Genomic DNA, 112,266 nt, shown 5'->3' with positions numbered 1-112,266 from the left:
AACGTGGAACAGGTAGCTTTTCTACAAGTCTCTTTTAGGTCCTCTCGACATCTCGGCAAGGCAGGGTTAGGCTCCAGGGGGCCGAGGCCCCGAGAGGTGAAGGCACCTGTAGCTGCCCCAGGCAGACCGCCAGAAGGGAGCGTGGATCCTGCACTCCTGGGCACAAGTCTGGGCTTTGTTCGGTCTGCCAAGTACTCCCAAACACACTCCTCGTCGGTCCCTTTCAGTGCTGGAAGAGGGCAGAGCCTGCATCCTCATTGCTTGTCTTCCCCACCTATTTTGCACGCAAGGAAACTGAGGCCCGGGGGTGGGAGGGTTGACTGGTTTTACTCTGGGGGCAGCACAGCTGGAGGTCTGCTCCCTGCCACAGGACGCCGCTGTGGTGGTCTCCTGGGAAGAGGCATGCTCAGACGTTCCAGTGAATCCTGGGGCCCTGGGACGGCTGTGAGAGAGGGTGCCTCATGCAGAGTTAGCATTGCAGACTGAAGCCAGGCAGCCTGGCTCACCTCCAGGCTCCTCCAGTTCCTAGACTTCGACCTTGGACAAGTCACTTAACCTCTCCCTGTCTCAGTTTACTCATCTACAAAATGGAGGTGATAATAGCACCCACCTCTTTGAAGTGCAAAGAGAGTTAAAGGAGTGTAAAGTCATCCGAACAGTACCTGTCCCAGGGAAAGACAATGGAAGTACTTGTTCGGTAAATGACTTCAGTCCTGCCTAGTCTCAGAGGTTTGGCTCCTGCCACTCCCACCCAGAGATCCCTGGGGGAAGGCCCTCCCAACACTGACGAGGCCTGTGCCCCCCAGGCGGCAGGCACTTTCCAAACCTTATGTCACCCACACTCTGTCCAGCAGGATGAAAGGAGGCTTGGTTTACCTAGTTCCAAGATGAGGGAACAGGCCCGGAGAGGACCAGACCACCAGTGGGTGACGTGGCCCGTCTGCCTCAGAGACTAAGACTAGATCGGGACTGGCCCGAGTGAAGCCCACCTGCTGCCTCCTTCGCCTGGAGCTTGGGTGGGAGCCAGCCTGGCGGGTGCTCTGCCCACCAGGCTGTGTGAGTCACAGAAACCCCCCCGATTCCTGGAGAGTCGCAGCCTCGCAGGTGGTTGTGAGGCCCCGATGAGAGCGCCCCTCGGAGGGGCCGTGGATACCTGCATGGCAACAAGGCCAGCCCTCTTCTCCTGAGCTGTTTCATGCTCTAGCTCGGCTGCTGCTTCGAGCGTTTCTCCGTCCAAGAGGCGGGGAGATTGAGACCAGCTGCTGCCGCCTGGATTCTCCCAGAGCTCGCCTGGCAACACCCGGCTCAGGTCCTCACACCGTCCTGGTAAGAATCTCTCCAAGAGGTGACATTCAAGGTTGGTGGGTTGAACTGGGGCCAGTGGTGGGCAGGGAGTGAGGACAGCTGCGGGGCCGGAGGACAGGAGGAAGCTTGGCACTTCTCCAGCAAGGAGTCACAGGCGATCAGGGCCGCCCGCGAGTGACAACAGGCTTATCAGCCTGCCGGGCCCAAGGCCAGCTTCCCCATTATCCTCTCTCCACTGGCCCCTTGCACCTCCTGCACTGCTTTGCCTCACTCCAGGGAGCCCCAGCCCCATGTTCCAGGGTGCAGGCACAGGGAGATGCTTCTGTGGCTCCCGAGCCACTAGGCAAGGCAGCCTGGGAGGGGCCAGACCCCAGAGAGAAAAGACAGACCCAAAGCCCTGGGATGAGAAGGCCTGGCCATGTCTCACGGCAAGTCAGGGCAGAGCTGGCAGCCTGGGGGCCACAGGGTGCCCCTTACACCTTTCCCATCACCTCCAGGTCAGGGGTCCTGGGAATGTGCAAGCCAGTGGGGCCTGATTTGAGGTGGGGCAGGCAGCCTAGAAGGGGAGCTCCTCCTCCTCACTGCTTCCCGCTGATCCTGGGACCAACACCATCCCACCCTCCTTGGCCGTCTCCCTCTGGCCCAAGAGGCTGCTATCCACCCCGCTGGCCTGAGGATACGCTGTGGTCCCTGCCAATGCACAGTCCCCTGGTCAGAGCTGCTGGGCTGAGGTACACAGCCCAGGGCCGCTGCCTTCTCCTTGGCCCGTGGGGCCTCCCTCTGCTGCTGGATCCCTCCTGGTCCAGACCTGACCTCCTGGCTCTGCACAGGAGCCTCCCCACTCCGGGTCTCAGTTTCCCCCAAGGCGTCTCTGAATGCCTTTTCTGTCTCTGCCCTGCCCGATATCCAGCTGGGCCGAGCTCCAGCTCTCCACACAGGGCTGAGGGGCGACCACGGCACCAGGCTTTTGGTCTGGAGCCTGGTGGGGAGGGAGACAGCCCTCTGCTGGGACAAGCCACCTCTTGGAGAAGCCCAAGGACTGCTGGGCCCAAGTCCCCTGCTGCTGGCTGTGCCCACTCTACTCCATGCGCGCTGTGTTGGGGTCCCCACAGGGGAAGACTGTGCGCGTGGACCCCCAGGGCCTGGAGGGGAAATTCATGCTCTCCATCTCTGGTCTGATGTGTCCCCTAGTCCCGAGGAGTCGCCCACTCACCAAGTACAGGAGGCCTGGGGGCGGGAAGTGCTGGGGTGCTGGGCAGTGCTGTGCTCTGGGGAGACGAGCCTGGCCTCCGGTCAGCAGGGCCGTGTCCAGCCCAAGGGGCCCTGGTCGGGAGGTCAGCAGCCAGGGCCAAGGCATGAGCTTGCTGTGGGCCCCATTCTGACTGTTGCCCCTCTCTGGGCTTCCAGAGCCCCTCCCCAGCCTGACCAGGTCCTGCCCAGGCGTGAGGGCCAGGTCCCTGGAGGGCTCCTGTAACTCCACAGCCCACAGATGGACCTGCCCCATACTCCTTGGCCTCTGCCCAGGGAGCACCTGAAGGCAGATCAGTGTGAGCTCGGTCCTTCCCCTTTGGACAGGCAGGGCCCATGAACACTTGGCTCCCCCTTCTCCCCACCCAGCAGCCAGGCTGGCCTGGCGCCCAGTGTCCACGGTGCAGAAAGGCTGAGGCAGAGGGAGCATCGCCCTTTATTGGGAGGTCTGCGCAGCAGGCAATGGACCCTGCCTGCCGAGGAAAGGCCGAGACCCCAGCCTGGGCGGACCCTCCAGCCTCCGATGAGCCCATTCTCCATCCATCTCCTTAATCCCAGGCTGAGCATTGGATCTCTGAGGGCCTGGTGGGGCCTCCAGGCCCTCCGCCACCCCCACCCCATGTGCTTGGGAGCATTGTCAGTCAGGTAGCAGGAGCCAGGGCGGGCGGCAGGTCACCTGGTGCAGCAGGCCTGAAACTCAGACCCTGGCCCAGCAGCTGCGGAGCCCCAGGTGGAGGCGGCAGTGGTGGCTCCGGCCGCACTGCCCTCGGACTCCAGGTCCAGGCCCTCGTAGATGGTGGGGAGCGAGGTGCGTTGGCTCAGCCGCCGGCGCAGGCCAACCAACAGGGGCTGGGGCAGGGAGGCCACGTCCTCATTGTTGCCCAGGTCCACCCAGGCCAGCGCAGGGAACTTGGTGCTGTCCTTGACGGCCTCGGTGAGCTCGAGGGCCGCGGCCCGCGTCAGCCGGTTGCCGTTGAGCAGGAGCTGGGAGAGGCGGGGCAGCGTCCAGAGGCTGGGCAGCAGCAGGTGCAGCAGCTGGTCGCTCAGTCCCGTGAAGCTCAGGTCCAGCACGGTGAGCCCGGCGCCCTGGCCGCCCAGGTAGCGCTTCATGTGCTCCACGTCCCGCGTGGACAATGGGACCCCTGAAAGGTTCACAGTCTCCCCCGCCGGCAGAGTGTTCTGGAGGCTGCTCTTGAGACTGTGGGAAGGTTGCAGAGGGAGTGGACTGAGCAAGGGCCCGCGGCCCAGGCAGGCCCCACTGGCCAAAGACAGTGACCCACTGGGGCGGCCCAGGGAGGTGGGGAGGCCCAGGCCCTACAGCCCAGGCGAGCCGGGACCAAACTGCCCCTCTGAGGGAGTGGCTGTGGGCGAAGCTCGGACCCTCTCTGTACCTGTTCCCCTTTGGGCAGAGGGCACCTGGTTGCTGTGAGGATCAAACCTGCACCTGTTCAGGCTCCGTGCGCTGCTACAAAACCCGTGTCCCTGCAGCACCACACCTGCCACTTTGGCTCACCTACTGTTATGCCGACCCAGCGGGGCAGGGATGACTGCTGCATTCTGCAAGGGAGCAGATGGACCCACAGAGAGGTGTGAGTCTCTTCTGCGGTCACACACCACTAAGCGGGGAGCCAGGTCTCCGAACCAAGGTGCTCCAACTCCTGAGCCCACACGTTCTGTCACGTGCCTCCTCTAAGGTCGATGCTTTGGGGGCCAGGATAGATGTTCCTTAGGGAGAGATGAGGGTGACAGACTGGTCCCCCAGCCTTGGGGCTAGAGAGGGGACAGGCCCAGGGTAGCAAGAAGGGAGGTGGTGGGAGTGTGGGGGTGGGTCCTGCGGTGGGGAAGGGCTTTCTGCATTGTCAGCTGGAAAGGAAGTTTAGAGACAGGGGAGGGTCCCCGCTGACCCTGGAACCCCCTTGCAGCCTCTCCAGTCACTGAGCGTGGCCCACTAGGCAGGCTGGCCCGACTGGGGGCCGAGGACAGTAGGACCACCTCCCTCGCCCTCACCTGGTACAGCAGGAAACTGGATGCTCTGGGCTACCAGGCCTGAGGGAGGGCGGGGGCCCTGGGCCTCTGGGTCTTGGTGCCCATGGCCGGTTCCTAAGCTGTGTGTGGCCATGGGCTGTGCTGGAGTGGGTGACAGGAGGGTCCCACGGCAGAGCGGGCTATCGGGCCAGCTGTGGATGCCTGAGCTTCAGGCAGCCCGGCACAGAATTCCCAAAGGGATGCAGGAAAATCAGGGCGGGGTGGCCTTAGGCCAGCCACTTTGCCTCTCTCTGCCTCATTCCCCTTCCCAGTAAAATGGGAATCAAAACTCAGAATCTGTCTTCCTCACACCCTGACACCTGCAAAGGTCACCTTTATTCAGGGGGGCCAGGCCCTGTGACAGGCCAGAGACTGAGGCCTCGATGAGTGGATGGCAGGAGGCAGGCAGTGCAGCTCAGGGTGGGGGACGTCTGCTGCCATCGGCCAGCCTGGCCTCCAGGGCTGAGGCCGTGATGCAGATGAGGGTGAGGGGCCCACCCTCTTTCTGAGAGAAGCCTGGATACTCCCGTAGGGCGGGCCCTGCCTGCCCCCATCAGCCTGGGAAGGGACCCTAAGCAGTATGAGGCAGGGCTGTGGCTGGACTCCCCTTACCAGCTCTGGGTCTTCTTCTGGGGCAGGCTGGACTCTCTCTGCCCCTTGGAGTGAGGGGTGAGGTGGTAGATGAGCTGCCGGCAAATTTTGTCCGAGGACTTCCAGAGCTCATAGTCCTGTCGGGGGACAGCGCTGTCAGGCAGAGACCGAACCCCCCACCCCCACCCCACCCTGGGCCCTGGGGGTCTAAGTGTGCAGGAGAGCAGTCATTCATCATGGATCACTGAGCTGCCCACTGGCCTCCCCTGCCCACCCCCCCACCTGGCCACAGCCTGGCTCAGAGCCAGGAGAGGCTGCCCGCTGGGAGCTGGACTGGCGGGTCGGAGGCCCACAGTGCCCAGCGGGAGGAACCCCAGACAATGGGCCCTTGTTCCCCATCGTCAGGCCCAGGGCCAGCGTCTCAGGCTATCAGCCGGCTCTCTGCCCACCTCGGCGCTCCCCCGGGATTTGCCACAGGGGAGGCAGGACCAGGCCCTCCAGGGAGCCTCACTCCACTGATGCCACCCCAGAGAATAGGAACGAGTCAGGTCAGCATGCCCTTCTTCCTCTTCCTCTCCAATCTGGACCGCGCCTGTGGGGCCTGGGTCTGCGCCACCAGGGCTGGGGGGTGAGCGTGCTGCAGCACCCGCACCTGGCTCTCTCCTGGTCCTCAGTGGCCCGCGTGGAAGCCTCACTCGGGCCGAAAGCAGGGGTGCCCTGCTTCCCACAGGCTGGCACCAAGCACGCTCCGCTACCCATATGTCCTTCACCCAGCCCCTGTTCACAGCGCGTGCACCATGGCGGCAAACCCCAGCGGTCACCATGAAGGCTCTAGGCCATGCCAGATCCTCGGTGGTAACTGCTCAGGGGTGTGGGGGCTCCAGAACTGGCAGGGCCCGCAGTGGGCACCCCGGTTTCACACAGGCCCACTGTGATGAAGGGGTGGGGGCTGGGAGCTGGCCGCAGGCTGAGTCAGGAGCACAGCACCTGCCTTGCTCACGGCGCCACCAGAGCGGGGTTCTGGGCAGACGGGGTGCAAGGGGGAAAGAGGGTGGAGGCTGCTGGAGGCAGACGCCGCTCAATACGAGGAGGGACTTCCTTGTGGAAGCAGTGAGCACTTGTCCCCAAGGGTATCCCTACAAAATGGGAATGTGTGGATGGGGGCGGGTGGTTCTCTCCTGGCCCTGGAACTGAGGCCGGGAGTCTGGGTCCACCAGCGCATTTGTCAGAACATTCTGCGTCCCCATACACTTCCTGCCTGGGTCTCAGGGCCTGGTGCACAGTGCTGTCCCTCGGCAAACGGCCCGCCCAACTCGCACTTGCCCCAGTCGCTGGCCACCCGAACACACTGAAACTGGCAGCACATCCCAGAGAGGGGCGGTGACCTGCCAAGGCCTCAAAGCAAACTGAATGGGGACCCAGGCTCTTTGCCTCCAGCCCCGGGCTCTCAGGACCCCCGTCCCCCAAACTGCCCAGCCTGAGGTCCTTGCCTACTAGCCTCACCGTCTTGGGGCACTGCAGGTCCCGGGCCAAGTTCACAAGCAGGTCATGGGAGATGGGGTCCACCAGGTTGACGAAGGCCACATTCCTGTAGAGGATGTCAGTGAGAAGGGTCCCCTCAAGGCCCAGGTCCTGTGGATGGTGAAGAGTTGAGTGAACCAAGAGCCAGGCCCCCTTTCTCCAGACCTCGCAGCCAACCGGAGCCCCTCACATCCATTGCCCCCTCTCCGTCTCTCTCCCTAGGTGTGCTGGAGTCTCCCCAGGTGGCAGTGGGCTGACTGTCCAAGAGCAGGGGGACCTTTTAGGTGGGGAGAGGGTCGGTGCAGCAGGGGCCTCGGGGAGGTGACAAGCAGGTCCTGGAGCCTTGGACTGGTTCCCTGGAGCTAAAATACCATGCAGTGCCTTCTTGCCCTTTCTGGGGTTGGGCTTGTCTGGGGGATTCTTTCGGGGTTCCTCTGATGACCCCCAAAGGCCACTGTCCTCCTATATTCCATTTGGGCCCTTTGCCTCTTCCACCTATTTCTAAGCGCCCCCGAGCTCCTGCCACCATGGGTTTGCCCACAGGTCCAGGCCCTTCCTGTGGGGGTGGACCTCTCTGTCTCAGCTCAGGCTGGGTAAGTTCATCTCCTGCCCTGAAGCTGCCCCACCTGTGTCCCGGCTTGGTAAGGGGTGTGGTCATCCCCATCCTCCCAGGGGCCAGGAATCAGTCTGTGCTCTCCCTCACTCCTCTCCGTCCAGCTCTTCCTCCCCTCTGCTCAGGGAGGGTCACACCTCATCCAACAGCCTGCTCCTGGGGCTCGTGGCCTCCCAACCCCCTCCCAGTTCCACCGTCAGGCTGCCGGAGTAGCTCTATGAAACACACACCTGAGCTTGACCCTTAACCCCTTCGGTGGAGACCAAATGCTCTCGAAGTTGTGTGACTACAGATTCACGCAGCCTTAGGACTCTCTGAAGCCTGTCATCTGCCCTCCTTGTCCAGCCTCCAAAGCTCTCATCCCTTGCAGAGACCCCACTGTCAGGGACCCTGGCCTCCCTTCTTTCCGTGCTTGACCCCGTTACTCCCACAGGCCCGGTGTGGTGTTAGACAACCTTTTAGAGGGTCTGGTTAGAGGATATACTGACAAGCTGATGGGGCAGGCACTGCCAGAAGGGGCCTTCAGAACCCATGTGGGCTCCCCCAACCCAAGCCAGAGGGTGACATGTTCGACACATAAGCCCCACGTCGCACAGGAAGACAGGCCAGGAAGGAACGTCCAAAGGCCCTGACTGCAGAGTCCCTGGGAGCCATGGGGCAGGGCCGGCCTCTCATTGGGCTTGGAATCCCAACCTCTGGGACACGATGGTGCAACCTATCTGGTTCCCCAGCTACAACGCCCAGCCGGGCCTTGGGCTGCAGATGCCATCCCAGACAGAGATCTGTGCCTCTGGGTAGTCGGCTGGTTCACTGCTGCCCTGCTGTTTGCATTTTAAACCCCATTCGGGTTCACGTCACAGATGCCAGCTAGGGAGGATCCAAAAGGGAGGGGTGGCTGGTGAGCCCAGGCTGACCTAGACAGGGCCCCAGACCACAGCCTGCTTTCTGCTGGTCTGGACAGCTCCCCTTAAAGGGCCAGCCCCACCTTTCCAGCCTGCCGAGCCCAGAGAGGAGTGCAGCAGCAGAAGCAGGGCTGGGAGAATGGAGGTTGGGCTGTGGCCTTGGCTGGTCCCCAAACTGCTCTGTGGTCCTCAGCTCACCACTTTTCTCCAAGTTTCAGTTCCCATCGCTAATCATCCACCTGCAGGCCAAAGAAATGCTCGGCTGACTTCAGCTTACAGGGATGAGGTAGGTGGTAGGGGTGTGTGCAGAGAGGCGAGTGGCCTGCCTACTGGTGATGCTGGGACCAGGACCCAGGGGCACAGCAACCCTGGGCTTGGGATCTGGGACTCAGATACCCAGTGTGTGTGGGGCCAGAGCCCCGGCCTGTCCAGAGGTGGTGTGATGTGCAGATGCCAGGGGTGTGCACTCAATGGGCGTGAGCACTCAGTGGACGTGAGCTGCCCCCCAGGGTCCAGTGCTTCCCCTCACCCTGGAGGAAGGGAGAGCGGAGGGCTTCCCACTGCCCCTCAGTACAAGATGCCCACATTTGCCACTCCTCCCAGCAACCACCCCTTTCCTGCCTAGGCCTGAACCTGGGCTCTTACCTCTTAGCTTGGAGCACCCTCCACACACAGCTGGCCTCAAACCCCGGAGCACAAACACGGAGCTGCCCTCCCCTCCACACTCACAGTTCTCCCGGCTTCAGTGGCCTTTACTCTAGCCTGCTGCCCTCCCTCCCTCGCTCTTGCACAGACGAGACTCCCACCCGGGCAGTCAATGGTACCCTCCCCTCGGATCCTGCCTGGCCAGCATTCCCTTCTCTCCTAGGCCAGGCCCTGACTCCCGGCCCCTTCAAGGCCCGCTGCCCGCAGCCCCTCCCTGGCCTCCAGCTCGGGCGGGCCCTCTCCTTCTCTCGCCTGGCGCAGGAGGCGCAGCAGCTGCCGGGCGCGCTCGGGCCGCTGCTCGCGGAGCGTGGACTGGATCTCGCGGAGCCAGCGCACCCGGCGCTCATAGGGCGCGGGCTCGCACCCCGCCGCCGCCCCAGCCTCGGAGCCAGCCGCGGGTCTGCACCTCCGGCCCAGCCGCGCCCCCATGGCCGCGGCGCTGCTGGCGCTCAGCGGGCAAGAGGCCAGACGGTCTGAGCCACGCCCCCGCCCTCGGCTTGCTCCGGCCCCGCCCGCGGCTCGAGCTGCGCGGGGTGGGGAACGCCGGTCCGAGGCTACGCATCCCTGCCGGGCCACAGCCCGGGAAGAGAGGGCGTGGGGGTTCCTGCTCGGGCCCCAGAGCTCCCAGGCACTTGGTTTGGGGGATCTTGCTGGAAGAGAGTCCCTCGCCCGCGCTAGACTGGGCTCTGGAGCTCTGTCCTGCCCGGGGCAGTCGCTGAGCCCAGCCAGGACGAGGTGGCGCTTGGCGCCTCCAAACCCTTCTGGCCCCAGCGCTGGCTGTGGAACAGTGGCTTTGGCGGTGCAAAGAGCACTGGACTTGGAGTTGGGGCGGGGTGGGTGCGGGTTCCACCGAACGTTTGCCAAGACACGCTTTCAGGAATCACCCCAGCGGAGGGCAATTGTAGTATCTGACCCCTACACCCCTACAATGACAACTATCTACTGCCCTGCCCTGCTTGGTTGGGGACAGGCTGGGCAGGCAGGGTGGAGCCGCCCCCTCTGACCCAGGCCTCTGACCTCAGACCTGGGAGATAAATGGGATGAGGAATGCTGGTTAATGGTTAAGCCCAGCTGGGCAATCGGCACCTGCTCCTGCCTTCGGGCTTTCCTGCCTGATAAGAGGTGGGTGGGCAGTGTGATAAGAGGGGGCCCTGGCTCCTCCCGGACCAGGCTTGAAATAGGGACCTGCCCATGTCAAGCAGTGTAATAGGGATCTGCCCATCTCAAGCAGTGTCCGCAGCTCTGGGCCTCTCACGTTCCTTGGGTAGAAGGCATCTGGGGCGCTAGGCTCCAGGCCCGCACTGCCACCACAAGAAGGCTGTGTCCAGCCCGTGAGGTCAGTGTGTCTGGACACAGGTGCAGAACGGGAGGTGGGGAGGTGAGGGGGGACCGTCCAAGGGCCCACGGTGAGATGCAGGCAGTGTCAGGCTCCTTCCATTAGATGGAGCACTGCCTGCCCAGGGGTGTGTCTGGGGACGGGGCGTTGGGCTGTGCAGTCCCCTGGGGCTGAGCCCCTGAGACAGGCAGTGTCCTCAACCCCTGAGCACTCACCGAACCTCCACCCCTAATGTGGCCTGCTTGGGCACCCCCATTGGACCTGTTCCCAGGGCCTCTCTATCCCGGGCTCTCCCCTGTCCTGGCAACTGCTGGCTGGATCCAGGGGCCTCCGCTCCCGCTTCCGTGGCCAGCGCTGTCCTGGGGCCACCTTGGCACCACAGGTTTCCTCTCTGGCAAATCTGCATGACTTCCCGGCCTGCCTTCCCTCAGAGCTGTCTCTAAACCGACGTGGTGGTGACAGGGCCAGAGACTCAAACAGCGGCCCCAGAGCCCCGGAGACCTGTCAGACTCCCTGTCCTGAATTGGCAGCCTGGTAAGACACTCCCCTCCCTCCCCGACAGGCTCAGGGCTGAGCCAGAGCTGGGATGACTCCCAGATCCTGATCTTATCCTTCCAGAGGTTGAGCCAGGCCAGGATACTGTCACCTCAAAAGTGAGACTGAGGTGGGGCTATGGGGGGGGGGAGGGGAAGGAGGGGTGAGCCTCACGTCATGAAAGGGGCTAACCAGGCAGTGGCAGGGGGGTGGAGGGTGCCCGAGCTTAGAGTCCAGCGGAGCCTGCCCCTCACCCCCACCCCACCCTCTGTGTCCCCGGCTGGGAGCTTCCTAGAGGACATTTTTCTGGGGAAGGAGGGAGGTGGCCTGGCTGGGTTTCCCTTAGCCTTCTACTGGCGATGCTTAAGTTGGCCTGGCTCCTGGGGACTGTTTCTGGCCTAACCTGACTCGAGCAGGAGTCCCCAGAGCCAGAGCTGTGACATCGGGAGTGGAGGCGTCATTCTCCCCAGCTAGTCCTCACGTGTCCTTGACTAAAGCCTGATGGCCGCACTCCCCGGAGTCCTCCTGGGTAGCAAAGCTGTGCTTGTGGCGACCCCGTGGGGTAGGCGGTCGTGAATTTGCCCTCTTGACGCCCAGGGCTGATGTAGAGGTTCAGGGGCTTGTAACAGGCCTCTGGAGGCAGCCCTACACACTGGGCAGCTGGCAAGGCAGAGGCTGGAGAGCCAGAGAGTTGAGGGGGAGACAGCCAGACCCCAGGCCCTTCTGGGGGCAACCACAAGGTAAGCGGGTGCCGCCACACCTTTGGCTTCCCGAGCCCTTGGCCACCCATGTGGTAGCCCAGAGGGAGTGACAGGAAACCAAGGTCCAGATGACTCAGCAGGCTGCATGACGGGCTGTGGCTGTGACCAGAACTAGACCTTTGAGCTTCTTCTCTGTCCACCAGGGGGATACCCCAAGCCCAGGGTTGAGGATCCTTCAGCAAGTAGCCAGATGACACTGAGTCTCTTGGCAGCCCCTGCCAAGAAGAACGCAGGGTGGATTGGGGCTCACGAGGAGGAAGGATGCTCTGAGGAGGCAGTGTCTCCAGGAGCCAGCTCTGCGGGGCCAGGATGTCAGGCTTCCGCAGGACCCAGGTCCGATTCCCTGGATCTGCCACCTGGGGGGTGTGCAAACGTGGGCAAAGTAGGTAGCGGTGTTGGTTTTCTGTGGCTGTCAGAGCAAATGACCACACACTGGGTTGCTGACGACAGCAGAGATCGGTCCTGTCAGAGTTCTGGAGGCCGGAAGTCGGGAACCGAGGCGTCGCAGGGCCACGGTCTCTCCGAAGGCGCCAGGAAAGGATGCCTCTGCCCTTTCCCGGTGTTGCCAGCAGCTCTTGACTTTCCTTGACTTGCGGCTGCATCACCCGCCTCCATCAGCTTTCCCTCTGAGTCTCTCTTTTCACACGGCCGTCTCAGACACTAGTCATTGGATTTAGAGCTGCACCCTAATCCAATATGACGCCACCTTAAGTAGTGGCATCTGCAAAGGCTCTGTTTCTGAATAAAGTGACATTCCGAGCTCCTGAGTGGACACCGATTCGGGCAGACAGTATTCGACCTCTGTCGACCTCCGTTTCCTCATCTGTAAAATGGGGGAAATAAGATGCCCACCTGGCAAAGGCGTTGTAGGGTCAGACAGAACAAGGAAAGGGTCTGGCACACAGCGTGTCCGGTCGCTGTGCCTGCTCTTTTTGCCAACGACTCTCCCGAGGCTCTATCCTGAATCCATTCTGCCGCCCGAAGCCATCCCTCCGCCGTTCAGGGATGAGGGCTGGGCACTGAGGGTGCTGCGGAGACTAAGGCAGACGCACCAGGTCACACTGACAGCTACCCACAGAGGCGAGGAGCTGCTCCACGCAGCGGGAGCCCAGAAAGGCACCTCACCCGGAGGTGGAGGAGGGCTTCTGTTGGAGGTGACACTGAGGCTGGGGTCTGAAAGAAGAGGGCTGGCATGAAGTCCCAGCAGGACAGAGCACAGAGGAAGGGGTGGAGTCCCAGAAAGGCAAGAATGTATCTGGACCAAAGCGGGACTTTGAGGGGATTTTGGTGGGGGAGGGGTGAGGGGAGATGGGGGGAAGCTCAAATGTAGCCCTGAGTGGGTAGAGAGGCAGGGGCCACTGAATGGGAGGAGTGAGGATGCGGGGGCGTTCTAGGCTAGACTCTGGCTAAAGTGGCCAGGGTGGGAGGGTGTGGGGAGGTTAGTGGCTTAGCTCAGGTTTGGGCATGTCCATCTGAGGTGTCTGGAATCCCAGGCACCAGGGTGTTTGACCAGGACTTAGCTAGAGAGTAACTGAGTCCAGCTTGCAGAGGTGAGAGAGGCCAGGAGGTACGGCAAAAAGGGGGCCGGTGTAAGAAATGCCCAAACCTACAAGAATTTTTATGACTGTTTTTGAGCCAGACTGATGACAATCGCCAGGAAGCAAGATCTCGATGGACTTCGGCAGGTTTACCACTTATTTTGGACATCAGAATCAAGGGGGAAGGTGTGAGGGGGTTACATGAAATTCACTGGTGATAGATTAAGGAGGTGGGAGAAAGCCAAGCAGGGGCAGGGGTGTCTGGGGTGGGGGGAGATCTCTGGGACTGGACAAAAAGTACAACGGATATACACATACTTCTTTGACACAGGCGGGTACGGGATGGTTAACAGTTCACAACAGCTATGAGGGCTCCGTGGTCGCCAGCCCTCACGCGAGATTGTGCCCTGAGCGTCCGGAAAAAGGAAAGGAAATCACCCCGACCTCCTAAAGGCCTGTTATCCTAGATGCAAAAAGGCAACGGACACTCAGTTAAGGTGAAGACTGACCTTTGTCCAGAAAGATGCCGGCCTAGGACATGACCACCCACCGTGACTTGATTCTAGTTAGAAAGTTACTTTCAGCCCATCCCGTGTGGTTACTCTAGGTCTCTGAGTTTGACCTCCCCTGAGCTTGTCAGGGTTAGTATGGGGCCACTTTTTCATTTTCAAGTAGGGGGCACGGGGCTCCTGGAAGTCCAGGCAGGGCGTGCGTGGAAAACGTGGGGCGGATTTGTCCTCAGTGCAACTGCACATCCGCTTACCCCGGGCAGGGGCAGGGGCAGGGGCAGGGGCAGGGCAGGTGGGAGCTGGCGTGAGGTGACAAGCGGGCTTGGGTGTGGGACCTTCGAGGCCATGGCCTTGAAGACGAGACTGCTTGGCTCTCAGGGAGTCCAGGCCGTGAGCAGGGGTGGGGTCTTGGGTGTGGAAGGGACCCAGACGTCCTCCCCCAACCCCTGCAGGTCCCAGACACCGCAGATAATGACAAGGTTCTGTGCTAAATGCTACCTGTGCAGGGTCTGTGGGCAGGAAGAGCCAGGAGTGAGGTACTTTTGACCTCTAAGCTCTGAGCTGCTCGTCAGGCAGGGACTGAGGCGGCTGGAGGCAGGTGTCTGAGCCTCGGAGGTAGTGGGCACTTACTGTGCGCTGTCTCGGTGAATCTGCTGGTAGCAAAAGAGCACCAGGTGTCACACCGCTGGGGTCACATGGGACCTTGGTTCAGCAACCCAGAGACTTGAGTTCTGGCTAGGAGAGAATTCAGAGTCGAGACTCTATAAGAGGAAGTTTATTTTTAGAAAGTCACAGAACTAGAAAAAGTGAGCCATAGAAAAAGTGGGCTCAGGGAACAAGTCACAGAGACAAAGGAAGGGCCCTCAGAGTTTAGGAGGAGAGAGGCAAGGAACAGGAGCCTGGGGGAGGAAGATGGGGAAAGGTGTGGCTCTGGGCCTCCCCTCCAGGGCCTCCGGGGAGGATCCCAATAGAATATTCATCACCTTCTCAGGTGTGTCCTTTCAGGATCCCATATGGTCTCTACTCGTGGGCACCAGGGCAGGGCGGGGGTGGGGGGTTGGCTATTTGTCACTGCAGCTTGTCCTGCTGTCAGCTGTGGCCTCACTTGTCTGGTTTTGCTGCTTTTCTGGGCCTGGAGCGAAACACAGCTGAAGCCTAGATGTTATCTGCAGGGCTTAATGCTGAAGGGAGAGGTCCTGCGAGAGCCTGCCTGGGATTCGCAGTGGCTACTCTTCAGCTCCTTGTTCTCCTCCGAGTGGGCCTGCTGAATGACTAGTGACATGCCAGGGCAGGGAAGGTCAGGGGAGGGTCCAAACTGCATGGCCAGCAGTATGGAAGGTCAGGGGATCTAATCCGAATGACCAGCAATATGCTGGGGGAGGAAGGTTCCCCTGGGGGCGAGGTCCTTGTTTCCCGAGTTTTGCCCATCGCTAGGCACCCAGGGTTTTCTGCCCTGCTGACCTTCTGTACATGGCCCATTGTCCCTGTTCTGCTCACGTCTGTTCTGTTTAATTGCCCACCACACATGCCCCCTACAACTATTTCAATTACCCCTGCTCTCCAGCCAGAGAACTGAGGCAGGAAGAAGAGAAGATGGGCCATCAGTGGCTGGGAGTGAATTTGAGCCCAGTCACTGCAGAGCCCATGCCCTTGGTCCTGCTGCCATCCTGCCTCTGAGTTTGGGACTTGGACTTGGTTCACCAAGCGCCAGACCGGCCCTGCTGCTGGTTGTTCCCAGGTGTTAACAAGCTGGTATCTCTGGAGGCCCACGTATTTGGCCAAGCTCCAGCCTCCATCCTCACATCAAAGGTGGGTGCTGGACAGGCGAACTCTGGAAAAGGCGCCAGGGGAGTGGTGGCCAGGCTCTGGAGGTACGGGGACTCTGCCCATGCCTACAGTTGGCCAGAGGTCACCTCCCTGCCACCACTGGGCAACCCCACCCTTCCCCAAGCTGGAGTCTTCCTTCCATCCCTTCACGTAGTCTGCAGGGCTCTGAGGGACAGTGGCCAAGTAACCACGGGGTGGCCCCTACTTCTCTGTCCTGTGGCCTCAGATGGTGGCAGGCAGGCCATCTGAAGCAGGCTGACTCACAATAGCTGCAGAAAGCATCAGAAGGAGACAAATTGGGGCCTGACACTGGGAAGAACTTGCCAACCAACCAACCAGCCTCACTGTGTTTAGAGACAGTGTGCTCCCTGTCGGGGCAGGTGTGAGAGGTGGAAGTGCTGGAGATGGGAGGTCAGAGACTAAACCTTTGGGATTCTGTGATCCTAAAATTAAGATGCTATGATGCTTGCATTTGCAGCCACTTCTGTTCAGCCAGTCTTCCAAACGTCTCCTTGGTGCAGATACCAGGAGACACAGCATGTGCTGGACCATATCGCATGTCCTGGCTCCCGGCAAGTTTCTGAAACCCTTTCCCAGCGGTTCTGGGGGCTGAAGCAGGCCCTGCTTGCATCTTGATCAGACCTGCCTGTCTAGCTCCCTCCCTGTCGGGCTTGAGATCGCATTTTGGGAGATTCTGTCTCTACCACCTGGGGTCCACCTGGGGCGTGAGGCTCACCTGGTACTTCCTGGAACTCAGGCACAGCCGCTCCCAGGGCTTGGCTGGCAGCAGGGCGCAGCAGGGCAGAGGCTGCAGCAGGAGGAAGTGGGCTCGGGGCCTTCCCCCTGTCATGGGTCACTGCCCTGCTTTGAGCAAATCCCTTGCCCTCTTGGGCTGCAGTTTCCTTGTGCTGGGAACACCCTTCTTCCTCCCCCAGTTCCTTGTTTTCCCGGGCACAGAGGGGAGGCAGATCCAAGCCTGTAGAACAAGAAGGGCCTTGGAGGCCACTGCGAGCCCATTTCTCAGAGTGGGGGATGGGCCAGGTGCCCACCTGAGCCTCCTGTCTGGCCAAGGCCCCTGAAGCACTCCAGGTTGCTGGTGCCAGCACAGCAGGGGTGATTAGAAGGTGAAAGGCACCAGGATAGTGGGGTGGCACCCCCCGTGTGGCCTGGACAGCTCCCCCTGGCGGAAGGCCAGCTTAGCCCAGGAAAGATCTTCAAAGAACAAGGACACAGAAAGCCCAGCTCTGCCAGTGGCTAGTCCCCAGCCAACGCCCCCATCAACACTCCCTTCTTTCCACAGCCCCTGCCTGCTGCAGGGCCACTCAGGAGCTAATGGTCACCCACCAGGGTCTTAATGAGTGAGCTGGTGTTAATGGGTCACCAAGCCCAGTGACACATTCACTAGCTCCCTGGGCTCCAGACGCCTTCAAGGTCTGCGCTCAGCTGCCTCCCTTTCCAGCCTTGACACCTCCGGGCTCGGGAAGGGCCCGCAGAGGTCAGGAGTCTCCCTTGCACTCTCGCCGCCCCGGGAGTCGCTGTCTTTACCTGCTGACCCCCGCGAGCTCTGCCTCTCCCTAGGGGTCCTGGGGTCTCCCTCCTTCTTGGCTGACCATACTATTCCATCTGCAGTCTGGCTGAGGGCTCCTTGAGAGAAGAGTCTAGATAGGCCAGGATTAGATGGATGGAGGAATGGATGAAGAATGAATGAATTTAAGACAGGGCTATTGGCTGTGCTAGTGGTGGCCATTCTGGCTAGCGGCAGGCCACACGTGGACCTCAGAGGCACAGGCAGCCTTGGGCCGGCCAGCCCTGTAGGGGCACCCACCCCATGTCAGTAGGTGGTCAGCAGCACGTGTGGGGATGAATGGTGTCCCGCCACTGCCTCGTGGCCGCCATCAGCCTGCCTGCTCATGACTCCAGAAAGCTGGAGGATAAGGGAAGGTTCCCCTGGGTCATATGACTCTCTTCATTCCAAGTGACCGGGGTCCTTGGAGGGAGAACCTCTAGACACTGCAGCCCCGAGGGTCAGGGAGAGGGCATGCTTAGAAGTACAGCCCCTCCCCCGAAGTTGTAGAGAGAATCTCAGGCTCCGCCGCCTTTTACTTCCAGTCCCCGCTGGTGCGGGCATCTAGCTGTACCCCAGTGCTGTGTGACCCCTCTCTAGATGCTGTAAGTTGAGGAAGAGCTCACCTCCCCTCAGGAAACCCTTGGTCTGACCTGCCTCAGCTTGAAACCCAAACTCACTCAGCCCCAAAGCTCAGGCCTGTCATTCAGGGTTTGGGATTCCAGTGGGCTCAGAGAGGCCAGCAGCTGTCTCAGGTCACACAGCCACAGGGGCAGGACCAAGAGCCAGCCCTCTTCCCACCTGGACAGGTTCCTGTGCCTTTAAAGCCTTCCCCCACCCCAGGCCTACACGGGGAGGCGGGGAGGAGCTGGGTCACAGCTGGGCCCTTGGACTCAGTCCTGTGCTGGAGTGCAGCGGGAGGGCCAGCCCTGGAGCCAGGTGAGCTGCGATGGAACGGGCTCTGGCTGTACCCTAGTGCTGTGCTGCCCCAAAGCATAGCTCACCCTCTCTGAGCTGCTGGGCATCGTGGGTGTGGAGAGCTCGAGCTTGGGGCCTCCCAGGAACATCTGGAGGCCTGGGTTCCAGCCCCAGCTCTGCCATGTGCGGGCTATGCCCTGCAGGAGCCCCTCTTCCACTCCTGGCTTCTGTTTATGCTCGTGCGTGGTGGGAGTGCTCTGCCCCTCAGGGGGACAGGGAAGGGCTCCTGCAGATGGAGCGGCAGAGGGGTCCACAGGTGGGCAGAGCCCTCGGCTCTTCGACAGGCTGGGCTGGGAGCCTGTTGCTTGGCTGGTGAGTGGGTTTGAAATTGCCTGTCCAGGCTTCCCAGCCCACTCTGCCACAGGTGTGGGTGGGGGAGGGCTGGGCGGGGCAGCCTTTGAAGAAGGCTTTGGAGGAGCCACAGCACCCAGGAAGTAGACTGCTCAGAATTGAGAGGGAGCAGTGCACCATGGAGAAACTGAGGCGTGGAAGGCTCTGGCAGTCCCAGGGTGAGGGACTCACTGAGGGAGTCAGGCGACGCGTTCTCGGGCCGTGCTGGCCCCTCCGGGCTGTGCTTCGTGGCCGCAGGCTGGGCTGTGCCAGGGCGCTCGTGCAGCTCTAGGCCGTGCCCACCGCTTTTGGCCATCTCAGGTGCGTTTCAACCAGCTTCCGGCAGGTAGCGATTATTGTTTCTTGGGGAAGAGCCCTTCATCTGATTCTCGGCCTTATTCCACCAGGGTGGGCAGCAGGCGAAAGCGACCCCAACTCTGATAAGCTTCCTGTCCAGGGCTGTGGACAGGGCTAAGGAAGCTGCTGAGAGCCGGGTCCTCTCTCATACCCAAGGTAGGTGACTCCTTGCTGCAGGCTGGCTGTGGTGGGGCGGGTCCCGGGTCCAGGTCTGGGCTCTGGGGGCCATGTGATCTTGGCCAAGTTGCGTCTACCTAAGCCTCTGTTTCCTGTTTATGAATGGGGTTTGGGGCTGTGGCCTAATTTCAGCCCTGTGGCTCTGGGGTTGCGATGACATAGCCATTAGTCTGGGTTGGAGGGTTAACAGAGAAACTCCAAGCTAACTGCTCCCTCTTCCTCTTCCTCATGCTCCTCTCTGCTGTGTCCTGGGAACTCGCTTGGCTCAGCCTAGATTCAGCTTGGGGGGGCGGGGCGTGTTGGGGGGCTGCAAATGGCAGAGTTAGTTTCTTCGGGTGGGTGAGACTTGCACATTCCTGGGGGTGGGGAGCTCACCATGTTCTGTGCCTGGGACGGGAGGCAAAGGGTCTGGAGGAGACCTGCCGCCCAGCCCCTGAGTCCTCACTCGGGGTGACACGGTTTCCCCAGACCCTCTGCCCCCCGGGCCCCGCTCTGTGTGTAGGGGAGGCTGACCAGGACAGCGTGTGACATACTCGATGTGTGAGAAGGGCCTTCTTTGTTCTCTATGTCACGCTTCTGTTAACATGGCCTGTGATGAGCTGCCTTCCCTCTCGTCCCCCCTCCCTGGCACCTGCAGCTGCTGCTGGGCACAGATGACTGTGCCTCGTGGCGGGCAGCTGTCTGTGCCCAGAGTTTCCCTGTTGGGGTTACCTGTGGGCGCTGGGCCATCCTCTGCCCACTCAGCCATTCTTCTTATCTTCCTGCTGCTTCGCGCCACCCTGGGCAGGGAGAAAACCACTGAGCCGGCTCAGGGTAGGGGTAGAGCCCGCGGTCTCCACTGCAGACCCGTCCCAGCTGACTGCCCTGCAATGCAGCCACTCGGGCAGGGCCAGGTCCCCTACGTTCCTGGCTGGTGTCCAGCCCTTGGGGATAGGTCCTGGGCCTTTTCCCAGTCACTCTGGCCTGCGTCGGGGTGATGGCCAGGCAAACTGATTGGCTGCAGCATCCCTAGCCTGCTCAAGGGCATCAGGTGACGGAACAAGGTCTGTTTTGGCCGCATGGTCCAGGGCAAGCAGCACTGTCTGCTCAGCCACATTGTCTCCTGTCTATCAGGGGACGTCGCCTTCCAGGGTGGCTGTGGATTCAGTGTGAGAGACGGGGGTGCTGGTGCAACTGGCCAGGGAGCTGGGTGGGAGCCATGTCTCAGGAAGTGGCAGATGCTTGTCCTTGCCCTTAGCAGATAATGACATGAGGGAGTGGGGAGTAGTGTCCAAGGTTCCCTGGGCCAGACCAGAGCCACTCCTGACTGAGGACCTCCTTGGTGGGCTGGTCAGGGACGCTCAGCAGCTTGGGGGCAGGTATGGGGTGGCCAGGCCTGCACTGCTGGGCTGGGTGACTTTGGACCAGCTCCGACCCTCAGCAGGGGACCTGCCTTTCCAGGCTGTTCAGGTGGTTCGTTGAGCCTGAGGCGACAGTATTGCTGGGTAGGCGGTGGAACTGGTTCCGACCCGAGGCCACAGGCTGTGTTTTCGAGAGGATCCCCGGGCTTCCTGCTGAGGGTTTCGGGTTGTGGTGAGGCCTCCCCGGTCGCTGCGGGTGGCACTCCTGCTGCACTGCCTCAGGGACGTGTGCCTGACCCTCGCACCCTGCACAGGGATGGGGCTCACCTGCAGGGGACGCAGCCTGGGGCTCCCTCGAGGGGCTCTTGGTCCATGGCCTTATGGGAGGGTCTGAGTCCCTGCCTCTGTCACCACACCTGCCCCTCCCGGTCGGGTTACACCCTCACCCGCTGCCACTGCTGTGGGGACTCCAAGAGGCACTGCCGTCCCGCCACAGCACCTTCCAGGTCCTCATGAACTTTAGTTGCCTGGTGCCACGCCAAGTCACCATGCCTCCTTGCTGGCTACGTGTCAGCCTCTGACCTTCCTCCCTGCCAGGCTGGACCTCCCTGAAAGGACCGCCTGCCCCACCCCACGCAAATGCTTCAGCCTCCCACAGGGGTGTGGGGTGCCCCCTGGCTGGCCTCTAGCCCCCTCTGGGACTAGGTGAGCATGTGAGTTCCTCCAGCCCCCACCCGCCTCTGCTCCTCCTGGAGAGAAACCCACCCCCAGATCTCAGTCCCAGCTCCGGGGCCCCCCTGAACAGCTCTGCAGGGGCTGGGGGCGTGGCTCTGGCTCCTCAGGTCCCTCAAGCCTCCCAGTCCAGCCGCCTCCCCTGGGAGTGGGAAGGCAGCCTCGATGTGGCTGAGACTTTCCCAGGCAGATAAATCTGCCTCTTTCTCCCCTGCTGTGCCCCAACCCAGAGCTGTCTGCTGAGGAACAGGAGCTTTTCTGGGCCCCAGATGCCCCTGGGCCTCAGGTAAGCCCACCAGGGTTGTGAGGAGCTGGGCTGGGGTTTGAGGCCAGGTGCTGTGCCCGATCCACTCTCTGGCCTCGGTTTCCCTTCCTGATACTGACATGTGGGAACCAGGCCTTTGGGCTTGGACATTGTTTATGGAGTCTTCGAGAAAAACATGGGGCGGGGGAGTGGGGGGTGGAAGCCTGTCTCCCAGCAGGGTGTCTTTGGAAAGGCAGGGTTTGTCTGCCTATGGGGGGCTGAGCCAGCCTCCCTGCTGCCCGCGTGGGGAGGAGGGGATGTGGGTCAGCACCGCTCCCACCCTCCCCAAACACCCTGGAGGTCCAAGCCTCTCTGGGGACCCCTGCCCCTTGGGGAGCCCACTTGGGACCTTGGGTGGGTGGACAGACAGATGGGTGGACAGGGGAGGCTGGAGTGTGGACTTAGGAAGTCTTGGCTTGCTCAGCCCAGGGGCCTGAGGAGAGATAGGAGGGCCCCGAGGGGCGTCTGAGCCGATGGCTCCAATCCCTGGAGAAAGGAGGCCATGCCCCCAAGGTACCCAGCATGGCCTGCGCCAGTGGAGGGCCCCTGTCCCACCCCGTCCTGTCCCACCGCATGGGATGGGAAAGTCCTGTGTGCCCAGACAGCAGACGCTGCCTGCTGCCAGTCAGCTCCTGAGGTCCCTCAGACCTGCCAGCACAGCTATCTCCGCCAGGAGCCCTTCCCCCCAGCCAGCTCCCCACCAGGACCCAGGGTGTGTCCTGAGGGCTGCCAGGCCTCGCAGAGGCCGAGGGCAGAGCGCATGGGCTGTCCCTGGGGACACCGGCGAGGGGCGGGGCCTGCTTGGAGCTTTGGAGAGAGCCCTGTGCCAGCTTTTCAGAGAACCAAAGAATAGGAGATGCCCGCAGGGGTGGGGGGTGCAGGGTGGCGTCCAGCCAGAAAACGTGGTGCCCAGATTCTGTCAAGGTGGAGCCGAGGAGCTGGCTGGAGTCCTACTGGGGATGTGGGGTCGTAAGTAGCCTGCCGTGTGACCGCCCCCTGAGCCGGGGGAGGAGAAAGCCCTTCCATGCTGGTGTCTGGATGCCCCCCACGTGGGGTTGGGGCTCCATTTCTAGACTATCTCTGGGTCACCACCTCTGGCCCTGGCATTCAGGCCCTCAGAATAAGGACAGGGTGAGCCAGATGGGTGCCAGCCTGGGGCTCACCGGCAGACACCCACCCTTTGGAGGGAACTGCTTCTGGGAGAGGGAGACCCGGCACCTCTGCCCCCTTCCCCCTCCTTCCCTGCTGGGGTCATGCCCCTTGCCTGCTGCCACTACCAGGGGGGCTGCAAGAGTAACTGCTGTCACTCTCAGCACAGCCTGGAAGGAAGTCAACAGGGGAAAAATTGAGGAAGAGGCTGAGCAGCTTCTCAGTCACCCCCTCCAGGCCTCCAGCTGCCCCCCACCCCCCGCCGCCCCAGCATAGCCCAGTGTGGCCAACACTGACCTAGCTTCACACACTTTCCAACCCACTTAATCTTCATAACATCCCAAGCGGAGTGCCTCTGTCGTTCCCATGGGACAGATTGTCGGTGACTTGCCCAAGGCCCTACAGCAGCAAGGGGCAAGTCATGGCTCAGAGGGAGCAGGCAGGCCCCAGGGCCCATTCTGCCCCCACGCCCCCACCCCCAGCCAGGCTTCGCCACTTGGTCACATGACATGTTCACCACCTGACGGGCCTCGTGCAGGAATGCCCCCACCACTCCCTGCCTTGCTCTGTGCAAGCCCCTCTCAGCCTTGCCTGGGAGAAGGAATGCTGGGAGAACTCGTGCCAACGTGTGAGCAGGTCACAGCCTCCTCTTTGACTCCAGAGCTCATCTGTAGGCAGAGACGCCTCACAGAGCTCCCTGGGAGGGGCTGGCCTGCTTCGGGTTTACCCTCTCACTTACACAGTTGGGGCATCTCTGTGGAGTAGATTCTGTGGCGCAGCCTCCTGCAGTGGGGGGGGGGGGAGAGACCCCCCCCAGTCCCCAGTTATCCCACCAGCTGTGTCAGCCAAACTCTCCCAGCTTTTGCGGCCACCTCCCCAGGCAAGGCTCAGGGCTTCCATCCATTGAGGAAGGTAGACCTCTGCTCCGTGGTGGCTGATCCGATGATTTCAGGAGACTGCAGGTGTCCCCTGCGACGGAAGCTGAACCCCACACTCTGTGGCAGGCCACTCTGGGGGACCCATGGACAGTTCTGGGCTCTGAGATGAGGTGGGGACACAGGAGAAAGCAGGCCAGACTTGTCCCTTCTAGAGCAACCTATTGGCAGTAGAGGGCTTGGTCCCTGGGAAGAAGCAGATAAGGCACCCCAGAAGCAGGTTCATATAAAATCTTGGAGCTCCCAGGAGGGGCCCCTGCTAGGGCGGTGGTTCTCCCTGGGCCAGGACCCTGTGGAGAGGCAGGGAGGGTATGGGCAGGCAGAGCTGGGACCAGGAGCTCCTGGCAGAAAGAATGACCTGAGCACACGTGCTCTGGGCGGCAGGCAGGGAGGAAACGCAGGGACATTTCTGAGCCTTGACTTTGGGCTGTGCCCCGCGGGGGTGAGGATCGGGATGTGCCCAAGGCCAGGCTAGCACGGTTCCCTGACCCTGCTCCCCGCCCCCTCTGCGTGCCCACAGAACCATGAAGAGGTGTCACGTGGCAGTGGCCTTGGTCGCTATCGTCGTGGTGCTTGTCATCATTGGCCTCTCCCTCTGGCTGCCCAGCACCTCCAGGCCACCCAGCCACGTGTACCCCAGGGCAGCCGTGGCCACAGACGCCAAACTCTGCTCAGAGATCGGGAGGTGAGTGGGACGGGGTGTGGGGACAGCTCTAGAGGACAACCACCGGAAGTGGAGCTGGGAAGACCCTTGCCCCTCTGAGACCCAGTTTCCCCACCTATAAATGGGCTGCCTGGGCAAGGGGCACCCTATCCTTGGACCTTCCCAGCAGCGTCTGGTCAGGGAAGAAGGGGACACTGACCCCAAGAGCAGGACACAGGTCTCCCAATGCTCAGCTGGGCCCTTAACCCTGTGCTAAGGGTGTCTGTCTCTCTGGCTAGACTCTGCTATTTGATACTATTTTCAACTCCTTTCTCACATTATATATGCAGAGATCAGTTCCCATTTAAAGTCTTAAACAGAAAAAATGTTATTAATGAAAGGTAACAATTTTTTTAAATTATAAAAGTTATGTACATTTGTTTGCTTAAAAAGGAGGCAAATATAAGCCCACTGGTTTTAGAGTTACATTTGAAAAACAAAAACTCCTGGGGACTTCTTTTCCGTCCCTGTGGGTGGGACACCAGACAGGCAGGCGGACTGTGGGGGGGTGGGGGGGCAGGGCTAGTGGGGGCTGGGAGATCCACCGGTTCTCACTCTCGCCCGCCTGCGTGGGCAGGGATGTGCTGCAGGAGGGTGGCTCAGCGGTGGACGCGGCCATCGCGGCCCTGCTGTGCGTGGGGCTCGTGAACGTGCACAGCATGGGCATCGGGGGCGGCCTGTTCCTCACCATCTACGACAGCGCCACGCGTGAGTGCCCACGGGAGCAGGGGGGTGCCAGGGTGTCTGCCCCCTGCTGGACTTGGGCTGGGGCGAGCGCAGTGGGCTGGCCCCTGGGTCCTGACGGCCCATCTGCTTCTCCTTCCAGGCAAAGCTGAGGTCATCAACGCCCGAGAGGTGGCCCCCGAGGGGGCCTCCCTCAACATGTTCAACAACTCGGAGCAGTCGAAGCAAGGTGAGGGGCAGGCGCAGGGTGTGGGACGTGAAGGTTTAACACGCCCCTATGGGGCCAGGGACAGCTCTGGCAGCCACCGACGCCCAGCCCGATAACCTCCTCCAAACTGAATGGTCCTGACGTGAATGGACCATCACGGAGAGTGAAGGGGCAGAGCTTCTGTTGTCTCTGCTCAGGCTTCTCCAGGGCCACCCTGTGCCACTACAGGGAGAAGAATCACCATTCCAGCAGCTTGCCACCCCAGGGGGCGCTGGGGCCCGCACCCTGCCCAGCCCTTTCCACTGACGAGGCCCTTGAGCCCTCCCTGTGCGCTTGGCCGGGGAACGCCGTGTTGGCTCCCGTTTTATAGGTTGGGACACTGAGTCCCAGGGATGTCGTGCAAACCAGCTGAGGTCACACAGTTCTATGCTGATGAAGCAGGCTGTCTAAACCCTGCATTTTCCACAGATATCCAAGTCATTCATTTGTTCATTTGTGAGGATGAGTATGGGGGCATTTTCTCTTTTCCACTCTGGCTGTAAGCAAAGAGGAGACCGGTCTCCCTCTCCTCACCTCCCTGCCTCACAACTCCCCAGGAAGCTGAGGGAAAGACAGTGGCCACCAGGGGGCGCTGCACTGAGGCCACACCTGTGCCCCCCACCAAATGGATTGCAGGAAAAGAGGTCCAACAGGAGCGGGGGGCAGGGCACGGGGGCCATAGTTAGTCTGAGCCCTACTGCAGGCCGTGAACAGCCCCTTTAGAGTCCTCTGCAACGGGCAGAATCTTTGGATTTTTACCCACTGAGAAACTCCAAATGTATAGAAATGAAATTAGAGTGTGAGATTGCTGGAATCTCATGGACCTGCTAGCATCGTGGGTGGGAACGCTCGGAATCCACTTATCACTAGGACTTACTGGGTATCCCCAAAGTGTCAGGGGCTGTTCCTCAAGCTGGCAACTGAAACAAAAGCAACGGCTGAAGTCCAAGGCCCGGTCAGGCCGACCTTGCAGATGCAGAACGGGCTGAGCAGAGAGGCGGCATCTGAGCACAGACCCAGAGAAGGGGTGGGGTGGGGGAAGCTGCCTGGGTGGGGGGGGGGGGGAGGGGGGACAAGGACATGGGGTCAGACAGAACAGGCCAGGCTGCATCAGACCTTGCTGGTCATTGTGGAGACCGTGCCTCTTATTGGAAGGGTTAGAGGTGTCCCCTGGGTGTTTGAGCGTGGGGTGGTTGTGGTGGATCTGGCCCATGTCTGATGGGACTCCTTGGGCTCTGTGGAAGGGACGGAAAGCAAGCCACCTGCCCAGCGAGTGATCCATCAGGGGGTCTTGGGGATCCAGTCAGGGAGCGGCGAGGGTGGCAGTTGGTGGCTGACGCCAAACACACGTGGGAGGTGGAGCCTGTGGGTTTGCTGACGGGTTGGGTGTGACATGTGTGCTGGGGGTCCTGGTGACCAAGGGTCTGCGTCTGCACCTGGAAGGACAGGGAGGCCCTGATGGAGACTGTCAAGGGAACAATCAGAATTTGGGCGTTGGGTGTGTTTAGTTTTAGACGCCTTTTTCTAATGAGTTGGTGCACCCCAGACCTGGCCCTCAGGGAGCAGGCCAGGGAGCAATCTGGGAGTTGTCAGCATGCAAATGGAAGCGGAAGCGCTGGCCTGGGGCAGGTCACCGGGAGAGTAAGTGGACGGGCGAAGGATGGGCCAGGGAAGGCGAGGCTGGCTGGGGCCCTGGTCTGGCGGTGTGGGGGTCACTGTGAGCTTGGTGAGCGGGTGGTGTGGGGTCCTGATTGGCCCGAGGTGATGGCAGCATTTATTTCAGGTGGCAGGAATTTCTTGCTGGGTGTCAGACCTGAGATATGCAGATGTTATAACAACCCAGCCCTTGGAACGGAGCCTGGGTGTAGCTGAAATGAACCCGTAACCTCAGGGGGGAAAGCAGGAGGGGTCCTGGAGAGGGGGCTGTGACTGCACCTTTCTCTCAGGGTCGGCTTAGGGCGCAGTGGGCAGTGGGCCCCGGGGTCTGTCTCCTGTACAGTCACGGGCTCCTCAAAGGTCAGAGCTGGAAGACAAAACACTCTCCATGGTCAGAGGGGAACACTGAGGTCCAGAGAGGAGACAGAGCAGGGATTTGGGATCAGTTCCCAGCTGGCACAGTAGAAGAGAGGCCCTTGCTTTGGGACTGGCCTGGGTTTGCACTGGGGGCTTTGGCAGGTCCTGGTGGACCCTTGAGTCTTGTGGGACGAGAGGCCTGGAGGACCGGGAGGCTCAGGCTGAGAGATGGCCTGTGTCCAGCTTCCCCACAGTCTCACCGTGCCACTGTGAGCCTGGCACAGGATTTCAGACGTGGTGGCGGCTGTGGAAATAGACATCTAGGCCTGGGACAACAAAACCCTGCACACACGCTCCCACTTTGCCATCCTGTGCCCCGTTAGACACCCCCGGCTAGTCTGCAGCCTTGCCTGCCGAGTCCAGATACGACCTCGAAAATCCATTTCCTTCCTAAGCCTCACTGGCCCCATATGGGGACTGTGCCGGGGATGATGCCTGAGAGAGGCCCTGATGTCCCTTTTTGGAACCATTAACTGCGTCCTTCTTGCTTTGTAGGGGGACTGTCGGTGGCAGTTCCAGGTGAGATCCGTGGCTATGAGCTGGCACACCAGCGCCACGGGCGGCTGCCCTGGGCTCGCCTCTTCCAGCCAAGCATCCAGCTGGCCCGTCGGGGCTTCCCTGTGGGGAAGAGCTTGGCAGCAGCCCTGGAGAAAAGCCGGGACGTCATTGAGCAGGAGCCCGCCCTGTGGTATGTCCACCAAGCTGGCCTGCCCTGGGGCGCGGGTGGGGCAGGCCAGTCCCCAGGTCCCTGCAGGCCAGGAGTGGCTAAGTGCCAATGGAGCACTTTCGGGAACCTGCGCTGATGGAGGGACAGGCTCCTGGAGACACAAACCCCATCCTGTCGTGTGAGGGGACACATTCCGAGCCCGGTGCTTAGGGCTCTGGCCTGTGTGGCCTGAGTGCAGGGGGCTCTAGGAGGCCTGGGGTGGACACTGGAGGATGAGCCCTGAGTGACAGGGCCACCCACCTGTGGGCAGGAGCTGACTGTCCTGTGTTCTTGCTCCCCGTGTTGGGTGGCTGTGGGGATGGTCTGGCTAAGCCCACCACACCTGCCTGCCTCACGGGAGCCCACTCTGCCCCAGCGAGGTGTTCTGCCGGGACGGGAAGGTGCTGCAAGAGGGTGACACAGTGACCATGCCACGGCTGGCTGACACCTACGAGACGCTGGCCTCCCAGGGCGCCGAGGCTTTCTACAATGGGAAACTCACGGCCCAGATCGTCAAGGACATCCAGGCGGCTGGTGAGTGGATGACCTCCGGGATCTGGGGTGAGGAACTTAGTAGAGGAAACCCTCAGCTGGGGCCCAGAAATCTGGGGTCCTCGGGTCCTGCCTGGGTGGGGCACTGGGCCCTGAGGGAGCACCTGGCAGGGGAGGGTCACAGATGTGTTTGCAGTCAGTGATGGGCCATGGATCCACGGGTCCTGGTTAGCTCAAAGCTGAGAGAGATGGTACAGTGCAGGAGAGAAAGCCCTCCCACCCCGGGGTTTCTGAGTGTGTGTGTGTATGTGGGTGGGGTGGTAAATACAGGCATAGGCATGAGCCAGGCTTGAGGAAGCACTAAGTGCAGATCTGGGAGGCCTTCCTGGAGGAGGCAATGTCTGAGCTATAGATGAGATTGCACTTTACAGGCAGGAAGGGTGTTTTCAGGGGAGGGAACGGGCTAAAGCCTGGAAAGGAGGGCTTTAATTCTTCAGGAAGTCCACAGGGGTGAGGGTGGGCTTGGTGAGAGAGGCATTGGAGGGTCTGCACGCAGGGCCCTGAGGTTGGAACATCATGGGGCAGTTTCTGGTGGAGCCCAAAGCTGCCGCTCTACCCTTGGGTGGTGGCCTTCTTCACGTGCTGTTTCTGTCAGTCTGTCCTGTAGGGGGGTGACCGGCACGTTGACCTTCACCACGGACACTGGGAATCAGCTTGTAGATGCGCCCTAGAGAATTAAGAGCCCCCCTCCACCCAACCATTAGTCGCGGGAGGAGGGGCTGGGCAGAGGGGAGACGAGCAGATGTTTTCCACTTAGTGAGGACTCTCTGGCTGCCAGAGAGAAGAGATGGCCAACCTGGAGGCCAGTGGAATAAGCAGGTCGAGGAAGCTGGTCTGGGCCTGGCCGTGGGGCCATGGCACCATCTGGAAGGACAGAGGACCTGGAGGGTGGGCCAGTGTGCAGGTGGAGGGGCAGTGGCCCTGCAGGGTGGGCAGGCCCCCCTCCAATGGTGCAGCTCCATCCCCAAATGGCAGCCCTGGCCCCCAATAGTGCAGCCCAATCCCCGTGTCCACTCCCCGCCATGGAGCTACTGTCTGGTTGCAGGGGGCATTGTGACAGCCAGGGACCTGAACAACTACCGCGCTGAGCTGATCGAGCACCCACTGAGTATCAGCCTTGGGGACGCCCGGCTCTACGTGCCCAGTGCCCCTCTCAGTGGGCCTGTGCTGGCCCTCATCCTCAACATCCTCAAGGGTGAGCCATCCACTGTGGCCCTGCAGGGGGCAGTGCTGAGCAAGCAGGCCCTGAGGGGACACTCTCAGGGCTGGGGGAGTGTTGGAAGGGAGAAAGGTGGGGAGCAGTGTCCTGGGAGTGGGGCTCAAAGGCAAAGGAGTCTGGTTCGCCCCAGGCACCCAATGCCAGAAGACCATCTGGGACGGAGCAGACCGGGCAGCCCTCTGGCTGGACGTAGGAGCCCAGGCCCAGGGGTCCCTTGCCCCCTTGAAGCAAGCGCAGCTGCTGCTGGTTATCAAATGCTCTCCTTCTTGAGGTGGGCCGGGTGGTTCAGGGAGGTGTGGGTCCACTCCGGGCACCCGGCTGTCTCGGCTGAGCTGGGGTGTCCTGGGGGCCCCAGGGCCACCAACAGTTACCCGGCTCTGCCTTACCAGGGTACAACTTCTCCCGGGCGAGCGTGGAGACGCCCGAGGAGAAGGGCCTGACCTACCACCGCATCGTGGAGGCCTTCCGGTTCGCTTATGCCAAGAGGACCCTGCTTGGGGACCCCAAGTTTGTCAATGTGACTGAGGTAAGGGACAGGGGCTGGCCCTCCATGGGCAGGGGCCAGCTGTGGAAGTGTCTGGTGGGTCCCCTGGGATTAATGAAGCCTACGCCTGCTTTATTGATTCATTTTCACCAGCTCTGGGGGTGGGGCCGCTATGTGACAGGATGGACTGGTGGCACTGAGCCTGAGCCTCTGCCCCTGGAGCTCACAGTGAGACAGACTTGACAGTGAGCGGTTAGCACCCCTGCTCCCCCCACTCCCACCTCCCCCCCACTCCCACCTCCGGGCCTTCCACATGCTGCGCCCTCAGCCTGGAAGATTCTGGACTAATCAGTGCTGAGGCAAGGCCTGCGTGGGGCTGGTGCAGCCCTTAGGGGTGGTGAGAAGGACGATGTCAGGGAGAGGACCAGTGTCCCAGGCGGGCAGAGGCCTTGGCTACCTGCAAGCTGGTCACATCCTGGAGCTGACGCTTCCCAGAGCCCCAGTCAGGCCCTGCCTTGCCTGGCCTACTCACCACCAGCTGCCCCGGCTCTAGGCTGGGCCTCACCGTGACAGCCGTCCAGACTGTGACCCCAGCACATCCTTCCTTACCTGCTTGGACCCCCCGGTTCTGGAGCAGGCCCACGGACCCCACACATTGACCTGTGCCACCCAGGAGGGGCCTCAGCTGCCCAGCAACCCCTCTGGCCTCCCAGGTCTTTTCTCTTTCCTGGTGACCACTTTGTACCCACCACAGCCAGCGACCTGGCGTCTTACATCCCAAGGTGACAGAAGCCACTGCATGGTGACCCGCTCTGCCCTCCCTCCTGCGTAAGGTGGGCCTTCTGCTCACCTACTCACTGACACAGCCACGCCCTCCCAAAGCCAGGCTCTGCGTCTTGCACCACCATTGTGCCCTTTCTGGTCCTTCACTCCTGAGGCTGGTACGCTATCGTCACTCCAGCCCTTCCCTGGCCACGCTACTCCTCTGCTCCCCTCGGAGCAGACGGGCCCAGCTCCATCCCTGCTGGAGCCCTCTCCTGTCGGCCTCCGCCTCTCACGGCTGTGGTTTGTCTGAGTCAGTGGACAGTAAGTTTCCGAGGGTGTCTCCTGAACGGGGACTTCTCCCACACACATTGGGCCGGCCACCCTGTGAGATGCCTGTGTCGGGTTTCGCTGAGGGTCCCAGGGAGTTAGGCCCAGGGCCCTCGGGGCTCGCCCTGCAGCCGCTGTTCTGTCCCTCTAGTCTCCTAACCTACAGTGGCCCCCTTGGCTCTCTGCAGACTTTTAAAGTCCAGGGCAGTTTTCTTGTAGAATGTCCCCATCCTGCGTCTGATTCTGTTTCCTTGAGAGTAAATTCAGGCTGTAGACTTTCCTCCTGGATTAGTCAGTTAATCCGCAGCATGTTGCTGGAACCTTCTGGAGGCATTTCCTCTGCTAGGCCCCCAAGGGCTGTCCTTGCTGGCTCCTCCCTCCTCCCCTCCCCTCCTCTCCTCCGTCTGCCCTTCCAGGCTCGTGGCTTCAAGCCTCTGTCTCCAGGTTCATCCCCCCGCGGATCTTGCCCGTGATCCTGATACGTAGGTTCACCACCCACTCAGGACAGGCTCCTTGGTGTCCAATGGGCTCCTGTCCAAAATCGAGCCCCCTCTATCCCCAAACCTGTCCCTTCCACTGTGTTCAGGTCCTCCGTTAAGGGCCACTCTGGACTGAAGACTTTGGGGCCATTTTTAGTTCCTCCTTCTCTCCCACCTGGGTGAGACACCTCATCTCTCCCCGATTGACGTCACAGCCTCTCTACTGGGTTCCACTCTTTTACCCCATGGCCTCCAGAGGGACCCTTGGAGGACAGCCATGGCATGCTCACTCCTCTCTCCCAATCCTGGGTGGTGGAGAGCAAAAGCCAAAGTCTTTAGGAGGCCTATGAGGACGTGTGAGATCAGCCCCTGCCCACATCTCCAACCTCCGGTCTTCCTTACCCAACTCACCATCTGCCTGTCACTCACAGGCCTGCCTCAGAGCCTTTGCATTTGCCACCCAAGCCTCATTCAGGGCTCTTTCCAGATGTCACCTCCTCTGAGAAGCCCTCCCTGACCACTCCATCCCCACCCCATCCTTCCCTACCACCCTTACCTGGCTTGTTCTTCCCACCATGTCCCTGTCTTCCCTGCCGTGAGGGTGAGGACCTACTAGTCTGTTCCCTGCTGATCCCCCAGTGCCAGGCACACAGTGCAAGCTCCATGAATAAATGCACGTGGCTAGAGTGGAGGCTTGGGGAACAGACAGACAGACATTCAGAGTTGCTGGATGGCAACAGGGCAGGAGGCTGGTGAGGGGGCAGATGGGCCACGGGAGGTTGAGGATGCAGGAGGCTTGGGCTCAGAGCCATGGTCGGGGGGGCTTCCTGAGAGCTGCCCGCACAAGTCAGTGCCCCTTCCCGCCCCTCCACCTCCTCAGGACAGCTCTGGGGTCTCGGCAGGTGGTCCGAAACATGAGCTCCGAGTTCTTCGCTGCTCAACTGCGGGGCCGCATCTCCGACGACACCACTCACCCAGCCTCCTACTACGAGCCTGAGTTCTACACACCGGACGACGGGGGCACCGCCCACCTGTCGGTGGTTGCAGAGGATGGCAGCGCCGTGTCGGCCACCAGCACCATCAACTTCTAGTAGGGGCTGCCAGGTGGCCTGGGCGGGCCCCGGGCTGTCCTGTCCCAGAGGCGGGGCTCCATCCACCCCTTTCATGGTGGGAAGCTGAGCCCTCGCCTTGGTAGAACACTTGCCCTGGACCTCATGGGGCACAAGGCGGAGCTTCGGTGGGTGGGCGGGGCCAAGCAGCTGGGCAGGACACAGCTGTCTGACTCAGCCGGCCTGCAGCTTTGGTTCCAAGGTGCTCTCCAACGTCAGCGGGATCCTGTTCAATGACGAGATGGACGACTTCAGTTCCCCCAACATCACCAACCAGTTTGGGGTGCCCCCCTCACCGGCCAACTTCATCATGCCAGGTGCAGGGTGAGGGCATTGAGTGGGGACAGGGCTGGTGTCCCAGGTGGGCAGCTGACCAGCCTCTCTGTCCCCCATTACCCTCAGGGAAGCAGCCACTCTCGTCCATGTGCCCAGCAATTATTGTGGACCAGGACGGCCAGGTCCTCATGGTGGTGGGTGCCTCTGGGGGCACCCAGATCACCACAGCCACAGCGCTGGTAGGTGCCCCCGCCCATCCCCTCAGCCCCCGCCCTCGGGCCGCACTGACCCCGCATTCCCCTGACCGTCCTGCGTAGGCCATCATCAACAGCCTGTGGTTCGGCTATGACGTGAAGCGGGCGGTTGAGGAGCCCCGGCTGCACAACCAGCTTCTGCCCAACACCACAACAGTGGAGAAGCACATGGACCAGGTCGGGTGGGAGGTGGAGAAACTCAGTCACAGCGGGTGGGGTGGGGGGGCACTGGGTGTCCTGAGGAGTTCTGGATGTCCTGGGTCATCACGGAGTGGGTGGCGGCTGGTGTCTCCTGCCAGGAGCAGATGACCTTCATGCCCACTACCTGGGCTATCTCGAACCCCCTGTGCCATGAGGCTGAGGCCTCAGGCTCCAGCAACACCCAGCAGGCCCAGCTGCCCCTGACTCGCTCTTCCTGGCCATCACCTGGGTCTGTGAAGCCCCTGACTGCACGGGTGTGGTTCAGAGGGCATCTCAGGCCCTCTGAAGCCTCCCTCCCCTGCTTCCCCCCAGGCAGTGACCACAGCCCTGGAGACCAGGCACCACCACACCCAGGTCAAGTCCACCTTCATCGCTGTGGTGCAGGCCGTTGTCCGCACAGCTGGCGGCTGGGCGGCCGCCTCGGACTCCAGGAAAGGTGGGGAGCCTGCCGGCTACTGAGTGTGCGGAGCAGGCAGGGCTGAGCGGCAACCCCAGTGACAAGATGCCTACAAAGGACTGAGACTTTGGGGGTTGGGCTTCTCCCATGGGCAGCGAAGCAGTACAATAAATGGGGGCCACAGTGCTAGGTGCTGGCTGGCTCCCAGTTTTCTGGGCCTTAGCATTCTGTGTAAAATGGAGCCATCTGGTGGGCAAGATGGGGAGCCCTGCACGTGGGAGGGGGCACAGCAGGCGCGTGCCAAACCCTGTCCTTCCTCACACGGAGCCCCAGCCCCAGGGGCCCTGCCTTCCAGTCCTTGTGCTGGGAAGCCGTGCTTCCAGTCTTGGCCACCAGGGAGCGCCATAGCCCTGGCTTTCAGGTGAGCAGAAGCCGCCCACGCACCCTAGGAACCTGAGTGCCTCCTGAGCCTGGCGGGTGTGCAGATCACCCTGCTGAGGACACAAGGAGGTGAAGCTGAGGTCTGGGGAGTGGGATTGGGTGGAAGATTGGAGCAGAACATGCTGGTCAGCGCCAGGCCCCGGGGGTGCTTTCCAAGCACAAACCCAGGATGAAACCCAAGCTGAGATCAGCTCCAGGAGGCCCAGTTCTCAGGAACAGAGAACTGGAAGAGGTCCTGAGATTCCCAGGGTCAGGGCTTGAACCAGCGGGTGGCTGGGGAATGCAGCCCAGGGCAGGGGGGTGTTGCGGGAGGGAGGGGAAGGGCAGGGAGGGGGCGGTACATCTGGGGCCAGCCCCTCACCTACCCTCTAACTCATGCGGCACTTAAAGTGAGGTGCTGGGAAAGGCTGATGGAGGTGGGCAGGGGAGAGGGGGCCCCAGCCTGGCAGTCAGGTAACGCCCACTAGTGAGCACAAGTGGGGCTCGGAGGGCAGGGCTGCAGGGGCCAGCACAGCCGCCTGGCTCCCCTTCCTGAGGTGGGAACAGCCGCTGCTTCTTCCAAAGTGTCCACAGGGAAGCAGGCTGTGTGCCTGCAGCGTCTGAGCCCTGTCTCTGGGATCCCCGGTGTGGGATGGAGGCTAGGCTGGGGGAACGTGCCAGTCACTCCTCAGCCCTCATTTTGGTCCCAGAGGACGGCCCATGGCCACATGTGCAGCGGAGAAGGCTGAGGCCAGAGGAGTGGGCTTTGGTCCTGGTGGAAGTGGGGGCTGGCCAGGAGGCTCCCCGGGCCCTCACAAGACGACAGAGTGCACCCGGTTCCCAGAGCCCAAGGGGCTCCGCAGAGAGCTCCTCTGGGGGCCCGTGGACTTCGTTTTCCCTCTCTTTCTTTTCCCCTGTCCCCTGACCCTCACGTCTGGACACAGACACGCAGGGCCTGTCCTGGCTGGTCCTCCTTCGCTGCACCTCTGGCCAGGCCACTTGTGCTGTCAGTTCCTTTCCTGGACCTTTGTTCTGTGGTCCCTGCATCCTGGCCTCTGCCTGCCCAGGATGGCTGGGGAGAGGAAGGGGAATGTCCCACCCCTGACCCTGCCTACCCCCTCTCGCCGCTCCCCCCCAGCCATGTCCCTGCTTCCTGGAGGGTGGCCTGGCCCTGGCCCAGGAATGCACTCCGGTTTCTGGTTGAGCAATGTCACTGGGACGTGGGGGTGGAGGTAGGGTGGGAGGAGGCACCCGCAGCCCTCACCACCCCACGAAGCAGCCGTGGGAACCAGCCTATGGGAAAGCCTGCTGCAGCGGGCGGACAGGGAAGGCGGTTGTATCCTCAAGGCTTGCTGGGAACGGCAGCGAGGGAGTTAACTGCCACCACTTGCTCCTCTAGAAGGAAAAATTCCCCATGAACGCAGTGGCCTTCCTGGCCTCATTCCAGGGCCAAGAGCAGGAGCTGAAAACCGGAGTTCAGGCGTGCGACCAGCTCTTCTGCTGTAGCAAGCACTCGAGGAGGACAGTTGTCCCACCGCCACGAGTGTCTGTCCACACACCCACCTGTCTGCTCGGTTGTCCACTGTTCGTCTGTTAACCTGTCTGTCTGTCCTTCTGTAATCCTGCCTTTGTCCAGTGGTCTATCTGACCATCCTTCTCTTGCTATCTTCTCTCTAGCTGTCTGGCCTGCCTATCAATCTGTCTGTCTGACTCTGGCCCCATCTGTTTATCTGTCTTATCACCTGTAAGTCCCTCTGTGAATTGTCTTGTCCGTTCAGCCACGCAGCTCTCTGTGCATCTGTCTGCCCACCAGCCTCCCCTTTCCAGCCTCCTCCCGGGGCTGCAGAGCCATGGCCCAGGGCTATGGGGTCACGCTGGGCGTGGTGCTTCTAGGGCTGGGCCTGGCCCTGGCCATCATCGTGCCTGCCGTGGTCCTCTCTCGCTATTACTCCCCCTGTGGCCCCCAGGCCTTTGCCCATGCTGCGGTCGCTGCTGACTCCAAGGTCTGCTCGGACATTGGACGGTGAGTACAGGGTGAGCCGCGGCTTGTCCCCCCACCTGGAAGTACTGTGACCAGTGGCAAGAGTGTGGAGAAGGTGCATTTGTAATGTGCCGGCACTCGGGGGCCACGTGGGTTTGGGCTCTAGCAAGGAAGCAGCCTCTGGGCCTTTGCACAATGCAGGCAGCAGGCATGTGCATAGGGCGGATGGGCGTTCAGGGACAATGAGAGCGTTGGCAGTGAAGATGTGGTATGTGACTCTGTTCCTAGTTTCAGGAGTCAGGAGGCTCAGCAAAGGCACTGCAGCGTCACTGGTCTAGCCCAGGCTGGTTTCAGTGACCAGTGCTGCCCCCCGCTCAGAGAGGTCACGCCAGTTCCCCAAGGCTGGGTCTTCTTGCAGGGGCATGGGCGAGGGGGTGTGGGGCCCCGTATATGAGTATTGGTCTGCTGGGGTGCACTCAGTTCTGTCCAGGGCCGGTATCCCACCCTGGCCTGGGACCTGGGAAACCCACCACTGCTGGAACCACACCCGCACGGCCTCACCTCCCTGTGTCAGGGCCTGGAGCTGGGCCAGTAGTGGGCGGAGTGATGTTTTGCCGTTTGGCGGGCCGGGTCCAGTGGGGCAATGGAGAGGGACCCCAGCTGGTGTTTGTGACTCTCTTCCAGGAAGCCCAGCCCAAGGGAGGCTTCTGCTGACCCCTGGGGTTGGACAGGGCAGGATTCCCCTCCCGCCCACACCCCCTCCCTGCCTGCTGGGTCTGCTTCCTGGAACCTCTGCCTCATGGGCTGCTGTCAGCATCAGGCTTGGTTTGTGAGCCGAAAGGGGCTGTCCCAGAGCAAGGACAAGGGGCAGTTACGGCCAAGTCCCAGCCCAAGGCGCCACTGGGCAGACGGTGTCCGTTCCCACTTTGTCCCAGCGTCGCCCCGCCAGCGTGCTTTCTTCTTCTGTCTCATTCATTCACCTTTTCATTCATTCCTCCCTCCGTCTGCCCGTCTGTCCCTGACCTCCCCACTCCTGACCTAGTCCTCTGGGCTCTTCTCAGGGCTTTCTGTCCTCTGCCTCAGGACTCCTCATAGGACGGAAGTGGCTGAGGGTGGCAGCTTGGGGCAAGTGGGGAGCAGGCTGCTTCATCTCCCCAGGGGCCTCCCAGGGGACGGGAAGGGAGTGGGCCCCTGCGTGCTCACAAGAACACACAGAGGTGCCGCGCCCACCCGTTGCAGAGATGCAAACCCAGTCAGGGGCTTCAGGCAGCAGGCACCACCGAGGGGGACAAAGCCCCCCTCCCCCGAGTGGGGGCTGCTGCCACGTATCTCTGAGGGGGTCTGGGCCTGCCGGGCCTCCCTGGGTCTTGCCTGGCGTCTCCGTGACGTGCCCTGCTGTGCCCATGGGGGTCTGGGCATGAGGTCTCGGTGCTCCGAAGGACCCTTCGCGAGGAGAGCAGATGCGGCTTCTCCCCAGTGTCTGTGTACTTGTCCACTTCCTGTTCTTGTTTTAAGAAGCTGGACATGGGAGAGCGCCTGGAGCTGGCCCAGCCACTGTGGTTCCAGGGGGTCGCCGAGCCCTGTCGGTCTGGGAGCTTACTGACCCTGCTGTTGCAGGGTCTCACAGAGGCCACAGACCACAGACCACAGACCACAGCCCCTCTCCCTCCTCCCTCCTACCCCCACTTCCCCACCATCTTCTCGTCTTACCAGCAGGGACCCCCAAACCAATCTCCTTCTAACCTTTTAGGCTTCCTCCTTTCCCACTGGGACTTGTGCCGCAGCCCGAACCCCTAGGGGAGGGTTCCTCAGGTTCGCCCAGCCCCACGCCTCGTGGACACACAGCCGACGCACAGTGACATGGGGTCTCGTCCCCTCTGGCCTGTCATCTTCCAGCGTCTTCCAGGCTCCGTGCTCCCTCCACGGGGGCCGCTCAGAAATGGCTGTCCTCACACCACGTCCTCAGAGGGTGGAGGGCTCACTGCTTCTCCCTGAACCCAGTGGGTTCATGGCTCTGCTTGGCTTACGAGGAGACTAGGCCTGCCCAGGGGGCCCCTGCCTGGTGTCACAGAGTGAGTGGGCCTGGCTGGGACCACCGTTCCCTGCTGCCCTGCTGTGGTGGAGACCCTCCAGGGCTGCTGAGGAGTGGGGCCTCCCCACAGTCCCCCACCCCACGCCCTGAGCCTCCGTGCCTACCCAGCCTCTTGGCACAAAATATTCAAAGTGATGAAAAGCAAGGACCTGCAACCAAGATTACTCTCTCCAGCAAAGCTATCATTTGGAATTGAAGGACAGATAAAGAGTTTCCCAGAAAGTCTTTATTATATATATATATATATTTGCATATACACGAATATGTAATATATATTATGTATGTACACACACACTCATATAATATGTATCATATTTCAGAATAATAGCCATTGCATTGCTGTACTGAAGTGATGGGTATAATGCTGTATATTATAACCATCACTTCTAGTCTTTTTAAAAATATGTTTTATTGATGATGCTATTACAGTTGTCCCATCCCCCCTTTATTCCTCTCCACCCTGCACACCCCCTCCCACCCACATCCTCCCTCCTTAGTTCATGTCCATGGGTCGTACATATAAGTTCCTTAGCTTCTCTGTTTCCTACACTGTTCTTAACCTCTCCCTGTCTATTTTGTGCCTACCATTTATGCTTCTTATTCCCTGTACCTTTTCCCCCATTCTACCCAGTTCTCGGCTGATAACCCTGCATGTGATCTCCATTTCTGTGATTCTGTTCCTGTTCTAGTTGTTTGCTTAGTTTGTTTTTGTTTTTTTAGGTTCAGTTGTTGATAGTTGTGAGTTTGTTGTCATTTTACTGTTTATAGTTTTGATCTTCTTCCATTTCTTAGATAAGTCCCTTTAACATTTCATATAATAAGAGCTTGGTGATGATGAACTCCTTTAACTTGACCTGATCTGGGAAGCACTTTATCTGCCCTTCTATTCTAAATGATAGCTTTGCTGCATAGAGTGATCTTGGATGTAGGTCCTTGCCTTTCATGACTTGGAATACTTTTTTCCAGCTCCTCTTGCCTGCAAGGTTTCTTTGGAGAAATCAGCTGACAGTCTTATGGGCAGTCCTTTGTAGGTAACTGTCTCCTTTTCTCTTGTTGCTTTTAAGATTCTCTCCTTCTCTTTAATCTTGGGTAATGCGATTATGATGTGCCTTGCTGTGTGCTTCCTTGCGTCCAGCTTCTTTGGGACTCTCTGAGCTTCCTGGAGTTCCTAGAAGCCTATTTCCTTTGCCAGATTGGGGAAGTTCTCCATTATTTTTTCAAAAGTTTTCAATTTCTTGCTCTTTCTCTTCTCCTTCTGGCACCCCTATGATTTGGATGTTGGAATATTTAAAGTTGTCCCGGAAGTTCCTAAGCCTCTCCTCATTTTTTTGCATTTTTGTTTCTTCTTTCTGTTTTGGTCGAATGTTTATTTCTTTCTTGTGGTCCAAACCGTTGATTTGAGTCCCAGTTTCCTTCCCTTCACTGCTGGTTCCCTGTATATTTTGCTTTATTTCACTTTGGGTAGCCTTCACTTTTCCCTCTATTTTGCAACCATACTCAACCAATTCTGTGAGCATCCTGATTACCAGTGTTTTGAACTCTGCATCAGATATGTTGGGTATCTCTTCATTGCTTAGTTGTATTTTTTCTGGAGCTTTGATCTGTTCTTTCATTTGGTCCATTTTTTTTGTCTTAGCACGCCTGTTACGTAAAGGGGCGGAGCCTTAGGTGTTCCCCAGGGTGGGGTAATACGTCACTACGCTGTGGGGGAGGGGTCCGAGAGGGAACAGTGCCGTTTGCTCCACTCTCTGCCAGCTTTCGGTTATGTCCTCCACTACCTACAAGCAAATTGGGCCCTTCTGGTGCTGACTCCTGAATGGGTAGGTTTATGTACGCTCTAGGCCCCTGTGGGTCTCTCCAATGAACTCTCCTGTGAGGCTCCAATGGAACTCCTGGGAGTTTCTCCTGCTGCTGCCTCAACCCCCACAGGTGTTTTCAGTCAGAGGTTTTGAGGCTTTGTTCCCCCCCACTGGCATCCTGGGTTGTGTTGTCTGCCTTGCTCCCCAGTTGTTCCCCCTGGATTATCTGCATGCGGATGTGGGACTGCCCGCTCCGCCAGCCGCTGCCTCACCCGGGTCCTCCCCACCCTGGCTGCCCATCTCTGTCCCTCCTACACGTCTGGATGAAAGCTTCTTCTTTAACTACTTGGTTGTCGGACTTCCATACCGTTCAATTTTCTTGTTGTTTTTTGTTTTTAAATTTGTTGTCCTTCTTTTGGTTGTGGGAGGAGGCATGGTGTATCTACCTACAACTCCATCTAGGCTGGAAGTCCATTTTGAGTCTTAATTATACATTCAAATATATATTTCAATCTTAGTCCAGAGGGGAGGGGGGAGGGGACAGTGGGAAGAAGGGTTTTCAGGAACTACTATAAAGGACACACGGATAAAACCAAGGGGGAGGGTGGAAGCAAGGGAGGGAGGTGGGTTTGGCTGGGGTTGCGGGGGAGAGGAGGGGAGAAAATGCAGACAACTGTAATTGAACAACAATAACATAATTTAAAAAAAAGCAGACCAATTCTTAGGCTAAAGTCTTTGCAGTTATTTTGGTTGTCTTAAGTTTGTTTTTTATTAGGTGCCTCAGGAAGTATTTGTGGGGGGAAATACTCCCCCACATGAGTTCTCACATGTTTATAGTAGTCTGTAGGCCGTGTAGGTGACGGTCAGTTTAGCTGGATGTAAAACCCCTGGCTCACATTTTCCTTCCTTGAATGTGTGATTGGAACACTCCATTGGCTGCAGCATAAAGCACCGGTGTTGGGTGGTCTGAGGACCATCTGATTTTCTTCCTCCTATAAGAGACCTACTGTATTTTTCAGACTATAAGACACACATTTTTCCCTCCAAATTTGGGAGGAAAATGGGGGCGCGTCTTAGAGTCGAATGCAGCTTACCTGGCTTGCTACGGGATTTCTGCTTTAAAGGATGTTTTAAATATTTTACCACATTTTTTTGCTTCAAAACTTTTTTTCCTATTTTCCTCCTCTAAAACCTAGGTTCATCTTATGGTCCGAAAAATGCGGTAGTCTTTCTACGTAGATGCCCAGTTATTAATTTTGTATTAAAGTCCAATTAGTTTATTAGAATATGGCTCTGTGTTGTCTATTCTAAATTGATTTTACCTTGCCGTGGAGTATGCTTCAATATAGTGTTGTTGTTTTTTTTATCAGACAAGTTTTCTTGAATTATAGTTTTTATTACTTATTCTGTTCCTATTATTTATTCTGACTCCTATTAAGTATATGTTTGATCTTCTTTGCCCATTTTCTATATCTGTATTTTAAAATCTTTTAACCTTTTTTTGATTAAAATATATTTCCCCCTTTCCAACTTATCTTTCATTTAAGGTATTTCTCTTAAGGTATCTGTATTTATCCTTATTTAGCTTTCATTTCTGAGAAAGTTTTCTTATTTAGAAACATTTTTCAATTCCAGTGGACATTCAATATTATATTAGTTTCAGCTGTACAGCACAGCGGACAGACGTTGATGTAACTTACAAAGTGATTTCCTAGTGAGTCTGGTGCCCACCTGACCCCATGCATGGTTATTACCATATTATTCACTGTATTTCCTAAGCTATACTTTACACCCCCTTTTTGTAACTGCCAATTTGTACTTCTTTTTAAAATTTTTTTTTATTTATTTTACTTTTAGAAGGAAGGGAGCAGGAGGGAGAAAGAGAGGGAGAGAAACATCAGTGTGCAAGAGAAATATTGATTGGTTGCCTCTCACACCCCCCCCAGCCAGGGACCTGGTCCACAACCCAGGCATGTGCCCTGACCAGGAATCAAACCGGTGACCTTTTGGTTCACAGGCCCAGGCCGGCACTGAATCCAAGGAGCCACACCAGCCAGGGGCTCAATCTGTACTTCTTAGTCCACAGGTGGCAAACACAAGCCCCACAGGTGGAATCCGGCCCTCCACCTTGTTTTATCCAGCCCGGAACCTTGTTTCTACCCTGAGGCAGCGCCAAGCTCCTTGCCCCTAGTTAAGGAGTAGTTACATGTATACAGTCCTAAAATTACATTCGGCCCTTTGAAGGCAACCGCGAGGCTGATGTGGCCCCCGGTGAAAGTGAGTTTGACACCCCTGTCTCAGTCCCCTCACCTTTTTCACCCAACTACCCCCGCCCGCCTTCCACCTCGCACACCTGTTTGTTCGCTGTATCTGTGAGTCCACCTCTGTCTGGCTTGTTTGTTTAGTTTGGTTTTTGGATTCCACACGTAAGTGAAATGATATGGTATTTGTCCTTCTCTGTCCAACATATTTCACTTAGCCCGATACCCTCTAGGTCCATCCATGCTGTCACAAACGGTAAGACTTCATTCTTTTCCATGGCTGAGTAACATTCCATTGTATCCATACAGGGTGGGGCAAAAGCAGTTTTACATTGTTCATATAGAAAATAGCACACTGATTAATAAATAATAATGAACTCTGTGTGTTGTGTACTCAGAACTGCGAACATACTGCAAACTCTTCTGTGGACTCCTTTTACTCATTTGTCTTTCGGGTGGAGGGTTTGATCCGTTGACAGTGAACAGAACTATTGATAGATATGTAGGTATTGCCATTTGGTTAGTTTTCTGATTACTTTTGTAGTTTTTCTCCATTTCTTTCTTATTCTCCTGCTCTTTTCTCTTCTATGTTGATAACCCCTGTAGTGTGTTTTGGATTCCTTTTTCTTTATATGTTGACAGCGGTCCGTTTTATGTCGCTGGTTCTTTAAGGTCAAACGCCTTCTGTGATCACTAACATGTTTGCTCACCCCCTCCACATTTGCATTTTCTTTCCCTTTTTTGTGTGTGTTTGTGAGTATCCCTTAATCTACTGTTGTGATTACGCATGAACTTTCCACTTTTGCCTTTGAACCTCTGTGCTCGCTTTGTAGCTGGTCGATACACCGCTTTTATTAGGGGTTTGCTTTTGTCATTCAGAGACTTTTCTCTCTGCAATATTTTCTTATGTGTTTGATTTTTCCTTTTGCTTCTTGAAGAATCCCTCTAACATTTCTTGGGATGCTGGTTTGATGGTGATGAACTCCCCCAGCTTTTTCTTGTCTGAGATCTGGAAATATTTTCTATTTTGCTCCCTTCTTTCCTCAGTTCTGTAATTTCATTTTTTCAGTTTTAATATTTTCCAGTCACCTTACTTTAGGATTTTTTCCAATTCTGAGGTATGCTGTTTTTTTCACAGATTTTTTTAATTTTTAAAAATGTAGTTTAGCACATTTTGAAATTCTCAGCTGCAGTGTGCTTTGTGGGTTTACTTTCTGGCGTGCCTCCGTGGGACATTATCCTGCCCCTTCTCACCTTTTTTTTTTTTCTATAACAACTTTGTAGGGGGTGTGACTTCAGTACCTTTTATTGTTCATGTTTAAGCAAGATGAATTTTCCTGTACTTTGAGGATGGAAGCTGGGTCAAAGTAGCTTTTATAGCTTCTTGATTTAAAAGATACAAATGGCCTCCTACTTTCCACATGTGTCTTCTCAAATCACTTCCTTGTGGTCACCTCCACAACTTTAAGAAGAACTTGAACTCTTCTCCTTCAGCGGCCCCTGTTGTTTCTGTCCTGCTCAGTTTGACCTCTGCTCCGAGCAGCTTCTCCTCCGTGCAAATCTCTGCCCTGGAGGAGAGCGCTTGGTCACTTGTTTGGGGAGTTCTCAGGACCCGGAACTCTGCGGCATCAGTCGACCCTTTTACTCACCCATAAGCTGGAGGCAGCAAAACGCAGTCCCTAATTCCGAGCCGGGGTGCTCGCATTGATTGGCCTTCCAGGCTTATCTGTGGGGGGTGGGAGTTCTCCAGGACTCTTGCCTTCCCTCCCCTTTCTCCACTGAAACCCCCACAATTCTAATGTATGGCATTTTCATTACACCAGGTTCAAAATGATTTCTAGTTTGCATTGTAATGCCGCCTTTGTTTCATGGGGTCCGTATTAGTGCTCTCCTTGATTTCCGTATATATGGGGATTTTCTAATCAGTTTGTCCGGTTTACGTTCTTTGAAAGTGGTTGAGACTTACTTTGAGGTCCAGCAAATGATCAATTTCTATAAACATTTAATGTGTTCTGGAAAAGAATGTGTATTCAACTGCACGATCGTTGAGCGTGGCGTTCTCTACGCGTCCATTCGGCCAGGTCACCGTAACGCTGTCGGGCAAATCTTCGACAGCCTCCCTGGTTTTTTCTGCTTATTGAGTCAGCTGCTGAGGGGAGTGCGCTCCAGTCCTGCGCTATGTGATTTGTCTCTTGCTTCTTTTCATCCTGCCAGTGTTTGCTTTATATATTTTAAACTGTTCAGTGTACACATGTAGGGTGTTAGGTCTTTCTGTTGAATTGAGCTTTTATAATAATAATGTAGCCCTCATTAGCTCTAATAATACTTTTCTTCTTAAAGTCTACTTTGCCTAAAATTAGTGTCGTTACATAAGCTTTGCCGATTAGTGTTTGCATGCTGTATTTTTTGGGTCATTTCACCCCCTATGTCTCTTAATCTATTTTCTGAATATTCTATCCTTTTTCTCGCTGTAGTTACATTTGGTATTTGTAGAGAATAAATCTTTCTTGCATCTGTGTATAACCTATTGTTAATACTGTTGGTACTGAGCTCCTAATTCCATATTTTATGATCTCATGTCATCTGTTGACATTTTTAATTTTATCTTTTATATCCTTGAATGTGGTTATTTCTTTATTTTCTTCAGGTTTATATATTTATATTTTATAAAGATTTTATTTATTTATTTTCAGAGAGAGGGGAAGGGAGGGAGGAAGGGAGGGAGAGAGGCATCAGTTGGCTGCCTCTCGCACACCCCCGACGAGGGACCTGGCCCGCAACCCAGAAATTTGCCCTGACTGGGAATTGAACTGGCAACCTTTCTCTTCCTGGAGCAAAGCCCAGCCCACCGAGCCGCGCCAGTCAGGGCTTGAATGGGGTTATTTAAAGCCTGTGGTCGGACTGTTTCACAATCTGGAGACCCTGTGGGTCTTGTTCTTCAGGTCTGTGCTTTCCCTTGCGCTCTGTTTGCCCCGTATTCCTTCCTTGTTTGCCTGGTTGCCTTTCATTTAGCACCAGAAAGTGTGTATCAAATTTGTTTAAGATAATTTTTAGAACTAATTGGAGGCCTAACATACCAATATTCTGGAATCACCTTAATCTCAGTTGAGATTGACTGGAGATGATGTGCTTGGAAGGGCGGGTCTCCTTCCTGTTGACTGTGGTTCCTGGAGTCAGAACCCATTTCCACGTGCGGTTTGCCAGCCCGTCCAGCTCACAGACACGCAAGGATGTCAAAACCACTGGACCTCCCAGCCACCTCTCCCAGGACCAGCAATTACCTTGAGGAGATAGCGTCTCCAAATACCAGGCTCACCTCTCCTCCAGGCCTGTATTTCTTCCCTTCCTCCGATGCCTTTATAAGTGGGTATTTTCTATATGTCTGGCTTTTTCGCTGTCTACGGGAAGTCTGACTGATTAGGTAGGTCTCCCATTACTGATGTCTGATTTACATTTTGACAGACTATGTTTTAAAGGATAAGGGAGCAAGGCGATGCAGCCTCCATGTGGGAGACAATTGCAGTAACCCAGGTGAGGGGTGCTGGTTGTGCAGGTGATGAGAGGGGATCTGAATCAGAGTATATTTTGAAGGTATAACTAACTGGCAGGATTTTGCTAGTGGATTGGTGTGGGGCAGGGGCCATCACCCATCAAGGGTGACTCCCAGGTTTATGGCCTAGGCAAAGGAGAAAATTGGTGTGTCCTTTTCTAAGGCAGAGAAGACTAGGAGAGAAGCCATTTGAGGGGCAGGGACGTAAAAAGTTCAGTTGAGGTCACGTGAAGTGTGAAATGCCTGCTAGACACCCAGGGGAGGCGTCTGGTGCATGGATGGGGATAGAGTCTGGAATTTAGAGGAGGGGGCTGGGCTAGAGATAAAATTTGGGGATCGTCAGCATAAAGGTTACAGTTTAAACTCTGAGCTGGATAAGCAAATCCAGGAGAGGACACAACTGCCCGAGGACAGAGGACTGAGCCTGGGGCCTCTGGTATCGCCAGGTGGGGGCTGTGGGAGGGGAACCAGAGCACAGCAGGTGAGGCACGTCTCCGGGAGCCTGAGGCAGAAAACGCTCCAGGGGGAAGGAGCAATAGGTCAGGAGAGATGAGGTCTTTGTCTGCGATGGAAACTTTAAAATATTTTTCTTAGTTTGTCTTGACTTTATGGTGTTTTCTTCTTATTGAAAGAAATTGTGTTTCTCTGTGCCTGCGTGTAACGGTCTTAGTTATTTCATGCTTCTGGCTTCGTGCCCTCTTTCCCATTCCAAGATCTCCTGAGTCCCTGTGTTGGCCCAGAGCAGGGACTTGTGGCTCAGGGGAGGGTGTGAATGCAGGAGGGAGTGGCCGAGCCGAGGGGCTTGAGCTGAGGGAGATGCTGGGGTCAGAGGTCCCATGGGGTGCAGGTGGACAGGGACCTGGGTCCACTCCCTCTCTGAGCTCTGGTTCCCCAGTCTGTACCTGGGGTTTAAATGCTGGCTTCCCAGAGGTTCTGGGGAGGATTCCTGGGTATAAGGGAAGAGGCAGCCCCTGGTGAGCTGGGCAGGGCTGTGTCCCAGGGATAAGGTCATTTCCCATACAGGCCAGTATGACTGCACCTCGAAGCTTCAGGGTCTCCCTCCTTGCTGCCCATGGATAGATGGGGAGACTGAGGCCAGAGAGCATTCCCATGGACACTGGGCTCTGGGAGGAGTTGTGGGACCCATCAGCCCAAGCCCCAAGACCTGATGGCAGGGAAGGATCCTGGGGTCACTTGAAAAAGTCCAATCTTTTTTTTAAATTGTATGACATTTGTTTTCTTTGGCTTATTTCAGAAAAATAAAATTATTTATCACATAGTTTGTGTTCTTCTGCCAGTGTTTCTAGGTAGACCGCCTTCAGTAAACTTTGTGCTTATATAATTCTTTTCTTCTTTTTTAATTATATTTTATTGATTATGCATTCGCTACAGTCCCGACTTTTACCCCGCTGCCCCCCTCCATACCTTTGTTCAGGTTCATGGTCATGCACGGAAGTTCTTTGGCCTGTCCGTTTCACGTCCTGCTGCACTGTACTTCACATCCCGTGACTATTCTGTCACCACCAATTTGTGCTTCTCAATCCCTTCGCCTTTTCACCCAGTCCCCCAACCCCCCTCCCATCCGGCTGCCATCCGACTGCTCTCCATATGTGCACTTTTGCTCCTGTTCTGCTTGTTTGCTTAGTTTGTCTTTTAGATCCAATTGTTGATAGATATGTATTTATTGCCATTTTATTGCTCATAGTTTTGATCTTCTTTTTCTTAAATAAGTCCTTTTAACATTTTATATAAAAATGGTTTGGTGACGATGAACTCCTTTAGTTTTTTCTCGTCTGGGAAGCTCTTTAACTGCCTTTCAATTGCTGGGTAGACTAATTTTGATTGTAGGTCTTTGCTTTTCATCACTTTGAATATTCCTTGCCAGTCTCTTCTAGCTGCAAAGTTTCTGTTGAGAAATCAGCTGACAGTCTTCTGGGAACTCCCTTGTAGGTAACTACCTACTTTTCTTTTGCTGCTTTTAAGATTCTCTCTTTATCTTTAACCTTTGGCATTTTGATTATGATGTGTCTTGGAGTGGGCCTTTTTGGGTTCATCTTGTTTTGGATTCTCTGTGCTTCCTGGACTTGTGTGTCTATTTCCTTCACCAAATTAGGGAAGTTTTCTTTCATTATTTTTTTCAAAAAGACTTCCAATTTCTTGCTCTTTCTCTTCTCCTTCTGGCACCCCTATGATGGCGAATGTTGATAAGCTTGGAATTGTCCCAGGGGGCCATTATACTATCCTTATTTTTTGGATTCTTTTTTCTTCTTGTTGTTCTGGTTGGTTGTTTTTTGCTTCCTTATGTTCCAAATCATTGATATGATTCTTAGCTTCATCCACTCCACTGTTAATTCTCTGTAAATTGTTCTTTATTTCAATTAGTGGGTCCTTTATTTCTGTCTGTATCTTTTTTATGCTGCTGAGGTCCTCACTAAGTTCCTTGAGCATCCTTATAACCAGTGTTTTGAACTCTGCATCTGAAAGATTGCTTAACTCTATTTTGTGTAGCTCTTTTCCTGGCATTCTTTTCTGTTCTTTCATTGGGGCCGTATTTCTTGTCTCCTCATTTTGGCAGCCTCCCTGTGTTTGTTTCTATGTGAGTGTAGAGCTGTTAAGACTCCCTGTCTTGGTAGCACGACCTAATGTAGTAGGTGTCCTGTAGGGTCCAGTGGCACACCCTCCCCTATCACCCAAGCTGGGTACTCAAGGTGTGCCCATTGTGTGGGCTGAGTACACCCTCCTCTTGTAGTTGAGCCTTGATTGCTGTTGGCAGGTCAATGGGAGGGATTTACCCAGGCCAGTCAGCTGCCAGGACTGGCTGTGACCACTGACCACCAACCTCTGCCCTCCATGGAGGGTCAGCTGTGCTGGGGCCCACTCTACAGAGCAGGGCTTACTTCAGCAGGGCTGGGATACCCCCTTGTGTCCTGTCTGGGGCCACTTGGCATAAGCTATAAAGCAATCAGCAGCTGGCTGCTTCTTGTGATGGGCTTGGAAGCACCCTAGGGAGGCCAGGCTGTGAACCAAGGCCTGCTGCTGCTACTGGAAGCATGTGCCAAGACAAGTCATTTCTGTGGAAAAGCCATCGTTAACACTTGGGTGGGTCCCTAAGTGGGTGGGGCAGATTCTCAGGGAACCACCAGAGCGAGGCAAATGCTGTGAGCCAGGTTTCGGGGTCTCAGGTAAGGTACATGCCGCGCTCTGTGGCATGCGGGCTTAGAAAAGGAGCAATCGCTTCTATCAGCAGTTCTGTCTTGGAGAACGCTGTCCCCAAGCTCTCACCCTGATGCCAGACGCTTCAGTTCCTCCTCGTGTGCCACTGGTGCCTCTCAAGCTCCTGCCCTGGTGCTGGAGCTCAGAGGGCGTGAGTCTGAGTAAGTCTGTGCATGGGCCCTTTAAGAGGAACTGCCTGGGACTCCAGAAGTTTCTTCCACTGACTCAATATCCGCTGGTTTTACAGTTAGAAGCCACAGGGACTTATCTTCCTGGCACTGGAACCCTGGGCTGGGGGGCCCCTGAGATATTCCTCCAGATTTTCATTGGCCACATGTGGGTGTGGGGCCAGCCCATTCTGCGTCTCCTACCAGTCTGGATGGATGTGGTTGCTTCTTTAATTCCGTGGTTGCAGGATCTCCATTCAACCTGGTTTCTGCTGGTTTGGAGTGATGGCTGTTCTATAGTTCAGTTATAATTTTCACGTGGTTGTGCGAGGAGGTGAGCTGTGTTTGCCTGGGCCGCCATCTTGGAGATCTAGCTCTTCTACCATCCCTTATTAATGTCAATTTGGAGAAGTTTCACACTATGGCAGTCACGTCCAAGTTTCCATAGTTGCAGGCAGAGGTTCGAGCCCTAGCCCCACAAGAGCAGAGCAAGGCTGACGGGCCAGACACAGAAGGTCAGCAGGGTGGAAAGCCCCGGGGGCCTAGCAACGGGCCACACCGGAGAAACAAGGACCTCACCCCCGGGCTAACCTTTCCTCCTTTAGCAAGTCCACAGGTCATGCAGTTCGGCCCCTCTCCTTCATACATAGAAGACACTCAGGAAAAGAGATTTCCTCCAAAAAAGTCCAGTCTTAAGGGGGCTGAGTTCGTGTGTCCCTAGGGAGATGGGTAATGGTGGCTGCCTGGGCTGGGCTCCTGGGACTGCAGGGAGGGACCGAGGGGCTGGCCCAGGCCTGGTCCTGCCTGCCGCAGATGGGCCAGTGCTGCTGGGAGGACCGAGGGGTAAGTGGCAAGAGAAGAACTTGGCATATCGAGAAGCACCTTATATGTGGCAAGGGGCCGCGCCCCTGGCACCGCAGTGTGTGATCTGTAGAGTCCTGTGTACCCGTGAGGGGCTGGACTTGACGGAGCAGCCAGGTCTGTTCTCTGATGGTTTGGTGGCAAAAGACAGGCCACCCGCCTGTCACTGTTCCCCAGGGATTGCCAGCTGAGCAAGCCAGGTGGAGAGGTCGGGGCACAGGAGCCAGGCCCCTCCCTCACTCTGTGCCATGCCTTCCAGAGCCATCCTTCAGCAGCAGGGCTCACCCGTGGATGCCACCATCGCAGCTCTCGTCTGCACCGGCGTTGTCAACCCCCAGAGCATGGGCCTGGGCGGAGGGGTCATCTTCACCATCTACAATGCGACCACAGGTGCGTCCGTGTGGGACCCCCATGGGGAGGATGGGCTTGTCCACAAGCACAGGTATCTGCCCATGCCCCTTCCTGGGTCTTCTTGGGGCCCCTGCTATCTCCCCACCCCTGCCTCACCTTCATGGCAGGTCCTATCCTAAGTAGAGGATCCTCAGAGAGTTGAATCTCAATTCACAACACAGGGAGGGAAACCTAGGGTGAGGGACGTCCGAGGAGGACCTGGCTGAGCAGCCACAGGAGTGTTCCTGATTGCTTTCTCCCCCACCCTGACTCCAGGGAAGGTGGAGGTCATCAATGCCAGGGAGATGGTGCCCGCCAGCCATGACCCGGGTCTGCTGGACCAGTGTGAACACACCCAACCACTGGGCACAGGTGAGGCCCCTGGAAGGTGGGATCCCCACTGGCACTGACTGGAACACCCCATGAAGGGGTGGCAGGCTTCATGGACAAGCTGAGACACTTTGGCAGCAGGGGACAGCAGTTGGGGGATGGGGAGCTCCCACAGAGGTCCTAACCTGCTGGAGTTGGGGGAGTAACAGGGGGGAAGAGCTCTCTGAGTAGGGAGGGGGCACCTAAACAGAGGCACTAGCCCAGGCAAAGGCTGGGGGATTCAGTGGAGAGGGGTGTGGGGCTGAGGGAGTCCTGGGGCCGGTCTGTGCTGTGGACTTTGCACAGAGGGCAGTGGGCAGCCAGGGGAGTTCAGTGGGGGGGTGGGGGGACATAGTCAGGAGTGGGTTCCAGAAAACCCACTTGGGCTGCCACAGCCGGGGAGCAAGGCTGGTGGGGTCCAGTGTGGGGGTGGTGGAGAGCCCGGGGCAGGCCTGGAGCCATGGGCTGAAGGCCAAATGGGAGGAGTGTGGGGTTAGGTCATGACGCCGCCGTGCCCTGCAGGGACCCTGTGGATAGGCGTGCCCGGGGAGCTCCGTGGTTATGCCGAGGCCCACCGCCGCCATGGCCGCCTGCCCTGGGCGCAGCTGTTCCAGCCCACCATCGAGCTGCTCCGCAGGGACTACCGCACACCCCCTGTCCTGAGTCAGTTCCTGAACAACAGCTTACTTCGCCGTTTCTTGTTGGCCTCCTCCCTGAGGTGAGTGGCTACCCCGGGCGGGGGTTGGGTGCAGGGACCCTTTCTCAGCTCCTGGGTTCAGGCCTCGGTCTGTCTGAGCCCGGCCCCCATCCCATTTCCACCTGAGCCCCTGGAAGACTCTGGGCTCCGTGTGGCAAAACCTAGTAGGAGGGGCTCAGGCTGGAGGGAGTTTGTGCCCAAGTGATAGGATTCCAAGGCCATGGATTCAGGCTCTGCCAATGCCCTCTAGCTCTGCCCTCCTTCTCACTCTCTCTTGGCTGGCAGGATGGCTTTGGCCACTCCCTTGCCCACCTCACCAGCCTGCCGGCCAGGTCCTCCTGGGAGTGTGGGGAGGACAGGCCCTGGGTGGGCACAGGCCTGACTGGGGAGTGCATCCTCCTTGGGCAGGGTGATGAGGGAGGTGAGAGGTGCCCACCCCACCCAATCCTAGAGAACCCGTCCCCTCGATGTCCACCCCAGCCCCTCAGGACCCCGGACCAGGCTGCTCCCGTGTAGGGCCCCAAGGACCCTGAGAGGGCCCTGCAGGCTGCCCTCTGGGCCCTGGGCCAACCCTGACGCTGCCCCCCACACCCAGGCAGCTCTTCTTCAATGGGACAGATCCCCTGCAGCCTCAGGACCCTTTCCCCTGGCCTGCGTTGGCTAACACCCTGGAGACAGTGGCCAGGGAAGGTGCAGAGGTCTTCTACACAGGGAGGCTGGGCCAGACGCTACTGGAGGACATCGCCAAGGAAGGTGAGCCACACCAAAGCCCAAAGCCCCCGCCTAGCCCGAGAAAGTGCCAGGCCCTGGTCATGGCTCTTGAGGGCCTGGAGGAAGTGCCGCTGTTCCCAGGGCATGGAGAGGCTGTGTGCCACGGCCAGTCGCAGTGACCCTGCTATCCTGGCCCTCAAGGAGTCCCCATAGTTTAGGACCACAGAGGAATTATTGGTGGCCATGGGGTCCATGGGGGGGCCCTGGGCCTGGAGCTGGCAACCCTCACGGTCTCCCTGAGGCCAGCTTGCCTCTCCCACCTTCCCCTCATTCCCTCCACCTGCCTGCTCTGGCCCCTGCCCACCTGGCCCCCACCTGGCCCTAGAGCAGAGCCCTGATGCCACTGCTCACAGAACTACCCTCACCTCTCTGGGTCTAGACTGTTAGGGGACAAGGGGAGCCCCACTGTGTGACCAGTGCCTGTCACTCTCCACCTGCTTCCCCATCTGTACACAGAGGTTTCTCTGTCTCACTCCAGGCAGCCAGCTGACCATGCAGGACCTGGCATCATTCCAACCCGAGGTGGTAGACGCCCTGGCGATGCCTCTGGGGAACTACACCCTGTACTCTCCACCGCCGCCTGCAGGGGGCGCACTTCTCAGCCTCATCCTCCACGTTCTCGAAGGTGAGGCTCTAGCCCTCCTGCCCAGTCCTGCCCTGCTGGGCCCCTGAACTCCAAGCCCAGCCATGCCCTTGGGCAGTCGTTGCCTTTTCCAGCTCAGCCCCTCATCAGATGCTGAAGACAGGGCTGTGGAAAATGGGTCACAATGGGGTGCTCTAGAGCTGGCCTAGGGTCTCCACCAGAGGGTTTCCCGTCATCCACCTACTAGGAGTCCTCCCACAGGTGACGAACCCAGGGTCCAGGAGCAGGTAGGCTCCACAGGTGGAGAGCCTCCTGTCTAGTGCGCATCCTGCGGGGCTGGCCTGGCCCACAGAAGCCTGCAGGGTGGTGAGGGGTCCAGGCAGTGTCAGGGGCTGGGCTGCCCGAGGCCGTGCTTGTTTCCTGGGGCTGTGGTAACAAAAGACCCCAAACCTAGGGACTTCAAACAACAGTTACTTATGCTCTCATAGTTCTGGAGGCCAGAAATTCAAAACCAGGGGGCCAGCCAGGCCACGTCTCCTCTGGGAGCTCTGGGGGCCCCGGAGGACCCTTTCTCTGCTTCTTCCAGCTTCTGAGCCAGCCAGCGTCCCCAGGCCTGCCTCTGCGTCACGCCAGTCTCTGCCTCCGTGGCCACAGGGCCTCCTGTCCTCCTCTGTGTGTCTGGTTTGGAAGGTTACACGTGGTCACTTGTAGAGCCCTCCCCAGTTACATCCAGGATAATCCGCTCCTCTTAAGATCCTTAGTTTAATCACACATTTTGCCATATAAGGTAATATTCTCTCTGCGGCCCAGCGTGGCAGTATTCGCAGGTTCTGGGGACTAAGACGTGCACAGATCTTTTCTGGGGTGGGTCATTCAACCCACTACACAGGGTGACCCCCACCTGCACCCACCCCTGTGCAGGGTTCAACTTCTCTGCGGAGTCAGTGGCCAGTCCTGAGGGCAGTGTGGACTTGTACCATCACCTCGTGGAAACATTCAAGTTTGCCCGAGGGCTGAGGTGGCGGCTGTGGGACCCTCGAAGCCACCCAGAAGTCCAGGTGAGAGGCCAGGGCAGCCCAGGGCTCAGCATGAAGGGAGGGCTGGCCAGTGGGCACTGCGTCTGAGGAGCCTGAGAGCCTGGCCGGGTGAGGTTGGAAGACTGTGTACGTGGTTGGTTCTAGAACAGGCCAGGCCAGGGCAGGGAGGGGTCAGCAGGTCTGGGCACTGGAAGAGGCAGGTGCGAGAGGCGGCACCAAATCTCAGAGGACCTGGAGGGTGGGCAGGGTGTCGCCTGGGCTCCAGGGAGAACAGACTGGAGAGGGTCCCCCAAGGGGCCCTCTGCTCTCTGGGCCCCATCCAGCCCCCCATTTACCTTGCCAACTAACCACCCACCCCAGAATGACTCCCGGGAGCTGCTGGGGGAGGCTCTGGCCCAGCACATCCGCCAGAAGATCGATGCCCGGGGTGACCACCAGCTCAGCCACTACAACCTGGACGGGACCCAGAGCCACGGAATGGGCACAGCCCACGTGTCTGTGCTGGGGGAGGACGGCAGCGCCGTGGCTGCCACCAGCACCATCAACACCCCGTGCGTGCATGTGCCCTGCAGGCCACAGACAGGCCCACTCCTTTGCCTCCTAGACCTGAGTCCCCCACCTGGTCTCCCAATCCCTGGCCTCTTCTTGGTTGTCTCCATGGGGCAGCACCTTGCTGTTCCTGCTGTTTTTTCCTCTCTGTCAAAGGGGTTCTACACCCCTCATTTCTCTGGCCAACAAGGCTGGTGGTAGGTGGTCCTGAGCCAGGACCCACCAAGGGATGGGCTTTACCCAGGGGATGCCCTGATTGGGGCACATGGGTGGGTGTTCAGATGCAGTGCCAGGGAGAAAATGGCAGCTGTGGCATGCTGGAGGGCCGCCACTAAAATGAGGGGCTCCTGGAAGGCTGGGGAGTGGCCTTCATACCAGGTGCGGGTGACTGCAGCCTGAGCCCAGACTCCGCGTCCCCCTCCGCAGCTTTGGAGCAATGGTGTACTCACCACGCACAGGCATCCTCCTCAACAACGAACTCCTGGACCTCTGCTGGAGGCACCGGACTGACTCCCGGGGAGCCCCTCCACCTGGTGAGTGTGGGGCCCCGCTGGGGACAGAGAGGAGGTGGGCAGGGTGTGTGCTGCATAGCTGCTCCCAGAGTGGGACCCCAAGTCACCCAGCCACAGTCTGTGATGTGGTAAATGGAGACAGAGATGGAGGGGTGGTCCAGAGATGGAGGGGTGGTCCTGGAGGACGCTGGCTCGGAAGCCAGGCTGCTGGTGACACCCATCCGGCCTCCAGTTCCAGGGGAGCGGCCCCCATCATCCATGGTCCCTTCCATCTTGGTCAACACAGCGCAGGGGTCAAAGCTGGTGATCGGAGGGTCTGGTGGGGAGCTCATCATCTCTGCTGTGGCCCAGGTGAGTCTGGGGGCTCCTGGCTGGAACGTCGCCTCTCTGGGCAACCCTGCTGTCCTGCTCTCCTGGGGGCAGGGAGGGGTGGTGGGGGTGCCTGCTGCCCTCTCCCTCTCTGTACCCTCCTTCTCTCCCCCAGGCCATCGTGAACAAACTGTGGCTTGGTTTTGACCTGGGAGCAGCCATTGCAGCCCCCATCCTGCATGTGAACGACAAGGGTCAGGTGGAATATGAGCCCAATTTCAGCCAGGTGAGGCCGCGGCCCGCGCCACCTCTAGGTGGGGCGCCGCAGCGCATGCTGCTCGCAGCTCCCAGTGGGTCTCAGCTACGGAGTGTTTCCGGCCCAGCACACTTCAGTTCTGGGCACCATGAGTTGGGCAGCTCAGTGCGGGAGGCACAAGCCCGTCTCGTGGCCTCCAAGGCAGAGAATAGGGTGTTGTTGGTGCTTTTCCCAGGCAGAGCCCCTCAGCACCTCCACCCTGGCTCTGTCTATGCCTTTCCCTCCAGAAGCTAGTTTTGCTGGCTGTGACCTCTCAGATTCCTCCTCCTGATCTGTTTCCTCATGTGATTTGTAGCTTTTGTGTGCAAGTTTGTTTATGAAAGAATTTATTATTCCCATGAGGGTCTGCAGAGGAACGGAGGCATTGGGGCTGCACTGGTGCCAGCTCTTATCACCATTTCTCAGTTCTCCTGCACAAGTGGGCCCGGGAGCTGAACTCTACCCCACCTGCACCCCCGGGAAGCCTTCTTGAAGCTCCTGTGGGCTGGCAGATGCCCTTTGCTAGGTTGCTAGGACCTAATTCAAAACACTGGTGGCTTTTCAAGGCTCCAGACTTCATGCCTGGGGTCAGTTCAACCAGCTAAGGTTCAAGATCTTCAAAACCGCCTTTCCTGTTAGGAGCCCCTCCTGGCCCTAGAACACCCTACTAACCACAGAGAGAGAGGCCTGGAGCCCAAGGGGGTGGGTCAGCCCTGGGAAGCTTGGTCTGCGGGCTCTGACCGGGAATCGAACTGGTGACCTTTCCGTTTGCAGGCCAGTGCTCAATCCACTGAGCCACAGCAGCCAGGGCCTTCAGGGCCTTTAGAGTTGGAAATGTAGACTCCACATCCTCCTGTCCTCACCCCCCACCCCACCCTGTTCTGTCTTCTCAGTCGGGGTTCTCAGGTTCCAGCCTGAGCCTCGTCCGCTGTGAAGTCAGATCTAAGCTGCTCTCACCTATCAGCCGGCCTTCTTTCCTCTCCAGGAGGTGCAGCGGGGGCTCCGGCTCCGGGGCCAGAACACAAGCAGCAGGCCCTTCTTCCTGAATGTGGTCCAGGCTGTGTCCCAGGACGGGGCCTGTGTGTATGCCGCAGCGGACCCGAGGAAGTGGGGGGAGGCCTCAGGCTACTGAGGATGCTGCTCCCGAGAGCTGGCATCTGGCTCGACGTCAGGGTGTGGCCCAGGCTGGCCATGGCCGTGACTGTGAGACTGAGCATTCTACCAGGACCTGGGCCCCTCGTCTGGGGAGTCAGCCTGGGGTAGCAAGAGGTGGGATCACTGCAGCTGGGGGCTGAGCCCTCCCTCAGAGTTTCTGGTGGCCCTGCCCTGGCCCTTCTAGCCTTCCCCAGGCGTCTCCCCCAGGGCCGTGGCCCATCCTCCCCCTCTGACCCCACTCCCCAGCTGTATACCATCAGTTCAAGATTAAAGAGGAGGCCGGGCACAGCCTCATTCAGGGTTGAGGTGAGGGAAGCATCCCACTGGTCCCTATAGTCCTTTACAATTAACCACAGGGGAATTGGGGAAACCAAGGCCCAGAGGCAGCTGGGCCCACCTAGGCCACCCTTGGACAGAAGCAGCACCCCCATCACTTGCTGGGGCTCCAAAATGTGGCTGCTTGGGGCCACTTATTGGGGAGAAGGCAAGGGTAGGGCCTGGGGGCCCTTGGCCAAGGCCTGTCTCTGAGTCTTGCCTCATGTGCCAGGAAAGCATTGGCTGCAGGGAGACCTAAGACCCCAGCCCCGCCCCCAGCCCATGTTCTCACCCTTGGCACTGCTGACATTTTGGGTGATGCATTCTCTGTCGTAGGGGCTGTCCCCACATTGTAGGACGTGGAGCAGCATCCCTGGCCTCTACCCACTAGATGTAGCGGCAGCCCCCGCCCCCAACACCCAGTCACCAAATCACCCCCGATTGAGAGCCACTGCTCAGAATGAGCCCCCAAACACCGTGAATTGCTTTGCCTGCTGGCAGGTGGGCCATCCTCACATTGGGGGCATCCTCACTGGACTGACCAGACTCCACACTAATTCCTGAGTGCACTGGGGCTTCCCTTGTCACCCCAAACACTCCTTGGGGGCGTGCCTCACCTGGCAGGGCCAAGGAGCAGCACCACTTCTGAGTCATTTCTTCCCACTCTGCCCTGGAGTTGGGCCACGCAGGACGGGGCAGGCGATAGTTCTCTGGGCCTGCGGAGACAGAAGACCACAAATGGAGTGCCTCAAAACAACAGAAATCTGTTTTCTCCCAGGCTAGGACTCTGAAATCAGTCTCACTGGGCAGAAATCAAGGTGTGGGCGGGGCCGCGTTCCCCCAGGGCTCTGGGGGAGACCCCTTCTCGCCTCTTCCAGCTGCTAGGGGCTGCTGGTGTTCCCGGGCCTGTGGCCGCGTCACTCCAACCCCTCCCTTGTGGTCTTGTGGCCCCCTCCCGTGTGTGTGGAATGCCCTTCTGCTCCAGGCGAATCTAGGTGGGGAAGGCACCCTCGCTGAAGGACATACAAGCCCAGACAGAAATCTCCCCGGCGCACAGCCTTAGCTCAGTCACACAGTTGCTTTGTCATGTAAGGCAACCCCCACAGCTTCCAGGCATCGGGACGGGGACATAGGTGAGGACTGCTACTTAGTGTGCCACACAGGTGGAGAGCGGCCGACATCCCTGGTCTGGGCTTGGCTGGGAGGGAAGAGGCAGTGCTCTGGCAGATTCAGGAGAGAGGTCGGGGACCACAGCACACTCTGGGACACACTCAGGGTGCCTCAAAGCCACCAACTCTCCCAGGGTCCAGCTTTGGGAGACCGTGGTGGGGGCAGACTTTCTGCAAGGGCAGGTCTGGTTCAGGGGTCAGGGGAGGCAGAAGAGGTGGGCTTAGAGGCAGAGCAGAGGGGCTTCAGACCTGGGGGGACCCCAATATCAGAACCAGCCTCGGGGTGGCCTCACACTACACAGGCTCCCTGGCCACCGTCCCTGTGGCTCCAGACCATCAGCTGAGTGTCACAGTCAGCAGGAGTGACAGTGCTTCTACCCTGCGTCGGCCCCTTTCAGTTTAATAAAAGTTCCCGGCCCAGCTCTCGTGAGCCCGACAGGTCCCTCCCTGTGCCACCTGAGTGGGGAGGGGCTGCTTGCACCAGCCGCAGCAGTCCCGCCAGAGCCGGCGTGCTCCTGGTGCAGGCCTGTGCACAGCCCGGGCCCAGGGAGGCCGCCCTGCGCCAATGAGGCCTGAACCGGCCTGTGAAGGACTTGGCAGTCCCTCCCTGCAGTGCCTTCCAGAGTCATTCCTGTCCCCAACTGCTGGTGTCCCCCTCGTGACTCACCCTCAGCCACACCTGGGGCTGTCACCCACCTGGAGGCTCAATCACCACTTGTGAGGGCATGGGGACCCCGACCAAGGCTCTGGCCCAGGCTTCTGGAGCATCAGGCCACACGCCTACTCACCCACCTGCAGAGCACGTGGGCCCACAGGTAGCTCAGACTCAACACAGCAAACCGGGAAGCCAGTTCTAAGGCAGCGAGAAGCTCTCTGGTGTCTGCCTCGCCCCCTTCCCAGACTACTCTGCTCTCCCTGCAGCCGCATGGCTCAGCCCTGGGTCCGTCTCCTTGTCCCTCTCAGCCTCCTCACCATTGCTGCCACCTGCTTCATTCCCCACTCATGACAACGACGAGCCTTGGACAAGCATATCTGCCCCGGCCACAGGCAGCACGGAGCCCGACTGGGCTCCTGGGGCCCCGGGAAGAAGCCCACTTCTCTCTTCCCTTCTCGTCCTGCCCCGGGGGACTTGCCCAGCCCCTGCCCACACCCCACCTGGACCACCCCCCCCCAGCAAGGTATTCCCAGCCCAGCTGGCCATCTGACAGCCAGCTCCTTAAACCTGTAACACAGAGGAAATCAAAACCAAGACTGTGGTATTTTCAAAATAACACTGATGTCAGCACAGATCAGCTCCCACAGGATACAGCTAAAGCAGGGGTCAGGGGAAAATTGCCTTAAATGGTTACATTACTAAGAATCAAAATAAATAAAGCAACTAACTGAAGAAGTTAGTAAAGGGGAAATCAGAACAAACAGGAAAGCAAGAGGAAGGACACAGTAAAAGTGGAAGGAGAAAGGGATAAATTGGAACTCAGAAACAATAGGCCTTTGAAAAAAACATATGACAAGCTATTTAGCTAGCAAATCAGTAAAGATGAAGGGAGTGTGAGTACCCCAAAGAAGAAACGACAATGGGAAACAAGCTGAGGCACAGAGGAAGTTAAAATTATTATAAAAGATTACTAAGCTTTGTTCAAATAAACTTGGAAATGGTGACAAAATAAATTACTTTTTAAGATGATATAATTGTAGTACTTGGGGCATACTTATACTAAAAACGTTTTTCTGAAACTAATTGGGCATCTTATATTTTTATTTGCTAAATCTGGCAACATTCAGTTGCCAATAAATGACAACAAATTAGCAAATAAGTGACACGTGGGCCCAAGAAGGGGCAGAGATCTAGACGCGTCAATGATCATTTAAGAAACCGAGCACGTTGGCCGGCCCGGGCGGCTCCCGTGGTTGGAGCGTTGTCCTGGGTGCCGGAAGTCTGCGGGCTCGTTTCTGGCTGGGGCACGTGCCTATGTTGTGGGTCCGACCCCCTGTTGGGGTGCGTATGGGAGGCAGCTGATCAGTCTCTCATCAGTACTGATGTCTCGCTCTCTCCCTCCCCCATCCTCTCTTTCTGAAATCAATAAACACATCCTCAGGTGAGGAGTTTAAAAAAATTTGAGAGCATTGTGGAGACACTAGCCTACCTGCAGCACACGTTTAGAAAGCCCACAGGTGAAGTTTGTCCTGCCGGTTAAGCTCCCGCAGCCGAGGGCAGGAAAGAAAATGCCCACTCGGCCTCATGAAGCCAGAGCAGCGCCGACCGCAGGTCTGGTGAAGCAAAACGCAGGCCACTTGTGCTTTCGAAGCTCAGCGAAAGATCCCCAAATAAACTACCAACAAGGAGAACCCAGCAACATGTTAAAACGAACACGCGCCGTCCACCCCAGGGGAGACACACCAGCACTGCAAGGAGGGAGAGCAAGGTCCCGGGACGGTCTCCATAGAGACTGAAGACGCATTTGACAAAATTCAACACCCATTCTTGGTGAAAAAACCAAGCAACCAACAAACATACAAAAAACCCAGACCAAAAAAAAAAAAGCCCACGATGCTATTCCCTTGAATGCGTTAACCTAAAAATAAAACAAGTCTAGGTGAGAGGCAACAAGGGACCCAAAAGCAAACCGCAGTTCTGGGGGGCACTGATTCCGGCAGAAACCCGAACAGCGTTCCGGTGGGAGGCGAAGGCGGTGGGGTGTTCGTGGGGAAGGGAGGGGAGCAGTGAATGCCTGCTTTCTTGTTGTCGTTGCAAACTGGCGTTTGGGATACAAAGCCCAGGCCACGGGTTATTGTGTCCAGTTGTAACGCCCGACGTTTGAGCGGGAGACGCATGAGGCAGCCCCTCTGGGGGCAGCTCCGACTCCACTTTAAAGTGGCTCTGCTTACGTGTCTCTGTACCCGTGCTTGTGTGTCTCTCAAGACAACAGCAACGACATCGCTGTCACAACAATATGGCGTTGACTGCGGGCCGGGTGCTAGTCTATTGCTTTACGTGTGTTAATTCATTGAATTCTCCCTAATGAAGGGGAGCTATGATTATTCTGGTTTTACAGATGCCGGGACTGAAGTCCTAATGCATCAAGAGTCAGGCAGAGGAAGTGCCACAGGTGGACACCGGGCAGACAGATGGAGAAAATGGATTTTAACTCCTCCCTCACAGCACATACATAAAAATGAACTTGAGGTGCATCTGAGGCCTAAGTGGAGAAGTTAAAACAGCTGCCTGCGCAATCGCTCCGCATCGTTTATTAGAAAGGCCTTCACTTCCTCCTTGAATTACTTCAGTTCCTTTGTAAGAAAACCCAACTAAGCACATCCATCACACCTGAGAGCAACTGATAAACGCACAGCAGTTAACACAGCGCCCACGCACAGGCGTGAATCCACCTCCACCAACACAACGGGATTCGGTCTCTACCAAAGGAGCGTATCGAATCAGTGGGGGAAAATGAGTCGTTAACAACTGGCGTAGGAATGAGAGGGAAAATAATAACCCGAGATCCTTATCTCTCTGTTTACACCAAAGTGAACTTCAGTTGGAACAAAGATTTTTTTTTTTTACGAGTTTAAAATGAGCCCCTGTACCTGTCGTATGAAGGCATGAGAGTGTTTTACTCATGGTCTCAGAGTGAGGAAGTCTACTGCGGGCACCACATAAAACCAAGGGGCCATAAAAGAAAAAAAAAGGATAAATTTGAACACATAAAAATTAAAGTTTTTGATGTGGAAAATATCTTAAAAGACCAAAGCAAAATGTGGGGGGGAAATGCTTTCAATAAGTCATGTGATATGGGGCTGGCTTTTAAAATACTTAAGTACTTAAATATTTAATATCAAAGACCAAATATCCATTCGAAAGATGGACGGGGATATGACCCATTAGGACCACAGAGAGCTACAAATGGCTCTTTCAATATACAAAATACTTGCTCAACTTCACTCCTAAGTACGTGTTGCCAATTAAAACAAAAAATGAGATCCCACAAGGACAAAGGGAATAACTCCGGGCCCAGAAGGCGTCCTCAGCGAGTTGTTCCAATTACTTTCGGAAGAAAAAAATACTAGTCTTACACAAACTCTCTCACTGAACAGAAAATAGAAAACATTGCTTAACTTTTTATTTATTTTTTAAAGATTTATTTACTTATTTTTAGGGGGAGGGAGAGAGGGAGACAACCATCCATCAGTTGCCTCTCCCAGGCGCTCCACCCTGGACCGAACCCGCAGCTCGGGCCTGCGCCCTAACTGGGAATCAGTGCTCAACCAACCGAGCCACACTGGTCGGGGCTTGTTGCCCAACTTTTTCAATGAGACCAGCAGAAACTTGAGAAGGAAACTTAACAAAGAAATTTCATAAAGGAATGGCAGAGGGTGATTTTATTTATGCACGGAGATGCAAAACTCCTAAATAAAATATAAGCAAGTCAAATGTGATATATAAAAAAGAGAATCCATCACCACCAGTTTGGGCTTATTCTGTGAATGCCAGACTGATCGAACATTTAAAAATCAGCCAATGTAATTCCCCATGTTAGCACACTAACAGAATAAAGAGGGGACATCATCGACCATCTCAGTACATGCAGAAAAGCATTTGAATTCTGTTATGTATCGATTTTAGGAAGAGTGAGAAAGGGACAGAGACAGAGGAGATTGATTTGTTGTTCCACTTACCGATGCATTCATTGGTTGATTCTTGTATGTGTCCTGACCGGGGATCGAACCTGAAACCTTGGCGCACTGGGACCATGCTCTAACCAAATGAGCTACCCAGCCAGGGCCCAGAAAAGTACTTGATAACATTTCCCAATTTTTACTTCCAGTCAAAATAGCAGTGTAGGCAGACACGGCTCACCTCTTTGCACAACCAAATCAAAATTACAACTAAAATATACATCATTCATCATTCAGAACCATCAGAAATCGAGCTGAATGGAAGTCTGGCACCTATGGCATTAATGAAACACATCCGTCCAAACTGGTAGGAGGGGCACAGACACGGAACTGGCTGGTCCCATACACACCTGTGGTCAATAAAAACGTGGGAGCGATATCTCAGGAGTGAGGAGTCCCAGACTCACATGAGGCCCCCCAGCCGAACATTCCAGTGCCAGGAAGATAAGTCCACACAACTTCTGGCTGCAAGAGCCAGCTGGGATTAAGTTGGTGGAAGAAACTGCTGGAGCCCCAAGCAGTTCCTCTTAAAGAACCCACACTTGGACTCACCTAGTCAGACTCACTCCCTCTGAGCTCCAGCACAAGGGTAGCAGCTTGAAAGGCACCAGTGGTACACAGGGAGGAACTGAAGTGTCTGGCATCAAGGAAAGCAGAGGCCATTGTTCCATTTCTAAAATCCTTTCCCCCATAGAGCCAGCAAGCTGGTGCCATATCCGACACTCCATCAACCTAGCTAACACTATTTGACCTGCCTGGGTGATCCCCAGAGACTCTGCCCCACCCAACTAACAGGACCACCCAAGCTGCTTTTCCGTATGAATGGCTGGTCTTGGCTCATGCTTCACAACTTCCTCAATCCTATCAAACAAGCAACAGCTGGCCTCAGTGAGCCCCAGTCCTGGCACTGGCAGCAGCCAGCTGAGATTCACAGCTTGGCTTTGCCTGGGAATCTCCAAGCCCAGCTCAAGTAGCAGCCATCTCAGATGGCTTTATAGCTCAGGCAGGGTAGCTCCAGGTAAAACGCAGATGGGGGCTGACCTTGGCCTGCACCACCCAGGAAACCCCAGGGCCAACTCACCCAGGAGCCAGCTTATAGACCATGTTGGAGCACCAGCACCCTGCCCCCTGCACAGCTGATCCTCCACGGAGGGCAGAGGTTGGTGGTCAGTGGTCACAGCCAGTTCTGGCAGCTGACTGGCCTGGGTAAATCCCTCCCATTGATCTGCCAACAGCAACCAAGGCTCAACTACAAGAGGAGGGTGTACTCAGCCCACACAAACGGCACACCTTGAGCACCCAGCTTGGGTGATAGGGGACACTGTGCCACTGGACCCTACAGGACACCTACTACATTAGGTCACACTACCAAAACACAGAGTAGAGTCAAAGCAGCTCTACCTAATACCCAGAAACAAACACAGGGAGGCTGCCAAAAAGAGGAGACAAACAGGGCCCAAATGAAAGCGCAGATCAAAGCTCCAGAGAAAGAGGTAAACGAAATGGAAATAAGCAATCTTTCAGATGCAGAATTCAACACACTGGTTACAAGGATGCTCAAGGAACCTAGTGAGGACCTCAGCAGCATACAAAAGATCCAGGCAGAAACGAAGGAGACAGGGTACTTCTAGTTCTGGTATGGGCTGGAAGTGGGCGGGTGGTGGTGGCTGCCCGAGGAGGAGGAGGAGGAGGAGGTAGTGCCTGGCGACCTCTTCCCACCCCCAAGCCGGTTGGGAGCAGAGTGGATCTGAGGTCAGGCTGAAGCTGAGTGGGCGCTGAGCCCCCACCATGGCCCCAAACGCTCTGTCCTCACGCTTCCGTCCGGTGGACATTGACGAGTTTGATGAGAACAAATTCATGGACGAGCGGGGGTGGCGGGGAGGGGAGCGGCAGCGGCAGGCGAGCCAGGCCCGGACCCAGCGAGGTGGACGGGTTCCTGCGGCAAGGGGACATGCTTCGGGTGTCTCAGGCAGCCTTCCGGAACTCTCCTGTCAACACCAGGAACCGAGCTGCGCAGGAGCGAGCCCAGGGCGTGGTGCTGAAAGTCTTCCCAAACTTTGGCAGCAGTGAAAGTGAGCGGGCTGCGCAATCGCGGGACAGAAGTGGCATTGACTTGCTAATGAAGGACATTCATAAAGGGTTTGAGAAGCGCTCAGAAAATAGCAGCGCAGTGCTACCCCGGTGGTGGCGTGAACAGGCATTAGCACTAGGAGGACTGGGCTCCCTCATCAGACTGCTTACAGCAAGAGAGACTTAAAAAAAAAAGACTCACCTTACCTCGAGGAGAACTTGGGATGCACAGGCCAGGGAAGAGGGACCGACAATGGACCTCCTTCCTAGGCACTCCCAACTATCTCAGGACATGCATCCACTGAAGTGTATTTTATTTTAAGGTGGAGGGAGAAATTGCCTTACTGTCTCCCAAATCCTTTGCAGGAGCTAATGATTTACACCTTTGTCCACGAATAATGAAGAACTGACATTGTGACTGTCTGCCAGAGTGGCGGGCCACCGTCGTCGCTCAGGTGTGTCTGTGGGCACTGCCTGTTTTCAAAGGGGGAGGGCTGACTTGGGCAGGTGCAGGTCCAAGGGCTGCCATGAGAGGGCGAGCTTGTGTATTTGAAGTGGAACACGCCCCCTCACCCACCCAGGGTTTGCACAGACAGCCCATCCTCCGGGAGAGGGCGGGCTCTCTTGGGTTGGTTGTAAAGTGCCTGCTGCATCAATAAAGCTCTTGGCTTATTAGTATTCAAAAAAGAAAAAAAAGAAATAAAGGTACACTAATTGAAATACAGGACAATTTACAGGGAAACAACGGCAGAGTGGATGAAGCCAAGAATCAAATCAATGATTTGGAACATAAGGAAGAAAAACAACCAATGAAAACAACAAGAAAAAAGAATCCAAAAAAAAGAGGATAGTGTGAGCAGCCTCTGGGACAACTTCAAGAGGTCCAACATTCGCATCCTAGGGGCGCCAAAAGGAGAAAAGAAAGAGCAAGAAGTTGGAAATCTATTTGAAAAAATAATGAAAGAAATCTTCTCTAATTTGGTGAAGGAAATAGACATGCAAGTCCAGGAAGTACAGAGAGTCCCAAACAAGAAAAGAAGTTAGTTTCCTACAGGGGAGTTCCCATAAGACCATCAGCTGATTTCTCAAAAGAACCTTTGCAGGTTAGAAGGGATCGACAAGAAATATTCAGTCATGAAAAGCAGGACCTACAGCCCAGATTGCTCTACCCAGCGAAGCTGTCACTTAGAATCAAAGTGCAGACAAAGAGCTTCCCAGACGAGAAAAAACTAAAGGAGTTCATCACCACCAAACCATTGTTACATGAAATGTTAAAAGGGACTTATTTAAGAAAAAGAAAATCAAAACTGTGAACAATAAGATGGCAAAAAATACAAATCTATCAATAATTGAATCTAAAAAGCAAACCAAGAGAACAAGAACAGAGACAGAATCATGGACACAGAGAGCATACAGATGGGAGGGGGGTGTGGGGGGAATGGGCGAAGAGGGGAGGGGATCAGGAAGTACAAACAGGCAGTTACAGAGGAGCCGTGGGGATGTAAAGGACAGTACAGGAAATGGAGAAGACAAAGAACTTGTACACATGACCGCTGGACATGAACAATGGTGAGGGGGTTGCCTGAGGGAGTGGGGGTGCTGGGTGGGGGGTGGCAAAGGGGGAAATCAAGCCAACTGTAATAGCATACTCAATAAAACATAACTTTAAAAAATCCCAACTTTCACTCGCGATAAAAACTCTCAGTGGAAGGCGACTGACGTGGGTGGTGAGCACATCATACGATGTACAGGTGATGTGTTACAGGATTTTATTAATCAATGTGGCTGATGGCACTGCCATCTTTTGGTTGTTGAGTTTGGCAAAGAAAGGATTCAGAGCCGAGAACTTGCGTGCTCTCCCTCCCGGGAGCACGCCCACGCCTTTCTTCCCTCTGGGCATGCATCTCCTAAACTCTAAGGGTCCCCATGAGACTCGCAACCAGGGGAGCAAGGGGCAGCAGCGGCTCCTCCCAGGCCAACCCCCGCACCCGCCTCCAGGGCCCCTTCTCTCTGAGCCAGGGCCCAGGGAGCCAAAGCCGCCCTGCCTAGACTCCCTCCTGCGGCCGCTGCTGTCCGGAGCCCTCCTGTGTTTCATTGTCCCCAACTTTGATAAATGGACTTTCACCGCACCTGCACTCAGGCTGTGAGACCTGCCTGCGTGAAGTCCAGAGCCCACACCCTACAGGCTGGCCTGAGGCAGACCGCTGCAGGCCCCGCCCCTGTCTCGTAACAATCACACCGTCCAACCAAAGGGTTGATCGTTACTGCATCCTGTAGTTTGATTTATGACAAAAAAAAGGATGGAAATGTGGACCAAAAGGGGGGTGTTCAATGGAAAGTGACCTTCCAGGGCGATCTGATCCTAATTCCTAGCTGGGCAGTTCAGGACGAGTAGTCGCGGCTCAGGGCATGTCAGTTCTTTGGGAAAAGGTTTGTCTTTGCCCTAAGCAAGCCCCGCCCACCGTTCCCGTGCCTCTAGGTTGAGGGATCTTTGAAATAAGCTGTAACCCTACTCGAGAGAGAAGGTAACCTTGTTAGCTATGTTATTATCTCAACCCTGCCTTGTTTTTCCCACCTTCATGTAATCTTCCTCACCCTCCTTACATTCTAAAGTATCAAAAGCTGCAAAAGTTACTTCTGCAGCATTGGAGATTTTGCTCCCTGGCATGTGTCGTCCGTTTGAGCTCAAATGACCTGTATAAAAATCCCCTGCAGGCTCTGGCCGGGTAGATCAGTTGGTGAGAGCGTCATCGTGATACACAAGTTTGCAGGTTTGATCCCTGGTCAGGGCACATACAAGAATCAACCAACGAATGCATCAATAGGTGGAACAATAAATTGATCTCTCTCTCTCTCTTTCTCTCTCTTCTCCCTACCCTCTGGCTCTCTAAAATCAATTTTTAAAAATTCTCAGAGCCAAAAACTCTAGCACAAGAGGAAGTTCGTTGAGCAAGCGAAACAAAAGTATATTGTAAAGGAAGAATCAAGTGAGCTGTTCAGAGAGCTGCCTTGGCCTCTTAGAAGTAAAGTCATAGAGGCAGAGGTGAGCCAGCTGGGCTGCGTGTGTTCAGGTGGGGGGTGGGGAGGGAAGGGCTCTCGCAGACAGGTTCAGGGGGTTACCCAGGACGAGCGGCCACAGCTCACCGCTCCCCTGGCTGCGAGTCTCACGGGGACCCCGAGAACTTAGGAGAGAGGAAGCAGAGATACGCGCTGAAGAACGAAGGGGCAGGTGTGCTCCAGAGAGAGTGCGTGCACTGGGTCCTTTGTCTTAGGGTTTTTAATTTTTTTCGAAAGGCAGGAATTTTAGGGGAGTTCTCAGGGGAGGATCTTAATAGAATACTGTATTTAGCTGTGTATAATGCACGTCCACGTTTTTGGCCCCAACTTTCAGGGGAAAAAAATCTTCCGTTTTAATTTTAGTTCAATTTTTAATTTATTCCTATTTAGATACTTGTTTTTTGTATTATAAAGGAATTTTAGCAGTTATTTTTGAACATATTATGGTCCAAGAAATTTTCTGTAACAAATAATTACAAAAGACAAGAACAGACACAAGGTACAAGAAAGTTTATGTGCTGGTAACAAGTTTACAATATTTATGCACCACAGAAGGCCACGAGCTCTCGGTCACTGTCAAGGTCAGAAGTATCATCTCCTGCCATTTCTGCATTACTGGTGTCTTCTGGAGGCTCACTGTCCTCATCCCAGTAAATTCATCATCCTCAGTTCCATCCATGGCATTGCTGACGCCCCGTTTTGTAAACGATTTCACAACCACTTCCTTCTTGACAGCGCTCCACGATCTTGGGATCCAGTCGTAAACCTGGGCGGTGGATGCGTCCTTGAGCGCCTGCAGGAGTTTTAAATCACTACCAGCTGGCTGCCCCTCCACGTCCACCCGTTCTTCATTAGGGCCCCACGGGGCTTGTTTACTGACCCGTCAAGAGGTTGCCCACCAGGTGCCCACAGCAAGTTAGGTTTCCAAGCCCCCTGCTCTGAGCATATAGGGTGGGAGTCATGGTCTCCACAGACTGGTTGGCCCTAGGGTAGGGGTCGTTGGTCCTTGCATCTGGTCCTGAGGGTAGCCATGGCGTCACTTCATCTGGTCTGGGGCTTTTCTGGGCCCAGAGCTGAAGCACCACTGAGACCTGGATGTCATCTCTAGTTTGACCAAAACTCTGTCTCCGTGGTCCCCACACCCGAGGCTTTGTTCCTAGGATTACTCGATGCTCATTAGAACCTCCTTGTCCCGAGGATGTGATGGTTAAGGGAGCGGCCATGCAAGGGAGAAGGGGGCAGCACAGTCAGCGTGTGCCGGGTGAGGCCAGTGTGCATCAGCCGTCTCAGTTTCCCCTTCCCACTTGCCAAGGACTTTCCTAGCTTCTTACTCTCCTGCCTCAATGTCACCCCAATAAACTCAATAAACTTGTAAAAAAATCTCAGTAATTAGAATGGAGAGAAACTTATTTATTCTGGTAAATTGTGGCCGCCAAACCATACAGCAAAGGCTGTACTTCGTGGTAAGACATAAAAGCCTTCCTTTTCGAGATGGGAGACCAGTTCCTCCTGAGGTAAGGTAAACATCACTACTAGCTTTTACGATTTCCTTCCAATAGAGTAAGGGAAGTCCTGCCAGCGCAGTAAGGTGAGAAAAATAAAAGGTTAAATATTGGAAAGGAGGACACGGAACCACCATTACTTGTAGATGCTCTGCAGATGAACTGCTAGAAACAGGTAAATCGAACAAGACCACTGAGGTCAAGGAAAATATGCAGCAATCAATGATATTTCTACATACTGGCCACAAATAGAAAATACCTTTTTGAACCAAAGTCACTTAGAATAGCAACAAAACAAAACACACACACAAAGATCAAAGCCCAGAAGTTAGTACAAGAACGCTTTGCCACACCGCTGCACTGAACGCTACAAAGTATAACAATGTTGAAAGAAGACCTACGTCAGTGGGTGGCTGCACTGTGTTCCAGGACTAGAAGGCATAGTACTGTGAGGACTCCAATTCTCCCCGTTTTCATCTATATATTCTGTGCAACCCAAATCCAAATCCTAACAAGTGGTTTTTTTTTTTGGTGGGAATTGGCAAGCTGACTCTAAAATTCACATGGAATGTCAAGACGCTGGACACTGGAGAGCGCTGGCTGTACAGGTCCATCCCTGTAAAGTACACAGTCCCGAATCTTCGGTGTGAGAGACCAGTGGGTAGCCTGGGGGGGTGGGGGGGGGCGTGCCTGACAGAGGAAGTGACGGGCGCAGGGGCGGGACTCGTGCTGCCCTCTCTCTCCACCAGTGTGCTGGCTAACCGGGCGCATTCACTGTGGACTCACCTGTGGAGCTGCGTCCTGAGGGGTGCGCTTCTGAGCATGCAGCTTATGCTGTATTTATTTTTATTTAAAAAAATTTTTTATAGCCAGAAGTTTGTGTTCTTTGATCAATAACCCCCCTATCCCGCCATCCCGCCCAGGCGCGAAGCCATCATTCTCTCTGTTTCTTTGAGTTCGGCAGTTTTTGATCCCACATTTAAATGAGATCAGAGAGTGATTGTCTTTCTCTGTGACGTACCACACTTAGCATAATGCCCTCGAGGTCCGTCCCTGTTTTTGCAGCTGCCAGATTTCCTTTCTTCTCACGGAGGAGAAAACCATATTCTAGTGTTTACATAAACCACATCTCCTCCATCCGTTTATCCATTGACAGACGCTCAGATTACCTCCATATTTTAATACCATGAATAATGCCGTAATAAACATGGGAATGCAGATATCTCTTCGAAGCCCTATTTTTATTTCCTTTGGATAAACACCCAGAAGTGGGATTGCTATACTATGTGGTAATTCTAAATTTAATTTTTTGAGAAGTCTCTATACTCTTTTCCACAGTGGCTGTACCAATTTACACTCTCACAACTTACACTAAAGAAAAGTTGAAGACATCGCATTTGTATCAGTACGGGTTCAATCTGAGAATAAGGACCCCAATCTAGGAGCTAGCTGCTGACCTTGTCTTTGATCTGACACTGGACCTTGGGGTCCGCATGGCAGGGAGTCAGGAGGGAAGGTGACGTAAACTGGAGGGAAGGATCCAGAGCTGGCTGCCGTCCTGAGCGTGGGCTGGAGCCCAGGACGATAGATAGGCTGGAGTCCATGTCTCTTCTCGTTGCCAAGAGCAACAAGCCTTCTTGCAGAAGCTGGAACCCTTCGTTGGACACCTGGCCCAGCAGTCTGGGAAGCTGAAGGTGGATGGGGGCGGTGGGGTGGGAGCAGGTGGAGCAGCTGCTGGCCTGGCCTCTGCCCCTGCGGACCAGCTGAGTCAGCAGACACGCCACAGTGAGCGTGAGCTTAAAAAAACTGTGCATTCACTTCCACCCTCTCAGTCTTGCGTAGCAATCTCTTGTGGCCCATCCTAACCCAAAACACACAGGGGAGAGAATGCAGGGGACATCCTGCAGCCGAGCTCAACTAACGCAAGCCCACACCAGTGGGTTTTCTACCTGGCGTAGAGCAAAACTTTTGAAGGCTCCTCACCCTGACGAGGGTGCAGGGCACCAGGCGCTCCTGTGGGTTGGCGGTGAGCGCCAGGTGGCACAGTTCTAGGAGGAAAGCGTGTGCACTCTTTCACCAGCTAATTCTTTGTTTGAGTTTCTCCTACGGGTAAACTTGAACTTCTTTTCAAAGCACAATAGTGTTTGAGGCAAAAAGCTGAGTGCAGCCTTGTCCACTGACTGGGCATTAAGTAAACTGTCTTGTTTCCACTTAGTTTTTAGTTTTAATGGTAGTGAAATATGCAAGCACAGAACAATTACCGCCTTAGCCATTGCTAGCTCGACACTCGACACTCGGCGGCAGTGAGCACGCTCGCACTGGGGTGCGACCAGCACCAGCCTCCGTCTCCAGAACTTTGTCATCTCCCCAAACTGACACCCTGTCCTCAGTAAACAGCAGCTTCTCACCCGCTTCTCCAAGCTCTTGGCAGCCCCTGCCCCGCTGTACGTGGGATCGCCCAGCCCTGGTCCTTTCTGACTGGCTTCTTTCACTCAGCATGATGGCGTCCAGGTCCGTCCATGTTGCAGAAATTCCTTCCCTTTTGAGGCTGAATGATATTCTGTCATGTGGATGGACCACACCCACGTTGTTTATCCATCTCCCATACGCTTGGTGTGCTGCGCTGACGCCCCCTCCTCGGCCAGCATTGGGCCACGGGCCCCGTGAGGACAAGGTGGGCCCAGGATGGGCCCTCGGCCATCCTGGGACTTCCAGAAGGAGCCAGACTGGCTGAGGAGGGTACCGCTCTCACTACGTCCTGTTGGTCAGCGCTCCCCACTGTGGTCACTCAAAAGGAGCCCCCAAAGGGAGGCTAGAGACAGGAGGAGGAGGGGCACTTCCCCCCTCTCAGGCCTGTGAGGGCGTCTGTGGTGGGGCTGGTGTTTCCGTGGCTCCGGCTGGGTCCCCACCGGCCTGCGATTCGTGCTGTGTGGGACCTGAGCCTGGCTGGGCAGCCCCCTCCTCCTCTGTCCCTCAGCCCTGGGGTGCTGCTGGGAGCCTGTGGCCGACCACCAGCTCCCTCTGATTTCCCAGCTCTACCATCACCTGCATTTCCAAGTCCCTGGACCACTGTCCCCAGACCCTGCCTGGTACAGGGGCGGCACTGGCCATTGGGTTTGTGTCACCATTCCCAGGGAGCGCCTGCACTGGGGAGCACCTCCCTGAGGTTCGGATCCCTGCCTTTGGTGTCTCTAGGGAGTCCAAGCCTGGTTCTGGGAACCCCCGCCCTCATACAGGCCCAAATAGAACCCATGACTCCTCGGGGCCCCTGGGGAAACCCTGCCAGGTGTTGGGGCTTCCCAGCCCGGCGGGCCCCTGGCACGGACAGCGCCTGGTGTCTGGGGCCAGGGCCACCGACAGAGCACCTCTCCTCCTGCCGGGGCGGCAAGAACAGCTCTAGGGCCTGCCTAAGAGGGACAGGTTTGGGACTCGGGACGCTAAGGGGAGCCAGGCTTTACTCAGCACAAAGCCTCAGTGCCATGGCCTGATGGAGGCGGGGCCTCGGCTGCCACCACTCCCCAGGCCCAGCTGCGCTTCTCTTCCTGAGCCTTTGCACCTGCAGTGCGGTCTCTGAGAATCCCACGGCCCTCCGTGGCCTGTCACGGGAGCTGTGAGACCTCCCTAACCTCTCGGCCCCTGTGTGTCTGCTCCCACGTGTCCAGACTGCCTTGACCGTGAAACCAACCTTTTACCCACTGACAAGTGCCCAGCGGGGACAGGCTCAGCCCGGGGCGGGGAATGGGGGGTGCACTGGGGCTCAGGTTGGTGGGGGGCCAGCCCTGCCTTACTTCATCTGGAAAGTACCTGCCCAGCAGCCAAGGGGCTGTCCCTCTGCCCCACCCTGTCCCGAGCGGGGTGCCAGAGCGGTGTGGAAGCGAGGTGTGGGCTCTGGAAGGGCGGGAAGCACCAGTCCTACCCACCTCTTTTAGTCTTCCGGGCACCCTCCCTGGGTGTCCCCCGAATCCTTCAGTTTATGCTCTGTTCCTTCACATGTGCCCCTCGTGTGCACTTGCCTACTTCCAGAAACCCTGCAGACTCGACCTGCCCCTGCCACCCAGCGGCCCACCTCTGCCCAGAACCTTCCACCAAAGGCAGGCCTGAGGGGCTGGGAGGTCTGGGCTCCGAGATCTGGCAGTGGGTGCCCGCTGCGACCTCTCTGAGACCTGAGTTCCTGAGACTGGGGGATGACTCATCTCCTCCAGCTGGGGAGATGCAGAGGTGGGCCTGCCTGAACCTGTGCTGTGGTTGTGACCACAGGCTTGCTGGTCTGGGACCTAGTGCGGCCAGCACCTCGGTTTGCTGCTCTGGCCCTCTGCTTCCCTCAGGTGGCCACTCTTGGTGCTGCAGGACACTGTGAAGAGGGCGTCTGCTCCTCACCTCCCGCCCAGGGCTCTTCATCCTGTAGGCTAGCTACTACCCCCTGGTGCCTGCCCTTCTTAGATTGAGGGGCCTGCCTGGTCCAGGGGGCACCACCCTGCCATCCCACCCCCTCAGTGCTTTCTGTCTGACACCTACAATGCAAATCCTACCCTGTCTAGGCCCTCCCACGACTCCCGCTCAACTCCCTCATTACAAAGGGGCACTTTGGGCTCCAATTGTCCCCAGGCCAGCTCCTAGACTGTTTCCAGGCCTGGCCCTGGAAGAGGGGCAGGGCCTCAGGGGGGCAGCAGTGGCATGGGGCCCATGTTTTGTACTTAGCCTCTGGACACTCCTGGGTGGGAACCCAGGACATGGGCCCCAGTCAGAAGCACGGGCATGCCACTGGCCACAGGGCAGAGCCTGGGCAGGGGGGGTGCCCAGGACCAGCCTTTTGCAGGATGAAGGGGCAGGCACTGGCTCCATTTCCTCTCCTGGGCACCCAGTGTGGCACCCCAGATGCCATGCCCTTCCTCCCGACCCCACAGAGTGGCCAGTGTCCTCAGACGGAGACGAGGACAAGGAGGCACCTGTCCCAGGTGGTGTGGCGGCGGACGAAGGACCCAGATCCAGGTTGCCTGGGCCCCACCGGGCAACTGCAGGTGGCCCAGAGGAACAGCACCAGGACATGGGAGGAGCACCACGGGCTTCTTTCTCTTTGTAAGGCAGGGAGGGGGTTTCAAATGACATTCCAGAGTTAGAGTTACAAGCTCAGAGCTCAGAGGGTGACTTTGCTGGGGGTCCCGTGGCCTCTCTGTGCCCTGGGCCAGGCCCAGAGTCTGGGAATCAAGGCAGCTGGGTGCTGGGGCTCCAATGTGAGGGCTCAAGGTCTCAGTATATCAGGGGTCGGGGCACGGGCATCAGACACCGGATCTGAGGTATTGGCAATGGAGTATCAGATGCTGGAGAGCTAGGGATGGGGAGGTGGGTGTTAGGGTTCAAGGGCCTGGAGTCGAGTCTGGAGAGCTAGAGCTGCAAGCACTGGGGTGTCAGGAGCAGCGCGGTTAGAGGTCAGGGCCTGGGACTGCAGCAGCAGGGCAGGGCACCAGGCCTCGGGCCCACAGGCATTAAAGGCTCAGTTATCAGGTGTCCAGGTCCAGGTGCTAAGGGTTTGGGGGTTGAGGTATTGGGGTGCCCACTCCCGGGAATTCGGGGCCTTCTCCTGGGAGGCTGGTCTATGGCCCCAGAGGGGCCTGGTGCACGGAGTCGTTGGCCAGGAGTGCTCCCCTCTCATGGCTGCGAGGTCCATGACGTCCTGCAACAGAGACGAGGTCTAGAGTTGGCATGGGGTCCCACCAGCACCCCAGGGGCCCTGGGTCTAGGGGAGCCGAGGGGGGGGACCCTAGGCTCGTGGCGTGGGGCCTCACGTGTTGCGTTTCCTGCGTCGCAGCAACACGTAGAGCAGCGCGGCCAGCACCACCACGGCCAGGCCCCCGAAGATGATGCTCAGCAGCACTGTGTGGCTCCGTCCTGGAGACGGGGCAAGAGGTGAGGGCAGCCCGGGGCAGGGGCCGTGGGACTGTGGGGGGCCTGGGGACAGGAGGTATATGGGAGGGGCAAGTGCATGGGCGGGGCCGGGCAGGGCTGGGTGGGGCCGGGCAGCAGGGGCCAAGGACAAGAGAAGCAGGCCATCTCACCTGGCTGGCATGTCGGGGTGGGGTAGGACCAGGTGCCATCAGCCTGGCAGGTGCTGACCTCCGCCCCCTCCAGGCTGTAGCCATTATTGCAGTGGAAGTAGACTGTGGAGCCCATCAGGTACTTGCTGCCCTCCTTCAGCCCATTGGAGGGTGGGGCCAGCCAGCCACAGGACACCACTGGGGTAGGGACAGGGTGCAGATGACCCTGAGCCACTGGCTGCCTCCTGCAGCCACCTGCCTTGGGGACCCTGTCCCAGTGCAAGGTGCCTGCCCCCTCACCCACGTCCCCTGCCACCCTCACCAGGCTTCAGGCTCTGCACACGATGTTGGTGCAGCTGGTGAGCCACCCGTGTGGCATTGCCCATGCTCAGGCTCCCAGTAGCTGCAACGTCGAAGCTGCAGAAATGGCTGTCCCCACACAGACTGTCTGCCTCCGTCTCCTGGCCCGGGCTGGGGGTGATGTCCTCGGGGAAGAGGGGCTGGAAGGTGGGGTCATGCTTGGGTCCGTACAGGAAGTTGTTGGCCAGCCACCGAGAGTCATAGGTGAGCAGGGAGGAGGTGTTCTTCACGGCCCCTGGGGAGACACACGGTGGGCCCGGCTGGTGGCGGGGGGCCTGGGTCTCCCCTCACTGCCCTGAGCCCGCCCCTGCCAGGTCCCTTCCTCCAGCCTGGGTCTCAGGGCCACTCACAGTCGACCCCGAACTGGAACAGCTCGCGGGAACTTGCGGTCGGCGGCAGGACCTTCCCACTGCGCAGGGTGAAGTCGTCTGCGGGGTTGTCATTGAGGGTCCCCAGGAGGCCTTGCGTGTGGCTGAGGAACCTCTCGGGCAGCAGGACGGTCACACTCAGGAAGGGACCCTGGACACTGACCTCCAGGCCTGCCCCCGATGACAACATGATTGATACGCTATCCCCAGCAGCCACGGACAGGAACATGCCTGGGCACAGGAATTCAGGGTCAGGGTCGCCTCCTGTTGGCACCGCGTGGTGACCCCAGAGCCCCAGGATGGGTGGGCCTACACCCTTGGGCTTCAGCGGAAGGGCAGGGCCTCTCCAGTGTCAACACTCTGGCTGTGACACTCTGCCACTCCATGCCCACACCTGTGCCGGGACCCCCATGCTGATGTGTGGTACCGGCCCTGGAGAGCAGCTCACCCATGCTGAGGCCAGGCCTGTTGGCCCTAGATCCCTGACTGGGAGGCAGCAGCCTCTGCCCGTTCCAGGGGTCCCTGCATTCTCAGTGCCAATAGGCTCATCCCAGGTCCCCACCAAGGCCACCTGGGAGTTGCCTCATTCATTCAGTTCCCTGAGGCAGCACCACTGAGGGAAGGGGGATGGGCCCAGAGCTGCCGCTCTTTAACCCTCAGCCTGGCTTCCTTGGGGTGCTGCAGCTCCCAGCAATTCCGGGTTCCGGTGAAGACTCAGCCCCCTGTCCTGGCATCTCAGGGCTCTGACCAGGGCGTGTCTCGTGGCTCCACGGGTGTGAAGGCTCAAGGTCAGAACAGGTTCTCCCGGCAGGACTTTGATCTCCCGGGCCTAGAACCATGTCTGCCGTGGACAGCCACGGGCACACGCCCACTGCAGTGGGGTGTAGCGGACAGGGGCTGGCTGATGCTCAGCAGCACGCCCTGAGAGACCTGCCTCCACATCTGTGCCTGGCCCCCATCCCTGTCTCCCGCCAGGGCCAGTGAGAGGGGTGTGGGCCCAGGTGGAAAGGAAGGGAGAGAGGGCAGGCAGCTAACCGACCTCAGCTGGCCGGCTGTCCTCCTTACCCTTCAGGTCCATCCAGCTCTGCTCGGCAAAGGTGAGCACCTCCTGGTTCAGCAGCACCTGCAGGCCCCCCTTCCCGGTGGCCAACCGGACCTCCACCACGTCAGAGTTGCCCTCCTGGACGGCCACGGCAGTCAGCCTTGTGCCTCGGTCCTGCAGGCCTGGGGTTGTGGGTGCAGAAGGGGGTCCGCTCAGCTCCAGCCTCCCACCCGGGGTGACCCTGAGCCATCCCCAGCCCCTGGGGTCCGGCCTCACCCTCAGGCGTTGTCCTGGGCTCTGCCCGAGCCTGCACCCTCAGGTCTGTCAGCGCTGACTCCAGCAGCACGTACTCGCCGCGCCCGTTGAAGGTGAAGTTGGCACCATCGAAGGTGACGAAGTGCGGGTCCCCAAAAGCAGAGGCTGGGGAGAGTAGAGGGTCAGGTGAGCCTCCCTGGCCTGGGCCCGCCCAGGGCCCCGCTCTGGCTGGCACCCACCCAGGCGCGGGGGCCGGTAGGTGCGGCAGTCGCTGGAGGGCCGGCGGCGCATGTAGCGGGAGCACTCAGGTGCCCACAGGCAGCAGTGGTAGAAGCTGATGACGTCGTAGAGCCAGTGGGAGAGGCCGGGTACACGGGGCGGTGCGCGGAATGGGGGGGAGCCCCAATCGTGGCCACGGTCGGGGGTGCTGCCGCTGGTGGAGTCGGCCGTCAGGAGCTGCGCGCCATCCTCTGTGTAGCAGCACTGCTGGCCGGCGCCGTACTGGGGGCTGGGGCGCGGGGCGCGGGGCGTGGGCAGGTCAGGTCCGGTCCCATCGGGACCCTGCCCTCAGGCCCCACCTGCGCCCCAGCCCCCCCCCCCCCCCCGGGGGCTCACCTGGCTTGCACGGAGCGTACACAGTGCACGGCCCCTGGATGGTAGGTGCACACGCTGCCGTGCTCGATGTCACAGCCGTAGTCTGTCTGTAGAGCGGCAGGTCGCTGTCACCTGCCCCCGGGTCAGGCTCTGCCACTCCCATCTCATGCCCCACAAGGGCCCTCAGAGCCCGCCCCCGCTCTCCCAAGGCCTCTATCTGCCTCCCCTCGTGCTGTTCTGGGCTGGTGCGCGGAGTCCAAGGTGGGGGCTGCTGGCCCCACTTGCACCCTGGCTTGCTCCTGGGCCCTGACCTGGGTAGGGACTCACGTGGAAGCGGCCAGAGTCAGCCCGGGCCTGGGCCAGGGTGCAGGGGCAGTCGGGCAGTTCCCCCAGGAAGTCGGGCAGTTGGTCCTCCAGCTCCTCCCAGGCCAGGCACTGAGCGCGGGCCCAGGCCACAGGGTCCTCCCGGAAGTCGTCGCCCAGGTGCCAGGCGAGCGCGTGCTCGTTGCTCCAGAGCGCGTGCACGTCCCTGCGGGCCGCACGCACGGTGAGGGCAGCCTTCCCGGCCTTGGCCCCTGGCCCCGCCCATCCCCTGCATCGTACTTACTTCTTTCCCGGGTAGTGTTCGCTGCTGACGATTCGAAGTGCACCCACTTCCCATCTCTGGAAGTTCTGAGGCGCAGGGTTGGGAGTGAAGGTGAAGGAGCCGGAGTTGGGGACGTTTGTGGCCACAGGGTACAGGTACGACCACTTTGCCATCCATTCCCCTGAGTATGGCTTCCCTGAGGGAGAGAAAGTCTCCGTCAGCCCTGCAGCCGGTGGGAGGACCCCGGGGCAAGGGAGGCGTGTCTTTGGTGCTCACAGAAGCCTGCTGCATGGACAGCTAACTCCCCTAAGGGGACCTTCTCTGTTGCTCCCATAAGGACCCTGGCTGGAGGGACCACTTCCTCCTTCCCTACACTCCAGGGCACTGTCCCTGCTCAGGCCCAGGACCAGAGCCACGCCAGCCATCCAGGGACTCAGAGAGGGGGGAAGTAAGCCTTTTCTGTTTCCAGGACAATCCTCGTATCCAGGAGCCGGGTGTCCATCCCTACATCCTCCCCAAGGGGCCCGGGCCCCCCGCACTGCTCTCCTCTGCCCCTCCTGTCCCTGCCATTCCTCTTCCTTGCCTGCGCTTCCCTCACTTCAATGCCCAGGAATTCCCTCCTCTCCAGGGGACCCCCCCACCGTGATGCCCTTTGCCTCATCTCTGCAAGCCCAAAGCTTCTGACCCAACCAGGTCCCGCACAGGAACCAGGTCCCACACAGGCTCCAGGTCCCGCACAGGCAGCCCGCAGAGGGCCCCACCTGTCTCCTCATAGCCCCACAGCTCGATGCTGACATGGTTGGTGGGCAGAACCGAGGCATTCCAGGTGATGGAGAGGGCATCCCTGGTGCTGGTGGTGCCGTAGTATTGCCATTGGGTCTCATTTACCAGCTGGCTCTTCTCTGTCTCTGACACTTTGCTGGGGTGAACTGGGCAGGGGGAGGGGAGGTGAGTGAGGACCTTGGACCCCGAGGGCCCACGGGAGGGGGTCCAGGGGCTCTGAGAGCTGTGGGGGCCTCCCAAGGACAAAGTATGGCAGTCTCATTGGAGCCATGGTGTCCCCTAGACCCCCACGGTGGTGGGAAAGGACAAAGGCTGGGCCCACCTTGCTGGGGGACCCCTGCAGCCCCCACTCCCTCTGGGCTGGCTCCTGTCTGGACACCATGGGGCAGGAACAGGAGCTGCAGGAACCCAAACCCCGTGGTTGGGCAGGCCTCCCAAAGGACTGGTTCAGCCAGAGTGGCGGGACCCAGTGGGCGGGCCAGGTGCGCACAGACTCGCACTGGGGAAGTCCCCACGGGGCCACCAGGGCCTGAGGCGCGTGGAGCTTGGTGCCCAGGCCTGGCGCGGCAAAGTGGGGCTCACCAGCCAGCCAGGAGCCTGAGCGAGGGAAGGAGCGGCCGTTGTCCATGGAGAGCGTGAAGGGGATGCGGCCGGTCTCATAGAGCAAGGGCGACACGCAGTGCACACGCCCCATTGGGTCCACACGGCCCAGGGTCTGGACACTCTCCTTAAACCTGTGGAGGGCGGAGGCGGCAGAGAAGCTGAGCAAGGGTGGGCTGGCCTTCTCCGAGGCCCAGCCCCTGACATTCCTGGGGAGCCCGTTCAGCCAGCTCTCCCCATCCTTGGTCCTAAGGGCTCCACCCTGCCAGCTGAAGGGGGGCCTGGCCCTCCTGCATGCACGGGCCCCCGTGCCCCCACCTGCAGATCACGCTGTCAACAGGGCCGGACCACGTGAGGTGCTGCACCACAAAGTCCTTGCCGCCCATCATGGAGCCTGAGTAGGGCTGGATCTCCAGGCAGAAGTCCCGCATGTCTCTGCAGCAGGTGCCAAGGCCGACGCAGGTCGGGTGGCATGAACACGGCCCGCCCAGGTCCCCACAGCGGAGGGAGCAGCTCTGCTGGGCACCTGGGGGAGAGGGCCCTGAGAGCCTGTCCCCAGCAGGTGCCAGGCTGGCCTCCCCACATCTGTTTCCCAGAGAGAACATGCCCAGGAGAATGCTACCGGGGGCTGTACTGACCACCTTGTGGACACGGTGGAAACCGGAGGGCTGGGGCAATTCTTAGTACAGGTCACCCAGCCGTTCACCAGCTGGCTGGCTAGAGAGGAGAGGGGGGAAGAGCCTCGGGATGCGCAGCTCTGCAGTGTCAGGAGGAGCCCTCAGCCTCCAAGTCTGCAGCCGATGGCACCCTCAGATGGCCCCAGATGCCTGGGCCCTTGATGTGGCCCCGGGGCCCTGTGTCCACTACCTGAGACTCTGTGGACCCACAGCCCAGAAGAGGACCCTTGGCTCACTCGTATGGGGTCTAAGTATGTAGCTACTAAGAGTCACACTGGAGGCAGGTGGGGGCAGCGGCTCAAGCTGAGCTGGCCCCTCTCACTCTGCAGGGCAGGGCTGACTCACTGCTGGTGGCCCCAAAGGGAGCCCCCGCTCTGGGGAGGAGGCGAGGGGTGTGTTCTTCCTCTTGGGGGAGAGGGACGTTTCCAGCAGAAGGCCCAGCTTGACCAGGATAGGGGAGAGGAGAGTGGTCTGGGGTGGGGGGTGGGCTGTGGACGGCAGCCCCTGTCTTTTCCTCGAGCCTCAGGGACTCCTGGCAGGACTCTGTCTTGGGGAACCCGTCCCTTGGGCTGGCAGGGCTGGGCAGCTTGGAGGGTGGAGATGGGTGGGGCCGCACGTGCCACTGGCCATTCCTGACATTCCCTAAAGGGCCCAAAGGGCTAGACCTGGGCCACCTGGTGGCCCCACTTGAAAGCAGGGCCAGGCACCCCAGGGAGTCAATAAATGTTTACTGACTGAGGCTGTGAGGGCTCAAGGAGGAGGGGGAGGGGCCGAGTGATGCCAGCAAGTGAGCTAAGTGGCAGGATGGTGGCACTTTCCTGCAAGGGAAATAGGGATGGCAGGGGGCTGGGAGGACCGTGAGCTTCGGCCTTGCCCAGCAGGGGATTGGGGGGGGCGGAGTCCATGGAGAGCTCTGGCTCTGAAGTGTGGTTCTTCTGCTAGACTTTCTGGGTTCTGCTCCACCCTGATAAGGCCGCATCCTGCCTCTGGCCAGACGGTGCCAGTGGGACTGGGGGCTCCTCCATGGGCAAGCACACCTTCCACCAGGGCTCGGGGTACAGGCCAAGGGCTCTTCTGAGCCTGCCGCCGCCTAGCCACTTCCCTTCCAGGCAGCCAATGCCCCCCAGCTTCCAGCAGGTTCAGGGTGGGCACCGCCCAGAGTCCCCCATCCCTGCTGGGTGGCCCCTTGACACTGGATCCCAATTTCTCTGCACAGCCCCCAGTACAGCCACAGCTGGCCTGACAGAGGGGCATATGCCCAGAGGGGTGTCTGCCCCGGGCCTGCTGCAACAGACAGAAAGACAGACAAGGGCTAGGAAGGTAGGGTGAGGACGTACCTGCTGCAGGGCAGGGGCCTGGCCCAGGGGCTGTCAACAGCAGCAGCAGGACCCAGGGCAGGAGGAGCAGCTCCATGGTGCGGCCTGCGTCTGCAGCTGGCTGCGCAGCGGCAGGGAGACTAGGAGGCTGCCGTTGCTCACTCCCGGAGCCTGGCCCCGCCCTTCCCAAGCTCAGCACCAAGGCCCCGCCCCACCCCGCCCCCCTCTCGCTGGGTCCCCTCTCAAAGTCCACAGGTGCCCTTGGGGACCAGCAGGGCCCAACCTGCCCTGTTAACACATTCCTAGCCAGCCAGCCTAGAACATGGGGGAGGGGGCCTGAGCTTCCAGCTGCCAGACTTCTGGCACTAGAGGAACCGGATGTCCAGAGGCTGTGGCTCTGAACAATGGATCCCAACCCTGGCCCAGAGCTGGGTGGCCAGGGCGGGGCTCCTGCAAGGGACTGAGCTTCAGAGTGGGTGAGGCTGCGCTTGCAGTCCCAGGATTCAAGTTTCTGGGATCTTCTGCCAAAGATGTCCCATCTCTAGTACTCAGGTACCCTGCAGGGAGGTGTGTGGGCACTGAAGGAGGCCCGGGGAGTGAGGGCGGGCAGGCAGGAGCTGTCAGGCTGGCACGTCCTTTGGAGAGAGGTGCTGAGTGCTGAGGGACGAGCCCAGGGTGGGGAGCGAAGACCAGAACCCCATGTTCCAGAGAGAGACCGCCCAGCCCCACCCACTCGTGCTGCCACTCGAGTTTGCATTGTCTCTTCTGTGCTCCCTGCCCTTCTCTGGCGGAGGTGAGGGCTCTCAGGCCCAGATAGGAAGGGTGGGGCCGAGGTCCCTGGGAAGGGCAGCCCTAGGAAACCCCTGGCAGCTTCCGAAAGCCCCGGAAGCCAGGCGCGTGGGGGGTCCAGGCCTGGAGTGCACTTGGTTCCTGTCACATGGGCTGGGTGTTGGGACAGGCACAGTCCTCTCTGCAGTGGCATCTTAAGGTATCCAGAAGGGACACCTCCCTGACCTCGCTGGGAGCTGCAGCCAACCCTGGCCATGTCCTGCTTTAGCTCTGGACTGGCAGACATGCCTGCAGATGCTCCGGAGAGGGGGCACCGGCCTCCAAGCATCAGGGAGGCTGGCCCAGGGAGTCCCCGCTTGGTTGCTGGGGGCTCGGGGCACCTCATGTAGGCATGAGGCAGATTAGTAAGAAGCTAGGAAAATTCCTTGGTGAGTGGAGTGGGGAAGCTGAAGCAGACAGACCCCCCTGGTCATGTGGTTTTGACCCACTTGACCTTTCCTCCCTAGAGGTAACATTGAGGTCTGTTATTCAGCTCCAGGCCCAGGAAAGCAGCAAAACCAGGTGGGTGATGCCAGGACCAGCTGCAACTACTAATGACCCCCTGCCCTGTCACCGACCAATCAGTAGAGACCGTGACCTTCCAAGGTCACACCTGGAAAAGCTAATGAATATTCTATTGAAATTCTCCCCTAAACTCCTGTCCTTTACAAAATCCCCAAACAAAGGGCCTGCAGGAGAGCAGGCTGGAATGCAGGAGTGCTCTCCAGGGAGCGCCCTGGCCCTTCCCTCCCACCCTGCCCTGCACAGGCGCATCTTCTCCACTCCCAGGGTCCCCGGGAGACTTGCAACCAGGGGAGCGATGAATGGGCAGCGGTAGCTTTCCTGGGCTGACCCCCTGAACCCATCCCGAAGGCCCCCTTTTGTCTGACTTCCTCGTGAGCCAAAGCAGCCCTGCCTAGGCTCTCCTGTTGCTTCTGATAGGGGACGTAAGAGTTGGAAAATTTTAGTTTAAGTAATAGCTAATAAGCTTAGTAATCAATGCATGTAAAAGCTATTGTTCCAGGAACTGAAGGTATGACCCACTCTGACTCCAGGAGACCGTAAGCAGTTCCACCTTGATGCCTCAGGAGGCCTGCAAGCAATTCCAGACGGTATCTGAGCCACTGTGCTCCAGGGTGAGATGCCCATCGCCCAGGACACAGCTAAAGACCACCACCCAGGGCAAGAATGCTGAAGTTGCTTTTTAATCCAATTGGCTTTTCCCTGAATTTCAAAACCCCTCACCTCACCTTGTTTATTCCCTGCTATAAAATCCTTAGCCTGGGAAGAAAAGGGAAGATGGTCTGTTAGGGTATGAACCGGCCATCTGAGTAAAGCACCCGTAAAGATTCAATGGCTGTCATTGCTTACTGGGTTTGGTTGTGACAGGCAGCCAGAACGCCGGTGTCTTTCCAGTTTCACTTCTTCTATCCTAAGCCCTTGATTCATTGCCAAAATAAATTGTCAGCTTCAATAAACATACCCTCAAAACCACCTAAACTCATGCTGTGAAACCTTTCCTGCACGAAGTCAAGAACCCACACACTACCGCTGGCCGAGGCAGACCCGCCCTGGGCCAGGCCCCCTTCCCAGTACAGGCAGTGGGTGTGGGCACCGAGGTCTACCCCGGGAGCGGCCCAGACACCCAGCCTGGGCGCTGCTGCTAGCACTCATGCCAGGCCCAGGGCCATGGGTGTCTCCTCGGGCACCAGTTAGGGAAGGATGGGGCCGGAATGCTCCTGGGGTGGTCCGAGGTGCCGTGCAGCCAGGAAAGACCCTAGGAGATGGCTGGGTTGTTCCCAGGGAGCGGGGCTGTGGACCAGAAGGGAAGGCTGCTGTTTTCTCTTTCCAGGCTGGGCAGTCTGGCTGCAGGCGCTTGAGGAGGATGGAAGAAGTCAAGAAGCTGAGAGGGCAGCGTGGGGGCCTCTACACCCTGGGTCCTGCGGGTGGACGTGGGAGGTGACCCTGAGAGGCCCGGACACAGCAGGCTCAGGGAGGACCCATCCAAGGCAGCTGTGCTTATGAGTCCTTGTGGTGGCTCTGCCAGGCCTGGGCTGGGGGCCCAAGGTGCCCAGCCCATCGGGTAGAGAGCATCAAGGAGGGTCCCCATCCCCATCCTGGACAGAGCCTTTGAGGGGAGGCCCAGGGGCAGAGCCAACCCGGAACTGTGGGGGCAGTTGGGCGCCCAGAGGGGGCTGACAGTGTGGAGAGGGGCTGGCTGGGGCTCCTTAAACCTGTGCCTTCTCAGAAGAGATGGACCTGAAGCCTGGGAGGGCAGGGCCAGCACCACAGGCCGGCTTATCGCTCTGCCGTCACCAACACGGGGTCCCACTTTGTATTTTGCACTGAGCCCCACAACCTGCGTGGCCGGTCCTGTCAGAGGCCAAGTGTAGTGGGAGGTAAATGCCCTTCCCTGCTGCCCGTCACCCCGCCCCCCAGCTCACCCTTCCTGATACAGACCCTGCCCCTCAGGACCCCCATCACATTGGGATGCAAGCCAGCTCCTCAGCACAGCCTGGGCCCTACCTGCCCCTGCGGCCTCCCCCATCCCCACTCCAGAGGGACTAGCCCTCACACCTCCTGTCCTTCCGGACGTTCCTGACCCTGGGCCCAGGTCTGGCTCCTGTCTCACCTGGAAGGGTCTGCCCACTTGGCTCCCAGGCCTGTCGTACTTCCCCCAACTGAGCACTGTCACCAGCTCCCTGGGGTACCTGAGGCCTGCACCCAGACCTGTGGGAGGACAGCCCAGAAACGCTGGGCAGCAATCGGCTCAGGGAGGCCCTGGGGGGTGAACGAAGAGGCAAAAAGAACTGCTCCATCTTTATTAAAAAAGAAACCAAAAAAGGGAGTGGGGTGAGCCTGGCCCTCAATGACCCAGGGGCAGAGCCAAGGGGCCCAGGGGCCCAGCCCTCCACTGTGGTGTGGGCAGAGCCCGGCTGGTCTGGGCACCGAGGCGTGGATGGCCTCCTGGGCTGGGCTCGGGCACGTTGACAGCCAACATTTCATAGAAAAGGGGGCCGGCCTGTGCAAGCTTCGACCCATGCGTCCATTTTCACGTGGCTGAGCTCGCTCCTCTGGGCCCCACTCAGTGGGGACAGCCCCCGACCCCGGAGGAAATGCCATGTAGGAGGGAGGTCGAGCAGCTGGGGGGGCCGTGTGGGCCCCGGTGTGTGGTGGGGGCTCCGGCCCCTCAGATGTCCATGTAGTCGTCCTCCTCGTCAGTGTCACTCTCCAGCGAGGACTCCTGGCTCGAAGTCTCCAGGACCTCCAGGGCTGGCTGGCACAGGCGCTCCTTCCTCACGTTGGCGGCCGACTGGGCAGACAGGATGGCTGACTGCAGACCGGGCAGGGCACTGGTCAGGGAGGCCTGGCCCGGCCTGGCCCCAGGCCCCCTGCGGCCCCAGCCCCGACCCACGCCCCTTACCCAGCACCCTCGGTCACCTTTAGCTTCTGCTTGGTCTCCTCCGAGATGCTGCCTTTGGGCGAGAGCAGGGTCGGGGTGGGCGGTGTGACGGTGATCTCGGGGGGGAACTTGGTGGTGGCTGAGGGGATGACCAGCTTTGGCATGTTGGGCAGGAGGCGAGACTTGGCCCGGCTGGGCTCCGCCTTGCCCGGGTGGCCCTCAGGTGGCTGTGCACTCCCACTGCTGGGCGCCTTGCAGCTGGCAACTGTGGGGTGGACCTTGGACTCTGAGCCTGGCTCAGTCCCTGAGCCTACCTGCACCTCCCCAGTCTGGGCCTCAGTTTCCCTTCTGGAAGACAGGGGCCCCAAGTACACCTCCCCTGCCTACATCAGACCCTGGGTGCCTTCTCTTGGCCTTCCCGCCTGTGCCAGCTGCAGAACCCAGGTCCCCGTCTTTCTCCGCAGCCCTGACCCTGGGCTCTGGCTCCAGCCCGTGAGCTGTGGGGGCTGGGACAGGGGTTCTGGGAGCCCAGGCCTGGGACAAGGCGAGGCCCCCAGCGAGTTCCCCACGCCTTCGCCGGGGTTTCACAGGCCCTCGGGGGGTTGTGTGCGTGTGAGCTCTCACCTCCCTGTGACTCTGCCAGGACACATCTCAGCAATGTCCACGTCACAGGCAGGACGCTGAGGCCCAGGACCCCCAGGTGTCCGCTTTCCCCTCATGCTCCAGGGAGGGCACAGGGCTTCCTGTGCCCGGAGCCTAGAGCCTGGAGGCAGCCTGGTCTCTGGGTGGCAGCCTCTGGGAGCCGCTGCAAGAGCCTGGCTGGTCTCCACATTCCTCCTCAGCCCCATGGCTTTAAAAGGAGCAGGGTTCACTCTGAGCTCAGGCCTGGCGCCAGGCCCTGCTGTCCGGAGTGGGGTCTCTGAGAGGCTCTGGCCCCAGGAAGTCCCCAGGGGCTTGGCTGGGTGGGGCAGCTGCTGGGAATGGGCTCTGACTCGGACAAAAGCCGTCTGACCCAGCCCTCCTGGCCACCCCTCTCTGCCTGCCTGCCCCCCACCCCCCACCCCCACGCAGCCCGGGCCCAGGCTCAGCCTGCCCTCCCTGTCCCCCTCTGTGGAGCAGAGTGGGATGACAGGCTCCTCTCAGGAGCTCCTCTCCTACCCTCCTGACCCCTCACTCTCACCGGGCTCTTCAGTGGAGGCCTCCCTGCCTGTATCTCAGCACTGGGCCCCCCCCAGGCCACCGCCAGCCCCTTCCATCCTTCCAGGGGAGGGAGGTGCCTCTGCTGGGAAGCCCACACTGGTTGCTGGCCATGGGGGCCAGTGCGGGGCTGCTCCAAACTGCCTTACCCTGGCTGCAGGTGGGCTCGGTGCCTGTATGGGTGGTGGCCTCTGCGGGCCAGCAGTGTGGCTCTGCCGGGGGGCCCTCGGGGGCCGTCTTCACCTGTTCACTGCACTGAGGCTCCTGGGGCGGGAAGCTGGCACCCTCTGCCCCTCCTGCCAGCTCTTCTCCCTCTGTGGGGACACGGGGTGGCTGTGGGTTACATCCTCATCCAGCGCAAGGACCAGGGACCCGCCCTCCCATGCCCTAGGACACCCACAGGAGAGCTGCACTGAGGCAGCTGGCCACCTCTACGGAGTGGCGTGCGGGCCAGCAGAGGCTCCTCGGGAACAACTGCATGGGTGTGGCCAGGCTGGTGCCGGCAGGGACCCTCTCACGCCGGGTTGGCTCCCCCCCACCCCGATTGGCATGTACCTGACCCAGTGCCGCTCTGTGACCCCAGCCTATAGAAATGGCACTAATAAACGTGGTTTTGGGTTGGGACCCCAAACCAAACCAACCATCCAAGACCGAAGTGGCTGGAGTGGCATGCTGGCACCGTGCCCTTCCGCCAGGCTGTACCTTCCCGGGCAGGGGACAGGGACTGGGACACATGCCAAGGCCTGGATGGGCCCAAGGGAGAAAGACTGCACCATGGCCACCAGCCAGGCCATTAGTCAGCAGCAGTCTGCTTGTGCCCAGTCCTCCCAGGCCCTGCCTCCACCCTGCCCTCCCCCTCGGCTGCATCCGGGCCTCTCCATAGTCTGGGTCGATATGCTGCTCTCTTTTTAGTTCGGGCCCAGAACCTCCCACCACACTGGCCACCGCCCTCCTCCCCTCCCCTCCCCTGCCCATCACGTTCCTTCTGCCAAGAACATTCCCCACTCTCCATCAGGTGAAGTGCCTCCCCACCCCGCACACAACAGCAGGCGGGCATGAGCACCCTGGACGGCTCCTCCTACTGCCCTCCTGGACCCAGGGGGTGGGGGAAGCAGCCAGACTGCCGTGTCACTGGGGCAGGACTCGGGCCCCTAAAGCCCGGCGCACACCCAGGAGGCAGGCCCATCTGGTCCAGGCCCTTCGGAGGTGGCAATGCCCTGTCTGCATCTCCTCACGCAGCTGCTCCCTAAGGGCCTGGCCGATGGCCTGGGGGCTGCTCAGGTGGGATGGTGGGGGGAATGGTGGGGGGAGGCAGGAATCTACAGGACACAGCTGTGATGCGGTGAGGCCTGGCATACGCAGAGCTGGGCGGCTGCCCTCATGGGGCCAGATGTCAGGCTGACTGCCTCCCGCCCCAGAGCACTGTCCACCTTTCCCAGGCCCTCCTTCTTTGGTGGGTGGCCAGGAGGAAGGACACGTGAGGCAGGGGTGTCCAGCAGAGACTCCAGCACATGGGGTGGTGCTCCTCAGGTCAAGCAGCTCTTCCCTTTCCCAAAGCAACTGTGGTAACATTGGGCCCGAGGGGCAGGGGCCTGCCGGGCCACCGTCCTGCGGGAAGGGCTGTCTGGGGCTCCCCGTGCCCTGGCCTCGAGCTATCTGTGGGAAGCTGAGGGCCGGGCTGGATCCTGAGCACCAGGCTCCTCTCTCCGCTCCCTGGGCAGTCTCACAACACGCCTGGCCCTGCTTTATGCTGTCCCTGGCTTCTTCGCTGGCATGAGGCCGGCACTCCAGTCCCTCAGCCCTACTGCGTGGATGGTTCCCTGCTCCGAGTCCTCACCTAGGCTGGTCCTGCAGCCTGCAGTCTCCATTCTTCCTCCCTGTTCTACTCTCCCCACAGTTGGAGGCTTGACCACCTCAGTGAGAAGGACCCTCCCTCCCTTGTGAGCCACGAGTTCTGGCAGCTGGAGAGGCAGCAGGAGCCCAGGTCCTGCCCTGTGGTGGCCAGACACCCAGCAGACAAGGATAAGCGCAGGGGCAGGGGACAGTGACAGGTGGCACCATGGGAAACAAGTGGTCAGGAGCCTCCTCAGATGCCCGTGGCCAACCATGAGGTCCCCCGGGGGTGCACCTGCCACATGTGGCCACTGGCCCTGGCAAGCACGGCCTGAGTGGGTGCGTGATCTTTCCTAGTGGCCAGGGAAGCTTGCGAGCACCCTTGCCTGTCTTGGGCTGTGGCAGGAAGGGAGTCAGGAGGGTACACTGCCAGCTGCCTTCCCTCTGGCTGGAGGTGGAAGGCCTGTGTGAGGGGCACCCCTGTTGAGGGAAGGCCTGCCCACCCTGGGGACAGCGCCCGTCAAGGTCTCTCCTGTGGCAGACCTCCCCACGCTCACACCTTGGGGACAGTGTCCTGGGAGAATCTGTTCTTAAGCCTGCGCTCCCATGTGGCTCACAGCCTCCTGTGTTGCCCAACCCCAGCTTCAGCTCCAGGCCTGCACACCCTCTGGTCTCTGGGCACCACACAGGGCAGGCCCCACCCCCCATCCCACTGAACCCACACCTGGTTCTGGCCTACCCATTGGTCACCAGGAGTGGCAGATGAGGCCGCAATGCCAGGCCACCCCATCACACCTGGTGAAGCAGAAAACCCTGCTAGGCGGCTCCTCCCTGGTGCCTTCCCTGTTCTGGAGGCTGTGTGAGGCAGGGCCTGGGGAGACGTGTCTGTCCCAGCCTTTCTGACGCCAGCGCAGAAAGCTCTGGGAACCACTAGGGACACCTACCCCAACACGGCCAGCCAAACGCCATCTACCTGCGGCCGCCCCAAAAGACAAGGAGGTTACTCCATGAGACAGGGGTGGGTGTGCAGGTGCAGGGAGGACTGGCTGGGGGTGGGAGGGGCCAGCCGAGCACCTGGTCCCTCTGAGACCACCTCTCCCCCAACGCCCAATGTCGCACAAGAGTTCCATCCCAGCAAAGGCCATTTAGTTTAGTTTTAGGGAAGAAGATAAAAGAGAATGAATGCTCCAGGCTGAAGGCTGTGTATGAGGAAGCACGTGCTCTTCCACAACCTAACGGCTAGAAGGAAGAAAGGCGTAAACTACAGTTCGGGGCCTGTTTGGGGGGTGGGACCCACGCAGGGGAGAAGAGGCAGACAGGCAGGCCCTGCCCGCTGCTGGTATTCACGCCTCGAGGGACCCTCCCTCCTTGTGTCAGGCTGTGTGTGGCCAATACCAGTGATGTTCCAGCGTTTCTGAGGTTAGGTTACACGGGACACTGACACTTCCTTCGAGCTCTCTGTCTCTGTCTCTCTCAGATCCCAGGTGCTGGGGGAAGCCAGCGGCTGTGACTCGGGGCCACTCAAGCCTCTGGAGCGGCCCATGGCAGAGGACCTGAGTGAACCCAGATGAGCAGCGGAAGCTCGAAGCTCCCCCATTCCTGATCCTTGGAGACCACAAGGGCAAGCGTGAGGTGGAGGGCAAGACGGCCTGAGGCGCAGACACATGGAGGGACAGGGCAGGGTCCCCGTGGGAGTGAGGGACTTCCCTATGCAGTGGACTCTTAGCGCCAACTCACCTGTGAAAACACCACTGCCACCAAACCCCACGCCGCGGCCTCGCCCACTACCCGCCGAGCACCGTCCTGAGTTGGGAGCGCTAGTGCCGGCAGTTCGTCTCATTGTGTGTGGTGTGCAACCGGGATCCCGTGGGCCAGCCAGCCGAGGCCACCTGGCGGTGGGGCCCCCACTTACAGCTGTCCAACTCTCCTGTGCCCTGTGGCTTTTAGAGACCCGTCTCAGAACAAATGGCTGTGGGAGCGGACCCCAGGGGAGTGGCCCTTTGTCTCATGGGGGTATGGCCAGCACAACAGTAGCTGACTGGGCAGAGTGCTTCCACCACCGTGCTCCTCAAAGCAAGCCGGGCCGGGGTGGAGGGGGCATCGGGTGAAAACATGGGTACCTGAGCTGAGGACGTGGGAAGAGCTGCGAGAGGAAGGACCGCCACCCTCTGCCTCCACCGAGGCATAGCCACCTGGGGGCGGTGCTCCCGGGTCAGGGAGGCCGGAGCTTTGAGGTCTGGCACCTGTCAGGCACTTGTGCTGGGGCGGCTGTCCCATCCTCCAGGAAATGACCCGGCCAAGCGTGTGGGGCTGAGAGCGGCAGTCCCAGGTGCGGCCCTCACACGGGATGGCGACTGGGAGGACCGGGCGGCCTGGGTGCGCAGGCAGGCGGGTGCTGGCCTGTGGGTCTGCGCAGCAGGGGTGTTCTGAAATGGAGGGTCTGGACAGCGCCTCGCCCACTAGCCTATGAGGCTTTGCCTCGGCGCCCCCTCCTCAAAAAGCCTCTGGCTGCTCTGCCCCTCCCTGCTCTGCCAGCGGCCCCAGCAGCAGCTGCCATTCCCTGAGGCACCTGGGTCAGTAGAAGGAACAAGGGTTCCCTCTCTCCTACTAACGGAGCCACCCCACCCTGCCCTTTTCCTCTGCCCCTGCCCTCCACGAAACAGCCCTGTGAGGTCACGTGTGTGCTCAGGGTCAGGACCTCCGCCATTCCTGAGTCTCCCTCTGGACTGTTTTACCTCTGTGTTTATCCAAAGGCTTTATGGGAGGAGAAAATGCAGTCTAGGCAAACCCGTGCCCAGTGCTCCTTCCCTCCCTCCTCGCCCCTCCTCTAACTGACAGGGGGACTGAGCCGCCAGAGGGCGAGGTTAGCAGTGGTGGTACAGGGTGTGCCCACCAGGGTGAATGGCTGATGAGCAGACCAGGCGGGCCTGCCCACCGCGCCCCCCAACCCCAAGTTCAGGGATCACCAGGCTGGCGGTTGCCCTGCTCCTCCCGATACCTCTACACTCTTCGGGCAAGGAAGCAGGACTCACCTGGGCCCAGAGAGGCCATGCTGGTGGTGGCCTCAGGCCTGTGTGGCTGGGGGGGCCCGGGGTCCTTGGATGGGTCTGGGGTGGAGGCTGGCGTGGAGGGAGGGCAGCTGACGAGAGCTGTGGCGGCAGCCAGCGCAGGGCGGGGCTTGGCGTGGCTGTCACTGGGCCGCTGGAGAGTGTCTGCTGGCAGAGGGTCAGGGGCTGTGGGGGCCACGGCCACAGGGAAGAAGTTCTCTCGACTATCCTTGGGGTGCTTTGGGGTGGTGGGTGTGTCCCCTGCAGCCTGTGAGGACAAAAGGGAGACGAGGAAGGCAGGCTAGGCTGCCCTCCATCCACACTGTTCCCAGAACCCTGGTCTGCGCCCAGCACGGCCCCCACTGCCCGTTCTTGCAGAGCCATGCTCTGGGCCCCCACTGCCAGCAAGGCTCACAGGCAGCCCTGTGGGTGCTGCTGGGGGCCCAGAATCCCTCTCTGGGAGGATGTCCAGGCCAGGGTCAGGGGACTCAGGAGAGAGGCTGCAGGCTGGCCAGCACCTCCAGCAGGCGTCACCCTCCCACTTACGGCGCCAGCCTAGGAGGCGCACACTGGCCATGATTTGGGGCACGGGGCTGCAGTGTCCAATGTGGGGACTGCAGTGATGAAGGTCAGTCCTAGAGGGTGACTTCCCAAAGGTCATTGCTGGGAGGGCTGAAAGGGAGCTGGGGTGACACAGCAGGAGGCAGCCCCTGGGCTCAGAACTGCACTCCCAAAGCCATGGCATGCAGCGCTGCCCCCAGCCCGGCCCAGCAGGCCCCCTGCTGGCAGCCTGGCCTTGGTGGCCCCCGCAGCCCCCTGCTAGTTTTCTGCTCCTCTGGGGCCTCCCTGTCTTTGTCCACACAGTTTCTTCCCTCTGATTCCAGGCCCTCCTACCCTGCACTGAAAGCCCAGCCTGCCAGGCGGGGCACGTGCCTGTACAGCCTCGCAGAGCAGCACCGAGGGGCTGGGTGCCAGAACGTGAGCAGGCCCCAGCCCTGGGCCCCCTGTACTGCTTCGGGAGAGTCTCATGCCTGCTGGGGGCACCTCGGTCAAGCTGGTGCCCCTGAGGACCCTGCCTCTTCTGACACTGGTTCTGCTTGAGATGCCCCTCCCCCAGCTGCACATGGTGGTGGCGCCCTGAGACCCTGCAGTGTGGTGTGAGTCCGGGATGAACCTGCACCTCTGGCAGGAGGATGGGTAGGACAGACCCATCTGTCCTGGGTAGACAGACCAGGGGGAAGGTGAGCGCTGTGTCCCTGTCCTCGAGGAGTGGGCCTCAGCCGAATTGATGGCAATGAGCACACTCCAGGCACGCACCAGGCTGCCATGGCCACCTCCTCCCCTGCACTAGACAGAGGAGGGCCCAGGATAGCTGTGACTGTTCCATTCGCCTTCTCTGAGGTCCCTTCCTGGGCTCCTCTGATAGGCCAGGACCCAGCTGGGTGCTGTCCTCTTTGGGACTCAGTCGCCTCATCTGGGAGGTGGGACCCCTCTGGCTACCTCGGCAGTAAGAGAGTGGTGCGGACCACTGGCGGGCAGGGCACATCTGTCCAGGGAGTCGGGCCCGATGCCCTGTCCTCTGAGAGGAAGCCCCAGACTGCAGCTGGTGCCCGCTGTCCTGTCCCAGGACACCCTCATGACACACTTCTCCAGGGCAAAGGCTAAGGGAGAGCCCTGTGTGGGCCGGCGAGGCCCACTGACTTGTGGGGTAGTGCAGGGATGGGTAGCAGCTGTCGGGCCCTTGGGGACACTAGCTGTACCTATTCAAATGGCAAGTGCCTGCCCTCTGACCCAGTGACCCTGGCTCGGGGGTCATTTCTACAGAAACACCCACGTGCGGTGCAGAAAGATGCCCCTTGGCAACGTTGAACGAGGGAGCTGTGGTGCCCCTTGCTCTGCTGGCCAGACCTGCCCAAAGGGCCTTCCCTTGAGCGGGGCCTCTCCAAGGGGGCCCTTCTCCTTCAGTCCCCACCCAAACACTCCTCAAAACCAGCTAGGGTCTCTGAGCCCCAGATCCAGTGGGTCTCATCCCAGTGGCTCTGGCATCTCTCCTTCCCAGACACCACTGGATTCTGTCCCGATTCTCCCTGTGCCAGCAGCCTGGCCTCGGAGCTCCGCCCTGCCTGTGCCCTCTGCTGGCTCCACCTCAATTGCCTCAGGGACACCTGCACCCAGGGCTCCAGCCTGGACTGTCCCTTTGGGCATAGGCCCCCAACCCTTTTGCCTACTCATTTTCTGCCTTGGGAGAGTCTCAGACTCAACACAAATCGAGTCTCGGCCTCGCCGGGGCCTCCCAGGAGAAGATCCATCTGCCAGAGCCCAGGAGGGCCTCGCCCCTTCTCCCGGTCACCAAGTGTGGCAGCCCTGGGTCTGCCAAGGCCCCACCCCCCCAAATGATGTTGCCCACCCAGGCCAGGGGTCAGGGGCTCCCCTATGGGCCCGAGGCTCGGCTTCCTCCTGCCCGCCTCCCCTCAGCCACCCTGACTACAGGAATAGTCCCAGCATGAGTCATTCGCACTTCTTGGCCTAAGGCCAGGGGCGCTGGCACGGGGTGGGCCCTGTGCAATGAGGCCGGCACACGCTGAGTCACACTTACCTGTCTCTGGGCGGCGGCCCCGAGGTGCACCTGACAGAACTTCACAGCCTGCTCCAGCGCGGCCTCCTCGTCCACCTGAGCGAAGAAACACCCTAAGTCAGAAGCTGTGGAGGCTCCTCACACTGCCGACGCCCGGGCCTCAACCCCGCTGGGAGGCCTGGGCAGGTGCACGTCCATCTCCCGGTCCATCCCCCAGGACCCAAGCTCTGGCCAAGCTGGCCATGCCGAGTTCACTTCTGTGACCACGTGGCTTCACCCTCCGGAGCTGGAGTCGACAGGATGGGACGCATGGCCCTTCGGAGTCCCACATCCGAATGATGGGCAGGTCTGATCTGACTTGGGGCCCAAGAGCCAAGGCATAGGGGGTGGGAACTAGGCTGGGGAGGCACGGGGGCTCCCTTGGAGAAGCGGGCAGGGTATGAGGGAGACAGCCTGGGGCGGCAGGGGCAGCTAGGGCAGGCAATGTGGGGAAACGGCCCCGCTTCAGCAGGGAACACAGGGCTTTCTTTCCCCCTAATTGATGAGCAACAAAAACAAGTAAGAGTTAACACTGGATGCTGGTGAGTGGTGATGAGCAGTCACTCTCAGGAGGGGCGCTGCCACTGACACGGTGTGAGAAATTGCATACGAGGACGGTCACCCTGTTTATGCCAGTCATTGAAGTTCTGGGGGTTCTCCCTGTGAAAACCATTTTAAGTAGGGAAAAGGCTATGTGTCTAATGCATTTACAAAGAGGAAAAAAGGCAGGCAAAATCAGAGGGGCGACAGAAGCTCCCCACAGACTCGGGACCGGCCACAAGGCGGCAGTCCCCAGAGCCCCATCACTGCAGGGGGCTCGGGGTCCTGTCTCCCCATCCTGTAGTGGATGAGACTTCTGCAAAGTGCTTTCATTTCCTTTGAGATTCAACACAGACTTTTTAAAGCTTAGGTTTTTTGGGTATATTTACCCGGTTTTATTGAGGTATAGTGACAAAACTGTAATGCATTTGAAGTGTACAAAGCAATGCCCCGAGTGTGGTTTTTCTGACCCTCACCTAGTGCGCGCACACCACAGGGCCGAGTGCGCACACACCGTAGGACCTACTGTGTGCACACTGCAGGACTCAGTGCGTGCACACTGTAGGAAACCTCAAGTGTTGGAAAGTGAACAGCAGGGGGGTGGGCACGACACCTCACACCCACCCCAAAGGGCGGGCCCTGAAACACCTGGGTAGGCTGGGCACGACCCTCCAGGAGAACAGACCCCAGCCCCGCCCCTGGCCACCCACCTGCTTGATGAGCATGTAGGTCTCAGACATGATCCTCTCGATGCGGCCCAGGTCATAGGCCACGCCCTTCTGGCCCTGCTGCCACACTCGGTAGGCGTCCAGCAGGAGCGTCTTGCCTGACTCTGTGTCTTCCAGGAGCTTCCTCTTGCGGCTGGGCCGTGCGGGTGGCTCCTCAGGATGGCCGCCTGCCCTTGGGGCGGTGGCAGCAGTGGCGGTGCTGGCTGTGGTGGTGGCGGTGGTGGCGGGGGCTGGCTGGGCCGGAGTGAGTGGGCTGGGCTGCTGCCGGGCGCTGATGCTCAGCTCTTCCAGGGACAGCTCGGTGGGCCGGCTCTCGGGGGCCCGATCCCGAGGAGAACGGGCTGGCGGCAGGGGCGGTGTCCGCTCTGAGTCTGAGCGGCGAGTGGCAGCCTCACCCGTGTCCATGGGCTCGGTGGGGCTCACACGGGGGCTCTCCTTGTCCTTCCGCTCCCCGCCGTGGTCTGCACTGTCTCCTGAGTCCACGGCCACAGGCCGGTGGTTGAGGGGACACACTTTGCCTGCTGGCTCAGTGCCTGGCCCTGAGGCATCAGCCAGAGGGGGCTTCTTGGGGTGGGGGAGCCCTTCTTGGCCATCCTCAGGACTGGCCTTGTGGGAGACATCAGAGGTCATCTTGGCTGCAGGGAGGCCACAGGCCTTGGGCCCTGGGTGTTCTGACCCCTACAGAGAAACCGAAGGTAAAAGGCTCTGTCTTCAGTGTCCCCGCAATAAAGTGCCCTGGGCACCGGGTAGCCCACCCAAGGCCACTCTGGCTCTGCCCTCTACTGTGGGCCAGGACTGGGCCTGGAAACCTGCCTGAGGAAGGCTCCCCTGCTCTGGGCCTCCAGCCTTGAGAGGGGCCAGGGGGCCTCTGGAGGCGGCACTGCAGCAGGAGAACAGACCTGGCCATGCCGGTCAGCCTTCCTCTCAGTGCGAGCCTCAGGGCAGCCCTGGGCATCTGAAGGGGTGGGGACCTGTGCAGCTCGCTGCAGGGCCTAGCCCTCCTGTTCTGGGCTTTCATGTGCCCCCCATGCACAGAGACTGGGGTGAGGGTGTCAGGAGGTGCTGCCCTAGGCCTTGGTACCACAGCCCGGCCAGTCCTGCTGGTGGGCGACGCTGCTGGAAGACGGCTCTGGCTCAGGTCTCAACGGCCCCACCTGCTCAGCCAGTGACCTAACCTCCTGCACCTGTGGGTGCTCAGCTGTGAAATGGGGTGAGGACTGCACGCTGCCTCGGGGGGTGAGAAGGGACCGTGTTGTCAGGCTGCTCTCTGAGGCTTTGCCCAGCCTGTGGGAAGCTGGCTGGGTGAGGGGATAGCTAGCTTTGCCATCTGCTTTGTCATTACAGCTGCTATTACCTGCGCTCAGGGCTGGGACAGGGAGCCATGGGTGGCAGCAGCCTGAGGAACGTCAGTAATATTCTTGCTGACCCCAAGCCCACGTTTGCCTAGCATGTTGGCATGTCACCAAGTGCCTGTGCCTTCACTCCTGTGCTTGACCTTCCCCATCTGGGGAGGCAGGAGGGTGATGCTTCACAGGTGAAGACATGGGGACCTGCCTAAGGGCACTCGTGTGTGAATGGCGGGCGGAGCCACCACCTGGGAGAGGAGAGGGGCTGCCAGGAGCGTACCTCTGCGAGCTCACTCAGCGTGTCCTCCAGCACCTTCACAGTGAGGATGAAGGCCCGCTGCGCCAGGACCTGGCGGTCGGCATCTCGCAGATACTTCCTGTAGGCACAGGGAGGTGGCCCGAGAGGTGGCAGAGTGTCAGAGCCAGGCGGCACTGCTGGATGATGGCCCGAGCCCCTCCCCACACCAATTATACCTGCTAGCCTGTCAGGGTCCCCCTCATCCATCTGCCCAGGGTTTGCTCCCCAGAAGCCTGCCCTGGGGGCAGGGTAGGCAGGGCCGGGCTCAATGACAGCCTGGGCCTCTGGCTTCTCTCCCACAAGCCTGTCCCCAGGGTGACACAGGCCCCAGTGGAAGTCCCCTCCCCAGCTCCGGCACAGGGCAGGTGAATGAGATAGCAGGGAGGGGAGGCATAGCTGGCAGTGTGAGGACTCGCACCGGGCCAGATGTATCTGATCTGTGTCTCTCCTGGGACTCCCCACACCCTCTGCAAGTGGCGACTATAGCAGATGCCCTGTTAGTTCTGTCTGTCCCACCCTTTCTGACAAAGGGATGCCTGGTTACTCAGAAACCTAGGCCCTCCTGCTGCTTGGCATGTTACCGGCCTTCGCCTGGGGTGCCCCCGCTACCACCTGGACGCCTGTGCCTGTGACCGGACAGCATTCTGAGCGCCCCAGGTTGGGGGAAGCAGAAGGAAAGGAAAGACTGGCTTGTTCAGAGTCTTGATGGGGAAATCAAACCCAGTGGGGAGAGCCTGTGCCCGCCCCAGGTGTCCAGAACAAGGGGGTGCTGCTGCCTGGGTTCTAGACTCTGAGCAGAGAAGCCCAGACCCGTGCAAAGACAGCCTGGACGGATGGGGCCAAGGGGCTCCAGCCGGCGTGTGCTACACTCACTTGCCCTGGTCTGGGGTCCGCTGCAGCATGGAGGACACCTTCAGCAGGGTGCTGTGGTCCCGGAGCTGGGCCAGCACCTTGAGCAACAGCACGATGGAGCGGTTCATGTGCCAGGCGAAGCTGCCCGGCCGGTCGATCTCGTCCACGGGGATCCGCCAGATGCCCTGTGGGATGGAGCGGAGGGTTTCTGGGAAGGTGGGCTGCAGCTGGAGCTGCCATGGTGCCAGAAGGGGCTTTGCCCAACCCCCACCTCACTCGCCCCACCCCTGCAAATGGCATGAAAGGATGCACGAGCTGCCATGCACCCGCTCTCTTCGGAACGACTGCACGGCACACGTTCGTGTGATCTGCCCCTGCGGGAAGCACACCAGCTGATCAGATGCAACCACTGGGAGAAGCTCACTGCCCACTCGTCTGCACAGGTGCCGATTCAGCAATGAGCCAATTCTGGGAGGTAAACTGAGGATCAAAAGTTGGCCGCCATGAACTTCTGGCAGGTGTTACTGGCCAGACAGGTTCAGGCATGCGACCCTATCCCCACGTGGACTCTCTCCAGCAGTGTCCAGAGAATCAAGATTTGGGCAGAAAATGACCTGTGGCCGCTAGGATGCCTGGTTCCCTCCAACTTGCCTTGGTCCACAGTTCACCTTGGCCAGGACCCCCTCCGCCACTTCTTGCCCATCCAACACACTGTCTGAAAGCCGAGCTGGGGCAGGGCTGGCTCTGGAGAGCCCCGCCCTTCCCTCTGCCAAAACTAGCCCACTGCCGCGCTCGGCACTCTGTCCATCGCCATCCCCAAGGTCTGGTTCCCTGCAATGTCCCCACACCCAGCACGGCCTCTGGAACCCACTCAGGTCCAGACAAATGTGCTGAAGGAAAGGGTGACCCAGGGAGGGGGTGACAGTGACCAGCAGCTCATATCTTCTGAGCAGGCCGAAGGCTCCAGCGCCTGGACATGTGGAGTCATGCCTCTGAAGCAGGACCCTGGGCCTGGAAGGAGCTGGCAGGCTCCCTGACAGGTCCCAGTAGCCAACACCCCAGAGAAATTCCCGTCCAGAATGAAGCCGGGCTGTGCGTCACACTGCCTGCTCTGCATGGGGCCCACAGCAAGGTTTCCCAGTGGCGATCCTCCCAGGCCACGTTCCCTGAATGCTCCGTGACTGTTCGTGGCGCCCACCCTTGCCAGCAGTCCAGGGAGGGACACCAGGGCACCTCGAGACCTGGGCCACCGGAGAAAGAGAGGATCTGAAACCCCTAGTGGTGAATCTCCGCAGATTCCACAGTGGGTCACTGGCTCACCCTGAATATGCAGGGCTCACCCAGGCAGGCCGGGGGCAGGGTGCTGTGTGGATAGGCCAGCCACCCTCCATCCCTGGCAGTGCCAGAGAAGGCATCGGCTGCCCCCCAAACCCCATCTGGACGAAACCAGGGAGCAGAGGCCACCCTTGCCCAGGGCACTAACACCGAAGCTGCATCTTCCCACCCGGCAGACGTGGCTCCTGCAGCAGCTCAGGAGAAGATGCCAGCTGAGAGAATGACGGAGCCTTGAACAGCTGTTCCCACCAGTGTGGCCCTGGCATCCCACCCTCCGGTGTGACGGCAGTGGCCGGGAAGGAGCCAGCATAAGGGCCTGGCCCTGCTGAGACGCGACAGGCATTGCTGCGGTCCTCACCACAGCTTCACACAGTGACACCAGTGAGGGCAGAGCTCACACTCCCTCAGGGCCACACAGCACAAGAGGCAGCCCCAGGGTCGGCGCCCTCACCACCTGAGGACAGATAAGGAGAATGGACCCAGAGGGAAGCCTCCATTGCAGGCCTCCGGCTCCTCTCCACCCCTAACAGGAAGGGTGGAAGAGCTGGAAGCACCGCCTAGCCTCCTGCCGGGACACCAGGGCATGTGCTGGGGCTGGCCCAGGGCCACAGCCCAGTGCTCCAGGTCTCGCTCCTACTTGGGCACAGGGGGCACTTTCTACCACGAGATCTGGGTGACTAGAATTCACTGAACCCCGACTCCCCCAACACCTCCCCACGGAGCCTCTCAAGACTCAAAGGACAGGTCACAGTCACTTCTGGTGTGCCTTGATCCGGGGTCAGGAGGTCTCTCCCAGCCGCCCTTAGGAGCAGCTGGGGTGCAGGGGCCCTGCCCTCCTTGGGAGAGCTACCAGGAAGAATGAATAAAGGCTCATGTCTGCCTCCCCTGATTGTGTTTGGGGGTGGCTGTGTGACGAGGGAGGTGTTGACGTCTCTGGGCCCACCCCTGGGAGGTGGCCCTGTTCCTCCTATGTCACCCCTGCCGGCCACACCAGTGGAGCCAGGGCACAGGCACGGGGAGGGGAGGGAGGGAGGCTCAGGTCAGGCCTGCCAAGGACTCAGGGTCAGCCTGGCTGAGAAGTGGGCAGAGGCAGGGGTCAGGGGAGCCTCAGTATGGTGCCAATGCCTTAGGGGGCTCCAGGAACTGGGGTGCCAGGGCCCAACATCTATTCTCCACACCTGCAAGGTCTGCACGTCTGGGGAGCTGCACCTCTGGAGGTGAGCAGTTTCATCTTCAGTTAATTGCTGGAAAAGGCTCCTTCTTCACAATGTCCTGGAACCCAAGGCTTGTCCCCATGCCCCCCCTTCCCTGGCACCCAAGCCTGCACCCTGTACCCCTAACACCCCTGCTATAGCCAGGCGTCACCACGCCTCTTCTTTCTACTCTTGCCCCCCACACCCATCTACCCAGCCTGGGCCACGGCACGCTTGGAAAAGGATAATGTGGCTGCATCCCTCCCTGCTTACAGTCTCAACAGATGGCTCCTTCCCCTGCCTCAGCAAAAGTCTGGGCCGAGCTGCTTTCACACCTCTCTTACCTCAACTTGGGACACACACCACCCCCTCGCACAGCTGTGAATTTCATGCTTCTTGCCTTTTCGGGTGTCTTCTACCTCTTCTACCCAGCCAGCTCTCCTGTGTCCCTCCCAGGCCCGGCTGCAACATCACCTCCTCCCTGAAGCCTTCCTGGCTTGCTGCCCTTTTAAGGCTCTGCCAGGACCCCTTGAAGCCAGCCCCTCAGATGGTCAGTGGGCGGGGTGGGTCTGTGGCTGGGAATGTGTCCTACATAGGAGCAGATCTTCTTCAGCTCTGGGCTGCTAGGGCCCTGACCCAAACCTGCCAGAGTAGTCAAGGTGGCCAGTTTGAAAAAGGCTTGGGGAAGGGTAGCTCCCCAACCCCCTGCTGGCTCCTCATCCTGGGATGGAAGGTAGGTGGGAGGCAATCCTGCTCACAGCAAAAGGAATGTTCTTCAAAGCCCTGGGTGCACAGAGCCCGACACTGGGGGTGGAGGAGCGGGGGCAGGGGGTGGCATGGGGCCCTCCTCCTTACTGAAAAGGCAGTAAGGCAAGTCACCGACACCACGGCAGTGAGCAGCACACTCTCTAGGGCTGGCGGAACCTCGGCCACGCAGGGGCAGTGTGGGCCAGGCTCCTGGTCTGGGAAGGGCCGGCTCTCCTCTCTCCCCTGAAAAGGGGGACTGAGAAGACACTGCCAAAGCTAGCACACATCTGGTCCTCTGCAGGGTAGGACAGGCGGGCACAGTGGCCTTAGCAGACGGTGGGGGCACAGGTAGGGCCCTTGTAGAGAGGGAACCCAAACACCTGCTCTCGCTCCCAAGTTCTGCAATGGAAGACCCGGCATTTACCTGTTTGGTTTTGGTTTTTCCCTGGGCAGGGGTGGTAGGTGGTGGTGTGCCAAAATGCCAATCAGCATGCTAAAAACGCTCCCTGGGGGGCCCGCGGAGCTGCCTCCTGCCGTGCGCTAACCGGGGCTATGCAGGAGGGCATCCGGACACTGCCGGCCTCCCCAGGAATCGGTGGGGGCAGCAGCTGCCATCTGGTCACCGAAGTGAGGCAATGCCTCATTCACAACATTTCCTGGAGGCACGCCTGCCTGTCAACCAGTCCCCATCACACCACAGCTCGCCCTACCGCCCCCGCCCTCTTCCTGCACCTCCCTCCCGATCCCCAGGATGCTGCCCACTGAGGAACCTGCTGGCATCAGAGTCAGTCGCACACATCCCCAAGCACATGTGGCTGGCTGAACCTGCTCCTCGTGTAGGCGGGAACCCGAGTCCCAGGGCAGGACGGCCAGCCCTTGGCCACACTGCTGGACCCCAGCTGAGCCCAGGCTGTGTGTGGGTTCCCTCCTCACGTCTGGGTCGGGTGGGCCAGGCACGTCTGCAGTCATCACCAGAGGCAGGCACAGGGTCCCTATGCCCAGGAGCCAGGCTCCTGAGGGGCTTTCAGCTAACCCCTAAAGAGGGCCAGGGCCAGGATGCGCCCCGTGGGGCCAGGTCTGGTTTACATCACGTGTTTCAGGGCCCGGTTTGGACCCCTTCACAGAAGGGCTCCCTGTTGATCCATTTCCTCTCGTGCACGCAGGCATACCATAAATGAGCGACCTCCCAAAGAATGGAAAATGGAACATTATCAGGCAACGTGTCCACAAAATCAGAAAAGAACCACAGACAACATAAGCCCCGAGGAAGTTCCCGCAGCCACGAGGCTGGCCTCCAGGGACAGCTGGCGTGAGGGCGTGGAGCCACCTGGCAGTCACAAGCTGGCGGGGTGGCAAGCAAGCTTTATGCCCGAGCAGACAGCGCTGGGCTTCTGTGTTTGCAGCCAGAGCCCGGACACCGGCAGCCCCAGGACGGCTGGGACGCGCCCCGCTCCTCAGCACCCCCCACACCCGCCCATGCTATCCCCTCGGGAAGGGACGGCCTTCCCACTCAGTGCCTGTGGATGGCTAGGAAGCCCTTGAGGGAACCAGGGGTCCCCAGGGAGGGGGAGGCACCACAAGGTGGGGGGCAGCCGTACACGGGAGCCAGAGGTTCCCAGAAGGAGGGTCTGGGATGGGGATCACCCTAAAGGGAAGGGAGTATGGGCGCTAGGCAGGGCCTGGGGGCTATGACTCAGGCCCTCCCCAGTTCTTCCCCAGCACTGTCGCCTGGCTGCGTCTTCCAAGACCCTCTCCCAGCGCCGCAGGCATATAGCGGCGGCCTCAGGGCACTTGGAGCCGCTGGGGCTGCGCTCAGAGCTCTGCCTGTGTGCCAAGTGTCTCCACGGGAGCATCTCAACCAACCCGCCAACCCATCAGAGAGGTTCCGGGCTTCGGGCTGGCAGATGAGATCACCAAGACAGACTCTAACTGCTGAATATTTCATGGGGCCCCAGGCTCTGATACAAGTTACCCAAACCCCCTGCAGCCTTGAGTCTCGGGCATCCTCCTCCTGCTGCTCTTGAGGAAACAGCTTCAGAAGCTGGTCCCCACAGTGGGGCCCGGTCGCCACAGCTCCGGGGACCCTTGGAGACTTTCAAAGAGAGCCGAGAGCTGGGTTGGTGGAGGGGGTGTGTTCTTGCCCACACACTCACTGTCTATTCACAAATGGGGATGGGAAGCAGGGCAGAGACAGTGCCTGGGCAAGAGGGCCGTGGGGCCTGGCCTCCAGTCACCACAGCCTTGGCAGGTGGCACCCCAGGGGAGGGGAGGGAGGGGAGGTCGGGCCCACAGCCCACGCTGTCTCTGGAGCACTGTGGTCTAAGGGGAGCTTCCTCCCGGAGGGGCAGAGGCGCCTTCTCCCTCACTTCCTGATCAGCTGGCCAGTCCACACCTCCCTGACTGCCTCGGTGTGGGCTGGAGACCCCGCCCATCCACACTTCTGGACCCCGGTGCCCTGCACACCAGTGGGGCTGTGGGCACAGCCTCTTCACCGGGCGCAGGGCCAACTTGAAGCTTGGCAGCCTGAGGCCACAGACCCAGGCGCGGTGGTCGGTCTCACAGCAGACCCACCATGCTCCGCTGGGCGGGCCTCAGACCAGTCTTGACAGCACCTCCCAAGGCTGTCCTGGGGCCCCCAGTCCCACCTTTCAGCCTCAATTCCCCCTCCATTCCAAGGGCACAGGCAGAGGCCCCCTGGCTGCCGGGAAACAACGGTGTGAGAGGCACAGCCCAGTCAGGCTCCACTCTGTCGGGGCCACACTCAGACACAGGGCATGAGCCTACCAAAGAGGGGGCGAGGCTCAGACCGGGGGCTGGGAGAGGACGCAGACTCCTCCCACGCCCACCTGGCACAGACAGTGCACGCATACAATTGGCCGGCCTCTCATTCTCCAGAGGGGAAAACGAGTCCAGATGACCTGCTTAAGGCTGTCTAGTGACCCTGGGGTGGGACCAGGACAGAGGCCGGGTCGCCCTCCTTGGGTCTCCCTGCACCCTTCCTGAATGCTAGTAAAGGAACAGGTCAGCAATGTGACCTGCGGTTTACAGATGTGGAAACGAAGACACAGAAAACTGGACAGAGACACCAAATTGCTGCAGTATGGAGCCACAGCCTTCGGGGACCAGAGGGTGCCCCCTCACAGGGGCAAGCTGGGGTGGGAATGCCAGCCCTAGAGTGACGGGAAGCGGTCAGCCTCTGCCAGCAGCTGAGTGCTTCAAGGCTTCAGAATCAAGTCCCTTGGGCCCTTGTTGTGGGAATGGCCTCCAGCCTCCGCCTCAGGAACTCCACTGGGCTTCTCATGCTGTCCCTGCTGCCATACCATGGGCTCCAATGTGGCCCCTTTCGCACTCTGCAGGACCTAGGGCCGTGCGCAGCTGGGGTAGCACGTGAAGCTCCGGCAGGAGGATGCGACCACCCCTGGCAGCAGCCAGCAAGGCCCTGAAGGAGCCAGGCCTGGGTGCGTCATGGAGGAATTGGGAGGGAAAGGCAGTGAGGCTCCCACAGCTCTCTGCAGAGAGCCAGGGTGCCTGGCTTAACCAGGCAGCAGGTGGGCAGCTGCTGGCCTGCTGCACGCTGTGGACCCTCCCCTCTCCAGCTCACCCCAAGCTGTCCAATCCGCAGGGGCCTCTGTCTCCTCAGGGGCTTCTGTCCACAGGCTGGTTCCACAGATGAACTAGCTCTCGAGGTCAGCAGCCAATTCCAAGGGCCTGAGCCCCGGCCTTCCCTACCACAGTCCCCTGGACTCCCAGCGGCCTAGGGACCGGCAGACGGGCAGGAGGGGCTGCACCGCCAGCCCCCTGAACAAAGCCTGGCCTCCTGGTGTGCTTACAACCTGAGACAAGACAGAGTCTCAGGGAGCTCCTGCAGCCCCGCCGCTGGGGAGGAAAACCGGCTTCCATGAGAGTCAGGCCAGGCAGAGAAGAAGGCAGGCCCGATGGGCCTCTCTCCAGAAAAGGAGTGTTCTAGGTCAGCCACAAGCCCTGGCCTCCAAGTCTGCTCGACCTTGGCGCAGCGCTAGGCAGCTCTCAGTGAGTCCCCTGGTGTGGCATCTGGCTCACAGTCTAAGCAGGCTCTGGGGAGTTTATGCCCAGGTGAGTGCCCTCTGGGTGCTGGAGAGGCCCAACTCAGGAGTGGCCCCGGGCCCCCAGGGCAGGTCAGCCTGGCATGCCCTTCCCTCTCCAGCCTGGCAACTGCACAGAAGGCCAAGTACATTCCAAGGGCCTGGGGTCATGTGGAAGGGTCAGGCACCCCACCCACCCATGGGGGGTCCCTACTAGTGGGACAGAGAGACACGTGTGGTTTCCGTCCAGGGTGAGGGCATGAAGAGGCAGTTTCAAGCAGTAATGGGCCAGGAGAGCAAGGAATTTGAGGTGGGGTAACTGGGGAGCCGGAGAGAAGCCCAGAAGGAGCAGAAGCTGGAAGAAGAGGAGGGAGCCTCCCCCAGGCGAGGTGGACATGGGCAGCCCAATAGGGTTGACCTCCTCACCTGTGCATCCTGAGCAGAAGGAACAAAGGAGGGTGTGCCTTTTACCTTCAATGTTAACTCAGTAAAGCAGCACATGTATTTTCTTACATCGAAAAGTCCCCATCATTCAAAAGGCCATAGCACATCGGCCCAGCGGGACCCCCTTACTCATCAAGCCCCTACGGGGGGTGTCCGAGTCCCCAGGTTTACTATGAAGAATGCTGGCCCAGCAGCTGTTTGCCCTCGCCTCAGGATGGATCCCAGGGGGGACCAAGAGGGTGGGCAGCAGCAGGTGCACTCCTGCAGGCAGGGCCTGGGCCCTTTGTCTTTCGGGGCCCCCCATCCCCCTGCCAGGCCCATGTGCCATCGTATGACAGGTGGGAAAAGCTTCCTGGAGCCTCTCAGTTTCAACATCCCCATTCACAGAGAACACAGTGCTGGGAGCGCCCAAGGGAGAGCCCGTTCCACCCCAGCAGTGGGATTCCTATAGCTCCCCTCCGTGGGATGGTAGCAGCGGTGACTCAGCTCCAAACGGGCGAGGGCGGGAGCCTGCTGGCATCCCGTTCCCAGGAGCAGCAGGTGTGGGGCTGTGGCAGCAGGCCGCTGCTAGCTGAGGACCAGCTGCGTGGGGGTGGCTGGCCCTGGAGAGAGTGAGGGAGCCCCTGGGCGGGGAGGGGTACTGGGGTAGCCTACCCACCCCACCGAGAAGCACAAAAACTTTCTGCTGGTTCTAGGACAACCAAGAATAGGATAGAATCTGGGCTGTAGGCCCTGAGGTTAGGAGCAGCCTTGGAGAGAATACCAACATCCTCCACACTCTTAGGGAGAAACCTATAACCCACAAACTCCCAGGAACCTGCCAAACAGCAAGACCAGCTGGAGAGGGGTGGAGAGGGTGTGCAGAGCCGCACTTGTGCGCATGAGCCGCTGGGGCCAAGGGCCCTCACAGGGGGCCTGCCCAGCTTTCTCCACACAGGATCTCACTCACGCCCCGCTGGGAGAGTCCTGTCCCAGGGCGCGCTGCCAGCAAGGAGGTGAGTCTACAGCAGAACTCAGCTTCCCTGGCTCTTCCCACTCCAGCCTGCTTGTCCCCCAGTGAGATGACCATCACAGAGAGAACAGGAGGGCAGAGCAGCATCTGTCCCACCATTGGCCCAAAGGCCTCCGTCTCCAGCAGCAGCCCTGTTCAGGAACCCTCAGGCCTCAGGGGCCAGAACTGAGTTTTGAGGTGTCAGCCCTACACTGTACCCCTCCTACAGCACTCAGAGCCACCAATCTGCTTCAGGCCTAAGGTTGGGGGCACCACCCGGAGCAGGCTAGGTTGAACACCCCTGGGGGCAGGAAGTCCTGCAGTTTCCACTGCAAACCCCTCCGGGCTGGCCTCTCCCGCCGCAGGGTTGTAGAGAGGCCGCCAGGGGCGCCACTGCCCTCCCAGCACAAGCGGTCCAGGCTGGGCTGCCGAAAGCAAGGGATTCCCCGCGCCATCTACAGGTAACGAGTCCTCAGCGCTGGCAGTGGCTGGGGAAGCCTGCAATTTGCCTGCAGTCGGAGCCCGCCTGTTTCCAGCCTCTTCTGCCAAACGAGACGTCGCACACTGGGTTTCCAGAACTGCCGAGTTATCCCTCCCCCCTCCCGGAGAAAAGCTGAGACGACAAACAGCAAACAACTAAGTGCACGGGGGAGCCCGCCAGATAACTCCTCTGTGGCCCCACCTGGGCGTGCTGCACCCCACCCTGTGACCCGGACAGGACCGCATCCCTCTACCCCCTCCTCCCACTCTGGCGCGAGGCAAGGTCCTGGCCCGGCTCAGCGCTCCGAGCAGGCTGGGTGCCCGCAAAGCGGTGGCACCATCTTCCCGCCCCCGCACGGAGCTATTTATAGCTGGGGAAGCACCGAGCGGGGCGCAGCTGCCCACCGATGGGTCCGCTCACCATCCCCGGGTGCGCCCCGCGCAGCTCCTCGTCACGCTGCCCGCTGCGAAGTTGGTAGGGCCCGAGGCCCAGGGAGCAGCTTTCGCTTTCGCAGCGCACATCCCGCGCCTGCTTGTGGCCCCGGGCTGGGCTCGCTGCGCGGCTTCTCCCCCGTGGCTCCGCCGGTGCCCGCCGTCCACCCCCCGCGCGCCACCACCCGGCCCGCCCTTCCGCCCACCTGACGCTGTGCAGGGCGCCGGCCCTGGGCGTGGGGTGCCGCGGCCCACCACAGGCAGACTTCCTTCGCAGCAGCACCCGCGCGGCCCGCCGGGCTTCCTGCTGCGCCAGGAGGGCCGGGGGGCCTGCCGCTCGGCCCGAGCCGGCGAGCTTCGGCAGGGCAGAGGGAAGAGGCAGTCGCGGTACAAGCCCCCGCCCCCCGAGCAAGTTCCTACCCGCTGGCTCCGCTGTGGCATCTGTGCAGCGGTGCTAGTGCGGGCGCTGGGCCATGGCCGCGGAGGCTCACTCGCAGCGGGCCGGGGCGGGGCGGGCAGAGCCGGACAGGGAGCGGGTTCTCGCTCGGCCTGGAAGCGGGCCCAGCAGCACAACTGACTTTTGTCGGCCAATCCTCCATAGCCCAGCTGCCTCCGCCGCGGCGGTGGTGGGCTGCTGACCGCCAGGCTGGACAGAGCAGTGTAGGGGCGGCCAGGGGTGCAGAGGGCTGGGCTGGCAGCGGCCAACCACACGCTGGCCGGGGCTGTCCTCACCCTGCACGCGATTAATTATGTGAATGGCGCCCCCTGGAGTTGTGCCAGGAGGGCCCTGTGAAGGGCAGAGGTGTGGGTGTGGAGGGGGCGGAGGAGGCATGCAGCCACTATGTGCTGTCCTTGCTGATCTAGTGGGAGCTGGAGTGAAGACTTTTTAAGTAAAAGTCTACATTCTTGGGGGAGGAGAGCAGATCAGAGATGTGGTGGCAGTTCCCTAGTGGGTTGTACAACTGCAAAGGGCCTCGTTTTCCAGCTAGGTTGTGAGGCCCAGCGAGAAGGCATTGGGCCAAGGGGTGAGAGTGGCGGGGCCAGGCAGAAACCAAGTGGACTTAGGACCCCCCCTCAGACTCTGCATTCCAGAAACAGGAGCAGCACCTCTCCCTCTCAAGTACAGAGCTTTAAGTACAGTGGTGGGGGGCTGCTCTCCTGCACATTTGCTCTGCTGACGCTGAGAAGGGGGTACGTGCCCACCCCACAGATGAAGAATGGGCTCAGAAGGGAAAAGTCTCACCCAAAAGCATGCGGGCCAATCTCCCGGCACCCACAGCTCCAGTGTGTACACAACACTTTCCTCCACAATTTCCTGTGGGGCAGGCTGCTCCGGGACTGCTCAACAAATGCTGGTTGCTCCTCCCATCCCAGCTCAGGAAAGGCTGAGCAAAGGCCGGGCCTGGCTGGATGCAGAGATGCTGCCCCAAGCCCTAGCCAGGCACCGAGCCCCCACACAAGTTTCTCTCTCACTGCCTCAGCACCACAAGCTCCTTGCTCCCTCCTTCCTCCCACATACCTGGAGGCGTCAGATCTACTTGGCCCCTATCCTGGTGACACCTGCCTAGGTGATATCTTCCCAAGATGGCTAGGTTCCACCTGTCTTACACCAGGCCGGCTCCAGTCCACAGGCGTTCCAAGGTTCCAAGGGTGTTCCTTGCCAGGTGCCCCCAGTGCCTATCAGCCAAGGTCATGATGTCGCACTCTTTGCCCTCCCTCCTGGGACACAGAGGTAGTGCCATAGCAGCCCCTGGAGGATTGCTACCACTCCCTGCCAGGCGCTGGAAGAACCAGGCCGAGCTCCAACAGGTACGGAGGACACAAGCATGAGGACAAGCCACCCCAAGGTTGTGTGAGGAAAACGCGGGGCTCCAACTGAGTGCTCACTGCGGGCTGGGTCTCAGGAAAGGAATTCTAAATCTGCCATCACTCAGTCACAACAGCCTCCCGCCCACATGTGGGGATGGGTCAGAGTGCTGGGCACTGGCTCAGAGTCGCACAGCAGTAAGTCCCACAGGGCCAGGACCCACCCCCAGGCCTGGACAGCTCCAGAGCTGGCATTCCTCCTGGCTGTCCCCAGGGCTGGGGCAGACATGCGACACCTATGCCTCGCACAGCTCGTGACCTCATTTCATACCTTATCCACTTCCTCTAAGACATAGTCAGACCACAGGAGGCTGAGAACACGTGCTCATCACACCTGGGCCAGGAAGGCAGGTCTGTGCTGTGTGGCTCCAGGAGCCAGCCCCTGCATCCAGGGGGCCTCCAGGTCTGATCCTGGAGCACATGAGCTCTCACACCCAGAGCTTGGGGGGAGCAGAGCTAGGGTGGGCTGGGACAGCCCAGGGCTTCTGTGCCAGGCCACCGCACAGCCTCTGAGGGGACTTCCCTAGGAGAAGGTCTGCTCCTGCCAGTCTCCAGCCTCCTCGGCCCCACTCCCAGCACCACAGGGTGCCCAGTACCCCAAGCCATGTGTGTGCCAGCCCTGTCCAGAGCCCCAGGACGTGGGCATCTCCATCTCTAGCCAACAAGCCCAGGACAGGGAGGGTCAGGTCACTCTCCATGACCCTAGGGGGCAGCAGTCCTGCGCACACTGGGAGCCCCTGCGGGGCCACATAAGAGCGCAGTGAAAGTGGAGACTTGGTGGGCCTGAACATACCAGAGCCTCGAAAATTCTTTGGACCCAAAAGATCTTGTGCCTCTTCTGGGACTTGTCAGCACCGAATGCAAGAGAGCCCTATGGGTACCAACTGCCTACAGACATCCAGGACACAGGCCTTCACTCGTGTCAGGGCCACCCCTGAAGGCCTGAGGGGTCAGAGGCTCCTGTAGTGCTCTAAAGCCCTGGGGACACAGGAGGCCAGGCCACCCTGACCACACTCACTCACAGGCCAGCAGGAGCCCCAGCAGGCAGGGCAGGGCTGGTCTAAGCTGTGAGCCGGCTGCTGGGGGCAGCCTGGGGTGGTGGTCCCCAGCCACACGCTCCAGCCCGTCCCCAGAGTACTGCTCTTGCTCACTGGCCTAGTTAAAGCCCAGAGCCCAGGGGCCCCCTGAGCTTGGGCTCGGCCCAGGGACAGGGGTTGCTGTCAGAGGTGGGGGCAGGGCCCTGGGCTCAGACAGGCCTGGGCCGCTGAGAAGCCCCCTCACCCTCAGGCAGGATGAGCCCCACACTATCAGGGGGCCCATGGCCTCCAAGGGACATCCGACCTTCAACTTCCCAGAGCATATTTCAACAATCATAAGAAAAACGTCCCGAGGACAAGGGTGTCACCTGGTCACCGCAAGGCTTTCCCTGTCAGACTCCTCTCCTTGCTCCAGCTCCAGAATGGATGACTCACAACAGAGAAGGGGAAGGTGGGAGCAAGGGCAACAGGTAGTTGGCTCAGAGAGACACCCCCCCCCCCGCCCCCCATGCAGGGCCTTGCTTGCTGACCTCTTCTGGGTGGGAGGGGGGCTGGGGGCCAGGAGGTGGAGGCGGCCAGAGCTGAGTTGGGGAAGAAGACAGCCCCTCCTCCTGCCTTCTGCTCTCACCCTAGGCCTTCCTCCCATCGCCTTCACCCTGGGCAGCCCTCACTACCCGCAGGGCCTTGCTCTCTCTGCTCCTTGCCCTCCTCCTCAGCCCCATGGGAGAGGGCCAGTCGTGGGAAGTCCTGATCCTTCATGTCCTCAGCTGTTGTCCACCAGTGTCCCCTGGAAGCAGTGGGGAAGCAGGCCAGCCAGGGCTTCACC

General features: G+C 59.0%; 5 protein-coding genes and 1 pseudogene across 14 annotated transcripts in view; 3 read left to right on the top strand and 3 right to left on the bottom strand.

The window, feature by feature from the left end:
• Positions 1-2,973: 2,973 nt before the first annotated feature.
• LRRC75B (leucine rich repeat containing 75B) lies at positions 2,974-9,674 on the bottom strand. Of its 2 annotated transcripts, none has more exons than XM_053928590.1 (4): positions 9,163-9,674; positions 6,673-6,757; positions 5,191-5,306; positions 2,974-3,751 (listed from the first exon to the last, which is right to left on the bottom strand). In XM_053928590.1, exons 1-4 carry the CDS (start codon positions 9,255-9,257, stop codon positions 3,226-3,228), a joined length of 822 nt encoding a protein of 273 aa, XP_053784565.1. In that variant the 5' UTR covers positions 9,258-9,674; the 3' UTR covers positions 2,974-3,225. The 2 variants fall into 2 exon arrangements, with proteins under 2 accessions (XP_053784565.1, XP_053784564.1); XM_053928589.2 differs by having other exon boundaries at positions 6,673-6,801; positions 9,163-9,670.
• Positions 9,675-21,157: 11,483 nt separating this feature from the next.
• On the top strand, positions 21,158-33,979 carry GGT1 (gamma-glutamyltransferase 1). Its single transcript, XM_053928588.2, has 13 exons — positions 21,158-21,179; positions 23,802-23,966; positions 24,562-24,692; positions 24,811-24,897; positions 27,484-27,676; positions 28,071-28,228; positions 29,292-29,441; positions 29,855-29,991; positions 32,423-32,610; positions 32,819-32,946; positions 33,032-33,144; positions 33,223-33,336; positions 33,673-33,979. Exons 1-13 carry the CDS (start codon positions 21,163-21,165, stop codon positions 33,817-33,819), a joined length of 1,728 nt encoding a protein of 575 aa, XP_053784563.1. The 5' UTR covers positions 21,158-21,162; the 3' UTR covers positions 33,820-33,979.
• Positions 33,980-35,361: 1,382 nt separating this feature from the next.
• Positions 35,362-60,165, top strand: GGT5 (gamma-glutamyltransferase 5). The gene is made up of 12 exons (XM_024567173.4): positions 35,362-36,200; positions 50,361-50,491; positions 50,768-50,863; positions 51,383-51,578; positions 52,153-52,310; positions 52,807-52,953; positions 53,833-53,969; positions 54,309-54,499; positions 54,924-55,030; positions 55,242-55,360; positions 55,494-55,604; positions 56,599-60,165. The coding sequence occupies exons 1-12, from the start codon at positions 36,028-36,030 to the stop codon at positions 56,743-56,745; spliced, it is 1,713 nt and encodes a 570-aa protein (XP_024422941.1). The 5' UTR covers positions 35,362-36,027; the 3' UTR covers positions 56,746-60,165.
• Positions 60,166-64,714: 4,549 nt separating this feature from the next.
• LOC112310334 (actin-related protein 2/3 complex subunit 5-like protein pseudogene) lies at positions 64,715-65,183 on the top strand (annotated as a pseudogene).
• Positions 65,184-74,605: 9,422 nt separating this feature from the next.
• SUSD2 (sushi domain containing 2) lies at positions 74,606-82,344 on the bottom strand. The gene is made up of 15 exons (XM_053928911.1): positions 82,190-82,344; positions 80,494-80,701; positions 80,158-80,309; positions 79,554-79,721; positions 78,814-78,988; positions 78,534-78,735; positions 78,228-78,313; positions 77,852-78,120; positions 77,634-77,777; positions 77,381-77,539; positions 76,298-76,546; positions 75,910-76,182; positions 75,609-75,785; positions 75,339-75,441; positions 74,606-75,226 (listed from the first exon to the last, which is right to left on the bottom strand). The coding sequence occupies exons 1-15, from the start codon at positions 82,263-82,265 to the stop codon at positions 75,202-75,204; spliced, it is 2,466 nt and encodes an 821-aa protein (XP_053784886.1). The 5' UTR covers positions 82,266-82,344; the 3' UTR covers positions 74,606-75,201.
• A 3,460-nt stretch (positions 82,345-85,804) lies between these two features.
• Positions 85,805-112,266, bottom strand: part of CABIN1 (calcineurin binding protein 1) — a 133,159-nt gene continuing 106,697 nt past the window's right edge. For 4 of the 9 annotated variants that reach the window (XM_053927765.1, XM_053927764.1, XM_053927767.1 and 1 more), the window contains 9 exons: positions 98,876-99,039; positions 97,985-98,081; positions 96,341-97,036; positions 95,073-95,147; positions 92,462-92,744; positions 91,550-91,837; positions 87,746-87,910; positions 86,438-86,664; positions 85,805-86,330 (listed from right to left, as the gene is read on the bottom strand). In XM_053927765.1, coding sequence (XP_053783740.1) covers positions 86,187-86,330; positions 86,438-86,664; positions 87,746-87,910; positions 91,550-91,837; positions 92,462-92,744; positions 95,073-95,147; positions 96,341-97,036; positions 97,985-98,081; positions 98,876-99,039 — 2,139 coding nt within the window. In that variant the 3' untranslated portion in view covers positions 85,805-86,186. The remainder of the gene's footprint in view (positions 86,331-86,437; positions 86,665-87,745; positions 87,911-91,549; positions 91,838-92,461; positions 92,745-95,072; positions 95,148-96,340; positions 97,037-97,984; positions 98,082-98,875; positions 99,040-112,266) is intronic. The other 5 variants (XM_053927769.1, XM_053927770.1, XM_045200633.2 and 2 more) reach the window with 2 other exon arrangements.

Source organism: Desmodus rotundus, chromosome 7 (genome assembly GCF_022682495.2).
Source record: "Desmodus rotundus isolate HL8 chromosome 7, HLdesRot8A.1, whole genome shotgun sequence".
In the NCBI taxonomy this organism is placed as follows: Eukaryota; Metazoa; Chordata; class Mammalia; order Chiroptera; family Phyllostomidae; genus Desmodus; species Desmodus rotundus.
The sequence above is the reverse complement of the archived record's forward strand: the minus strand, read 5'-3'. Positions and strand labels throughout refer to the sequence as shown.

Excerpts from the sequence above, each read along its gene's own strand:
- LRRC75B (XM_053928589.2), bottom strand. The coding sequence starts at position 9,339 with ATGGGGGCGCGGCTGGGCCGGAGGTGCAGACCCGCGGCTGGCTCCGAG. Across the intron at positions 6,802-9,162 it reads TGCTGCGCCTCCTGCGCCAG|GACCTGGGCCTTGAGGGGAC; the intron begins GCGAGAGAAGGA and ends CACCATCCACAG. Across the intron at positions 3,752-5,190 it reads CAGAAGAAGACCCAGAGCTG|TCTCAAGAGCAGCCTCCAGA; the intron begins GTAAGGGGAGTC and ends ACCTTCCCACAG.
- GGT1 (XM_053928588.2), top strand. Across the intron at positions 28,229-29,291 it reads CAAGGACATCCAGGCGGCTG|GGGGCATTGTGACAGCCAGG; the intron begins GTGAGTGGATGA and ends GTCTGGTTGCAG. Across the intron at positions 32,947-33,031 it reads GGCCAACTTCATCATGCCAG|GGAAGCAGCCACTCTCGTCC; the intron begins GTGCAGGGTGAG and ends CATTACCCTCAG.
- GGT5 (XM_024567173.4), top strand. The coding sequence starts at position 36,028 with ATGGCCCAGGGCTATGGGGTCACGCTGGGCGTGGTGCTTCTAGGGCTG. Across the intron at positions 52,954-53,832 it reads CATCCTCCACGTTCTCGAAG|GGTTCAACTTCTCTGCGGAG; the intron begins GTGAGGCTCTAG and ends ACCCCTGTGCAG. Across the intron at positions 55,361-55,493 it reads TCATCTCTGCTGTGGCCCAG|GCCATCGTGAACAAACTGTG; the intron begins GTGAGTCTGGGG and ends TCTCTCCCCCAG.
- SUSD2 (XM_053928911.1), bottom strand. The coding sequence starts at position 82,265 with ATGGAGCTGCTCCTCCTGCCCTGGGTCCTGCTGCTGCTGTTGACAGCC. Across the intron at positions 80,310-80,493 it reads GTTGACAGCGTGATCTGCAG|GTTTAAGGAGAGTGTCCAGA; the intron begins GTGGGGGCACGG and ends CGCCCTCCACAG. Across the intron at positions 75,442-75,608 it reads CACCCCGACATGCCAGCCAG|GACGGAGCCACACAGTGCTG; the intron begins GTGAGATGGCCT and ends CCCCGTCTCCAG.